At 40.5% G+C, this 118,682-nt stretch overlaps 1 protein-coding gene across 15 annotated transcripts; it reads right to left on the reverse strand.

Moving 5' to 3' along the window:
• Positions 1–2,217: 2,217 nt before the first annotated feature.
• Positions 2,218–116,254, reverse strand: ARNT2 (aryl hydrocarbon receptor nuclear translocator 2). Of its 15 annotated transcripts, none has more exons than XM_013106565.5 (21): positions 116,099–116,254; positions 83,916–84,027; positions 77,676–77,723; positions 74,522–74,566; positions 74,366–74,410; positions 71,632–71,845; positions 69,150–69,363; positions 50,651–50,753; positions 47,963–48,028; positions 47,424–47,509; positions 38,557–38,633; positions 36,370–36,504; positions 35,425–35,499; positions 29,084–29,235; positions 21,036–21,108; positions 20,753–20,876; positions 16,647–16,746; positions 13,995–14,133; positions 11,726–11,891; positions 9,075–9,211; positions 2,218–6,645 (listed from the first exon to the last, which is right to left on the reverse strand). In XM_013106565.5, exons 2-21 carry the CDS (start codon positions 84,023–84,025, stop codon positions 6,547–6,549), a joined length of 2,208 nt encoding a protein of 735 aa, XP_012962019.1. In that variant the 5' UTR covers positions 84,026–84,027; positions 116,099–116,254; the 3' UTR covers positions 2,218–6,546. The 15 variants fall into 15 exon arrangements, with proteins under 15 accessions (XP_012962019.1, XP_027321703.1, XP_071899558.1 ...); XM_027465902.3 differs by lacking the exon at positions 116,099–116,254 and adding an exon at positions 108,630–108,892; XM_072043457.1 differs by lacking the exon at positions 116,099–116,254 and adding an exon at positions 105,987–106,173 and having other exon boundaries at positions 16,647–16,743.
• Between the last annotated feature and the right edge of the window lie 2,428 nt (positions 116,255–118,682).

Raw genomic sequence — 118,682 nt, forward strand, 5'->3', positions numbered from 1 at the left:
GACGGGCAGCTGGGCGTGAAGGCCCCGGGAGCCACCCCAAACATACTTTGGATGATAGGCTGCACCAAGCAGCCTTACAGTGCTTCAAGTCTGCTTTTAAAACCATTTCAAGTATTTAAAACCTCACCTTCTTCGCTAAGAACCTGCTATTTATAAGAGGCAGAGGTGCACCAAAGTGCTGGAAAATTTAATCACCTCGAAGAGGACACACGAGCTGAGGCAGACCTCCAAGCTGCAGCTGGGGCTTTCTTCTGTCCCTCTGAGCTGTGCCTGCATATTTGTAATTACAGCAATGTGTGTACAGCTGTTAAATTTTGCCTGCAAGAGCCATGGTAATTGCACTGCTGCATGTGCATCTTCTATGTGTGACCCTTCACTTGACATTTTTTTCAGCTGGGTCCCAAATGACACATTTTGTATATTACTATTTAGTGCCAGTCTATAATTAGAAGATAATTTTTTTCCAGAGCTAATGAAAAGATGCCCTCGCAACCTCTGGACCTGATCCCAAATCCATTAATACATTTCAAGTGATTCTGTTTCATTTTATGTGGGACAGAACAAGAAAATTGAAGAAAGATGCTGCCAAGTATTTCCAACCAGGAATATGCAAAAACTTGGTGAAGAAGGATGAAAGAATTCATCTGTATCTGTCCCCACTATATCCAACTTGGAGAGAAACTGGGAAAATTAAATGAGTAATACTTCCTGAACTATGATGGTATACTGATGGAAATGTGGCTAAGAATTAGCTCCCATGGAAAAATTAAGAAAAATATATTTCTATCATCATAATGAAGACTTAAGCTATTTTTATGAGTCATTAACGCCAGTTTATAGAGCCAAAGGTGGTAAGTGTTGGGATATACTCAACTTCATTTCTTCCCTGTGCATCAGCTTTCACGTGTTTCTTTCCTGATTTCTCCCATGGTGTCCCACCACCATGCCGTGCCACAGCAACTGTCACTGAACATTTGGCTCCCTTCCATTTCTGTACCTGCAAACCCGAATTCCACACGAACAGTAATAGTCCCCAGCAATTCCACAGCCAGTTGTCATCATGGTGCCCAGCAGTACCCTTGATTTAGCATATGAGAGTACAGGTTAATGGCCATCAATCCGAAAGGAGTGCCAGGAGGGATCCTGTAAGAGCCCAGCCACACCATACCCTGCCTGGTAGTGCTGTACCACTCGTCCTGTGTGCTCCTTTCTACTTGGATAATGTCCTTCCGAAAGCAAATAAAGCCCTAAATGCAACAAAAAAAGCAACAAACAGCTGCCATGATGAAGGCATGAAGCATTTCTGGGGGTTTATGGTTTTGGGCATACCTTTATCAAAGACCTACTGAAAAAAAGAAGGCCACTTTGCTGAAGACCCAATTTTCACAGCAAAACAGTGTGAATGGAACATTTTCAACCAGTCCTCATCACCACCATCTGATTAAGGACACCCCAATGCCCTGCTTTGACTGTGGGTGTCCCCACTGGGTCCCCAGCAGGGCTCATGCCTCTTCTCCACAGGCAGAGCCCTTAAAAAGGAGCGTGGGCTGTGAAAACGCCGCCTACCCTGAAAGAGGAATGCATGCCCTGAAGCACAGCATCTTCAGCTCCCTGCAGCGGTCAAGGCATCAGTTTTTTAGATTTATTAACAAGGTAAAACCCGCTCACAAAATACCAAGAAGGCAAAGAAATACAGTATAAATACAATGAAGAAGCACTGTGAAAAGCAAATGCACTTTACATAAGAAAGTCTGGAAAGGTCACCGGAATGTTTGTGGGAAGGGTACAAGTATTTTTCAACTTTGAATAATGAGACCGAAAGGTGGACAAAGAAACCACTGTGCTGCCACCCCAGAGACTGAATAAAAATTGCAACAGACTATGAATCAATTCTAAATCAATTGTGCTCTAATGAAGCGCTCTACAATGCAGATACCAAATCACACACCTCAGCACGACCAGCAGAACAGGGCTGTTGATTAATGCTTTTCTGGAACTTCTTTCAAACTTGAGATCTCAAACTAACATTCCTCTCCCTCTGGACAGCCTTTGTACAAGGAGAGGGAACCTTCCCATGCACAACCACACAGCACAGAAGATTTCAAAGAAAAGATCCGTGCCTGATCTTCTGATTTTTGCCAGGAATCTTATCATTCAGGGTTAATTCCCACCTGACAATTCCCAACAGACCTTACTTAGTTACAAAAAGACAGGAAGTAACAACAGCTCATGACATTTTTATTTTAATGAAATTTAAAAAGGCAGTCATTAGTTATACATACACACAACTGATTCTGTACTTGTTAGTCATAAATATAGAACATTCAGAAGTACAAAATACACTTTATCCACAGCACAATTTCACATCAATATGAAGAGTTTAAACAGATAAGTAACCAAGTGCCTAACCATGACAGAAGCCCATTTTTGAGATTTTTTTTTTTTTTTAAAGACCATTAATCTACACAAAGTAATCAGTGCCCAGTCCTCAGTTCCAAGAAATACACTCTGGTTTAAAGTACGAAAAGACTGACCTTCTACAGACAATTAGATGCCCTCACTTTTTCTTTGCTCCATTAATAGAAACAAAACAAAGCCCGCATTCTCCTCTTCTCACAGCCAACAGCTGTGAAAAATGTGACTCTGGCAAAAAATCACCTGAATCCAAATTGAGCACTGCCAGGAAAAGTGAAAATATCCGAACTAGAAATTAGTCCACTCGATACCTTGCAAACAAAGAGCAACAGCAGTATGACACTGATAAGGCATTAATGACAAAATGGCTGTATTATTCTCGAAAAAAGAGTACACCTATGTATAAAAATATATGTCATAGCAATTGGGTAAATCCAACACTATTTAACACTGTGCCAAAAGTAATTAAGAGTTAAAAAGGCAGTACTGCAAGAAGTATTTACAGTTTCATACTGTACTTCAAAAAAAAAAGCAACAAAGCTACAAATGGAACTATCTGGTTAAAGCATAAACGTCGGTACTGCCAGTAGCACTTGTAATAAGTAATGTGATGAAGTCCCTCTTGTTAAACAGGATTGCTTTTTTGAATAAACGAGTGTAAATATTTTAGTATCTAAAATCTCAATCTACATGCCCACTCAAGGAAATAACTCACCCAGACCATTATTATTTGCAGTTTAAAAATCAAAAGATTCGGTTTCAAGAAACACTGTGTTTGCAACACAGTTCGATCAGAAATCACAGCTTTATTTCCAGCTTAAAAAAACAGGAAAGAAACAAGAAAACCACCACCTGTGAAATTCCGGAAACCGGCAGCCAAAGCGCCAGCAAAAGTTACACCAACGGCACGTAATAAAGACGTCAGCATTCCAAATGCACCTCATAACTTCAGCTATAGTATAAGTAAGTTGCTTTAGTAACCAAACACGTGACAGAAAGATACAGCACAGCTTAGGCGACACGGCGCGTTGTGCCACAAGAACCGGGACCAGGCTGTTGCAGAGGAGCAAGCCACTGACACGACGGCGGCACGCAGCCACGGCAGCGCGGGATGCCCAGCAGCAGCAGGCGCTGAGCTTGCTTGTTCACTTGGCCAGAAGCACGAAGCTGCCAAACTCTTAAAGCTTGTTTAAGCGCTCCCTCCTCGCTGGTTCGGGAAGGGCTGCCCCACACCTCCCCACCTGTGCATGGCAAGGTGCTACAAGGATGTGATGGCCAGGACCGGGCTGGGAGATAAGGAAGGGGGGAAATGAGAAGAAAGCTCTGCATCTGGATGGCAAATGAGGGTGAAAAAGGCTCGCAAGGAAAACCCAAACTTGGTGCTCTCCGGGCTGCCCTATAACAGAATAGCCACCCCCTTTCCCAACCAGGAAGGCAGGGGTGCTCTACAAGATAAGCAGCAGCCCATGCTCTGATGCCTCTGGCATACTGGCTTAAAAAAATAATAATACTGTATGTAGAACAAAACAAAACAAAAAAGGGGAGACATGCTTGAAATTCTGCTAACAGTGCACTTTTAACTGCACAGTCAAATTCGGTACACAAGAAGCCTTCAACAGTAGTATAAAAAACATGATACACTGAGGAAGTTATCATTGCTGATATTAGGAAAAAGAAAGTTACATAGATCTTATTTTTAAATTGAATTCAGGGAACAAAAATAAATTATAAGTAGAGCAGTCTGTCAGGTTAAATGAAACAGAGGAACAGCATTTTTTTCATTCATTTTTCACTTTACAGACAAATGTTTTTTAAAAAATTTTAGAACTGAAATTTATCACGTCGAGTGTCTTCTGCACAGAGATATAAGCTGCTCATCTACTGCTCTCTCCCCTGTGATTAGATCCTACAGAATGCTCCTGATTACAAAATCATGCAGATGCTGACTGTATCCCCCTCCAGCCTGCACAGCATCTCTGCACCTTTTACAGAAATTGTTGAATTTCACTCTGAGGACAGCAGAGCTTTGTTTATCTAATTCAGTGAGCAGTCATTTGTCTGAGCAGCATGGGTGGAAAGGGAGAAGGCTCCAAGAGAATAAACATCCATGTATTTAAATTAATAGTGCATAAGCACATGGCTTGCTTACCTAGGAAGGTATTTTCCCTATCTCTGGGAGAGAAGAGATATGACTTTTTTTTTGTTATTATTAATTTGTTTTCAGCATGATTTTGGTCAGGCAAGTACAGACCAGGAGACCTGAGGCCTCTGCAGTACTGCATCTAGATATATTTAAAAAATTCCTAAAAAAAAAAAAGAGTCCCTAGCCCCACTTGCACGTAGGGTGAGAGATTGGTCCCAAGTTTACCAAGAGAAACAGTAGGAAAGGCTCTTCCTGGACACTGAAAACTACATGCTGTTCTACCCGAGGGCTGGGGAAGCAAATTCATGTGGAAAAGCACCCTGTGGCTACGCGTGAAAGCCGTGTCCCTGTGTCACGTTGGCTGCAGCCCAGCAGCCTGCAGTGCCTTTCACCACGAGGCCTGTCCGTAATGGCTCCTGAACATGCAAAGGCTTTAGGAAGCTGACCCTGTCCCTCTGTGAAGCCTGACTACCACCTTCCAACCTCAAAGGTCACAGAAACCCTGCACACAGGAACTCTGGGCTCCTTGTCCTTTGTGAGCCATTTCTTCTCCTCCTATCCCAAAGAAACAGATAAAAATGTTGACCTTTCAACCCAACCTCTTGTAACTCATCATACATATGAGATACCAAATAAAGAACTTTCTACCACATTTCTGATGAGCGTATGTGGTAAATGACTAGTTCAGGAGGAAGGTGATTCACTTACCTCTGTGGAAAAGCATATAGCATTCAGAATAGTCAGAGTCCTCAAAACACTTGGTAAGGTGAAAATCCCGTATTTAACAGAACAGGGTTAACAGGGTTGAACAGAAGAGATTGCTTGGGGATCCAAGCAAAAATTCAAGTTATCACCGTGTATGCAGTGGACAGGAGTCCAACTGATATCTATTACCAACTCACTCTAAAAAAATTATACACTACAAAACCATCTCACTGCTTGCAGCAAATGAGCTTGAATGATTTCATTGTACTAGGCCACCACCTTGCACTGTTAAAATGTGAGGTTTCACAGTATAAAAAGTACTTCACAGAAAAGAAATGCAGCTAATATAGAAATTACGATCTTGGTGTGTTCATAGTCATTTTTATGAGGCAATATTTTTGGGAAAGCAAGAACAATAGAAATTAAAGCAGCCAGTGAGAAACGTATAGAGTTATAGGCCTCAATTCAGTGCAAAATCAGACTAATAGCTTATGTAAGTAAATGCTTGTTCTGAATAGAGAACCACCTGAATTAAAAGTAAGAACACTATGTGAAGTGATGGAGAATCCTCCAATACCTAAATCCTCCACATATTGTTAGCCTTCTCAGTATGCTCCAGAATGGACCCTATTTAAAAGGCAAAAGAAACCAGTACAGGAAATCACTTCATACAGCACAAGATATACATAAAGTACCAAAATGTACACACATTCAAGTTTAAGTTAGAAAAGGCGGAGCTGAATCTTCTGGTGAGAGAGGCCTACATTATGTTGCTTAATCTCACATTTAAAGTGACCTAAGAACTACAAGAATCAAAGAAAACAGAATATTGTGTCTGCTTCCAGAAACTTAAGCTTAAAGCAAGGCATCGAAATTGAGCGGTAGGCACTGTAACAAGACATTACCTTACCTTTTCTCTGTTAGTCTTTGTTACTTCATTATCTATTTAAAAATTACCATTCAAAAGGAAATATTAGGTATCATTCACATTCAAATATTTAAGACTCAGAGATTGTTTTTTTCAATCAAGCAAAGTTTTTGATCTCTGAGGTAGATGACATTAAAAAAAAAATGGAGCTGTCAATGAACACTAACGAGCTGGAGCTCCTCTGTTGGCACTGACGCACCCCAAGGAGGTAAGAGCAAGCCCTACACCACTATCTGAAATATGAGAAATGCGTCTTCTGGTTTAGTAGCTTCTACAGAAATGCAACACAGAAAAAGCAGAGCCAAAAATACACTGAAGGGGCCTTGGAGAAGAGCTTCCATTTCTGCTTCACAAGCTATTCAGAAAATGGTGGAAACATGCCCAGGTCAGCAAAATCTTCAATGTTGTAATTGCCAGTACCCTGCGTCGGATCCCCCGGCATTGGCAGCATGTCCTGCATGATAAGGAAAAATCAAAGTGAAGTGTCACTTTCTCACACGTTACCCAGACACAAACCATTTCCTCTTCATCTCTTCAGTGTAAAACCAGGAAAGGCCAAAGATCAGATAAATAAGATAAAACCAGACCTCTGCAGGATACTGGGCTAAGGTTTATGTGCTGCTTATGGTTTTGCTGGAGCTTTTCTGTGCTGGATGTGTCAGCAGTGCAGAAGTTTCAGATTGCTCCTCTGAGTAAACCACAGCTGAGCCATCCCATGCTGGTCCCAGGCTGAGACAATTCCCAGTGCAGTGGGTAGTTACACATGGAGAGAAGCAAACTCTATGGCTTCGCTGAGGACAGCACTACATGGGAAGTATGCAACATCTCTCACACTCCTATATCCTACCAAAAGGAGCTTCTGCTAGGTCAGCATGGGTTTGGGGAGTAGCACTCTGTTAGTGAACATACTACTGATCTTCCTCCTCTGAAGAACATTGAAGCCTGGACGTCCACCCTGGCTGACAAGCTGCCCAAGCAGCCTTCCTGCACATGCAGTGGCAGAGGAAATGGCAGAAACTCCTCAGAACAAATGGGATTTCATGGTAATTGCTCCCACGTGTCTTGAGCCAAGTGAGGTCCCTGCAGGAGGCTTCAAAAACACTCAACCTTTCCTCTCCGCCGGAGACTGAAGCCACAGGGAAAAGACATCCCTTGCTGAGAAAACCAGAGTTTATGCTTGCTTTTCCTGTCAGTCTTTACAATAATAAGCCCTTACTGCAAAGCCAAGTTTTGCCATGGATGGATCATTATCCTTACAATAAAACAAAATCTAAAGAACAAATGAGAAAGCTCACCAGATCTGCTGTGTGAAGGAATAACTACTGAGAGCAGCTGTGTACTGAGCAGTAGCCCCAAAATAAAGGAAGATTAAAATCCATCTGAGGTCTCTGTATCATGCTATCAGCAGTAGAGAATGAGGCAGTGGACAGTACTGGCAGTTTCCAAGCTGCCAGAGTCAGCCTTTATCTTTCCACACATTCCTCCCCAGCCAAAGGGAAGTTTTGTTTGCCCCTGCCTGCTTAAATTTCCATCCCTTTGAAGGTATTTCTGTTGCTGGGACCTCTGAGGCAAGGTCTCCTCAGGTAAAGACTGGCAGGGTAGCTCCTCTTTCGAGTTTTGCCTCTCTCCTCATGTCCAGCTAACCCAGGGCTGGCTTCAGGCACAAACAGCCCCAGCAGCTTCTTGGAGGCCTTTCAATCAAGCTCATCCAACTTTCTCATCACATCCAGTAATTACCCTAAATCCCTCGAAATGCAAATTCACCTCCAAGTACTCTGCAGGTGAGTCTAATTCTTCCTTTCTCCCATTTAATCCTTGGCACTCCTTCTCCATAATTTCAAAAAACATTTGCTGGGACACAGCACTTGCCTTAGACACAAAAGCAAGATGCTGCTTGTGGGCAGCCCTGCATCTCTGTGGGCAATCGAACTACGCTGCTATCAGCTCCACTGGAATTATCCTGAAGATGCTTTTGGGTTAAAATACATGCAAAGTTGATTAACTTTGCTTATAGAGAGATATAACAAATCTATCTTGCCTTGGCCATGCAGCACGAAGATGGGTAGTTATTCTAGATGCAGTGATGTTATTTGTTCCTGTGTGAATGAACCATGGCCTCACAAAGGAACATTTTCAGGCTAATTCCTCTTCTGCAGCATTCCTGAGAGCAACTGAGCACGAGCCCAGTCTTGCAGACAAATAAGATAATGAGGTGCCCCACTTCTAAACCTTGCTTGGGGCTTGAGCTGTCTTTTTTTGTACTTATCTGCATTGTTTTGTTGCAAGTTGTCTTCATTTAATTTAAAAACAAGTTACACAAGGACAGCAACTTTATAAGCTAACTTATAAAGACCACTCCATCCATTGTTGAAGGCCAAAAATAATACTTGATGTTGCGAAATCAGGTAGCTGAAGATTATTTGCCAATCATCCAATATCTGAATGGATTTAGCCTCAAAAACTCATTGGGTGCTTTCTTCTATGCAGCATCAGACTCCTTTCCTGCTGGAACTATCCAGAATTAGACTGATGTCTAATTGGACTTGACTGGGATTTCAGAGGTCAGCACCAGGGTAAAGACAACACTCTAGGTGGAACTATTTTATGGCTTCTCTGCAAAATACCTACGCTCTAAGTACAGGCAGAAAAAAAGAAGGGAAAGCAACATTTTAAATCACCAAAGATGCTGTTCTTTGGCAAAAAAACAGAACTATCTCAGTTGTAGCTAACACCAGCCCCTAGCAATGCAAACCCACAGCAGCACACAGCAAGAGGTAATTGCTCCAAGCCCTGCTAGCCCCAGAGCTCATCAAGAGCCATGGTTATTCAAACTGGCCATAAGAACTTGTTAGAGGGACTTTGGGCTCAGTGAGCTCTCCTCACCTGGAACACCTCCGTCTGACTGGGCTGCGGGTGCGAATGCTGGTCCCCACTTTGCTGGTTGTGATGCTGGCTCTGCCACTGGGACCAGACTTCGGATGGTCTCCCCTGGAACTGGCCGCTGCTCTGGCCACCTTCAGCTGGAGGAGGAAAGAAAAGGCAGAAATCAGAGAGCAGCTCCTTCAAAACACTGACCTGCTTTGGAGGCTTCATCCGCTGATGCCCATGTTTGCAAATGCCTCTCCAAAAAAGCACCCTGAGTGCCACCCTGCCCCGCTGGGTGGAAGCCAAAGGCAGTTTCAGCACTGATGGCAGGGTGGGTGCCAACCTGAGAGCAAAGCTCACTGCCCTTGCTGCACAGACATGGCAGATGAATTGTTAACAGCAAAATGTGCCATGACGCCATAAGCCAAGAGCAGAAGACAATTTTCAAGCATCCCTCTGCAGCTTTGTAGGCACAAACAGAATCATTGGCCATAATTAGTCACTAACATTTACCATTTCACTTAAAAGCTAAGCAACCTGCAACATCCAAATGCTGTCTCTTTAAAAGACTAATCCTTGCTGCAGCAGTGGGTTACCTGCACAGTTACCTGTTTATCTGAGAAGCACACTTTCAGATTTTGTAAACAGATGTAAAATCAGTAAGATCAACAGGCAACAGACTTGCTGTATTAAATGCAGACACTGCTGTACTAAATGCAGAGTGCTGTGCTGGACTGTCACGTTCGCCAATATTACAGATGCAAAATGATTTATTTAACAGGCAGCCTATAGCAAATTATTATCCTGTTCATGTGCTGATGGCTTCTTAAAAGTCTGAGGCCATTTAAATTTCACAGAAAGTAATGGGAACAACACGGTTTTATGGTAAACACACTTAAAATGATGACTTTGGGGAGATGAGTTTTTTCTAAACAGTATGCCAGAAAAAAACATGATGCCACACACATTAATTCAGTCACTTGTTACACATACACTTTTCATGAGCACAGTCACAACTCACACTTTAGCTGAGCTCATTTTACCCTGTACTTATACAGGTTGGCACAAGCTGGCCCTGAACTTAAATTTTTTTTTGCATAATTTTCTTTTTCTTATTTACAATATCCCCTTCTAAGAATTATTTAGAAAGCTTGCTGCCAGGCTTACACTTTTCCTCTATTTTTTCCCCCTCTCTTTCTCTCTTTTTTTTAATAGCCATTTCTACTACTTTTTGCCTGTCTTCCCAATGCTGCGAAGAACCAAGCTGCGTAGATCTGGTTCTTCCAGATTACCAGCACCCTCTGCCAAAGCTGCCAAATTTCCTGCACCAAATTTCCACACACCACGTTATGCCACGTCTCTGATAACCAGATCCTATAATGTCAAATCAATCCCTATCCCATAGTCATTGCTTTAGCGAATAAAGGAACGCATGCTTAATCCTGTCTTTTTGACTACCAGCTAAGCCATGCAAAACAGATAAAGTGAACATTTTACAGGAGAGTAAACAAGCTGTAGTGACGTATTTCTATCACAGCTTAAATAGATAATTATAGTTCTTCCCTTACTGACATTACCACAACAAGTAATTCAGCTGACTCAGAAATCCTACAGTCACTCTATTGGCCAAAATAAAATTCATCTAAGTTACCCTTTAAAAGAAAGCTGCAACATTTGTTTTCTCGGAAGAATACGTTGAAATTAAGTCAGTGAGGCAAATGATGCTTCTTTTCAGCAAAACGGTTACTGCCAGCCGGAGGTTGAAGACATTCGTCTTTCTGAAGGCTGTGTTATTAATAGCATCCAAACTGATGTAGGTCAGGTAATGTTTCTCATTAGGTGAAAGGGTTCTTGCCAAGTAGCTTAGGCCTGAAATGCAAGGCTGTCTCATAAACAAATGTACAAAGCCTAGTGGAAATGAAAATGGAGTCATGAATAAGCTCTGTGGGAAGAGCTCCATTTCACTGCACTTATTCTAAGCAATGCAGCACAGGTCTGCTCTCAGAGAGGCTGACCTGCAGCAGAGCTGCTCCCATGGTATTCTCAAGAGAGAAGAGAAAATTACACACATTAGCATGATGCTACCTATGCTTTTTGCAGATTATTATCAGCCAGCAACATCATCTTTCATGGACTCCATCTGTGCTTCTCACTGACAGATCCATATTTCTTTTTTTTACTCTTTTAGCAGCACTGTAGGTACAGAAAATCCTGTGTCCAGCCACACTTAAGCAAGCCATCTCTGGACAATGATACTATGCAGTCAGGGAAGTTGAAAAATTGAAGGAATGTAAATTTGAACATTCCATGTAAGTAATCTCATTAGAAGTGAAAAGAGACTGAACCTCCTGGCCACAACTTGTGAGGACATGTACTAGTGATGTAAGGAATTCTTGAATCTATCATGACACAATTTACGGAGGATAGAAGTACCCTCATATCACAAAACGTCACAACATTCTGAAGTCTACTAAATGTAGAGGAGAGATATCACGGAGGGACCATGTCATCTCAGTCCACCGTGCTCAAGAGGAGAAAGCAGAATCCTTTTACATCCTAGGCTTCCCAACCGACTCACCAAAAGAAAAGGTTGGAGGATTTTAAACTACGTTACTGCTGGAGAGTTTCCTTTTTATGTGCATTTCTGTGCTACCTCATTTAAAACTTACCAAACCCTGCACTCCGGTTTGCTAAGCTAGAGTAGGCATTCCCACTTGGAGAAGAGGTGGCAGGGCTGGAAAGAGGGCTGTACGATGATGGATCAGCTGGGTAGCTGTGACTTGTTCCAATCCCAAATGGAGATGACTGAGCCTTCCCAGACTGAGACGGAATTTGCTGAGGAATAAGGGAATAAGAAAGGAATGAGTTTTATTGTTGAGGAGCAGCACAGCAGACTCACATTTTAACAAGGCAAAGCAAAGACTTAATAAATTCTGCAGATGCAAACGGGCACATTATCCCCATCTCAGCCATGTTTAATTTCTGTCAAAGCCAACTTATTGCTGCATAAAGAACACAACAAGCTATAAACCAACACAGCTCTCCTGCTTATTAACTTGCATGTACTCAATAACAGAGCTACTTGCAAAAACATGATTTCCTTCGCCTCTATTACAAGGATTAATCTCAAACTGAACAGCTACTAAGACTTCACCTTTATTTGCTATGTTTTGATTTTGCAGTACCACAGTAAAATCAGTTATGTGAATGTCTTGTAGAATATAAATTGTTTTCAGGTGATTAGAGTCTTCAGTGCTTGGGGGAAACTGGCCAAAGAAGCTTCCAAAGCTCTCTCCCTGCCTAAGAACTACAAGGAGCAAAGTTATTTTGCCTTGTAAAAGGTTTGGGAGGGAGTGTGAATCGCCAGGGAATAAACAGTCTAACTTTGATTTAATTGTGCAGCCAAGTTAGTTCAAGGGTATTAAAAAACAACTTGGTGTCATTTTCATCTACATAATGGCATTGTCATAGGATCTCCAAGAATGTAAAACAAATGATTAAACACCGCAAGACTGCTTTGAGACATGTACATTGAGACTAAGGGAGGTGAAGCGCCTCATCCAAAATAATGTGCTAAAACAACATATAATGCTACAGATAAAATCTGCTTATAAACTCTTTCCCATCTCCTGCGTCGCAAACAAATCCAGCAGTTCCAAGAAAAACTCACTGCCTAATCAGTTCCACAAATAGAAGTTAAAGGTGATTACATCTCTAGATACTTTTAATGATGTGCACTTTTATTGGCAATCAATGCGCTCAAGTGAAGCTACTCTCTTAGACAAATGCAAGGGACCTGGGGGAGGAAGAGAGATCCCAACAGGCATATAATATGATGGAGATGCTATTAAGCCTTCAGCTCAGTTCCAACCTAATACATCACACATTTCGAAAGGCTTCCACAATGACAATGAGAGCATGATGTGTTACTTCTGCAAGGCTTAACTCTATTTGTTTAGGATGGATGAATGAATTCCAATTTCCCCATGCTCACATATAAACTCCGTTGACTTGGACAGAAAGAGAGATGAGTAATTTTTTTACATCATTTTTAGCATCCTCCATATCGTTCCAAAAAAAAAGTGTCAACGTTACAACTATATTTCGTTAAGCAGGTGTAACAGAATAACCATGGCACACTGAGGGCTATGCAGCATCAACGTGATTAATGTGGAAATAACTCAGTTACACAAAAAGTGGGGTGCCCACCCCACCATGCCATTCTAGCCTATTAAAGAATGGAAAATCAGTGATTAAGACCAGCATAAATAATGGATCAGACATGGTAATTTTATATTCTTTGTCTTTAACAGAGTTCTGACACATTTATTTCTTGTTACCCAGAACAAGAGGTGATTTCTGGGTTAATGCAGCCCTGATGTTATTGAAGGGGGGCATTTCATTGAAAGATGTGCCAACACATCTCCTCCAGTACACATAACACTGTCAGCTGCACCAGGCAGGGTTAATGGAAGGGCAATGGACTAAGTAGCCTCTGCTCCAAATTCATGCCTGGATTTGTATGTACCACTTCCAGGTAATGCTGCTAACTGTGGGTAACATTGCTGGGGGCTAGACCTTGGTCCAAGAAAGAGAGAAGGAGTGAGCTTAATACTAACGCACAGCAGCTGTCCTCTTTTATTTCGTTCAGTGCACACATACAAATAAATGCAGGAGACCTCTACTGGGATTTATGTCAGTACAGTGACTGCCGCTATTATGAACACTATTACAAACTAAATGCAGTTAGACATAGGGCTGCTGTCTGAAATTATTATAACCTGTCAAGGAACAGAAGTGGAGGAACAGATTTCCCTCTGAGAACCAAACACAGTACATTTAATCACAGTATAAATGGAGTTTACTAATCCCTTTGTAAAAAGAAGAGGGATTGCAAATCTCTAATGACCGTGAAAACAGAACAGCTTTAATCAGTACCTGTCCTGGAAATGGTGGGCGATTTCCTGTCCAGGCCACCTGACTCTGATTTAGCTGGCGAGATATCTGTGTCAGATTTTGGCCTGTTGATGAAGAAGACTGGATGTCGTTCACACCAGGCACATGTACCACAGATGAACTAAAGAAACAGAAACAGTGCCCAGCTTGTAGGATATATTCTCAATGCACAAATAGTATTCCAGATACTGAAATCCTGATAATTATCTCAGTAAAACTAATTGCTCATCCTGTATTAATTAAAAAAATAATTAGAACCACTAGAAAACTATCAAGATTATTGGCATTCTAAAATGAAGGTTCAAACAGACACAGTCGACAAAATTATTTTGAATTAGACTTCTATAATCCCCTGCAAGAAAAAAATGTAATCTAGCACACTGTACATAAACACTTAGCTCCATCCAAGTTTATTATCTAATGCACTAAAAAAAAACTTGATTGCAGAGAGTATTTAGGCAGGTACTTCATTTTGAATTTGTGCTAAAAGTCAACAGTATTTAAGCATTTGCTGAAATGCCATCCTAAATGAAGACGCACAAAAAGATAATTACAAATACATCCTCATTTGTTTCCTACCTTGAAAATGAAGAGGTGTGCATTATATATTAAAAATTAAAGCTTTTAATTCACGTTTCTATCAATTAATGCTAATAAAGAATATGTAGCTATATATTCAGGCAAAACAATAATCAAGAAAAAAAATGAAATTAATGTGGAATTAAAAAAGTACACACATGGAATTAAACTCTTTTCCAAAAGAATTTGTTTATATGTTAATGCTTCCTAATTGCTGAATTTTGCTACAGAGAATTTTCCCTGACATTTCTAATCAGAAAGAAAATAATATAAAGGACTTTACCACTTGAACAACTGAATATATACAACCACACATTATGAATACGCGTTTATGCTATTCGTATATGAGTATATATGTATATTCAAAATTATACATATTTTATATAAATATTTAAATAAATATAAATGAAGACAACATATAAAAAAGCTTTTGTACATGAATCAAATGGTTCAGTCTTTCTTCAATGCCACTGCTATTGTCTATTTTCACAATCATTTTACAGATAAAGAAGGGAGCAGATTAGGAAAAGAAGTAAACCAGGCTGAGCAAAGAGGACGCAGGAACCTGCATCCTCTGAGAAGACTGACTAAATACTTCCCACAGTAGTAAGCAAAATGTGGCAGGCATCTGAATATGGGATTTGCTGTCCTGTCTTCAGCTGCCTAAAACTGCGTGTCTAGAAATTCCTTGCAGTGTCTGTATTATTATTACTTTTTATTTTTATTTTTTACTAGCACAGAGTCTCCCAAGTGGGCAATGTGAACCAAAAAGTCCATCTAACTTTGGCTGACCTCTGGAAGCACACAATAGCTGTTCGTGAGGGCTGGCCCTAATGCCAACACCTTCTCAGCCACACTGGCAAGTCGCATCGTCTGAAGGGCTTGGACGGCATCTGGAGCATACAGTTTGAAACCATGAGTCTAAAAAACAGTGCCTAAAGGCTGCTGGGCTCAGTAACCTAATGGATCTGCCTGGAGAGCATTCAGGAAGGACAGCTCATCAGGGGTAAAAATGCTAGTCTGTGTTGTTACTCGATGTAATAGAACAGGAGAAATAAAGCTACAGTTAAACATCAGGAATGAACAAAGGAAATGAACAAAACACATGCCAAACCCCAAGATGGCACGTCAACCATCCACTAATATACAATATCCAACTAAAAGACATTTCAGTTCACTGTCAGGAAAGCATTGTATTGTAAGTTACTCTTGGTTTTTACTTGGACAAAACAAGCAGAGGGATTATTTTTCTCCCCACTGAGATTATTAGCAATTATAACCCTAAGAACACAATGGTTTATATAAAATTATAATTTGCAGATGGTTTCTAATTCCTGGAATCAACAGTCTCTGAATGAAACTTCAGTGTCACAGTTGCAGAATGGTGACATGAAGGACAATAAGATAAATATAATCACTGTTACCACACTCTCAAGAAGTGAATGGAAGAGCATGCAAATTTTGAAACTTCCAACTAGCCAAATCTGTATTGCCAGCTGGTGGGCAACAACATGCAGTCTGAATAACTCAAAAATACCCCTGGAAGTGTTACACCGTCACCTAATATGTTTCGAAGGTGCCTTAGGAAAATGCTCATGCTGCATCCCAGGCTTCATCAGAAGTTAAGGATGAAGCACCCCTCTGGTTGGGTCATAGAAAAATGATGCCCTTCAAGGCAGCCTGCAGATATACTGACAGCCCCAAGTGCACAACAAATCTTTGCACTTTCCCAGGTTAGGTGAGCATTACTCAGATGGATCTCTGAGGCTCCCCATCACCTCTCAGATTTGCTTCCCTTCATGATTTGCTGCTGTTTCTTAGCTTTTTCCAGTTGCACTTACCAGTCACTATTTTTAACAGAGCGATCCAAATCTTCTCATCTTGTAAGCCTAGCCCAAATGCTGAGACATGTAGGAGTCAAACATACGCAAAGAAAAGTCCATAAATGTAAAGAAAGCCCTTTCAACATTGGTCAGTTTAGTTTCCACCACATTGAAAGAGAACAGCCTCCCCCTCAATCACCAGCTGATATGCTCAGGATCTGGACTACAGTACCTGAAAGTCTTTCCTGAATGTCCTGGCTGAAATGGGCTTCCCTGTGAGTAAAGCTGCTGGTTTCCTGCTGTGGATGCTGAGGCCATCATTTTTTTATCTGCTACAAAAGAAAATCAAATCACAGAAATAGAAAAGTTAGAGAGGTTTTTTTTTTTTTTTAATGAAAATTGCTATGTATACACACAGCAGGGACTGTTCTTCCCTTCTTAAACCTTTATGAAGAGGCCCTGTGGAATACATTAGGAATGACACAAAAGGGCCATATGACAATTCAATGTGAAACTAGAGCCACAGCTGGTTTGTGTCTACTTCACAGCCCCTTCCAGGATGTACCTCATTAATGCTATTGTTTGCATGGAACATAACACTGGTACATGCCCCCCAGCCAGGCAGTCCAGACCTTTGCTGTGCCCGCTGGAAGCTGCTCCAGACCATGTAGGCAGGAGGGGAGCCACAGGCAGCAGCCGAGGGGGAAGCGATGGGTACACGAGTCCCAGCTATTGCCTGGAAAGGGGAACGTAGATTTGCTGGAATAAAGAAAGAGGAATGGAGGAATGGCACATGAACTGAGACAGGCCTGCAGAAGGCCCGATGCACGTGTGCCTCTGGGGTCTGTCTGAGGACAGCCTCAGGCAAGGGTTTGTTTCTGGCACCAGGAGCAGCCCCGCAGTGCCACTGCTGCTGTCGCAGGTGTTTGTAGTGAGGGCTCACACCCAGGTGGGTTAAAGGATTGAAGGAACAGTGTCAGAGTTCCTGTCCTAACCAGCTGAGAGTCTGTTTGCACCCGGGACAGCAGGAGTGGAGTACCCAACTCTCCCAGCAGCCTGGGGGCACTCCTGCAAACCCCAGGTCACCAGCTAACCGGGGCGATGCTGCTGCCTCTACCTGCGTCTGTCTCACTGGTGTCTGGAGGCTCTTTGCTTCTGAGCGTGAGTGAGACTCATGCAGATGAGCTGCAGCAAGGCATAACACTGGTCTCTTGTGAATTTCGCTGCCCTATACATGGCTTGAGGGAGCCAAGAAATAGGATGTAAGCATCCCAGGGGTGCGGGAAGACAGGCTAGCATAGTACATAACACGCACATAGAAATGTCATTAACTTTTATAGCCTACTCTTAATGTGGCAACTGGAGATCAATCTCTAATTGAATTAGACAAGAAACAATGCTATTTAGTCCCTTAAATTAATTTTCTGGCACTGGATTATTCTAAAGCCCAGAGAAACTCACTGCTACTACTTTCGTTAAAATAATTGAAAGGTCCTTTCCATTCCCCTTTACTCACTTTCCCCATCTTCCCTTACCACCTTTAGGTGCAAAACGCCCCACAAGGCACTGCTGACTGCAGCCATCTGTTGCTGTGCACCTCCGACAGGCTCAGAAATCAAGTCTGCCTCCTCATTCTCCCCTCTGCTCTTTTCAGACTCCCACTCGTTTCACAAGGTGCTCTCCTGGACACAAGGCCCACTCAACTCACAAGTATTCCAAGTATTTTTTAATTTTCTCTAGCATTTAGCGACCCCGTGAGCTTGGCTTACGAGAATTCTCCAACACACATCAGCTCTTCTCTGCTACTTAACTTTTTATTACACTATTTTCTTAACAAGTATCTAAGCTCACCTTCCCAAAGGGAGAAGTTGCCTCAAATTACCTCACAAGAACATCAGAGAAAGGCTGTGTATGCCACTGATGCAAGCTGGCATTGCTTTCCACTTTAATGTAGAAGGTGGTAAAAATTCCTAACTGGCTACATATTGCTTAGACTGTGAGTCCGGGCTGCAAACCTACACTCTGATATAAAAACAGCAGGGAGAAATGAGGACAAGGTTTAGAGAAAGTTGTGCATATGGTAAGAGAGAAGAAATGAAAATGGGTTGGGATAAGGACATCAGGAAGAAGGACAGATTTTGCCTTATTTCCCTCAGTGATGTCATTGAGATCTCCCATTTCCTAAGGCCACCTTTTCCTAAGATACCAAGCTCCCAAGGGTTGGAAAGACTGAGCCAAAATCCTGCAGCTACTTTAGATATTTGAAAATGTCTGAACAATGATATTGAGAATGTCCTCAATGAACTCGAATTCCTCAAGTGAGGAGTTGCCACGGCAGCTAGTGGGTCCATGCTGCAAATGAGACTGAGACAAAGGGGACAGTTTAACTGCAAGCAGATAAACTGGCTTTAAAATCTCTTATTTCCACTCAGGTCTCTACACACTACTTCGTTGCTCTCACCTTTGATAAAGCAATAAGTATCTTTTTTGTTTTGATGCTTTACCTGCATTCTTAGTCCTGTTTCTCTCTAATCCCCTTCCCTGCACTCAGTCCCTTTACTGGTCAAACACACACACTTCTCCAAGCAGAAGCAGTGTTTCAGCCTGTAGAATAAACATCTCTGTAAGAACTGCACCACCCCGTGCCTCAAGGCACCTGCATGAATGGGTGAAGCCCTCCTATCCCCACTTTAGGTTTTTTAACTACGCGTGGCTGCTGCATGAGATTACAGCAACAATCCTTGAACGTCAAACCCATATTTTTACAGATCGTAGCAGAGCATGAGATCTGGTATCAACATAATGCAAATGTCTTGCAGGCAGCATGCAGGTTTGTCAATATTGGTTTTGGACAGACTATCTCATCTCCAACTGAGAACCATCTCTTTTTATCATTCAGAGAAGACCTTGATCACAGCTCCCATGAGAAATTCAGACAGGGTGAATGTCCCAGAAAAAGCATAGCCTGTAAATTGATAAGAATTAAAAGAGAAATGGCATTTCCAAGAACATAACCTCCCAGCTTGCTACACCCTTAACCCTAACCCCTCCCCGCAAACAGTTGAGAGGTGCCTGAAAAGGAGCCAATAAGGCAGCCAAAAAGCAAGATGTTCTTGCTTGGAAAAACATATTCCGGTGTTTGAGGTTGGAGTCCTGCTACCTTCTAATGGACCCCTTTTATGGCCTCAGCTGTTGACTTCACTGTTAGAGTAGACAGAAAAGGATGAACAGGAATAACAGAGAAGTCTCGGGAACAGGAGGACAGAGCATCAAGACTATCCTGCAATTACACTGCCTTCTCCATTTGAAACGGCCAAGCCAGACATAAGAAACCAATGCAGTGAGGTCACCTCCCAGCACCCCTGGAGTTAGACCCTGTGGGTTGTTTCCTTCATGCGCTGCGTGACGCTTGCACATTGATTTATTTAAAACAAATGTAAAAACTTCTCTTTTTCAGTGAGGACAGTTAAGAACAATAAACAATTAACAAGTTCTTCCATGAGTAGTGGAAGTAATGAGCCTGGTTTCCTACAGATATATTTCGGATGACCCTTTCAGCTGCCAGTCTTCTCAATGACTTCTGTCTGTTAGGGAACAGGCAGCATAACTTGGGGCGAGTTTGGGACTACATCTGTCCGGCTGACAAGTTGGCTATTACCCCTTGGAACAGGGCTGCGAAATCCTTCAGAGAGGGTACTGGGTGAGGACTCTGTCCTCACAGCAGTTTCCATGAAATATAGAAGAATTTTCTGTTTCTGAGACTCGTCTCACCCTTACAAGTACCTGCCAGCAGGCTGAAGAGCTGTGGGGAGCAGAGCAAGGACGCTGGACAGACATGACTGGAGATGCCTCATCTCCCCAGAGAACAAGGATATTGCTATATTTTAAGACAGCATATGTACCGCAAAACATCAACGCAAAAGCTGGTGATATGATAAAAATTGCAGGCCTATCTTGAGACTGCTTGGTAGCTTTCTTAGTCCGTGTCTATTTAGAGAGATGAACTCACATCTGCTGTTTAAGAAAAAACATATTCTTAGAAACCGCAAGTTCTGCTCGGTATGTTTAGTATCTATGAGCACTGTTTAAGGTACTCCTGTGGAATAAAAACAGAATCAGAAATAAGTAACTCTGGTGAAACAACAGCTCTTCATTCCTAAAGCTTTTCTCCTCATCATTTTTTAGGGAAAACATCAACTAAAGACAAATTCTAGGAAATGTCTTGCAAATTGACTTTGCTTATAATACTTTCTCTTCGATCTCTCAAGGATGTGCTCCACATCATGTAATCAAACTTAACACAGTATTAAAAATTAAACACCAGAGACATTCACTTACAAGCAGTTATTCCAGCAAACATCTCAGCAAATCTAGGATCTCTCTCCTGGGAGAAGATAGCATCAGGCTTCTCCACAGACTTTCCACCCTCATGAACATTAGCTGGTATACTTGGAACAGGCACCTGTTGAGATACACAGAGGAAGATGAGCCCCTCCAGCTACTTTGACAAAAAGGAATCCAGGGACAGTCACAGTGCATTTTTAATTTTGCTGATATCTGCCATTGCTTTACATTTTAAAAGATCACAGGCATGGAAATAAAAACTATTGAGAAATTTCACCTGTGATAAGTCATAGGATGACAGCCCATCTCTTTGATGCACTTCAAGTTCTGCTTGCTGTTGCTGAAGTTGTCTGCAAAGGAGACAAAATGACTTCATTACAAAAAACAGTTAAGATACAAAAAAAAAAAAAAGAACAGCCATGGTCTATTTTATACTCTGATGTGTCTCTCAAGTGATTTAGTAAGTCCTTTCCAATGAGATTCATCTGTTTTTTTAAGCTTTCTCACTGAGAAAGCTTGCAGCACAGGAATGTGGTGCACAGTAGTGCACAGGAAGGGTGTTTCTGTAATAGCACAGAAATATAGGTGGGTAAGTGATGGAGGATGGAATCCAGCTTCCTTAGACAGGCTTTAAGACTTCACTATTAAGACTCCAAGAATATCTTCCTCATGTTTAATATGAGTATGTCAGATTCCTTCCCTGATCCTGCTGAACTAAACCAGTAAAACTCCAGTAACAATGATGCAGAATTATGCCACTCGGTAAGAAAAAAGCAATCAAATTTGAGACCGAATGCAACAACCTGTTGAGCTCAAACTGCATAAATTCTGATTTGTAGTAACACCTATTTAACATGCTTTGGTTCTACTCTTCTCAGGATCCATGTCCAGATTCTATCTAATTTCTGAAGCTTTTAAGGAAGTGAATATCAAGAGATAAATTACTTGTACTACTATCTAAAATCAAGGCATTACCTTAAATCAATTTGTGTCAAGAAATAAGAAATGCTACAGAAAACACAAGTCTCATGTTAATGCTAATCAAAACTGAAAAAAAATATCAGTTGTTTAAATGAGATAAGAATCACTGGAAGTAATAGCTTTAATCCAATTATATGAACTTAGGAAAAATTAAATGTGCAGCAACAACAGAAAAACCGTTCAGAATAAGCTGCCAGAGCCAATAAATATTAAGGCTGTAGGCTAGAATGAAGAACTTTAGTGTTGAAAACTGCAGGTCCTTGCAATGCACTCGATTTGTGTTTAGTGTCAGGCACTGTTACTTAACTAGAGCAATTAGCCAGGGCCAACAGATAAGATCTTTGAAAGTTGTGAGAAATAACCAATGGTGATATTTTTTACAGATGAAGACTTGTATGGACAGTACACAGGTTATGGTAAGTCAGGCATATTCACATCCTCCATGCAAAAATACTGTTTATAAAAACATACGTATCTTTTATATAGTTATAATATAACCCTCTTCTTTACTTTTTTTAAAAAAATTCTGAAAAGATAAATTCAAAGCTCCTATTTTTTTATTTTAAAGCAGACTACTATTTTGTTTCTATTGGAAATTTTGAAATTACCATAAAAAAATGGCAACACAAGAACCCACTGTGCAGTAAAGTTTATCCAATACAAAAACCAACCCTCTTGAAATGAAAGGCAAAATTGCTACCAGTCTATTAATACTAGAATTTTGCTATTAGAATGTGAACTTATGCCTTCTCTTTTGGACTTGCACCATCCCAACGTTGGGTCATTGAGAAGCTCACTTGTCTGAGCGCAGATCTGTACGCCTCTATGCAGAAACACAAACCCAGCTTTGTCCCAGTGCTGAGCTGGGACAGCAGAGTGTGACAGCCACACAACCACAGCAGTGCAGAGCTCGAGCAGGATGGGCACACTGATGTCATTCAAGCCCATTCCCAGTAGCGCACCTAAATGCGCTCTATAAAAGTTAGATAATGTAAGACAGAAGACTTGACTTTTGGTACACTGCTGACTTAAGCGTTGGAATAGTCCCTCAAAAAAGCTATTGGTTTTGCCTGAGGAAGAAGATCTGAATCATTGAAAAGCACTTCAGTTAAAGGTCACAAAAATAGAACAGGAATATTTTGTGATCAAATATTTTGTCTTTTGGGGATTACACTCTCAATTACTTAATTCTGTTCCTACAGATAAATCACCTGAATGCTTTGAACCTCCCATTAATGGCTGCTTTCTGTCACCTGGTCACAACTGGCAAGATTACTTCTGACCTGAGGATGTGCAAGAAGCACACTATCTATTATGCTCTTTGCTCAGATACCAAAGGAGATATAAAACCTTCAAAACTATCCTCATCTTCAAGCTTTAGTGGAAGACTGAAGTTGGACTAACAAGCTTGATATGTACAAATAATACTTGACAGGGGTTGCAGTTCTGCATGCTTCTGACTTCTTTCCAAAGGAAAAAATCCCCTAACAGGCAGGCAGTTGCAGTAGATGAGGTGTTGCAAAAGAGCAAGATTGTGGATTTCAAAACTAGATAACTAGAACGTAATTTTAGATTTAGGCTTAAATTTTAGATTTTTATCCAAACCTTCTTTAACATTTTGATCTAGATAGGCTCAAATGTCAAACAACTGAGAAACAAACGTAAAGACCAAGTCAAACAAGAAACTAGGCACAAAATGATAGGAATGTGAGGGACCACTTCAACAAGCTACTGACATGAAAGGTTTTTCCATTCCTTAATGCCTTTAGTCTTGACTTGTTGCTTTTCTAGACAATACTTTACATAAGCAGTATTAGAGTTACTATTATCTTACTGTTAGACTCCATGGGAAACTGGACAAAAAATCTGTGACCTGCATCACACAGAAGATCAAAGCAGATGCCCAAGTGCCTTTTGCTAGCCTTACTATCTAAAAATACATAATACACAGAATCACTTTTGTACCATGAGTAACAAGCAAAAAAGTTATCCATCCAGGTCATTATAGAGGCATGGATTTTTCACATTACGTTAGTCAACAGAAAAATCCTAAAAAAGATTACCCCTGGAATGCATAGACGTTCTTTGTTCTGCAAGCACAAAATGCATGCTCTTCCAACAGAACTATGGGAGGTAATTTAATCATGGCAAATCTATGAGGAAGTTTTTCTAAATACTACCCTGTGGACAATAAACACCCATTAAATCCTGTTGTTAACGTGAAAGCTAATTACACTGTTTCATTTGTTTTTATTACCAGTGACTCGGTGCGCGTGTCAATAAACAGCACATTAGGTCTCTTCTGTTCTGTAGAAAGCATGTTTTCTTGATTTAGCCATATACATATAAATGAGCCAAGCAAAACAGCATACTTACTAGTTACTCATTTTGTAGGCTCTTCTCTAACTTAGTACTCCTTCGCCCTTTTCTATTGTCTCTAATACTCATTCAGTATTTATACTGTACTCATGCAATACAATGTAAAATCCATGTTGTGTTAACAGCACTGGACTTTGTGAACAACCTTGCAAATCCACTTCCTATAAAAATCAAATACTTCAGTGTTTCTTCCCTGAGCTCTATATAGGTTATGCTGCACCTAATTCAGATTGAAAAGCACAGGCAGGTTAGCATCTTCTGCTGTTGTTTGCTGCTACTGTATAAATAGAGCAAATGATGTCTGAAACCTGGAAGAAGCCAATGCAGCAAGTCAAGGAGCATCCGACCAGGGAGAGCCGAACACTGCTGTTGTGGTCACTTCAGACCCTGACCATCCAACCAGCCCTTCTGACTGAAGAAGCAACACACCCAGGTCACTCACTGCCACATGGGTTTTGTGTGATGATATGGAACAGGGACTTAGTATCAGTTTGGGCGAAACTCAAACTGCTTTCTGACTTCAAAACCAAAACCCAAACTACCCTTGGTTTTGATTTTGGTTTCACAGCTTTAAAAAAAAAAAAAAAAGCAAAATTTCTTGGCTCTGAATGTTACCCAACATAGCAAGTAAGGTATTGCCTAGGTCAACACTGGCTTCTGCCTGTACTGCAGGAATTCCTGGCTCACCCATCGGTCCAATGTGAAACTGGGAAAATCCTCTGCTTGAACAAGAAATTTCTCAGCAAATGAGATGCTTTTTGACAGTTAATTCAAATTTCCTTGGAGGATGTTGTGGTTTAACCCAGCTGGCAACTAAGCACCACAAAGCTGTTTGCTCACCCTGCCCCCTGCAGCAGGATGGGGGAGAGAATTGGAAAAAAAAATAATAAAAGCTTGTGGGTTGAGATAAAGACAGTTTATTAGGACAGAAAAGAAATAATGATGACAATGATAATAGTAGTAATAAGAATGTGTACAAAACAAGTGATGCACAATGCAATTGCTCACCGCCCGCTGACCGATGCCCAGACTATCCCTGAGCAGCAATCCACCCTACCCTGGCCAGCCACCCCATATTAATTGCTCCGGATGATGCCACATGGTATGGGACATCCCTTTGGCCAGTTTGGGTCAGCTGTCCTCATTCTGTCCCCTCCCAGCTCCTGCTGCACCCCAAGCCTGCTCACTGGCAGGGACGTGTGAGAAGCCAAAAAGTCCTTGGCTTAGTGTAAGCTCTGCTCTGCAACAATTAAAACATCAGGGTGGTATCAACATTATTCTCATCCTAAATTCAAAACACAGCACCATACAAGCTACTAGGAGGAAAATTAATTCTATCCTAGCTGAAACAAGGACAGAGGAGAAGGAGATATTCTGATAAAGTTCCTTCTGACATTGGAGAGGATTTAATTGAATTAATCTCTCTATATAAACACTGAACTTATGTGTTCCTTTTCAGACATCAAAGTGAAAAGAAGGATCTGAACTTTAAATTTAACAGTCTCCATATTGAAACAACACCGTATCTTTACCATGCTATTGTACATGATACAAGCACACATACTTCCCAGATCTGTTTTGAACGAAAATGCAGTAATAAAAGCTTTGTGGCTGCCATCATAAAGTCCTTTTTCAGAAAGTCTTGAAGTCTCTCTCTCTTAGCCTATAATCTCAAAGTCACCACTACAAAACTATCTGTCTTACACAGGCCTTGATGGACCAGATAGTGCACAGATACACAGCAATCATGAGAAAGCAAGTCTTCAGCACCACCACCACAGACTGAAATTTTATCAAAAGAGTCGATCTCATTAGTGTTTTGGCCCATGAGAATCAGAAACGGAAAGCATCGGTCCCACAAGCATGGCTGATTCATTCGGCAGACTGCCTCCAGCAGCGACCTGCGCCAGCTCTCTCCGAGACAAAAATAATCTTGAGGCTCAGGACAACCAGAGGATTCATAAATGCATGCAGCGGAACATGCACGGACTTTGGTGTTTACAAAAATGAAAGCATCAAGATTTCCACAAAGGTCAGAAAAATAGGGTTTGTTTACATATATAAAGGCTTAAAAAAAATCACTTGTCACCGTGACAGATTATTTCATTCAAGCACTACCCTATGTAGTTGTTAAATGAACATTAATCAAAATTATTATTTCTTTTTGGAAATCAAACAGCCACAAATACACAGGAAGATGTGGTTGAATGGGTGACTCTTCTTTTCAGCCGAACACAGCACAAATGCTAAACATTAAATGCTTCATTTCTCCAGGAAGTTTCTCTTGGATGACTGCACCCAAGAGAAACTGAGAGGTTTTTTTCTCTTTTTTCTGCAAGGAACTAACTGAACATTTGAACCTAATCTTTCATTATCCTGTGCACCAAAAGCAGAGTTGGAAAGTTGACTAAAGCTCTAAAGTAAAATCCATAAAACAGAAAAAAGAAAAGATGGGAAAAACAGGAAGAGAAAAGAAAAAATAATAAAAAAAAATCAACTAATACCTCCACAACTGGAACCATCACTGCCCTCTACAGTCTAGTGTTTGGGAAAACACTGTTCCCTGACCACCACAAAATTAGAGCTATTGCCTGAACAGACACACAGGTATACACACTGTGGCTTTAAGCTCTTCTAAGTTAAAAACTGATTTAAACTTAGTTCTGTTGGGTACGTTGTCTTTTTAAAATTGCATCTTCAATTGTTTTTACTGCCTCAAACCTGCATTTTATGGAGCTACGTTATCTCAGGGATAAAGCCAAATCTGTCTGTGCAGACCTGCCTCCAGCTGCACAGGGGAAGGCACCTCTGCTTGGTCTCCACATGAAGCGTTTTGCTGGACTCGGAGCATCGGATGCTGCTGTGAAGCATTTTGCTGGATCTGGAGCATTGGATGCAGCCACCAACATGCAGGGACAGCCACGCATGCTAGGGCTGACCAACCAGCCCTAGCTGGAGCTGAACGAGGCAGAAATCAGCAGTTACCATGCCAAACAACGCCTCTAGGAAATCAAAATTCAAAACATGACCCCCCAACAATAAATAAATCCAGAACCAGGCAGGAAGAGCACTCCATTACAGTGAGTCCTCTTTGGGCATCTGTCTGAGGAGTGTGAGAGAACAGGGAGAAAAACAGAAACAGTCTGAATAACGCATTCTTTCTACTATTCAAAAGCAGACGTCTAATGGGTTTTATCTTGCCATAGGAACATTTTCAACACTACAGAAAAGAGGGAACATCCTCTGTCAAAGCAGCAGCAGGCAATTCCCATATTAGGGCAACATTGCTGGGTTGTTATTCAGACCTAGCATGAGAGATATAACAAGAGCCAGAAGCTGGCACAACCCTATTCATCTCAGCGAGTGCCGTGATGCCAAGCTGCACAGTATAGCGGAGTCTCGGAAAAACATTCCCAGAGTAAACACAACACAGTCTGCAGTCCCACTCTCTGAGCTGTGGACTCCTGGGAACAAAGTACAATTAAGCCATCCTAGGACAGATTGCAGCAGTTGCCTTTTATTTTGCAGGCTTGGTTTTGCATATATAAATCATTTTGGAAACAAATACGGGGCAGCAAAAATGAGGAAATATCTATTTTGATTCACAGCACAGACAGGGATGATTAGCTGTCTGATTTCAGGCCATGTTTGTTTTCCATAAACAGTTCAGTTGTTTAAACAAACACTTGGGGTACAAAAAAACTAAGCAAATTGATTCTGATGATGGGTTCCAAAAGGCTGAAAGTGCCACTCTTCTAGCCCAGGTAGGTGCCACGTCCAAACACCTTTCTCCAGGAGCAAGTCAGGGAACACACAGACACATCCTAGCTTTCTAGTAGTTCAAATGCCAAAGCCCCAGGGGGTTGGTTTTACAAGTGGAGCTCCCAGCGTGCATCTCCACTAGTAGACTGCTCCTTCAGCATGCACTTTCAGTCTAACAGGTTGAGATCTTAAATCCAATAATTTCCTCTAAGTTAAACACTTGGAAAAAAAAAAAAAAAAGAAACACAAGAAACAATTCTGGTCAGACCAGACACAGATCTTGTTTTAGAAATAGATTTTTATATTGGAAATAAAAAAAAATATTTATTACAAAACAAAACACAACAACAACAAAAACCGCCACCTACCAACTATAAAGCAACAGCTTTATCAAGACCAGATCAGCTCCTGCAGTTGCTGGCTTGGAACTCAGGAGGCTCCAAAACCTCTGCTCAGTTACACAGTGACGAAACCCTGCTGTACTCCTAGCAAGACTTTTCTTTAGAAGCAGCTCCATCAGCTGCAGAATGAGACACCCACTAATTCAACTGACTTCTAACAGATCCAGTGACAGATTTTTGAAAGTATTTATTCAAAGACAGGATGATTTCATTACCCTCATCATATAAGGGGTTGGATCTATCCCCATACTTGGGGATATTCCATCAGATCTCAACTGAATTGTAGGAACCCTTCCCACTTCAGCCTAGTAGGAAATCACATCATCAGCTTTCATAGGCTGTAAGAGGATACCCAGGACTACCTAACGGTATGATCACAGTGAAAAAGAGGCAGGAGTGTTGATAACTTGTGTGCTACTTGTTAACACAGAGACATAATTTTCGTTTTGGCTAACAAATGAAGCCAATATCATGACAGCTGGTTGGCTGCTGGAAGCTCTCTGCTAGTTTAAAAAAGCCTGGATTGAGATCAATGGGTTTGTTGAATGACGTAACAGATAAGTGACATCTCTCCTGGTGCAGCCAGGCCCTGGAAGCATTGCAAGATAATGACACAGAGAAACAGCTATGCTGCAGGATCTTACAACGCAGAAAAACCCTACTACAGATTGCAACAGCATCACAAAACGTGGCTAAAAACAGGCTACCACAAGAATCTGAATGTGCATTTACATTGCTAACAGCAAAAGTAATGCTTCAGTTCTTTCAAAACCATGTACGTGAGCATCTGAAAGGCACATACTTCACGTTGGTGTTGGTGCAGATGATGTACTCAATCTCGTCAGAGTAAGGATTCTGAAACGTGAAGCTGCTGGTTCTGATCAGCATCCACTCCCGGTTTTTGGTGCGAAAACGATACATCACAGACAGGACCTGACCTTTCAGTTTCACAACCTGCAAAAGCATTTGGAAAGGTTAATAAAAGGAGATTGCTACCTGCTGTGCAGATGAATAGTAAACAGCAGTAACTGGTGTGTTCTGAACTTAAATTACATAAACCCATGGACACAGCAGGAAAATTCTTAATTCAAAGAAAATAACCAAAATCTGATTCATGTTTGAAGTTATCTCCTTCAGAGTCAGCTCCCCATGCTTTGTTATGTAAAATGTCCTTTCCAGCCTGCATATAAGCAGAACAAAGATTCAGGCACCAACAGGTTGTGCTGTTATCCCAACAGGGAAGCTTTAAGAAGGTTTTAATCCCAAACATTTATCAAGAGAGATTGACAGAAACCATAGAGAGGCTTCTTTTAAATATTTATGTATATATGTGCATATCATAAACTAAATATTGCAGCTGAAACAAAAGTCCACAACAAATTTTTATAAGGTTGGCTGTTCTGCTTGGATACCTGGCTATACGATTCATGTGTGACACAGCAAATCATACAGTAGCATCAAAATTTAGTACAATATTTAAATATATATATATACTTACACACACTTAGAAACTACATATGGATGTTTTTGCTTTTTTCCCTACAAACATTACAAGCCCAATAATCTTTACCCTAGTGCCTAAATCTTTCTCGAGATCACTAATATCTGATCCTGAAACACTCTGAGCATTACCTGCTGAGTGCCTCTACCTATCAAAGCCTTCTGTATCCACGGGGATTCTGACATGTATTTCCCTGCAAGATTTAACTCTACCACTCCTCCCCCATGGGGTGTGACAGTCTTGCCACACAAAGCCAACAGAAGCACTCAGTCACCACAGTTTTGGGGCCAGCTCACTGACACAAATGGAAACTGATGGTGGGTTCTGGGTGTTAATTCAGAGGTAGCTGAGAAGCAAACATTTCTGTGGATTCAGCCCTTTTGGTCTCAGGGCATTAACCTCTGTCCGAGGGGCGTGCAGACGGCCTGGGGGCCCTTTCAGCCATCCCAGCATGATTTGGAAGACCTCACCAGTCATCCTTCTCCAGCATTACTTGAAGGCAGAACCACTCCAAGACAAAAGACCTCAAAGTGCTATTCAGGACAGCTGTGTTTTCTGTTGCCAAGACAGCCATGAAATATCACCACATATTTTGGACTGCAAGTCTCTTATGTCTTCATATTAGGAAGCAGCAGTAGGACACTGCTCACCTGATGTCACATCCTGACACAATTCCTCTTCTCCAACAGCACTGCACTTAGTCAGGGTTACTCAGAGATGGATTCTCTCTCAAAAGTGTCTGTTCATAACCCCACTTCAGAGAAAGCTTTAACACACACTCTGTCCTTGAAGCATAAGAACAGATGCATCACGCAGACTTGAAGACACACAGCTAGCAGGACCCACAGGCTATTTTTAAGAAAGACTATCCAAAAAAAGACTATCAAATTTTAAGTCCCTTTTCAGAAATTCCTGTTCAGTGTCTTAGTCTGGCACCTAGCTAGGGCTCTGCTAAGCATCTGCTCCCTCGTATCTCATCTCTTCTTTTCACTGCCTCTTCCTAATGATAGCAAATGCCTTAAAAAAATAATCCTTATCTTATGCACTTGTTTCCTTATTATAAGCTTTCCTGTCCAAAGACTGACAAGTTCCCTTTATACCTTATTTTTTCCAACCAATGAACTGGTAACAGTATTTAAAAACAGCAGTTAAATTGCCCAAGATAACACAAACAAAGATAGGAGAAGAGATGAAGAACAAGTTCTACATTTTGTCAAGAAGTGATAAACCAGAATGAAGAAAAGCAGTTAGAGAAGGGTCATAATTCATAATTAAAGACATGAAAGAAAAAGGATGGGAAAATAATTTTACCATTATTTACCAGGGAAAGATAACTAATTGAAGAAATACTGATGGGAAAGACAAAAAGAATAAAAAGCGGTGGTACCCTCGACCTGTCTGATGTGTAGATGAATTTTGCTGTGTAGAACAGACCCAGTAAGACATTGCTGGAATGGTAAAGATCAAGGAATGAGAACTCCCAAAGAATACATAGGAGCCAGCAATTATGTTGGAAGAAGACAGATCCTTAAAGGCATAACCACAGATGCAAAACAGACAAAAATGATTTGTCTCCAGCAAAAAATACTTAGCAGTGCACTAAGCTTCAAATGTAGTGGGAAATAAGCATGTGCTAAATGAAACAGCTCTTAGGGGCATAGTTGAATATAAATGAATTTACCACCTACTAATGGTTAAGTACAAGTTGCGGTGCTTTGCTGAAATGAACCTTGAAGATTACTTCTGCAATACCTAAAGTTAAAACAGACCATTCCAAAAGAAGCAATTTAAGCTGATAAATAAACTAAAATATTCACTAAAATAGTTTCAATAATTATACAAAGCTAATCAGAGCTCACACATCGCATGGAAAGACTATTTTGGGGGAAATTCAGTATCTCTGTATTTGAAAATATGTGAATATTTGAAAATATGTGAAAACACACCACATAATAAATCAAGTGAAAGAGCATCCACAACTATATACCAAAAAACCTATGATGGCAAAGTGCTAACAAGAAACACTTTTGGCTTTCACAAGAAGAAAGAATGAGCCAGTGTTTGAACGGAGAGACCAGAGATAATCCATTTTAATAGCATTAATGAAAACAGAGCATCAATTCTTTGCTTGGACAGCATACTTGCTTATAACTAAGTCAGAATTTAAGTGTCTGGCAATAATCATTTCAAACTTTGGCCTTGGTAGCTGAAGTTTCAAGGAAGTCAACAGTTGGGTACCAAGACAAATTTCACCTTGATTCTCTCAGTATGATGGAAGAAAAACCAAAGGCTTTGATGTACCGAAGATGATGTAATAACGGGTTATCTCAAAATGAGTAATGTGGTCCTGGTCCCTGGGAACCCTGGAAATAAATGCACTTACTCCAAACTTTGAGGCCTGGATCTTTCTCTCTGTGACAAGCATGGATGAATTTAAGAAGCATGCTCTAAACAATACCTGTACACTGGCACTGTAGCTGCATTGTACGTGTTATCTAATACTCCTGGGTTTAAGTCAGAAGAAAACTTATATGGTTCCAAGTCATTCAGCTGGCACTTACCTGGGATATGTGTGTTTATTTTTTATTACTTTTTCACTGATCTACCTCAGCTGGGCCTCAGGGAAGGCCTACTGCAAATAAATGCCACATCTTGTCGTGGGTTCTTAATCATTATCCGCTATATTTCCCACAAGTAGTTATCTCAGCAGAAACCCAGTATTTACCCTGTGTCTTTATTGACAAGCAATCAGGTTAGGAAATGTGCAATCTGCTCAAATGCATTTCAAATTGATCAACTAGCTACAGGACTAAATGGAAAGAAAGACAAAAAAAAAAACAACTTTTAGAAATGTCTGGAAAAGTTCTAAATAATACTAAGGCAAAGGCCTTTTATTTTTAATAAATGCTTTTGTAGTTTGAGTTCAGTGAGCAACATCCTATAATCAGCAATTTTCTACCACCACACCCAGGGTAAAAAACACAGAACTTGTGTAAAAGTGTCTAATCTGAATAGCATCCGACTGGATATCAAATAGCTGTATTCTGGATCCTTTGATACTAAACTCTATTTGTTGATGTTGGCCTTGAGAATATCTCATTTGGGCCTGATTTTCCCACCCTGATGAATGAATTTATCTTCCCAAGGAAGTAAAAGCTTTGAGATGGATGCTGGCAGTTGACCAAAACCTGCAAACCCCTCCCTCCTTTCCTCCTCTATTATGCACCAACCTGGTTCTGATACTGCCAGCAAACTAGAAATGTCAAGTTTACAGGAGGTTTGAGAGAAAAAAAAAAAAAAAAAAAAGAGTTTACTGGAAATCACAGTTACCTTTTTAAGCAAAAGTCTTGTAAGGCCAAACTAACAATAATAAAACAAACAGCAATGATCTATTGTTCTGAAGTATGAATAAAGCAAACACTAATTCTGTAATAATATATAAAGCACAGAGATCACTGGTGGGAAAATCCTGAACTGTCTTAAAGCAGTGCACACTAACAAAATAGAACAAAAAAAAGATTCAAAGCTAATGCTTAACCTTTACTTTCTTACATTCTTCAGAAATAAAAACCACCTGGTGCATAGCTCAACTGTTTACTTCAGTCTTTTATTCCATGATTGAAATAACAGTTCCAATCACACTGCTACTGTACTGAACAAAAATATACAGAAAAAGGAATCGCCTGCTAGAGAAACAGCACGATATTTTCATAGATTGGACACAGGTCAAGTGAACGGGAACTTTCACTTCTAATTTGCTTTTTTTTCCTGCTGTCTTTCTGCATGACCTTGAGCAACTCATGGAAGTCCCTGATCCAGCAAATCGTTTATGGACATGCCCAGTACTGAGCAGTGACAGCGAAGTGCCCAGCAACTGACTTCAGGGAAACAGCAGCAGCCCCCTATGGCCCGAGTGCACTCAGTGAGCACCGAGTCATTAACTGGCATGTTAGTTAGTCAGCCTTCCTGAGCCCCGGGCTGCACTCAGACAGTCACTGCAGAGACAGATATTTGACTTGGTACTATCCAGCAGCATTCTGTCACTGTCTCTTGCATGAATTAGTGAAATCAATCATTCGGGCTTTAGTGAAAAACAGCATATGCATTCTTGCTGCTTTTCTTGCACCACTGGTGCCATCAGGCATAGGCTCGGGGAGCTGAGCTATCTGAAAGCAAGTCCTACGCAAAACCGAGCGGTCCTTTGGCTACCCCACCAGGCAAGGCCATCTGTGCTAGTCTCAGGACAGTAGGAAGGGCAGGGAGGAGGTCAGGGAGGACAGAAAAGTGGGAGTAGGACTTGACTGCTGGTGACAGGATGCCATCAGGTAGGTTTACCTGCAGCATCACACCCATGTGAAGGTAGGGTGGAGATGAGAGGGTGTGGTAAGATATTTCAAGCATCCAACTCTCAGATGCTCCTGCCTGTGAACCAACACCTTAAAGTTAAAGGGTCTTTAGCTGCTGTTTGAAATTGATCCTTTCAACAGCCACTGCAATGGATGCCGAGCGCTCACACACTTGTCCATTTGAGGGTGGTGGTGGTGGTAAGAAATAGCTCAGGAGCACTGATATCTTACACTATACCAAACTTAGAGACCATAAGCTGAGTTTCACAATCCATGGACACGGAACACCATTCTGTTACTCTCCCCAGAGAAGTTTTTTCAAGCTCCATTTTTGCATGCCATGCCTGAGTAAATAGTTTCGTTTAAAAATCACTTCGTTTCCATGCTTCACAGCTGAAAACACATCTCAACATCTAGCACAAGATGGAACAACAATCCTTGATTGAGCTATCGGCTGTTGTCAGAAAATCTGGAACCAATTACATCATCTGGATCTCAGTAATCAGTTAAACATGATACACAAACTTGTTCTAGTGCATGGAGGGAAGGCACTGCAAACACCAGCAGTGAGCAGAAGTCTTGGGGGAAGCACTCCTACTATATGTCCCAGATCAATTTGAAACAATAAGCACTACAATGGCATAAATGCCTCTGTTGATGTAAAGTGGTGTAACTCCCATAAAGGATATGAAGCAGATTATCTATGCAAGCAAAGAATTTACGTCACAAACTATATGCAGGTTTAATTTTGAAATCCACTGAGTTTCAGCTAACCCTGTTCTCACTGAAGACACTAGAAGAGCCTCGGGAAGAAGAGTGAGGTTTAACAATGCTAAACTGTATCTGTGAGTATGTATTGCTTTTATATTCCCCTCTTAAAAAATCCAGAGAATTACAAATTAATGTAATTACTTTCAAGTCAACAGCCCACCTTGTTGAAGGTAATTAATTTTGGATACCACTCAACACAGTGGGATCTATGCAGGCATCTCTGAAGTGAAAGGACAGCTCTAACTGTGCAGCAAACACTTGGTTAACTTTTTGTAAAAAGAAAACAAAATATATAACAAGGTGATTTATTTCTGAAAACAGAGCCAACAGATGCTGAGCTTAAGCTACTGTTTATGCGGCTTAACTGAATGCCTTAACTGATTAACAGACTGTTTCATATCTTGCCACTCCTTCCCCTGGATAACAGAAAAATACCTTGAAATGTAAAATAAAAGCTATTTCTCTGAATGAAATAGTAATAAATAAATAAGTAAACAGCAAAGGAAAAGGAACAGGATGCAGCACCTGTTGGAAACTCTCTCTCAAATGGCTTTGATCTTCAGGATGGCAGAATTCTAAAATGTCTTTCCCCAGAAGATCCTAGAATAAAACAAAGCCTTGTAAAAGACCCAAACCACAATACAAATCCCTGGGCAGATGTGTGAGTAATCCTTGCAGCCACTAGATCCATCATCCTCAAAGGGACTACTCAGTTAATCAAACATGAACATAAAAGCAAGGTTTATAGGCATCATGCCCTGCACTGTATTTGTCCTCCTGCACAGACACATCCATTTGCAAACATATATTAAGTGATTTTTTTTAATACCTGTGAAACAATGTCTGGAAGAGAGTGACATCCTCTACAAAAACACATTCTCTGGCAATATTTTTTGTAAAAACAGTCATTATAAAGCTACCTAAAATCAAAATAAATGGAAAAACAAATTAGAAGAAATTACTTTTGCCTGTAAATTGCAACTGTTGAGTTATCTGAGGGAGGGCTGTGGCAGTCAGAAGCTCATTTATTATTCTCCTCAGTTCAATTACTAGCCTCCTACTCACAGGAACAGATGTAAGCCTAAAGGAAAGTACATGCCATAAATGATCTTCTCTTACTTTTCAAGAGACTAGCAGAAGTTAAGATTTACAGAGCTAAAACTCTCTCCAAGCATTGTTAAACTTTCTATCACAGCATGTCTTCATTGGCTAGCCATGCAAGATTTAAAGCATCTTGCCATTTGGATTTTAATCAGATCTGAAAAGGATAAGAAGATATTCCCCATACAAAAGGGAAAACCAAATTTTACAGAAGCAGAGAGAGAAAAGAAAAATGAACATCATTTATTTCACAACATATGAATTGTCAGCTACAAATATTTCATGTTTTGCTGTTTTCATTTTTAATGTGCAAACGGAATTCTCTTTATCAGGTCTAACGAGTCTCCGCACTGACAGCAGCTCACTGACCTGGGGCTGGTAGCCAATGACACTGATGCACCTGGGATCGACGAACGTGATGACTCCGTCAGAGTTGTGCCTCGACAAGAACTCGGTTGGGACCGACATGCCGTTCATGTCCATGCACACTGGAGAGCTGGTTACCTAGGACCAACCAAGTCCACAGCATTTAGTTCACAGAACAGCAACCTGAAGTCAGATTTGGTAATAAAGCTAAAGAACAAAATCAGTTGGCAGACTAACTACTGAGAAAGTCATATATAAAACCACAGCATGGGTATATGACATAGAACCACTTTTATGCTACTTTGCAGTGCAATTATCTCACCCCACAGCACTTTCCCAGGCTTAAGAGCACAGCAGGAAAACAAATACATCAGAAATTTCCAATACAGTAAGGACAGAATATGATTGGATTCATCTCACTGTGTGGGATCACACTGAAGTTAGGCATCTTGGTTCCTGCCTTTGCCAACCAAGAACGAGAGCCTCCCCAAGGACAAGTCAAGCCAGCCATGTTAGGACGGGAAGGTCACTCTTTAGAAGAGGCCAACTCATTATCTGTAAATGTATCTAGGACTAGCTCAGACTAAGCATTCAACTTTCAGATAGCCGCAGCCAGGTGAGATGAGCCTCACCTGAAACTCCCAGACAACCTGACCAAGTTTTCCAGATGTTGGTGTAGGTTGTGCTGTTAGACCAGCAAGGGACTGCTAGCAATGAAGAGACACAGCTCTCCTGTAAACGCTCCTCAAAGCTCATCAGACAGAATGAAGCACTTCCAGCTCTCTGCCTGAAACCTGTGCAATCAGCCCACTTCATTTCCATCCGTTCCTGCTGGGGCTACAAATGAGACTATTGTTTTTCTTACAACTTTCAGAGCCAGTGAGGCTAACAAGGTGCCAACGCAAAAGGAACGAAATCTCATTTTTTGCCGTCAGACTTGCCAGTTAACTGTATGCAACATTTCAATTTACTGTTACAGAGCACAGCTTTTCATTTCTGTACCTTGACTCCTTTGTGATTAAACCCAACCCCGGAGCCTCCCCTTGCCCTCCCTCCCATAGCCCTGCTGGCTTCTGTAACCTCACAGATGTTTTGACACTCCACATGTTACTAATGCGATTTTCTCAGAAATAGTTTTTCTTTGGCAGCTCTAACATATGAATCCCCATAACTTCCTTCCATCCATTAGTGGAATATATTACCCCTGATTATACAAGTATGATTAACTTCAAAAACATCGTGCAATACTTTTGTAGGTCTGCCATCACAACAGAGACACGCTCTGCCGAAGTGCTGACGTTTCCAGTAACGTGGAGGCTGTGCGCCTCGACTAAGGCAGGCTTGGCACCTGTGCTCTACCAAGGGGTCCCTTCTACCCTGCAAGAAGGAGTGATGCCATCCTAGCATATGGCAACGAGTGCAGGCCAACGAGGGATCATGCAGGAGGCTCGAACACGTTTGCTCATGGCAGAATTCCCACGCTTCAAAACTAAAAACTAGCTTTCCTGCTGTGGTGAAGGGGATTCACTGCGACTGCTCCAGATTCAGCTCAGAATTCTCACCAGCTACAGGCAAAGGATATAATACATCGGTTGCAACAGTCGGGACAAAAAGGCAGTAAAGTTTTATTCTCACAGTTCCCTCAGCTGGCATCACCTCTGAATGCAAAATACAACACGTGTTGAGAAAAAAGTCATTAGATGTTAAGTGCCTCTTGACTGCCTTATCTTTACCATTTTCAAAATAACTCCTGCAATTACCTTCCTTCAAGTAATTGATTAACCAGAATGAGAGGACAGGTGAGAGAACAGCAGGGAGCATACTGCTGGTTTTGGGAGCCACTTAAACCCGCCATCTGCAGCACCTGTACTCCCATGGGTCTCACCACCCACAGCACTGCAGCCCCATGCACCCTACAGAACAGCAGGTCCGCATGTGCCCACGTTCCAGGAGCATCTTTGTTGCTGTTGTTCGGTTAAACATACGTGTACCAAAACCACATTGTCATTGCTCTGTCGATGTATTCCAAGCAAGCCCCAGACTGCACACAGACATCAAGACACTTTATCCTTTGGAAGCATATTAAAAGTTATAGTCAAGAACCAGACCTTCGTGCAAATCTTTTACACCTAAACCATAACACTGATTAAGTTTTCAGAAGTAGTTTACATAAGGAAAGACTGGCATTACCTGAAGCCTTCCTATTGCCACGAGGCAGTATTTACTACCTTGTCCCACATCAGCGTCTTCTTCTGGTATAGTCATTCCTAAAGTAAACAATAACAAATACTGTTATAATTAGGAAACTGGGATGAGCAGAGACGCTGCTGGCCTAGTTCTGTGCTGTTCTAGATGCTCTGAATCATACCAAATGACCTTATCACCTTCTCTAGGACTCAGACATTATCTCCGGGTTCAGGTCAGATGATCCTTTTCAGCTGTGCTCAATATTACACATCTCAAATGTGAATACAGCAAATACTGCAGCAATATTTCGGCTGCTGAAGACAAAGCAGGTACAAAAACTCCATGCTGCACTGAGATGGGCAACAACATTTCCACAAGGACTGCTCCGCAGCATGTTACTGGAATCACGTTGTCACTTAAAATGGTCAGTCACTGCACACTTCATTCAGTTTTCTTTGTGAATAATCTATTATCAACAGCCTTAAAAACAAGGCACAGCCTAGCTTATTCATCAACTTCATGCCCACATTTAACAGCCGGTTTTACTTTTTTCTATAATGGACTAAATCTGGGTCGTTACATTGAAAGATCGAAAAAATGCGGATGCTTAGCTAACAGTGCATGTTTCAGTTGTGTAACAGGAGTAACTACTATAAACACAGGAATAATTTCAAAACATACATGTGTACTGTTTTCCATCTCAGTGTTTCACAAATAGGAACACTCAGATTAGCTCTGTTTACTCACTCGCTGGCTAAACTTTTAGTAAAGCTATTTCCCAACTCAAGTTTTGAGATACCAGTTTCCTATGGAGGATTTGAAAACAAAAAAATATCCCAGTAGTGACACTGATGACTTACTTAATGTGATTTGCAAGCTCTTTCACAAGACTTTTCAAGGAATTCAGTCACAACAGGCAGTGAATCATTTAAGATGCATTTTTGGCTTCAATGAGATTCATCAATGAAATTAATTGCAAAGCAGTTACCAGTCATGAAACAACAGCCACCCTATTGCCAAAAATTATAATTCCTCACATAGGTTAATCTTTGGACCATGCAGAAGACGATGGAATACAACTTTTTTAAATGACACCTCTGGAAAATGACAATAAATGCTAGTAAAGGAACTGAATGAAGAAGCTTCTGAATGATGTATTCTGTATCAAAAGAATTCAACCTTATCTACCAGTTTCTAAATATCATTCTACAGTTATTTTTCACTTCCTATTGGGTTATACAACAAAACAAAATACAGAAAGTATGGATAAAAACATTTACATATATCTCTCTCTATATATATATCATGATCACAAACTTTAATTGCAACAAAATTCACAATTTTGGGTGGCCGACCTCATTTGCAGCCACTAACAGGTAACTAGGATACTTCCAAGGGACCTCAAGAGGCTTACAAAGGAGAAGCGCCATTGTCCCTTCTAACAAGTGGGAAATTGAAGCACAGAAAGACATTTCCATGTCACACACAAGAGAACTGAAAAAGCGTCAGAAATCCTTTGTCTTCTACACAATGATATTATTATCTATAGACACAAATTTGGCCCCAAATTTAGCTTTAAACCTATGTGATATCCCTCAACAAAAGTTCAGACACTTGTTTTGAAATATTTCCTTAAGTTGTGCAAAAAGATCAAGATGGCAGTATTTGACCTCAGGAATACACTTCAAAAAAACAGTCATTAAACCAGTTAAAAGTAACAGGGCAGAACCCTATTATTTTTCAATTTTGTGCTTCTGACCAAGTACCTTCACTGAACCACAGCTTCACCTGATTGGGGCCATGTAAAACATCCCTGAAACGAAAACAGGTTGCATGGACACCTCCTGTGGGACTGCGTTGTGCTGCCCGCAGTTAACTGGGTCCTCCAGGCAGCTCAATCACAAAGCATTGCTTTGACATTTCACACACCACTATTCCAGTCTCTCTTTCTTCACCCACTAGGCAAACCATGAAAAAGCCTCCAAAACATAAGCCCCATGCTCTGAGGGAGCTGCATATCACCAAGTGCACAAACCACCGACATGAAACCACAGCTAAGAGAGTCGGATTACCGAATTATTTTGTTTTTCTTCCTTGCTGTGTTTACAGAGTTATTTCTTCAACACAGGGCCTAGTAATTAACTAATGACAGCTCCAATATGCAGAAGAACTGAATTTGGCTGCCTCTTCAGCAAAAAAAAAGAGAAGACTGTCCTGAAAAAGCAGCATCAAACACATCAACTAAAAATCCTGTCCACTTAAGACAGGAATTTGGCAGACACGTGGCTGTTTGATCACATACATGTGGTGGGTAGGGAAGGCTGAGCTGCTGAAACTAAAGGCAGACTCCACGTGACCAATTTTCTTCCTAATTAGGTGTAAAATGGTTAACTGAGGATTGCATGATGCAGTTTGCAAAGGGAATCGGACTGTTTCATCCTACAAAGCTGTGAATGGAGGAATGAACCGAGTGCAGGACAAATTAAATGATGTGGTAGAAGGAACACGAGGATGCTGACTTTGATGCGAAAGGAATGCAGCAGTGTACAAAACAACCACATGAAGAAAGAAAATTGGAGCAACAGGAGAGGACTTTAACACTTTGGCTGGAGGTCTGCAGCAGGGACTGCACGCCTCTGGGGACATCGCTCAGCCCTGAGCTCCACACAGGGCAAATCTGCAAGTTCAGCCGTCAGCCAAAAACCCAAACATCCTAAAAGCCAGCGCCTGAAGTAACGGCGGTTACGCTCAGACAGCTCGGTAGCAGAGGTCTGATTTCACTGAGGGTGAGTGACTCGAGATCCTGCCACCTCCAGAGGATTTTCTTGGGGGATGCTTGGTACTTCTGAGAGGTAGGCCACTTAAACACAGAGAAGAGTGCTCTTAAGGAGGAAATTTTAGACCTTCTGATTGGATAATCTTAACCAAAAGATCTCTTGTAAATGGAGTTTTCCATTTGGAGAGGACAATTTTGAAGTATGTTCCTGTAACTTCAACAGCAGTTTCAGTCATTTCCTCAGTGGCACAGTGCATTGAAATGACAGCAGAGACACCCAGCTGGATGGCTTCCACTTTGCATAATCTTTTTTTTTTTTTTTTTTTTTTTTTTTCAGCTTTCAACAGCACTTTCCTTTTTAGGAACTTTGTACAGTCTTGCTACTGCCCAAATAAACTCAAAGCAACATAAACAATCCCCAAAATTAAACCAAGCTAAGAAACACCATGTCTGATGGAACTCAGTGTTGGCAAGGAAAGGTGTTGATTTAAACTTCACCTTTTGTTGTTGTTGTTTCTTTTTTTTTTTTTTTTCTTTTTTGCAAGATGGAGTATATTTGGTCTGCATAACACACTGGAAAAGTTATTAGTTGGTTTATCCAACAAGACACACTATGAATAATAAAAAAAAAAAAGGCTGGAATTAATCAATACATGACCCAGTAAAGTACTGACATTTTTCTAAAAGTGCCCAGGGCAAAAATATGCCCAAATGACTGTCCACTTGTCTGCAGTGTAGGGGCCGTTCCTGATAGCACTCCACAGATGGAAGTTATTTTCTTAAGACAGATTTTGTTAAGACAGGTTTGTGCAGCTCTTAGCAAAATGTAACATTGCTCCTAAGTTCATCAAGCACCATCAGCATCATCAGAAAAGTTCCAAAAGCATGCAGGAGAGCAGCCACGCTGCTGACCTTTAGAAGACATGAATAAAATAAACATACATCAGTTACTCACATTCTTTACATGTAACCCTGACAGAGGCTTTATTTCTCAACACCAAATATATGCTTCTCTCGAATAATAAATATAGTGCAATGCTTGTTCAAGTTAATATCAACATTTTACACAGCTAAGCCTGCAACTGAGCATCACAAATAGAACACTGTGCTGTTAGAGGTTATATTTAATTTCCAAGTGTCCTGTGTGCCAGCAAACAGTTTCCCACAGGGTAATGGCATGTGTTTGTGTGGACATAAGGAACTTTTTAGTTTTCCCATTGAGCTTCCAGTTGGCTCTAACAACAGAAAAAAACTTCATTTTCTGCCTTCTTTCTCCGTCCTTCTGCCCCATGCTTTCTGCGAGACACAGAACTGTGGTAGTGGATTTGTGGTTTCACTTCACTACACTCAAAAATAAATCATTTGTGGGTATTTAGAAAGATGTGAGTGAGTGCCCAGTGATCTCTAGCAATCCCCTATAAATGCCTATCTCCATCAGAACCATTACTGATAGAGTTATACGCCTGTGCATGAAACTGCACTGCATGCGATTACTTCTCATACACAACAGTGGAAACTGTGGATATTTACAGCATACCAAAGAAAATGATTGTGAAAATCCCACTAAAAGCTGAGGTTCTTTTTTTAAAAACAAAGCAAAACCCAGAACTTTAAAATGACAGCAGTGCAAAGAATATTCAAGCAACTATTTTGTTTTGTATTGGAAGAGGGAGTACTCTACACAAACGTCCAGACCCCAGCCAAAATTTTAAAATAACCTAACAGCTTTGGCATGCTGTGGTTAAGACGTTACCGTAAGTCTGACTTGGAAGACCAAACTGTTTCTTTTTTAAGTTAAAAAACTAAGGAGGAAAAAAGAGGAAGATTTCAACATTATTTGAATTCAACATTATTCTGGGACTTTTTATTTGAAGTTTTTGAAATGAGAATCTATCTAAGCCTTTTCTTCACAATGTTTTCTTCTGCAGGTCCTGTTTTTGATTTACAGAAAACTAACAACATCTTGACAGACTGTATCTTCTCTCTCCACCAAATATTTTCCATCAATTGTTACAGCATGAAAATAAACTATTAGGAACATATCATATGGACTACATAAGATTAATTTCCTTTCAGGAATAAGATGCTCTGGGAGGAAAAATCTGTAAAGTAAGTACTTGCTTAAGTTCAAAATTGAATGATCAGGAAAAGGTCAGCACTTCTCAGTTTTGTGACTGGTTATGAGCTCGAAGCATTCTCTGGGCTAAGAATCACACGGCCTTCTAGCTGGGCTGCCTCATGGGAAACAGGGGGACAAAGCCTGGAGCTGGTACACAGCCAGTTTCAAACAAGGGGGCTTTTCATCTCATTCAAAATAATGCAACACTGCACTGTCGTTACTTATCCACGTAAGAAATGAACAACGTAACAGGTTGGAACGTCAATCTGGAAGATCTGAATCCTCTCACTTCCACAGAAAACTTACCCTGATGCAGAGTCTACCTAATGTCAACTTAAAATTTGTGAGCGTATGGGTGTGCACGTATCATATGCTGGGGCTTGTACATGCACTTAGAGCTTGACCCTTCTGCTGCAGACACAAAGGACAATAAACAGACCAGGAAAACACCCAGCCTGAACAGAGCCACCCCTCCAAGCAGCTGTCTTCCCTCTGTGGTTTACTCGACTAAAGGCAAACCCCACGGGATTAAGGGAACGGCCAAAGAGCACCTTCTGCAGGGGAATGCAGAGGGAGCACGGACCGCAGCTCTCCCTTGGTCTGCTTTGCTAGGAAGGAAGCAGATGCTGCCCATGGGCCCTGCCTGCTCCCTGCTCACTTCTGGGAGGAGGACGAGGTATGATGCTTCCTCTGTTTTCTCTCCCATCTATCACAAAGTGACAAAGGCACTACGGGCAGCCTGCCAATAAGTAGGTGAGCCTTGCTGCTCCATAAGGTGAGAAAAAAAGAAAGAAAAAAAAAAGGCTAGATGGGCAGAAGTGATTTCACACTGACCACAGACATGAGACAAAACAGAATTTGCTTTCTGCTTTAGATCTCCGAAAAAAGCAAGCAAAATCCTTAAAACATGCCACCATACTGATGACAGCTGTTTATAGTTCATTTGTTTTCATGTTTAAAATATTCAAATTACCTGAGTGATTTAGCATCGATTACTCATAGCAGCAACTGTCAAACCTTTGACCAGCTGCTCTATCACATTAACGCTGATGGTGCATCAGTTCTTGTCTTAGCATTTCTGCATCACTACTGCTTGTGTTCTGTAGTGTGGGACTGAAAAAGAATTAACACACTGGCGATGGACACTGCAATACAACCCAGAAAGAGAAAATACTGGGTGCTAAACAAATTTAATTCAGTGCAGATTAAGTAAATTTGCTAAATATTTGCTATTTTCTTTATGGAGTATGCCTTATGTCTTAGTTGCATAATGCACGTGCCACATTGCATACTGTGAAAGAACAAGATACGGAGTTTATATTGGAGTGTCCACTTGGCAATTGAAAAATAAGTGAAAATGATACTTTCTACAGCTAATTTTTAAAACAGCTGACATTTGGCACAAACACATTTACTCCCATGAATGCAGAGATGATGAAAAAGCTAGGGGCTTGTTAATTGCTACCTGACTTGAAAAAAAGTAATTTTATTACAGGGTGGAAAAGCTTTAGCAAATTCGATTACTCGTGCAGTTATTTCATTTGCTTTGCACATTATGGTTGAATTACTGCTGGAAATGAGAACAAATGTAGTAATGTTGCCACTGATTTACCCAAATATACTGGAAGCCAATTCAGCCTTTAGATACTCCCATTCAGCTCCTAAAGACACCATATACATGATAATCACCAATACAAACTGGGTAAGACTTGGGGGTGAGGGCAAATAAATAGTCATGAAAGATGTCTCGATTCTGTACTATATGCCCTATATGCGTGACTGTGACGAGTAACAATCTGGATGGTAACATAAAAGAACACTGAAATTCCACATATGGCTCTTAAAAAAAAACTAGAACATCCCTTAGGACTGTGCTATAGTTTGGAGGCATTAACATTGTGGAGGAGCACTGGGATATCATAGGGGGAGCACCATGGGATTTTGAGGAGAGAAGTAACAGAAATGGGATGAAATTCAACATTGCTAAATGCATAAGCATGCACTTGGGGACCAATAACTGCCACAGAATACAGCAACAGAAACGGGATGAAACTTCACATTACGAAATCAGAAGATCACACAATTCACAGCTATTTTTGTTATAAACTGGAAGATCTTGAGTGACAACAACTGAGGAAAAGACAGTCTGGTATATATATTAGGCGACTTAAGATGCCAACAGGATGCACTATATAAAAGAGAAACAGACCATATCATATACTGCCAGTCAGGACAGGAAATACCCTTTTTATTATATATCACCACAGTATCATCTGGAACAAGACTCTAGCTCTGGTGACCCACATTTTGAAGAGTGAAGTTAAAAGATGAGTAAGTGCAAAGAAAAGAGTACATAGTAAGAGTGGAGATTAGAAGTGGGATGGTTTAACTGAGCAAAGTAAAAGCTGACAGGATATGAATTCCTTCTGGAAGTGCACCAGAACACTGGAGACAGAGACAAGAAAATTCCTGCTTGATCTTATGTGAAAGATAGTCCAAGAATACTGGCATAATCTTCCCATAAACTACTGAAGACGAGACTGGAGAGGATGCTAAGCATGGGACAACTGCGTGGTTCTGGAGGAGCTAGAGTAGGGGAAAACACCTCACAGCCCTGAAACGTTAGGACTCTAAGGTTCCAATACCGTACAGCAAGCTTTTCATTTTAAACGAGCAAGGATCTCCAAGAAATCTCATTTGACCTGCATCTTTCTGAAGAGACATCCTGTATATCACAGCTAAATTCACTTATGCTTGGGAATACCAACAGAAAGGCTGACCTCTTTGTGGAAGCAAACAAAAATGTTTCATTTTCATAGAGCAATTTACATACACTGTTCTGTTCACTCTTCTGGGATTAAAATGAAATTGGAACATCTTGACTTCTACATCACGCTGAAGTATATTAAATACTATCAGCAATAAGAGCTGAGGTTTTCACTGTCTGCATTGTGGTCTGAACCAGCACAGATCACGTGTGATATAAATTAGCCCCGTTCTTGGCTGCAAAAGTCACAGAAAATGTCACAAGCTTCAGTTCTGTACTATTTTAAACATGTATATTTGTGTGTACTTGTGTGCAAGATGAAAATCACTGGTAAATGAACTATTATATAACTTCTGAAACTACAGTTCAGCAGGAAATCAACAAGAGGTTTACGCCTGTAATCTGCACACCCGTGTACAGACTTGGTGCAAACTACTTTTAGCATTCATCCCTGCCTAAATGTGATTTATGCTTGCGGTATACAACCGCAAAAGGGCAGAACAACTCATGGCTTGATTCATGCCAGGCGCTGTCATATTGCAAACAGCCCTCTTCAACTACTGCAAATGCCAAGGTCAGCCAGCCCAGTTCATGATGATGTCTGGATGAACTCCATTGTCTCCTCTTTGAATTCTTCCAGTGTAAATATTCCCATGTGCAATACTAAGTTACAGAAGGTAAATGTTTTCTCTGTAGTTCAAAGAAACACATCAAGACAAGTTTCTCAGAAAAACAGCCTTAATAGAGAACTTATCAAAAATGTTGAACATTCTTCACTACCACCACCACTTTGAAGCGAAGACCTATGCACCAGAATTGAAATGACACATTTTCATATGTGGGTTCTTGCAACTTGGTACTTAAATATAAAAGCACTAGTTGGTGCTTTATAGAGGTACAAGCACTCTGTGTTTACCTTCTTAAAATCTGGCCATTTTTATGTGGGCTATCAGACTGAACTTTTGGCTTCAATTGCTGTAGTCCTCCATTACTGACAATTCCTACAGCACTCCATGGCAATAAAATTGAGAAGGGTTTCACAGGAACAATGAGGATATTTTGAGAGTGTAACAACTGCTGACTGCTTGATATTCAAAAGCCTCTAAAATCCGATAGAAGACCAGCTCTGTACCAGCAAATGGATCCTGAGCCATGTTTCCATCTCTTTTTGCAGATGGTGCATTGCACATCGTGTACAAGATACACACCTGCTGGTGGCCATGCCTTGATATAGCCAGTGCAATGGACAACAGCATACTGTGCTTCACCTTCTTTTACTGGGCCAAGGCCATTCCTAAATGAAAAGGAGACACAAAAATATCATGTTCATTGACATGCAGAATAGCTTTACATTTTAAAACTACTACTAATGATTTATCGTTAACTTTAATATTAGAAACAGCCATGACCCTACAGTTCTGCACAATACCAGCTCTATTATGATGCTACTCAAACCTTACCTGTTCTCCACAATACTGCTCAGAGAAATACAGTGAAGCATATTTCAGAGATGGTACTGGTTAAAGACAAATTGAGTAACTTGCTCACAGCCTGCAAGAAGATCCAATGACTGCCACAGCTGAACTGAGTGGCAAGCTCTCCTCCCCTGTGACCCAGGGCTACTTCACATTGTACGCCAGTGCAGATGTTTGTCCAGGTAGTACTCTTCGGCACTTGAGCATTAGACCAGTGGAAAAATGAGAGTGCTTATGGCAACTGACTGTTGCAGTAAATTAAGTAATAGTACCTGTATCTTTTTCTCATGGTGGTTATTCTGTTCAGAGGTAAATGATCCAGAGGAGCATTTCCACACCTAAAAGTAAATTCATATTTGAAAGGGCTCAAAAATGAACATAAATACCTGAGATGAAAATGCATTTTACGATCTTTATTAGTATGCATAAGTAGACCATAATGGATATTTATTTCTGACAGGAAGTCCCAGATACATCTTTTCTTAGAACTTGCAGCTTTCACAGCTCAAACCTTTTGGGTATACGACTACTATTTTCTCTATGTTATAAAGAAAAATAAAGATTCCCTTCCAACCCCCCAAACCTAAGGACTATTTGAAACAAATTCTGAGAGTGGCTTAAGAATAGATACACTTCAAGATACAAATTACAAAAAGGGTGAAAACTAGACAAAAATGTAAGTCAGGTCCCCACACACTGACACAAAAAAATATCAGTGTATTAGTACCTTTCTTGGACAGAGCATTACAACTGCTGCACACCAGCTATAATGTTGTTAGATATTAAGCTAATCTTTGCAAGAATGGACTATTTATACTGACAAGTAATTTTAACACTTGTTCCTGTATATTTTGCGGCATTTCTATGTGTAACAGCATAATTTTAACAATCCGTTTGAAGCTAAGGAAATAGTTTGAAGGATTTAAACCGTTCATTTGCAGTTGACAAAAAGAACAATAACAATGAAAGAAGTAATCCCAAGGAAAATTCACATTATTTGAGGATCATTCTTCTAACAAGGTTTTTATTTATTTATTTTTACCAGTCACTGCCAATGAGAAGGAATGAACAATTAAAGTGAGATTTAGAATTACAAAAACAATGGGGCTACTGGAATGTCTAAAACTACTTTCATGCACTGGAGTTTCCAGAATCAGTGTTAAAAAATAACTGCAATTTGAACTGGTTTAAAAGCTGGGGAAAAACAGTAAACAGGACATTAGGCCTTCCTTGCACAAAAAAGTCCTCCTCACATGACTACTATGTGCAGCTTGGAGGAAGGGAAATCAATGTTCCAAGTGTCTCTCTGCCAGGCTGTATTTCTTCTCCCCATGAAATTAGCAGTAAAATGTAGTAACACCACAGGATTCAGGCTGCTGTCTTTCAAAAGAGACAAGGCGCTGCCAACCAGCAGCATCTTGCCCATGCTGGCAAACCACAGCTGCTACACCCAGAAATGTATCTGAAGACATCTCCTGGCTCCTCAGCCTGTATCAGCCTTGCTAAATAACATCCAAAAGCCTAACTAGTCAGCTCTAACCATCCTTGGCACTGGCTGTGGGTTGCTGTCTCCTTGTTAGAGAAGAAAAGATGCTTACTGAATAGCAAGTATCAGACTTAACATCTCTGAAGAAATCTTTGAAGCCACCATATTTTGTTTCCTAACAAGCTACAATAGAGAAAACTACAATTAACGTTACTTGAGAGGATGCGTGCATGATACTGGATTCATAATTTCAAAAGCCAAATACAGTTAACATCAACAGGAGCAGCAACCTCATATATTCCAGAACACTGAAAAAAAAAGTATGAAAACAGGTCTTCGGAGTGTAGCCCTCATCCTTCAATTTTGAAGCATTCTCCTTGTCTGATGAACACTACTGTTGAAATACACATTTCTTACTGCATACTCCAACACTCATTTGTTTAAATTATGGGCATTACGCTGCTTCACTACAAAGAAGAGTGAAGTCAAAAGCACAGGGACTCTGCATGGACCGAGTATGTGAAGGCATAAAAGAAGCTACAGCTTTCAAGTCTGATGTTGCAGGCATGAAGTATACAAACCCCTTATAAAGGCACCTACCAGCCATATATTCTGACTCCTTACACGACCGGAAGAATATCCACCACAATTAACAGAAGCACATGGATCTGTTGTAACGTGTCAGATATTTTGGTTTGTGCGTTCCATTCCATAACAAATTCTACATCATCTGTTCTCAGAGTACATATTGGATATAGGTTGCAAATGCAATTATGTACTTCCCCCCCAACCACAGTGAGAGGAAGTTATTGCAATAGCAATAGACATTTTATCCAGTTTGCACTACAATAAAAGTGTCCACAAAGCTCTAGTCAGAACCACCGGGCAGGCAGACCTCTTAAGAAGCCCAAGCAATACAGGAGAAGCTGGAAAATTGCAAAATAAAAATCCTCCAACAATTACTCATTTATCTAGAATCAACCAGCTGACATCTGGTTAATTCATACCAGGCTTAGGTTAATTCTTCCATAGCTGGCAAGTTTTCAGCTGAATTCCTGTTTGTCTTCAAGATTCTTTTAATATTATGGTTTGTTGAAAAAATACACAGAGTTGGGCTTTCATTACACTTGCGAAAGCTCAGTTCCCAAAGTATCGATTTGAATAATTTGACCAGAAGAGACAATTGCTTGCATTCCAGGGATGAAGTTGTCATGCAGCTCTCTGGGGAAAGCATACAACACCCAATACTGATAAAAATAACTGCAACACAAATGAGGTACTGCTTTGTCATTAATCATAAAGGAAAACAAGTTTCAGTTTTACTACAGTTACAAAAGTAAGCATTCTGGAAATTCTTAATAGGAATGTGTCATTACAGCTTCAGCTTTTAAACAAGGTCAAATAAGTGCAGCACAATGTCTGGAGCCTATAATTCGAGAAGAGACTGTAACAGGAACACCGGGTAAATACATACCTCATCCTGCAAATGAAAGAGCGTCTTGATCCCATGCACATTCTCATTGAGGACTGCTGACCCTCTTTCTTTACTGTTCCAGTCTTCAAGTCCAGGATTCGTCCTAGAAAATCAAGGAAGAGCATCTAACGTTTAATACATAAATTGAATCCCATTTACTATAAAATAAGATGACAATAAGCTCATAAACCAAATGTCATTAGTCGCTGTGGGGAAAAAAAACAAAACAGCTTGATCCTGGTCTCACATTGGTTATGTGCTGGCTTAACTAACGATTTCAGCAAAGCTGACTCTGAGTCACAAGAGTGATGGCTCTTTTCTTGACCGGCCCTAGACCAGCTTCCAAGCCAGGGTCAAATGTCTGGAGGCAGGGTAGGCAATTACAGCAAGAACTGCTTATTGACTTGATCTGCTTGCTCTGCTCCTTACCAGAAGTGTGGATAAAGCAACAGGCACCATTCCTCTGGCAGCTGCTTCTCCTCTGTGCTTGTGCGTCTCTCCCCATTGTAACAAGACCTCATACTTACAAGCTTATAAAGATGATAAGGAACATGTAAGACCAAGTTTTTCTCCTTGGTGATGAGACACAAAATACGTCACAGCAGCACCTGTGGTATGGCCATTTCAGAGTTGATCAAAAACCAACACAACAGCATTTTTTGGAGTTAAATTTCAGCTGGATCCGTGAGATGATCGGACTCAACACAACTCTGTGCAAGGTCCGTGGTTGGACCCTGTTGATCTGCGTGAGCTGACCACGAAGCTCAGCCTCTCACTCCATAGACACAGCAATGAGGAGAGGACAAATGGAGGGAGAGTTGAGCTGATACTCCTATAGTAAGCTGGGGGAGGTCTTCAGGAAAAAAACAACACAAAGGTAGCAAAGCAGTAGCATGACTGAATCTTTCCACACTCCTAAGACAAAGCAGAAGGCAGTGAGTGCTACAGAAAGCTTCTGCCCAGCAATACCAGGGTGTGGGTATTAGCTTCCTGTAAGTTCACAGAATCACTGAATCATTAAGGTTGAAAAAGACCTCAACTATCAAAGAACTAACAAAACTCTCTTTTGCATCTACAGCTCGATCATTAACAGATGAATATAAAATGTTGCTTATTACAAAAATGGACTGGCAATGAATCACTGGCTCAGCTCCACAGTGCTTCAGGGCTGTATACACCACAGAAGTGACAGTGGCCAAGAGAAATGCAGTGGAACAGCTGCTAGACAACTAAATTATACCCACCAGTGCTGATGACACAGGCCGTGAGCAAACCCACATGTTTATGGTGGGTACAGTACCTTTCAATTATTGAAACGATACAAGCCTATGACTTCCAAGCCTTTACTGTAATATGACAGTATCCAAATTTATAGTAATATAACCTACTCTGTCTGTACTAAATTGGAGAAATATAGAATATGTTCAAAGTCTCCCTCACCAGATTTACTCAAAGGTCTCTGTCCAAAAATTAAGTTCTGAAACAACTCTACTGGCAACCACACGCATTTCAGAATTGCTTTAACTGAAAGTATTTACCTCCATCCAAGAATGGGAATAAAATTGTTATAAAACAGTTTAAAGATGCATATATGTGCAGGACGCCACAGCTGTCCACATGAACATGCGTGCTAAGTCAAACCATTAAAAGTGTTTTTCTCTTTGAATCCAGTAACTTTGTCATGCATGTAAATAAAAGAAGAGTTGTTTGTCGTGCACTTCAGTTTTATTCTTCATTGCTATATAAATTCTTAAAGTGACGTTAGTGAATAAAAAGCTGTTACTGTAAACGTAACTCAAACAGACAACGAATATCTCTCATTTTTTGTCATGAAAGAGCATCTATAAATATACTTCAGAGCTACGTGGCTGCTAAGCTTAAAATTGCTGACACATGTTCCTTTGGCAAGCCTGGAACCCCCAACAAGAAGTCACAGTTTTTAAGATTAACTTTTTGTTTAGCAATGCCTTAGAAGTATGTACCAGATAAAAAACAGCGGTCTAAATTTTGCCCTGACTTACAAAATCACTGCAGGGGGTGAGGGTGGGGGTGAGTCAGAAATGTTTGGTACGTAGATATTATGACATAGCTCTCTCAGCAGTTTGTTTCAATAGCCTGCCATATGGGCTGTAACAATACATCACCAATTTTGATAAAGAACATGCAATTTGTGTCTTATACATTGCTGGACGTTTATGATCAAATTGTATTAAAATGGAAAAGAATTATAGTTGAGTAGACCAAGAATAAAATTTTCAGCTTAGCTCGAACCAGTCTGCCAGTGCACCCCTGGAAGAAGAGGGATTTGTCAAGATGTGGTGTAACAGGGCTCTCAACAAAGTTGGAGCTTTTAAGTTCAAAATACCAATGAGATCAGGTGTGCAGAGTGTGCCTGGAAGAGCAAACTGAGAAACAACTTGCTATGAGATTAATACACAACCAGTGTGGCCATGCTGAGCAGGGAAATATTTGTGACAACTTCTTACTGCTGTGAAAATCTGCAGCTGCAACAACACGACCTCACCTGGTCTCAAGGCAGAAGTCACAGCCATGTCTCCTCCCCGGGCTCTTTGCCACTCCACGCCTGACTCTGGGAAGGGGACTCCACTCCTGCCAGCACGGAGTTGCAAAATCATCTCCTACCTGCTTTAATATCATCTGCAACTCACTGCAGCTGCTCACATGATGGACTTCAGTGGGTCCCACTCTGCAGGCAAGCAATCTGACATAAATCACGACTTCATGCCACACACGCAGCTCAGTTCAAGGAGATGGTACACTCTGTTGATAGCTCTGTCACAGAACCATAAAATATTCATATCTCTCTGCGTTCCTGCATCCTCTACACCAGCAAAGCCTCTGCAGTGATAAATGCTCATTTAGGCTTCTCCATGGGAAGCCTGCATAAAGTAGATCGGATGTAAAAGTTGGCAATTATATTCTCATTAATACGAAATGTTTTAGGATGCTCTGACAACTTCCTCTAACTGAACAGGCATATGTGCATTTTTTTTCCCTTTCCTCTTCTAGTTTCTTAAGCTGAACAATTTTAATGAGGAAACGCAATTCAGTGCCACCCCCAGCTGAATCCCCCATGAGCTTCCACACAAATTGGTAATTGCACGTAGTTCACTTTCACGTGAAACTTTTCCCCTCTCCAGCTTCAGACACAACCCCCAGACACAGCAAGCACAGGATGCATGCCCGTGACGGACACTGCTGCCCTGTTACCATTTACAGCAGCTGCACACTTCAGAGGAAATCAGAGTTTACTCTGCTGCAAAAGTGAAAGTGAATACATGACCACAAGGCTTATTAAAACCAACACATGAATCACTCCAGTTGGTCTGGATATAATTGATAATTTATTGAAATCTACCCATTACAGCCTACTTTCAGAGGGCAGTATTGCTTAAACCTGTAATGTACCCGTTGTCCTCTGAATCCACCATGCAATTCAGGAACAACCTCAGCTGTTGCTACAGAAAAGGGCTGTCAGAGGGGACCACATAGTTGAGGACAATGTGCAAGAGACTTATTATTTGGGTAAAATTAGAGAAGCTAAATAAAGCTCTTCCCACTGAAGAGAATAGTTAAGCAACCAATTCAAATAGCGAGGATGCATGCCAGGAGCATTCCCTTTGTGTTATGCTGCAGTGTGTTTTCAAAGATGCTCTAAAAATGTTCTCGTAACAATCAAGGAGACAAAGGTTCAAATTGGCAGTAATAAGCCCCTTGTATGTGCAAGCAGTGAACGGATTATGCAGATACCTTCCCCTTTTGGACCTCCAATTGCTACTGTGAATGTTCAAACGCCTTTTCTGTGCTTGCAATGCTTGAGATGAACCCAAGCCAAAGCCTGGCCTGAGCCTACCGGCGTTCATGGGGTTTCAAATCTGGAAGCCTGGCCCAAATCCATCTTCACACAATAGCACCAGCCTGCTAGAAAATTTGTTCCTCCACGTATAAGCACTGCGTGCTAGGATTTATAGCCCAATTATCAAACACAGCCTGTTCTTTGTTAGTTTTTCTTTTTTTTGTTGTTGTTTTTTTGGTGGATCCAAAACTCCATAGGCATCTACACCTAATTCTATCTTAAATGCTTTCTCTGCTGGATTTCCCCCGGAGAATCGCCTAGTCTGTAATTAGAAAGAAGGGCCTGTTACATGAAGGTATTCTTCTTTAAAAAAAATCTGTGCAAGTTGCTTTGTAAATGTCTTTTTCAAAAAATTATCATATGGTATCCAGATCCAGGACTGGAGTTTGCAGCATGGAAATATCCTTCTCTTGCATCCAAAGGCTACTTCTACTTGCTTTCTTGGTTCAGAAGAGGTTTGTTTTGGCCTCATGCACACCAAAATACTGTTGGCAAAGCTCATGATACAACTTTCCGTCTTCCTCCAGCTCATGAGTAGATCACCTGCTGTCTTGCACAGAATCTTGGAGTTGATAAGGAAACAGTTTGAACTAAAAGAAGGAGTCTCACATTGCCTTCAAAACAATAACCTTCAGCAACCCAGCAAACTTCATGCTGTAGAGGATAGTGTCTTGCCTTACAAAGAACAAGCCGGATATTTCATAATTATTCTCTGCCACTGGATTGTCTACATACTTCTTTCCAGGCAAAATAAAATGAAGGTGAAACTAAGTTTGGTTTGGACAAGATAACAAAAGATGACTTTGTGTTCATCAAAAATACTCCACAGGCTCAGGGAAGAAAAACAGAACACAGGAATACTGCACCAAAAAATTCTTATGAAAACTAAAAACATCTTTATCTTACTATAACAACGGAAAAAGCAAGACAGGGATGCAGGAAAAAAGAGGAAATAATGAAAATAAAATAGAAGTGATGCTCAAGGATACAAACATAAGCTGACCCGCAAACTGAAATGTCAGAAAACAAAAGACTTATTCTGTGTTGATGCTCCCTGTTCGTATGTTAAGCCTTCAGAAAGTAGCAGCAGTGATATGGACTCCCAACTACTAGCTGACAGCCCATCACACAGAAGTGCAACCCTGCAAATGAACTACTTATCATTTATGATTTTGTACGAAGGAAGCATAGAAAAGTCTTGATCATCCAGGAGAGCCAGCATCACAGAGTGGTCTCTGTGTACTTTGGTATAGGAAAGACGTGAAGATGTGAAGGCAGCAGCCATGGTTGGAAGGCTGATTCTCTACAACAGCTCCAGCAGGTATGAGATGTTGTCCACTTGTCCACTGCTTGGGACAAACAACCAAGTTCCAGAAAACTAACTCATTTTTTTCCCTCCCCCCGTTACCAGTTTGCACACATCCACCAACTACTGCTGAAAATTCAGCTTTGCACCAGCTGACAGAATTGTTCTTGAAAACAATAGATGCATTATGAATACATAAACAAAATACTGTCAATAAGCTTAGATAGCCTACAATTCATCAATTTATTTTAAATTACTCTTGCTAAACTTATGCCAGAGCAAAGCAATTATTTTGCATTAAATCAACAATTATAGGAATAAAAAGACAATTTTAAAATGGATACCATTATAATTGTAAGGGATGCAGTTATGTCGCATGCTTAGTGCATCTCAGCAACTGTTTTAAGCTTTATTAAATTTAATAAATAAGCTTCCACCCTGTGGATCCCAATATAAAAAAAATTACAAATGATCTACAAATATGCTAAGAATCAAAATAGAAATATAAACACAATATGGGTGTTCTCCCTCCAGGACGTCATGTTCATAAAAACCAGAGGCCGCTCGCAATATACAAATAAAACAATATGCACTCAGATTGAGAAAAAACTGCCACAGCCTGGAAATATGCTGCTGGCCATCCAAGTACCTTCCAAAAAGAGAGCATTCCTTCAGCATCTCAACACCAAAATAGGAGCTACATGGAGTGAACACACTGCACAACACAATCCTAGTAAAACAGTACCGATGAAAAATGCCTCTTTGGTCCCCCATTGAAAGGGGAGCACAAACACGAGCAATAGCCTAAATATTTCAAAAATAGGTGGACTTATGACCATCAAAACTCCGTATTACAAACCAGGGACAGAATCGCCTGACTGGCACCAGTTACAGTGTGCACCCAAAAGCCAACACTGATTTTACAGCATTCCTCTCACTCGCATCAGAGGCTGCAGTGTAGATCTCACAGGCAGTGCCTGCTAATCTGTTTTTTATTTTAACACCACTACTTCATAACGGTCTTTTAAATCTGCAACAAAAACACCAATTCTTAATAGCACTTAAAATACACAAAGAGGTCACAAGGAACACACGGTTCTAGAAATAAAGCTCCTAATGAGGTTGTTTTTACAAAACACATTTGCTACCTCGTGATGCTTAACTCATTCACCAAATCACCCTGCAACTCCAGTGTCCCAGCACTGGCGTTCCTTAACACACTCACTTTCTCCTGAACCAGACACAGCACCGCCACGCGGGACAGCTGCCAGGACTTGGAACGATGCAGAACAGATGGGTTCCTACCAGACGGGAGGCTTTTTCCTTTTACGTTTCAGATTTATGTGAAGTATAGTTTTAATTCACGCATGGAAAGTGGTCGAGGGTCTGGGTGGTGCTGGGGACTGTTCTCCAGGCTGTCCCCCCTCACTCTGGGTGCAGGAGTCCTTGGATTCTGCATGGAAGGCAGCACATCCCCTTACGCACCTACCACCCTTGCTTCCCAGCTGGTCTGACTGCAGAGATGATGGGACTTGCCCACCAGAGACTTCACCCTACCTCCAAGGCTGTACAGCAATACACCATTTATACCTCTCCCCACTGCTGTGTAAGATTTCATGCCCTGGTCCAACTCTGCTGGGTGACAACAGGCAAAGCCAAATGAGGCACAAATGCCACTGACACAGCAGTGCTTCCAGCATTCAATAATTCCCAGGTATGCAGAGAAGGTGCATGTGGAATCTCGTAGCTAGAGACCTAGAGGAACAAGTCGTAGCTCCTTCCTGCCTTTTTCCCACTTGCCATTTCACAAGAAAAATTGGACGTATTGACAGACTGCATGTAGGCAGGGCTCCTTCCAGAATCGAGGTGGGATATTGCCTGACTGTTCAACAGCGTGGTGTGGTGCAGAGTAACCATGCCATGCAGAATAACCCCAGACATCTAGAAGAACGAAGCCACAGGGATGACAATATACCAACACCCCTTCAGAATATCACCCAAACGTTAAATCAGTCAGCCTTACACAGCCAGGAACAAAATCAGGGAGCACAAAGGGCTTCCCAGCTGTCATTATTCTGCACTCATATCAATCAAGAAGATCATGGGATGGCATGCACAAAATGTGGTTGCTCTTGCTCTGAAGATGAGTGCCTTCCACACAAATGCTATGAAACTGCTTTAGCTCTCACAGGCATAAGGCTTCTCTGCTCTTGTGCACTTGTTTTGTCACATAGCAATTAGCAGCACTGTATCCCACATTACAAAGCATCACTAATATATCAATAAGCAAACACAACAGTATACAAAACAAATAACTAGCTGCAAGCACATACTTCTTGTTAGCAGACATTAAAGTAACACGCAAAGGAGATCTATACCCTTATTCCTATTTTAGGGATAAGAAAACTGAACCAAAGAGAACATTTTCACTTGGTCAGCCAGAAGCAGGAGGTGCCGTTAGGATCAGGGCCGAGTTCACAAAAGCAATACAAGTTATCAACACACTGTAGATGTAGATAGTAATTCTCAGTAACATAATCTATAGTGATTCTCAGAAGGTCCATAAAGTCTCATGACAACTTTGTGCTTATGGGGGCATAATCAGCTTACATGCGAAATGTACGAGTACACTTCCAAAAAAAGACTAAAGGCTGGGTGGCTGATTTATCTGTCTTGAAATCTGGTGATAACCTCTTGGTGTACCAGTATAAAACCTGAAACGAATTAGCCCAAATAAGGAAAATTTCACTTAAATTGAATACCCCATGTTCATGATGCTACTTAGAACCACAAAATACTTTCTATTGCTCATTTTTCCCTTTGCACTCATGAAAAAATTCCTGAACTACCTATCCCTTAATGATGGATAATGTTCCATTTATAAATATAAGCCATCAAGGCTCATTTTTCTCACTGGTCTAGCTCCTCAGGGGGACTATTTGACCCTCTCTAGTGATATTAAGGTTTACATCATCTAATTGCAAAAGGCGTTGTATAAGCATTAGAGTCAAGTTATGACATTCTTATAACAGAACGAAGAGCTGATCCAATCAACAGTAAAGTATTTTTTTTTCAAAAGAGACGAAGTAATGCAATTGAAATGTAGCTATTTTTAAATTCTGTCTGTCCCTTACTTACCAACTGGAGACACTAACCAGCAAAGGGGGAATTGAAAAGCCTTCTCCCCATCCCCCCTTGTTTTTTAATAAGAACCCCCTCACATTACACAGCTGTTTGCCTAATACAGTTTGTTCTTATAAAAGCTCATGAGGCCAAAAGGTCTCTGCTGTGACTGGCTTCGTGTTTGACTAGCCAGACTGCATCATGTAATTCTCCACAGTGTTGGGCAAATATGCATCCTTTTAATTAAATTAAAAATGAAAGTATGTGGGCTTTTGAGACACGCTGTTGAATTAACTTTAAGGGACTATCTGAATGGTTAGTGTTACAGATCACAACCAATTTTCTGTGCTGATGGACCTGTAAAAAAATGGACCAAAAAAAATCCCAAGCAAATAATTCAAAGCATACCATGAAAGTTAAGTTATAACATTAAAAAAAGAAAAACAAAACAAACAAAAAAACTAAAAACATTTGGAACTCTCAACAAGTTATCTTATGTATGGGAAATATTCATCATGCTAAATAAAGTAGTTTCTGCAAGGTCATACATGTGAGCTCTCCATATACAAAAATACAATAGCGCTCTCTATTTCCAGTTCCCCACCTGTAAAGTGGGATGGTGATCCTCTCTTTTTCTTTTTACATTGACCATTTAAACTTGTACAGCAGCTTTACAGCACTAAAATGCTGCGTAAGGCCTGACACAGCCACATTCTGACAGGTACTTCTAAACAAATAAATACCACTGAGTTCGTGTCTCCACGAGCTGGGCACAGCTATGGCAGCAATTCTGTAACAACTATCAGATGTATTTGAAGGAGCAGAAAAAAATTATCACACCAAGGCCTGCCAAAGACCCAAGATACAAAACTCCTCAAAGACAAAGCAGCCTTTCTACAGCTAGAAAAAGGATCTAAAACCCCAGGAAACAGTTACACCAAAGTACCATTAGCAGAAACTCCCACTACAGGACAGCCATCCAAACTAACTCTAAAATGTAATTTATTCCTTTACCATTCAGAGCTGCATAATAAATAAATACATAAAGCTTGTAAGTAGCTTTTAAATTAAACTATTTGTTCCACTTGAATGCTCAGCAGGAAGCTTTACTGGAAAACACTTCTGCCAAAAAAGCTTCAAATTCTTGCATTCTGAATTATTTGTATTTCATTATCAAATTCAAGTAACTGGAATATATGTTTTATTAGTAAATATTATTATCATCTGGTTCTGAAATTAGGCTGTGGTCTGTTCCACAAGCCAGTGACACACAATGGAACAGCCCATTAGAGAAAATAAGTAATGAATGCTGGATGACTTTGTGAGATATTTTGCTGTGGACAGAACTAAATTTAAACAAAAGAAGGGTGACAAAGTAGGAAGAAAACAAAATGCCCAGAGAAGCTGTCTGGTTGCTTGATATATTTTTAGTGGATCTATGCAGACCCAGGAGTTGGGCTCAGTGGTCCTTGTGGGTCCCTTCCAACTCAGGCTATTCTATGATTCAGTGACCACATCACAGAAAACTGGTGATAAGCCACATTACCACACTAGTAATGTCCTGACATATGGAAGCATTTCCCTTCACAAGGCTCTGTGCAGGACCAGGGCAGGGCAGGTGGGTGCCATAGTCCCAGCAAGCTGGCAGGGAACAGAAAATGAATGTGGAAGTGAAGACTCTGCTGTCCCTCTACTATGAAATAGAAGAGCTTGAGCTAAGGAGGAAAAGATGCCAGCAGCACGGGTTAAGCCAGTTATCCCCCACTTGAAGAAAGCAGATGCTTGGGGTGGAAGACTATCACTCCAAGGTACCACTCCTCCCGCTCCTACAACTCATCACGCAACAGTAAAATATTGCATTGCATTGTATTAACTTAATTGAGACAGCACAGCAGTCTAATGTGACTGAAGGAAAAGCTGGTTCCCCACAGGGCAGATGTTAAAGTTAATACTGCACCCTCCCAGCATCTGTGGAGTTTCCATTGAACCATCCGAGATTTACAGTGGGCTGCAAGCACGGCCAGTGCCAAACGGCTCCAAGAGGCACACTTGGACTGCTTTATTGGCAACGTGCTAACCAAAGAAATTTTGGTATTTGTGAAACACCAATCTTTTTCAAAAGGGGAAAAATTGCTAACTCCATATATTTCATGATGTATGAACACAGTATGACAAAACAGAGCAGGTTGAATAAATATTGAACATTAAAACAACAACAGAAAAAAAAATCCAGCAACTGAAAATGATCCAGTCAAACATCTGTGATAACAGACCTAAGTACACGGCACTTTCCAAGTGAGAAACTCATGATGAAGACTAAAGAGAAATAACAACCACAAAACCCACTTGCACATGCATGCCCAAGCACCTGAAAACCCACCCTAAGAGCATTCCCTAATGCTATTCAAGTGTAATAAGTCTGTCTTAGAGTACTAGGCTAATGCTGCTTCCTTATTTTTGTAAAAACATGGACCAACCTCTTTAAGCAACCACTATAATTAGTAAAGTCACGTTAAAAGTTGAATTTATTATCACTAGTTTTCCTTCCAGTACTATCCACCCATACCAAGTGCCTTAGCAGCAGGGAGACCACTGGATCTGTGTGTTTGTGTAGGAGTTGCTTTATGAACTGTTTTATGCACAGCTGACTTCTCCCAACATTTGGGATTTTTTTTCCCCAGAAACAACCCTTGAGACCAAAGCAAAACAAAATTCTCTTGGAATAAGTTAAAGAGATTAAATGTACCATACATTTAAAATATGATCATTTGAAAGTACCTATTTTTTTGAGAGGAAACTACGTTCTTCTATTTCTGTGATATTGTCCAGTGTGTCAAAGGGCAGAAATAACCTTCCAAGTCCTCTTCCTCGCATGAACAGCACAAAAAGCTAAATTCCATGCTCCTCTTTGCCTCTGTAAGACCATGCAACCACATTCACTGCTCACACAGTCACAAATGAATGAAGGATTTGTTCCATCCACTTCAACAGAAAAACAGTGTGATTCACTTGTAAAGGAAACCTCAAGTCCCATACATGTAATTTAATGCACAGAATGTTTAAAAGTTTCCTTGTCTTCCTTCTGGATCTCAGTACATTCACAAATTCAGACAAACCTCATTCACCCACCAAGCTTTTTATTTTGTCAGATAGAGTTGGCAAACCACAGTATATCAAATCAAACATCAACAGAAGAGAAGTGGGAAACACAGAGGTTTTGGGCATCACTTCTAAGCACATTAGTGGGAGATCCAAGATGTACGTGCCATACCAGCACAGCTTTCTCGTTTCATGCTCCTAAGCATCTACTGTACTCATTTCCTTGCAAACAGAACAGGGTTGGGGGAAGCAGAACACTCATTTCCTTCATCCGACACGTAAAAACAAGTTGAACAGTCTAAAGCAGAAAAAACACTCATTCCTTTTCATGGCATTGCCCAAGTTCAAATGCCATCTCTGGCTGGCACTGTGACCTTCTTGCTACCAGAACAAACAGTCCACACAGCTGTGGGCAGATTTTTGTTCTTTGGAACAATGGCACAGAAATGGGCTGGCGGGTATGCAAAGCCTTACATCTGAAACATCCTCTTCATTCTCCGCAATGCCGGTGGGACCACATAACTTTGCTGAAAAACAGGTAACATGTGGTGATTTGGTATTTGTCAGAAATGAGCTGAATAATTTCCAGATTTAAATATGAGAAGATGCCTTGCCCAATTTTTTTTTTCCACCATAAAACCAGACTGAATCCTGAAATATCCAGTTCATGTGAACCACTTGTATATTCTACACAAGACCGTGAACTCACATCTTGAAAACCCAGGGACAAACTCAATGCTTCTGTTTTCAAAAATTTCTGTTCCCTTCCCCTGCAGGTGCAATAATCCTGGCACAGCTGTCCCAGGTTTCCACCCTTCAATGGAATAAAGCGGGGTGTGGGTGGGTGGAAAATCCCATAAAACATTAAGAGTCAAGGTTCAGACAGTTCTGCAGAGACTTAGAAGACTTCAGGACATCTCATATCATGTATATAGAAACTTCATCTCCTCCTCTTCCACCTGCCTGCTGGTACAGTATGTTGTTTACTGGACAACTGCTTCTCTTCATCCAAGTGGTTGTTAAGTTTCATGGACATTCAATGAAAATGGTGGATGATGAACCGCTGTTTTGTCTCAAAATAAAAGACACATGTAGCTATTAATTCTCCCTATGAACATAAAAATAATACAACTTGTTCCCTACCTGTCCAGAGGCTAATGGTCTTACTAGGTCAGTCATCCTGTGAAAACGTTAAAATCTGAAGTATTGAGATCTGGTTTTAATTCTCTGTACTCTGACTTCCTAAGCTGCTGGGCTGGGCACGTTTCAGAGGCAGATGGTTGTTTAGAGTTCATGCACTTAAAAGAGTTCACAGAAGAAAGAAGAAAAAATAAAGAAATAAAATGCTGCCAGTTGAAACAGCCCTCTACATGCACAGTACCTTACTGATGCATAAAACTCTGATAAATGCGCTCTTCAGAACCAAAGGCCAAGGAATAAATTCTGAAACAAGCTTCACTACCACTCTTCGTTTTGTCAACTGTCTCGACAAAGACATACTTATATGAACAAAAGAGAATTTTTCTTTTTCAAGGAATTTGAACAGCTCTGGGTAGAAAAACATCCATCTTCGGCAAGTATCTTAATCACCACAAAACACAGAACAAAGACAGATTCTGTCAGAAGACATTTCTGAACATATTTTTTGGTATAAAAATTCAGGCAACAATAACTCTAATAGATTTATTTTTTAATTATTAATAGGCTGACCCAATTTTCAAATATATTAGGAGAAGCTCCTTGGTTTGCTAATATATTGCAGAAGTCATCCCATTAATTAAATGTTTTGATAATGCATTACTTTTTCATTAATCATGAATTTAACTGCTAGTGATGATGATGACATTTAAAGCGTAATGGCAGTCGATTTGCCAGAGCTGAGTTTCTGGGCATGCCTCAAGTCAGTCTTTGAATCTCTTCAGAGAATTTTGCGCATGAAGCCAAAGAAGAATTTCATCCAACTCTTCTTCGTATCAGTTGGATCCTCTCCTGAAACAGTAATTCAAGCTGGAGTTCAAAACGCTGACAATGAATAAGAATCACATTTGCACTCACGGGCTGGCAGTATATGAGAGAAGTGCCCTTCTTCTAAGAAAGATCATGCAGAAATCAGAGTTGAAGAATTTACGTGGAGGCGTAAGACAGCACTCAGCACAAAAATCCTGTGCTGAATTTCAGGAAGAACATCTGTTGCAAAGAGAAGTTATTCCTAATCTTGTCTCTCACATGGTTATTTACTGTTTGTTGAGCATTTCCCATCTGTTCAGTGCTACAGAAAGCTTTACTTTGCTTCTCCATTGGTCTCTGGCATTGCCCTCTTTTGAATTTAACACTATTTTTCCACTTTTTACAGACAATTTGACTCTATCTACAGCATCTAGATTTTGTGGCTGTGTGTACAAACTGTGCTTGGTTACAGCAAGTTTTGCAGCTGGACAAAAAACTGCACATGATGGAACCATCACCACCAGAAAACATATTACTTGAAGGTTCTGAAAGACAGGTTCCTTAATCCAAACCTCTGTTCAGCTAATATAGAGTGATATTTCCACAGTACTCATGAACCACTGCAAATTGCAGCACAATGGTCTTTTCTTCTAAAAAGGTACCTATCAGCTTAACTTTTGCTGTGGTCAGTCACCTTTTCCGTCATAAAGTTCTATTTTTTTGTACTTATAAAATACGGCAATAAAATATTGTGCCAAGACTAAACTTGGCATACAAGTCACGTCCAGAAGTAACCTCAATTAATATTTTTTAGCTAGCAACTAAATCGACTTAGTCATTTTTAAATCGCTTGAAAATGAAAGCTTTGGAGGTTCTGGTTTTCATCACTTCCTTCCAGTCACAGGATCACAATTTCAGCATCCTTCAGCTACTCAGCTAAAATGGTTTGCAAAGACTTCTTCTGAACATGAGGGTCTCAAGCAGGTTTTGTGCATGGATGGGACTCTATATGCTGTTCCTCTTCTCACCTTAGGTGTAAGGAAGCGGAAGGAAGACATTATATATAGATTACAATGTGCTGTGCTGCCTGGAGCTCCAAGCTGAATATCATAAACTCGTAAACATAGTGGAGGTATTCTTCAAAAGCTTTTTTTCTTCGTACTTAACTCTTTCTAGATTCTGTCTATCTTCTGGGCCATCAGAGATTTTTTGTTTGTAGCCATTTAGAGGCTCTCACTTGCATTAGGATTCCACTCTGCTGTGTGTTATTCAACCACTTCACAACCTCCAACCCCGAACCTGCATCTGAACCCCAACATCCATCAAGTTTCATCACTGCATTCTAAGAACAAAGAGGTCTTTGCAAATGGATCCTACTATGGGATCTGACCTCATGCATATTTAAAGTAATTTGTTTTTCCCATCTGCAGATTTCCAAGAACAAAAAGGGAAAATACATTATTACTCTGAATATCTGACCCATTCTAATTAATCATGCCCATGACACACGCAAACCCTTCTTGGGAGCACCATTTGTTGCTATCAAGTCTCAGCTGCTGTCTTTTCTAGAGCATTTCAAACCATACATACAGTTCAGCTTTCCCTTTGCCTCAATGTGTTTGCAATTAATGTACAATAAACAAGCGGACAATTGTTCCATTTCCAGGGAAAAATAAAATCTCCAAGGGTATAAAATGAAATAGAAACTATCCATCCTTCCCCATATCCTGAGAGTTAAAAATAGAGCAAGCAATTAACTCTGCAAACAAATCATATTTTTTAGGCTGCAGTTAAAGAGCCACTTTAGCTTGGCATATGCTTTTATTGCTCCTGAAGTCCTGTCCTCTCCTTATCCGGAACTATTCCCTGCTTCTCCTTTGCACTAGCACAGAGTTCAAGTAGCCCTATCATAAGGTGGGCCAAAGAGGTATCTCTACTAAAATCAAGTGGTTTTTTTTTGTTTGTTTGTTTGTTTTTTTTGCTTAGGTTAGCTCTCGGCTGGGCCAGCCTCCTTGATGTGACTCACACTGTAGTACCACATAAATGCCAAAGTAATAGAGGGTGAAACGAGGTGAGGATTGCATAAGCTGGTACGACTGCCAAAGAAATGCTCATGCAACCACAGCCCCAGTCTTATTCCTGGGGGCAGAAATGTGAGAGGGAGACTGCTTTCTCCACCAGCTCATTCTGTCACTTCTCTCTGGCAATGGTAGCCTTACGAGTTCTCGGGGTCTGAAACATCTTCTCTGTATAACGGGATTGCTAAGAGGTGCTGGGTTAAAAAACAACACAGCAATGCAGTGGTAACAATCGGTGTTAAGAACAAACACACACAGAGGATGCTGCTCCGATCCAGCGCAAAGCAAGTGATGGTTCTTTGACAAGATGCTGTATTTGTTTCCTCAGGTCAAGGGTTGAAGGAGGAGGATACAGGGTTGAGAAATGGACCCCGAGAAGGTGAGGAGGAAAGCAAAATTAAGAATTGTAAGATTCATTACTCTTTCACCTGAAAATCCCTTCTCTTTAAGTAGCCCCAGTGTTCAACAGCCAGAGGCCACTAAATGATGGGGGTTTTCCTGATGTTCAGGGTAACCTTCACTTTGAGTAAGAAAATTAAAAAATAAAAATAAAAAATCAAATGCACAGCTGGCTGGCTTGCACTTTGCTGCTCCTTCAAGCTCTGCATTAGCCTTTCTTTTGCATGAAACATAACTTTCTAAAGCCTAAAGAGACTTGAGGCTGCCCAAATGGTTAGGTAAACATTGACTTAAAAGAACTGCATTGCCTACTTGACGTTTTTTTTTTTTTAATGTCACTATGGCACTCATTATTTCTGTTTACTACCAGTTACTCCTACCTGTTACAATGCTTCTACTCTGAATATAGCTTGTGTTACAGGAAGGGAAGTGGAATTGGTTGCACAGGCTCATGAGTGATGCTCCTGAAGTCCGACTGTATGCTGCTTAAAAGCAAATTGATGCTTAGCTGACAGTCCTGAAAGAGGACTGCTTCTCTTATTTAATGGTACTTTGCAGGGTCAAGGAAATACAAGTTTAATACAACAAATTGAAACAGCTTTTAGCTTTATTTATATGCTCCACAGACTGACAAAACTACTGTTAATGTAAAAATAAAAATAAAAAATGTACTTCATCAGTCACATCCTTAAAACAAAAGAGCAGGATTATATGATGATGTAAATTGGTCCATGCTATTTTATTAAAAAGCTAGAAAAATTCAGTAGGCACCTCAAAAACTTGTTCTTTCTATTATCATCTTACAGGACATGAGATACATACAACTATATGCCTATGCTTGATTCAGAAACAGAATTACTCGGGGGTGATTATTGTGTTTATGGCTTGTGAGACGTTTAGGCAGCCAAAAAAATTGCACCGTGCAAGTAACCACAACAGGTTTGCAAAGGAAAACTTGCACAAAGTATCCTATATAGTTAGGACCAATTATGCACTGTTATTTGTGCTTGCTTGAAACATCTGCAGTTACACACACTCTCCAGTTCCTAAAAAGCATGCTTCTACATCCAGCCTATCTGCACACCTTAAAGAGTGCAGTTCAGCACCCTGGCTCTAAACAGGCTGCTGTTTGCCACACACCAGGAAAACTTTCAGCTGCCCACGTATGACAGTTTTAAGAGCCTTCTGTAGCAATCTGACAACTCTGAAAGAGTCAGACAGGAAAAAAGATTTAGCCCTCCAAGTACTATTATTTGAACTTCTCTTTCCACTGGCTAAAGATGGATGAAGTGTAAAAGGAAAGCTTGCAGTTAAAGCTGAAAGAAATACAGAATTGGACTTTCAGAAGTACTCTGTGTTTGTCTAGTCGTGCTCCAGTTTGAGCAGGTTAAGCCCACGTACCAAATGAGCACTTTAGAAAGTCTAAGTGTGACCATTCGTTGAGGTTCTGGAGTAATTGCTTCTTAGAGGAAGACGGTACGTGCATTAAAATGTATTGCATACTATATAATAAAAACCAGTCATTGTGCACTTTTGCAAATCTCACACATACATTTTAAAGTGGTATGAAACTCAGCTGTTTTGCTCTGCACAGGTTCCCCCAAATGTTCTCTTGGGTTTGATCCATCTGGATTTTTTACCACAGAATCTTGCTTTGAGTTTCCAATATGAATACGGGAAAGCTCTGCCAAAACCACATCACATTCAAACCACAGGAAACCATGAAATTGGCACTGTTTTGACATGGAAGCTGTAAACAGTGTGCAGGTTCACTCTAAACTGGATCACTGTCCTTTGAGTTATGAAACACAACAAAACTTCCAGCAAGCCAGGTCAGAATTCTGAATTACTAAAGCAAGGAGAAATTACATGACTTTTGCCTCGATCAGGATTTAGTTATAAATAATTTTTTTTTTTTTTCTTCATTTAGCTATAAATGTATTACATGGAAGAATAAAACGAGAAGCTGGGTTTCCCCCTTTCCAATTCTGAGTTAAAATAGGATTTAGCTATTTCTCATAGCTCTGATACACAGATTCTATTAAAGCCATGATAGCTTCCTATTGGCAAGTCTTGAGCGTGAATAATTGTAAAAACCAGAGTTATACCGTGAATATTATTTAGTTGTGTGTGTCAAATGATACATAGTCAGCTGTAGCTAACTTACCACATTGCTACAGGGGCAAGCCTCTTGTTTAAAATCCACACTAGATTTTCAGCTGCCAAACACTAGATTTTTTTTCCTGGATTCCCGTTAACAAACCACAAGGAACTTTTATGAAAATGGAAAAGTCTGAAGTATGATTTTTGCCTTCAAAATAAACACTGCCATAAAGCAACACATTTGTAAAGAAGTCACAAGTTCATTGAGGATGAAAGGAAAACAATCCAGATTTCCAGACTGTGCCTGAAAACAATTCAGCTTCCAAACCTACCCAAGCCAGAAGTCTGAAAGGTAGACCTACATGGTTTGACTAAAGTTGAATAAATAGGAAACAAAATGTAGCGATGCAAAAGATGACTTAAATTACCGCAGTGCTTGCAAGAGAAAAAGCACTCTAATCTTGCAGAACTCCATTTTTACCAGATTTGTAACAACAGGCATTTGAATGTCAGAAAAACTCTGCAGGGATCCATAATGCAAAGAACCATACATCAGATATATCTGACCTGTCATAGAGTTTTCAGATGTACACAGCTGCTCCCGTAGCTTTTCCACATCATCTGGGTGAACTTGCTCGTACAAAGTGCTGCCAAACCATTCGGACTGAGGCTGGTTCAGCACAGGAGTCACAGAATCAGATACGTAGATGACTCTTCCAGTCTCAGCTGCAACTACAAACAGGAACCCATCTGCAGCCTCCAGGATAAGATGTTTCAGTTCCTTTCAAAGAAAGGATTTGATTAGAAGGCCAGCAAGAAAAAGGAATTAAGTAACACATATGTCACTGCCAAAGAATATTGTTTTCTTGTGACTTTAATAGATGAGCACAACGTTGGGAGAATTTTTTATTGTAGTATTGAAAAAAAAAAAAAAACATCCAAATTAGCAGCAGAATATAAATTGCTGACCTTAGTAACAAACAATATTGTTTTCCTTTATTGCCTTTGATTTGGTTATCTCAATGCACTTTAAGAAAATAAACTAAAACTCACTGCCTGGTGCATGATAGATATCTAATATTTTTTTTTATAAAGTTATTTAGGAGTACAAACAGAGGAAATGAAGGGCTAGAACTCATATGGCAGACCCATCCCTTAATTAAATATCCTGGATAATTTAACTGGAAAGAAAACAACAAGACTTTTTGTTTGTTTTCTTTTTTTTTTTTTTTTTTCTTCTCCCCCTCAGGATAAGTTCTGTTTGTAAATTAAACAGTCGGTGGATAAAAGACAGAAACTGTAATGGGGCAACAACAGGAATCCTCAGCCTCGTCTCCTATTAGGATGCCCAAGCCATCACACAAGAAACTTATACTATTTCTTGCTTTCCTTTTCCAACTTGTGGACACAAAGCTTCTGAGACCCAAGATGACTGCAACACCCTTGCCCTTTCCCTTTCTTTATGTGGTCTCCTGCTCATTGTCCTGATCACTTCTGCCTGAGATACCCACATATCTGCCTGAGACATAGCACCCAGAGCCTCCAATCGACCTTGGGATCAGAAGTTGTGGGACACAGACCTTTAAATCAAGGCAGTTCTGTCCCTCACTTTCAGACATTTGGTCTAGACACCCAATATCTTGAATTGCATATGCAAACAGCTCTTTGCATGCATCACACACAAACACTGCCTTTGGTTAACAGAGCTTGAAAACTTATGATGTGAAAAGATGACAACTATCTCCCCAGTTCACGAAAACAAGCTTGCACAGCCCTTGCCTGGCGCCTTCAGCAAGAATCAGGGCTTACTAGGATACAGCAGTGAGTTACTGCATCTGAAACTCATATAGCGAGCTTCCTGAGCCCCATTTCAGGTTAGATAGCACAGCATGGCTGGTGTGAGAGTGGCAGATACTACCTGATAAGGTAAGGATCAAAATCTAATTAATTCTACTAAAGCCCAAAAGAAATGGATAACACATCTGAAGAAACACTTAACAGACTGAAGATTTCTGCTGGCTTCAACTTCTTTACTGTAGAGAAAGCACATCACTTCTGAATCCCTTAGTACAGTAAAAAACAAAACAAAACAAAACAAACTCTCACTGCAAGATGGCTGCACTATACAGAGGACAAGGAATATATAATTAACTGCTTTGAATATATAATTAACAAAAGATAAGCTCTGTCATCCTGTAAAGTTCAAAAGCCAAGTTGCAAGGACAAGTGAGCAAGATGCCCTACCAAAAGCCAGTTGAATGTCAGTCCCTCTAGAAGCACACTTCAGGAAAGCCAGAATATGTAGAGATGTGAACACTCAGAGGTCAGCAACAGCTGCTGTTTCTCTAACAGAAAGAAGTAGTACCTCTAGCCATAACTTACATGTGTAAGTACTTATACTGTTCAGACCACAAAAATGCACATTACACTCATTGGACTTCAAAAACAATGAAGGTGGTAGGAATTTCCAGTGCACTCTGTTAAGCACAGGTTTTCTTTGAAAACTGGGTGCATGTTCCCTCCTCCTCCATCAAAAATGTAACCTCAGCTGCTACAGATGGGACTCATCTCAGCCCAGTTCAGCCGCCTAGAACTTATGCATTGAAACTAAACAATTTTTTAAATCTTCCTTTAAACTAAGGATGGAGAGGCAGATTTTTGCAGATTCCTTTCTATCTTTTCTAGAGAAACTGTGTTAGGACAGGAGGAACCCAGTCCTAGAGATGAATAGTCATCTCCAATGACAATGGACTGCCTGTGATTTTCTTTTCAGAAGGACAGACCTCAATGTTAAGTATCACCTTATGCCATGAAAATGGACAAGAATGTCCATTCTGCAGCTTCAGAGCAAGGGATCTCTCATATGGTTATGATAAAGTCCAAAAACTCACAAGAAACCTGTGTTCATTTACGTCTTGGTTATTTAGCTTGTACCAGTTACTACTCAACAGTGAAGGGTCAAACTGAGACCATACTCCTCTCAGCACTTCCTCACACCACTGAAGACCACAAACCAGAGAAAACAGCTATTTGTGAAAAAACACACTACCTGTTCTGTAAGAAACGAAGGCTTGTAAGCTCCATCAGTAGATTTATTTCCAGTGCCCCTCATTGATTTCATGTGTGAAACAGCCATCCGAAGAATCGTCAGCTTGTCAGGTTTACGAGCCAACGCACTACAAGTGGGTACCATATCAGACAGTTCGGTGATGTACTGTGTCATCTTATTTCTTCGGCGCCTCTCAATTTCACTGTGATTCTCCCTGATCATTTAGAGAAACACCAAACCAACAGAAAAGCAGACAGGATCAGTGTAAGAATTTCAATCAGAGGTAATAAATCATAATACTTCACACTTGTTTTGCAGCTTTCCCTCCAGGAGAGCAAAGTACTTTACAAAGCTAAGCACTATTATCTCTCAGTTTATAGACAGAAAATCCAGGCCACAGAAGGATAAATGTGAAAAGAACCCATATTTCTAGCCTATTTGTTTCTGGCCTTAATCTCTTAAGCAGTTTAGTATCCTTTGTTGAAGGACTAATAATGGAAGTAGAAAAATACGAGGTACTGACACCTGTCAACTCCTGCCAAATGCCCAAATTTGCTGCAGATGTCCTGCATCTCACAGCTTCCAGTCCTTGCTCTAGGTGTTGGCTCTGCTTGCAAGAGGCCTCCTTCAGAGGAAAGCTCTCGCTAACAACTGGATCGTGTCAGGAGTAAGAGTCAGTTCTGACTGACAGCTAAAAAAAAGAAAAAGCCTACACCCACAACCACCCACTTAAGGACAACATAGGTCTCCAGTCCTGTAATGCTTTGTGGAAAGTCCCACATCCCGGTACAAAGCCACAGGCCTGCAGGGAGATGCTACAGGCCTACAGGATCAGACAGGACTGGGACTATATATGGTATAAGAGTACATACCAAAAAAAAAAAGTAAATAAATAAAATGAATACAAAAGACAGCAAGTAAACATCTGGCTTGTCAGACAAAGATCAGAATTTATGTACAAGAACAATCTAACACAGCAGGGAAGTAACAATGACAGTACTTGATGCTGCCCCGCTTCAGGCCGAGCTCCAGTGTTCTCATCTTTTATAGAAAACATATGACTGAGCTGGTGAGCCAAATCTGAGAATTCTCAAAACTGACAGTCACCAAAGTCTGCCAGGGCTGAAGATCTGAGAGTTCAGTTCTCCCTTACTGTAAATCACCACTGCTTGATCGCTATCAAGGAATTTCACCAATAAATGCAGAACCGAGAGACAGTCCAAAAGGACCTAGAAGACTTCTCTGCCTAGTACTTATATTTCAGATACTGTACCTGTCAGGTGGCAGCTAAATACAAGTACACAAGAGGTATGTGATGCTTCGGATGTCAAAGTAGCATCTTCCACTGATTTCAATGAGCTGTGCATGGCATTTTCTTGTGGGATCTCTGGCTGATCCAACAAGATGTGAAAGGTGATCACATGGAGAGTCCACCAGCATTGGTCAGTACAGAAACACAAATTTACAAGAAACTGCAACATTCTTTGGAACTGAATGTTATGAAGAGTGATCATGAAAGGCTTAGCACACTTTTCAACTACTTTAATAATGGAGCCCTTTCTGAAAATGCAGAGAAAAATCCAAGCTATAGCATGCTGCTTCCTGAAATAGTGGAATGCATGGGCTTGCCCTGCTTTACAATGTATATCCTCTCCCCTGCACACGCAGGAGTTTTAAGTATAGGGCACTGCATCCAGAATTACTAAGTGTTAGGGCTCCATGCTGTTATTATTCCTATTGATGCCTGTGCTTACTGTATCTACACCCAGGAAATGCAGGTATGGATCCCAGCAATGACAGCCCATGGTGTTTTAGTACATCACAGAGTCCCTTAGCTAAGGTCTCTATTGACTTGCTGTCTGTTACAACTTAATAACAAACCTTTCCATTTCAAATGGCTGATACACAGTCTTTGTGTGGGTCTGCACATATGTGGGAGAGATCACTGCCTGTGGGAGTTGGACTGTGTACATACAAACAAGTAGAACATCTTGTGTGACAGTGTGCATGTACGTAAGAGCATGTGTGTTCAAGTCTTTATTACATGACGATAAATACAGACAAGGGGAAGAAAAATGCATTTTTACACGATGAAAGCTTGGTCTAAGTTCAGCATTTTCTCAGAAATGGTGGCTGAGAGACAAGAGAGACAAAGAACACACATTCAACACATATTTTACATTTATAAATACATATTTCATTGTCTGCCACTAAAGTATTTTGATACTAATGATCATTATAAACAACCATTATAAGGAGTAAACAGACTGCAGGACTTCCTGAGAAGAAAGAGAAGAATATCCAATAGTCCATTTATTTCGTTTATGATCATAAAAGCTAAAAAGTATTAGTATGTTAACCAATTGGCCATGAAAAAGTTCAACCAAACAAAAACCCTGAAACTTTCCTGAAACTAGTTCAAATTTAAACCCTTAAAAGAAAAAGATGGGCTGTGCTCCTTTTCCAAAAGGGCCTGCCCAGGGAACCCTGGCATTCATAAACATGTGCAGGATGATGTCCTAATTCTGTCAATTCCAGCTTTGTTTTTGTGTGGATGTTTTGGAGGCACATTACATTTTTGGAGATTGTGGGAGCTGATCCAAACCCACTTTGGTCCAGCGTTAGTGTTTCTGACTTCAAGCACTTTTGGATCAGTCAACCCTTCTGACAGTCAGAACTGCATCATATAAAATAAAAATGGGGGCAAACCATTTTAGATTTTCCTTTTTCATACCTGGCCATCCTTTCTGTGTCAGCAGTACTTTGATCATCTTCCCACCTAGAAACAAAATAACCAGCTCTCTAAGCTAACGCACAAATACTGAGATGTTTTGGATATGACCATTCCCCTCTTTTCTCTCAGCAGAAGACCTCTACGGAACACGCCTACCTTGCAAACTTTTCCTTATCACCAGAGATTTGATCACCATCATACCTATAAACAAAAGATAGCAAGTAAATTTACAAGGGTTATACATTGCACTAAAGTCAACACACAGCAGAAAGCAAAGAGGTTCACAACTGCAAACTATTACAAATAACAGCAAGAAATATGAGGGCATGAAAATAATAAAGCAAAGAAAATGTGGAGTTTAATGAAACTTCCAAGCCATGCTGATTCAAAAACTTCATTTGTACATTTAAAACAAGTTGAAGACGTATTTCAGTGGATTTATGCAGACACTCCGACATACACTTATTGCTTGGGAAACTTAACAACCAGCACCATTACGGAAAACACCACTGAGCTTCTATCAGCAGCAGCCCATGAAATATTCATTGCTGTGTTGGAAGTGAATGAGCTGTATCTTTCCCAGATTGCAACCACAACTCGCTCCTTTCAGTAGAGGGCACTGATGGTCTACAGATAACATGGGAGGGCACAGACACACACTTAAGTGCAATGCAATATATAGGGATGCCTTCAGAAAAAAGCTCTGGTAGGTATCTATGATGTACCATCTGTTGGCAAGACTGTCAGGCAGATGAAACTGCTAGGTAAATAGAAGTGATATTAAAACTGGCATAAAGATCTAGAAGTAAACAGTTATCTCATTCCCTCCCAAATCAACAGAAGTTAGATGCCCAAACAGGTACTCGTGGTGTATCACTGTCAACTGTACGGAGGAAATCCAGATCAATGGGACTTCAGCCCCACAGGATTGAATTTTCACTGCTTCTGAAGTGCTATTCCAGAGATGGCACCAATATGATGTTTTACTAAAAAAGGACATGCTCTTTTTCCTTTCCCTTCCCTAAAAACATACTAATCCTTCAAAATTAGATTTTGCTAAAGTAGTTACAAAAAGATGCATTTTTTGCATCTTGAAAACAAATATCTTACTTTTGAAGAAACCAAAAATGCTTTTTTCCAAAACGGAAAAAGTATGTTTTTGAAAATGCAAAAAAAAAAAAAAAAAAAAAAAAAAAGCTAACAGGTTTTCTACAAGTGAGGAGTATCACTGGTTAAGAACAGACCAGTAAGATTTTGCATTAGAATTATGTCTTTCCAAAACAATGTCATTTATTACTACAGAGAGCCTATGAAGCTTTCACTTATTACTTGATAAGGAAACACAGCATAACTAAGCATCTTTTCTCTTCTAAAACCTAATTATTAGGTTTTTATCATCTGAAATGAGTTAAAAGTAATTTTAAGTACCACAAACGTGCAAGTTCCTCTATGAGGCTTCATATTTTCCTTCCTCACTGATTCAAACTCTCATGACAAAGCTTAAGTGAGACTTGAGCTGCATTCCTTCCTACATTGTTTTAGCACTAACACCCTCAAAACCTTCAAGTGAAAATGTTACTTTTTTCCACTTGACCCTGCCCTGAGAACATACTGTGCTCAAACAATTTTAAACAATACAGATTCAATGAGGAATGGCCACATGCCATTAGGTGAGAAGTCCATGCATGTGTCTCCAGGTGACAGTGAGAAGTCATGCAGGTACCTGAGCTGCCTTGGAACTCCCTGAGAAGCAAGGTGTGTTAACACACATGGAGCACCATGCTAACACCACTACTTCTAGTGCTGCTGCTAGGTTAGGGATTGCCTACTCATTCTGGTCTGGCTGGCTGGGCTGAAGATGCTGTTGCCTCCAGCTACTCTTTTCTCCCTTCCAGTCTCCCAGCTGACCTCTACGAGTGCATTAGTGAGGTACTTCAGTCAAGGCAAGCTGGGTTAGCTTAAACTTGTAAAAAGCAATTCTTTGCTAACTAACTAGTTTTGGCCAACACAAGCTATGAATCAGTTATGTGAGCAGCTTGGAGAAGGGAAAAAGTCCTAGAAGGAGGATAACTAAAAATAACATCTCCTTGAGAGGTCAACCATGGCCAGAAGAGGATGTCTGCACGTGGCCCTGGGCATCTCTACATTGTTTTTCTGTACCCTCTCTAAAAGCAGAACAATCTGTTTTGTTTGTTTGTTTTTACATCATTTAAGATTTAAATATCATATTTTGATCTGGCATCTAAAATCAGAGAGTCTTACGCACTCTACACCATACTTCTCCAATAAAAATAATGGAAATATTGGCTTTCCCCACAACCCATGGCTGAAGCAAGGCTGGAGAAAGACCAACTCATGTGCGCAACTGTGCCTAGAAACCCTCATGCTTATGCAGACAAAAATCAGATCATATTAATTAGTAATCTTGTACCCTTAAACACATCTTCTACCAAACGTTAGACTAGCCCTCAGACCAGGAGTTTTGATGCCACAGACTGGAATATTCTTTGTGTAAAAGACACCAGCTCAACTTGTGTGCTGCTGGTCCTGTCCAGGAGGTTATGTTATGGTGTTGCAACACATCCTGTTAAAACCCTGTGCTTGAATATGGCTGCTGCTATATAGCTGCAATTACAATTTGAATGATCAGCAGTTATCCGTAGGCCTCACAGGATCTATTCTCAGTGCAGCCACTTGGTTTCTAATGAAAAAATGCAAACAGCGTGACTGGAACAAAAGGAAAAGTGAAAAATGGCAATGATGCTTTGATGTTTGTTTTTGTTTCTAGCATAGAATATTCCACATTAACTTTAACATTTATTTTGGCAATTCCTACTATTCAGTTACACCTAATGGTACATAATGACCTTTAATCTTAAAAAAACAACCCATGCCTCTAGGATCTGTCAGATTGTCTTAACAAGTAGTTAGTATCTGAACTAATTTTGAAATAAAATTCTTTTTCAGTGGCAAAAAGACAACTTCAGCAATGTCAAATTATCAAAATTCATTTACAGCAGTTGAAATACTAAGCTATGTCAAATGAGAAAAATTGTGATTTTTAGCTGCAGAGTGAAATTATGACACAAACATTCTGTCAGCTTTGTAAGCCAATAACTACATTAAGCAGATTTTTGCCAGTGTGCCTAATTTGCAGAGGAAGCTGGTAAACTGTAACTAGAATTTAGGTCAAGCTGTTGGCAATTTCTTCAGCCCATATCCACAGAGACTATAAAACAGCAGTAGTGGGACAGCTGTCTTTCTCCACTGAAAAAGTAAGAAATTTGGCCAACTCTTCATAAAGGCTCACCTTGAAAATTTGCTGGGCCCTTCCCCATCTTCATCATCGAAATCCATTCTGTAAAAGCAAGATTTCCAAATATGTAATAATGAAATTGGCAATGGCGACATGAACATTCAAGTCAATGGTTCGCAATCTTGTTTGATATATATTTTGACTGGGGGTAGTGATGGCTGTAGACTCGTCTTGCTCATACTCTCCAGACCCCCTAAAAGTAGCTTATTAGCTGCCAGGAATACAAAGAACACAAGTTAAAAAACAACAAAAAAAAAAAACAACCAACAACCACCACCACCAGAATGAAACAAAAAAAAAAAACAAACAACACCCTGTTCTGATACACAAAAATCCACACTGCTAAAATCAACAAATAAAAGGAAATATTAAACAAATGCAATTCTTGTGAAACAGCCAGAAGTGCTATATCTCACAGGCCTGATAGAAATCTACAGAAATTAAAGGTAGAGCAGTATGAACTCCCAGCCTCTTCGCCAAAAAGATTATGTATTTCACCTCTATTGATCATAACCATGGCACACTCTTAGACCTGTCCTATATCACCAGTAATTTCACATGAATTACCAACCAGGCTGTAGGTAGCAATTACCTGGCTGTAGACAGCAATTACTTTGTAGTATACCTTACCTAGGCCATATTAAAATGACCTGTGGGTCTACTGTGCCCCCAACTTACCTGCTTTATGTCCCAGACCTTCTTCTTAAGTAAAAGAGATGAGCTCTTCCTTGGGCCAAATCCTAGCCCTCCAGTTAGGATGCTCTAGGGAGCCATAAAATGCAAGAACCTCTTTCTTCACTTTACACAGAGACACTAGGAAGATTAACCTCCTAAATTAGTCACCTAGATTACTTTCCTACACTACGCAGCATGATTACCTCCTTCCTGTTGATATTGTCACTACAAAGCTTTTTACAAAGTATTTTTTTACATTTTTGTATCCCTAAGAAGAGGTAGACAAATAGATATCCTGATTACAAGGGGGCGACTCTGGCATTATGTCAGACTAAGAACCATCTGATATAAAATTACCATATACAATTATTGTGTTAGTGTATTTATTTTAATAAGAAGCTATGTTAGTATGGCAGAGACTTGAGCAGTCACATAAATGTAATTCATGTAGATAGGAAATCATTGTTTTTTTTTGCAAATGGTTTTGTTGGGTTTCTTTACACTTGAAGCTTTCTAGCATTTCAGTGTAATATAATACAATTTATATAATTAAAATTTTGATGCATCTACTACTTCATGTTAACAATAGATACATGTCATATTAAAGGCAAAACCCTGAAAAGTGACAATATTTAACTCAATATTAAAAAACAAACAAAAACAAACAAACAAACAAAAAAAAAACTACTTTCCAATTAAAAATTAAGACATACATGCAGAGTATGGGATCAGTGGTGTAAAAATAGTCTTTAAAATTGCACAAACATACAGCAGAATGTGCTCCAGTTAGACAATACAGCCTTGCTTCCTAATTTTGATATCAAAGATACATCTGACTCACAGCAATCTACGTACAATCAGGACATGAGCAGCAAATAAGCACAGGAATTGGAAATGGTATTAGAAAAGACAGAGTAATATTTTCCAGATGGCAATAGTGATTATTCATTTCTAAAGGAAGCAAGGAGAAAACCATTTTCCCAAAAGAGTCTTAAGAAGAGATGCACATTTAATTTGGTTGTTTGATGCAATCATCATTGTCACTATAAATTACATTCTTGCTCACCTAATTATCACCAAACCCAGTTTCTAAATCACTTCCCTTGCCAGTGACCTCTCAGCTGCATTGCGCAGAACAACACCGACCTCCAGCGGCCAGCGACATCTCCTGTGCAGAAGCACTAAGCCAGGAGGACCCTGCGATGTGCTGCTAGACCCAAACGTGGCCTTTGGTGCTGGCATCCACAGCCTGGATTTCCTCAGACGTGCAGCAGCACTAATTGTATTTTAACATTTGTGCATTATCATCTTGTTGAAGCTGTCCTCTTACCTACCTGCTTCTTCCCCACATAGCAGTGTGCCTTTATGCACATAGATGTGTATATACAATAGCCCAGAACCAACTTTGGGGTTGGGTTATTTCGCTCACAGTGCTTCTGCTTACACCAAAAATGTGAAAGTCAATGTTAGGTGAGAGCTGTTTCATTTTAAGTAAAGCACACACTCAGGCAGGCACTGGGCTGGCTGCAGCTAGAACAACTTGCAAAATCATCACATCAGGTATATCCTTCCCTAGTTTCACTGGCAACTGAAAACACAACTGAGATAAAGCTGGAGTTTCAAGCGTAGGGAACATGGGCAGAAAAAAATACATAGCCATACTACAGGGAAAAGACTTTTCCCCAGAGATGTAGTAAGACCCTGCTTAAATTTGGGATGCAATATTTTTTTAATTTATTTTTCTTCCTCTCCAATACACTAGGATTCCATACTGGAGTAGATTTTCTTAGCTTCCCGCCAAATACTCTAGCTGAGTGCTAAGAAATGGATTTTCCCCTCAAAAATCAAATATTGTCTCTGCTGCACTTTAGACTGTTTTATTATTACCAGAATATAATACCAAGAATTACAGAGAGCCTGATGACAGTTTAAGGCTCGATCCTGCTGCCCATGCTCAATGCATAGTCCCACTTACTCCTTACTCCCTTCTTACCCAAATGGCTGGCTATCAGCTTCTCATCTCATAAGATCTTGATGGGTTAATACCCATAGGTAACCCCTACCATATGCATAGTAGGCTCATCACTGCAGAAACTCTTTGTCTAGGGTGCAATGCCAGACTGCAGCATACTAAATCTCTAAATAACACCTTTGCTTTGTTCAACTACCAAAAAATCTTGACTTCTTTCCAAATGCAATAATATAAAAAAAGAAGAAATTGAACATGTAGTTCACGAAAATGTCAATACTTGTAAAAATGCAAATATATCTGCCCTCTCTTTGTTAATAAATAAGTTTCCCACTTTCACATTTCACTGTGCAAAATGAAAAAAAAAAAATCCTCTAAAAGTCTGAAAAAAAAAACACCCTCAGGTTTAAAGTCAGTGATTCTAAATTCCTGCCAGAACCACTCCATCTGCTTTGTAGTAAGGCAAAGTGAAAGGTAAGGAATCAGCTGCAACCTTTAGCTGAACACAGCAGAACACACAAAAATAATATTCCAACAAACTCCCCATACCCTGGCAGATAAGATCTTCTGTTCAGATAGAATATATTGCACAGTACCAAAGCAATTGAAGCAACCTCGAAGAAGACAAATGACATCATTTCAGAAGTTTCTGAAAGAGTATCTTATCTTCATTTAAAATTCCCATTAAAAAGAGACTTTAAAAAAGAACTGCACTGTGCTCTTTTGTTTTGAGGAGGGAGCATAAGTCTTATTTTCCTCTTTCACACTGCTCTCATCAATTGTGAAAAGATCTGATGTACGAGGTACTAAGTAAAACATATTTTCCTCAAAAGATGTGTGGGTAACATAAATAATGTGACAAAATATTTTTTATTACTGATTTTTAATTAGGAACATTTTCATACAATAAAACAATTCACAATGCAAGGTGGTTCTGCACAGGTTAAAAAATGAGATGGCAGAGAATTTGAACACAACAAAATAATTACGTAAAAATCCCAAGCAGTGTCAAAAGATGGCTTGCCACGATTATTTGGTATAGGAAGGGGCAGGTAGGAATGATGGGGCAGAGCTGCTGAGATAAGGATGAGGATCTGCACTACAGCCCTTTGTTCGGTGCAAGACAGGGGCACCCAGGGAGAGAGATTGCTGGCTGTGGTCTCTTCTTCCCCAGATCTCCCCATTCTGTGCCTGAGAAACAGCAAGACCATGTGCTGAACTGAAACAAAACCAATGCCTCTGTAAAAGCAAACAAAAAAACAGCCCTTCCTCCCCAAGTACAGATAACCAAGGAGGGCAAAAAAGCACCATTTATCCTCTACCTTAAACATAAAGACTTCACTTTATGTTCAGTAGTTACTGATCACAGCGATGTTTTCTCTTATGCACTACTAGGCTGTCACTTTATTTCTATGGAGTGCTTGGTATAATTTATAGAAAGGAAAAATATTTTTCTGAGCTGTCGGTGAAGCTGAATGCCTGCACCACAGAACACCTCCTGGATAGCCAATGAGTTTAAACTGATCTACATTCAAGTCCATACAGCAATTATTCTGCCAGCTTGCCTCAGCAATTATGAGAAAAGAAACAATTTTCAGAGATAACTGGAGCTAGAAAAGACGACTGTGTTCATGAGCTATATTCCTTTATGTCTGACACAAAGCATTCATTTCTAAAATGCCCAAGGATTTAGGTGTACAAAGATATATCGCCAGGACAGTAATGAAAGGACCAAGTGTTAGCTGCAACTTTGTTCAAAGAGAAGCTTCAAGGAATTAGACACAGCAGGCATTCTTTCCCTCCAGGCCTGAATATGTACACACTGAACAAAAAAAACGCACCCTTGGCTCAGGCTTGAAGAAGGGTTATTAGTTTAGAGCTACGGTGCACAGATAAAGTACCACAGTATGGATATAACAGCAAATCTGTACTATCTTATTCACTGAATTTGCATATTAAATACATTTGAAATCATTTGGTTTTGCGTTCTTCCTATCCTCCCCCACTCCGGTTCCTTGCAAATAGATTGACGATATTTAAAATGCAACATTTAAAGCAGAGCTTTCAATTAATATCAAGTCAGGATTTAATATAATCAGAAGATTTCACAGTCAGCAGCATCAGCCCTTGGTAACAGTAATTTGCAAACTTGTATTCGGAGTTGACATGGTTTATGATCAAAAAAGAGATCAACTATCCTGCAACTCAAAAGCACAGAAGGTTATACAAGCCATGGAGCAATAAAAATATGTTAATGCTTTGTTTTCTCTTCTGAGGGCAACTTTGAAAAGGCTTTTTCACTGAACAGTTTCAAATTAAAAATGGGAGGGCTGTTAAAAACAGATTTCAGGAATTTTTCAGAGCGGTTCTATACAGTTAGCTCAGCATACGGAAGCACACTCCAAGGGGAACAACCTCCAAACTGTCCTGCCCAAAGAAGCTCCCTCAGAGCAAACGCCCCAAGTGCTCAGCTCACACCAGCTCATTTCTGCATCCAAGGCAAGGTCCACGTTCTCCTCTCTCAACCTGTTCCAGGAACGAGACTCCAGCACCAGTACTTGGGCAGGCACCCAGAATGGGCAGCACGTCTTGGCCAGCCATCCCTAGGGCAGCGCTCACGGGGAATCAGGTCTTCTCAGTGAAGATTTTATTCACACTATCGATCCCATTAAGTCCTACCACCGTAATATTTAGGGCTAAGTATAATACTAACCAATCTCTTTTGCAGGCACACTTTTACCAGAGGTATCTCAGGGAAAGAATCAACATTACTTGCAATCAACCATTTGTTAAGGAAAAAACAAACAAACAAACAGTATTTTTGGTATTTCTGATAGTATTAGAGAGTGTTTTTCTGCTCTTCTGCATCTCTTGATATGTTTTTTCTTCTAATACAGAAGATTACTATCAGCTGCCATGGAACAATGTGATGTGGAAAAACTATGGCTACACCATGCCAACCTTTATATTTTATAACAAATCTTCTTCTTTAGCAGAACCTTCATCTAGGTTAGGAACTCGATTCAGGCCCTTTCTCCCAGACCTGGGGAGACTACGCAGCATTTCCCATGAAGTTTAGGATATCATACACCACAAACTCTGAACAGAGAAACTACTTGTGCTATTTCTGTATCTGGGACTATAAAGAAAACATTATTAACAGAAGGCATTTATTTGAGAGATTCCAGGTCCAATTTTCAGATGAAGCTGGATAAGTCGGCATGTACAAGTAAGAACACATCTTATTACCTTTATTCAAATGATAAATGCTTTTGAGATTAAACAGACATAGGCAGCACACAAGCATTACACAAAAAACAGCCATGGGACCCAAACTCTGTTTCTGGATGCTTTGCCAAATCCCAAAGTCCTTTGAAGTGTGCAAAGCAACAAACACCACTCCTATCAGCAAGTTTGATCTTGCAGTAAGAGCAGATACGTTGAAAAGAAAAGCAAAACACCAGCAACTAATGCCATAACACAGTTTACCTATATAAACAGTGTATAATAAAGATACAAACACATGTATATTTCCAGTTGTTCAATACAAATAGTTTCCATTCAGCACTGAAAAAAGGGAAATGGCTTACCCAGAGCGGCGCTTTCCTCCTCTGGAAGGCATGGATCCTGCCATTCTCACCTGTCCGCTTGCCATTGGTGCCACCGGCAAAGCCACCGAGCCAGGAATGTCAGATGCCATTTCTGTAATACAGAAGTAGGGAAAAAGGGAGGGGAAAAAGATCTTTTAATCCATCACCTCTAAGGGGAAACCCATGATGACAAAATTACAGAAAAGCCCTTTCAAACATAAACGGGGAAAAGCTTTCCTTTTTATTTCTAAGCAAAAGCAAAGCTCTCCCATCAAAGCCTAGCAAGCTGTCAGCTCCTTTAAAACAAGTGCAGTTTTGTTAATAACCATTATGTGTGCCTTGGGAGATGGCTGAGAGAACACAGCATATACAGCAGGTGCCTCTGCATTAATGTTTACCTATGGGATTGTCACAGTTCTGCTTCTCGGAGGGACTGGCAGAGGACGGCCAACAACCTTTACCAGTAGTTACACTGCCCTGTAGAGATACGTGGGGCTGAATTCCCAAGAGAAATGAAGCTGTACAAACTGAGAAAAATAAAACTTCCAGGACTTCCTGGTTTGCCAGAGAGGTCAAGAGTTTAGAGCAGGAATTAATTATTGGGCAATGCTGTTTTTTTATTATTTACATTTTGGTAGCACTCAGTGGACCAGACTGAACTTAGCAGAGCTCCAAGTCTTCCTGTATTTCTGCGTGGCACCTTGCAGAGCTGACCTGAGCCTGAAATGTAGGCTGGCACTCATCCCTCTGCCAGTGTTCCAGGATTAATGAGATCCCCAAACCTCAAATCCTTAATCTAAGGAACAAAAACAGTGCAACTGTCTTCAGACCACTAGTGGCAAGTACTTCTACAAGCCATCAGTAACAGTCTGTTACACTCTAAAAAAGAAAGATGGAATATAATGTATTTATATCATTTTTTCCTACTCTGCATGTTAAGAACGTTTTGTCTCTGTGCAATTCCGGTAAAGTATGAAAGCAATTAAAACTTTTTAAATGCAGATAAACTTTACTTACTCTGGAGGTAAAAATCTACAGTCATAACATTTAATTATCATGAAAGAAAATGCATCTTCCTTCCAACTTTTCTTTTTTCAAATTTGGCTGAATATCCGGAGCTACAGATAAATATATTTACTAATGGAAAGCAAATCTGTTCAAAAATCCTGCTATTCTTTCCCAACAGATCAATACAAAAGAACTTCAATTATGGAAGCAGGAATCCATGTTTCTTTCATTATGTCTGTAGAGCACTTCATCTCTGCCACTCTTTATATAAACCCATTATGCAGCATTATGCATTTCAAATAGTAACATTTTATCTGTTCACTGATTCCATGAATTTCTTCTGGTGCATTTACTTTTATTAACTCCTTTTCAAGCAAAAAGCAACAGAACAAAATACTCATCCAATATTTTTCAAAAAAAAAAAAAAAAAAAAAAAGTGTGCAAGGACAACCGACAATACCTCTGCCTACATTACCATACCATGAAAAGTCCTGCTGTGTCGAAAGCTTCGGGTATGTGGAATCACTACATTAACGTATATTGGCATATTTCCATACAAATAAAAGCAAGAGCATCTAAACAACTGGTAAAACACTATTTCCAGAAAAAAAGTACTTTTAGTACTCTCATGCCGGTAATTCACTTGGAACATTCAAACTCGCGTTTCATGGATATAACCGAAGGTTATTTTGAAATGCTCTGCTGACTCATTTGTTAAAACAGATGGTGAAAACCATAAATCTACCTGCAAAGTGTCCCTACCCCTCAGAAACACATTTTAGTGTAAATCATTCAGTAGATCAGTTTTTGCTTTTTTTAATTAGTAATCATAAAACAATTTCAAATCAATTGACTGGTATTTTAAGGGACTGAACATAATGCTGTATTTGTAATGAGAAATTCTTGCAGCCTCCTTTTCCTCAAGGATAAAAGAAAATTGAAGAAAACCATGCCAAGTGTTGGATTCATCTCCTCTTCAAAGTATGGAAGTAAAGGAGATTATTTAAGTTAACTTTACAGATTGAAATAGAAATGACACCATCCTTGCCCTACTATGCATCCAGTGCTTAGGGATGTATCTGAATCAGGTTGAGTAGCCCTCTTTTTGTAGGGCCCTTGCTCTTGTCACTGACTACTCTGGCAGACTCATATAGTTCTAATCAGATGTCCAATTTAGGTGGTTGTGGCTAGGCAAAATGAGTTGGGTTTCTGCTCTTATGTTCAGCCTTTAATGTGTGGAGGCATGAGAAGAAAGGACAGTTAGGGAATGTCAAATAGGAAGGAAAAACAGGAACTGCATGTTTTTAACAAGAAAAAAGAAAAGCACAGGCAGTGGCTACAGGAATGACCAAACCACAGACTCAGCCGTATCAGTGTCCAAAAATACCTGAAAGAAAACATTTTGAAGCATATAATCAGATTGTACCCTGCTAGACAAATGAAGAGTTACTGTGTAGGTATCTTCAATCTCCGGAATGACGCATCAATAAAAACACAATGAAGAAATCAACTTCTTACACAAAATAGCCTTTGAACATGTCTTCACAATCCTAGGAGAACAAAATTAAGTTGATTGAGTTAACTGCCCTAAGAGGATGTATTCAAAAATTTCCATTTCCAAGATACAAGAACAGGAAAATAAAATCAGGGACTTCACACACATTAAAGCTCAGCTAAGAGTGCCTATAATTTCAGGCCCTTAAAATCAGAAGGATTTCCCTTAAGGGACAGCCAGGTATGACAGCCCTGTGCGTACAACCATGCATAAGACACCCAATTTACCTTTCCACTTCAGAGCCCACCATGCCAAGGCACCACCAGCCACTGCGTGACCTCTTACAGCTTTCACAAAACCCCAGGGAGTGGATGCACCCTGCTAACAAAAGCAGTCAGCTTTCCAAGCTTTCTTTCCTGCCATCAAATAATATTTTTTTGAGTTCTGAAGAGGGTGAAACCAGAGGGTGGGCTGGGTCTCCCCAAGCCACGTCAGGCACACAGCGAGGAAAGCAATGCAGTACTCAGTACTTTGGATCACTCAGTACCCCACCGAAGCAAGCAGGGCAGCAGAGGAGCATCCTCCTTCCACGGTCTCAGTGCACAAGCAGTGACACCAGAGCACAGAAGGGAGGCTCCAGGAGCAGAGCTGACAAAGTGACCCCACTGCAGCTTCCAGTACCCAGCTGAGCATCACCCACGCTGGACAGCTGCTCTAGAAATGGAAGCACTGGATTGTGGCTGCAAAGCCTCTGCTCACAAACCGAGCTGCTCCCTGCCTTCCCCTCCAGGTTGCAAGAACGTCTGGGGAGACAATGGAAGAGGTTTGAGCTGCTTCCCAAATTATTTCCATCTCTGTTGCTTTTGGATGCTTGCTGATGAACAGATCTTTGATGTTATTTACATTTATAAAAGAGGGTTTTATAAGCAGGATGGGATAACTACAAAATGGGCTGGTAAGGAAAGTAGGAAAGAGATATCTTAGAAAACAAAGGCCAGTGTGGGAGGACAGAGCCAGAAGAATCCACTAGAACAGCCAGCTTCTTCTCTAAGCACTGGAGACCAGAGAAGGTTACTGTATGTCCCTGCTCCAGAAGGAGAGACAGGGGACAAGTAACCCCGCATAGACCACAATCTCTGACAGAAATATTGTCATAGATGGGTACTTCATGGAGCTTATTACCTTAAAAAAAAAAAAAAAAAAAAAAAAAAAAAAAAAAAAAAAAGTGTGCATTGGTCCAAGACCTACTAACAGTCATCATGAGAAGAGTCAGATGTCATTGTCTTAAGTTGCATGAAAACACATTTTGGGCAGCCCCCTAAAGTAAACGAAGCTATTCTGCTGTAGCACAAGCTAGTATCAAAGCCCATCACTGCAGAAACAGGTGTCAGGTTGGTTACCCCCCAAAATTAATTAAAGTTAAATAAAAGAAAGGACGTGGTCAACAATCAAAGGATGACGTTTCAAGGCCCACATCCACACAGATGTTAATACTGATGCTCACAGGAGGGTCTCAGCAGCAATGAACAATAGGTAACAAACTGTTCTCTTTCTGAGATTGGACTTCTCGAGTAGACTCTCCTTCTGCCAACAGAAATAAGACAAATATTGCTTACTTTACCCAAAATTAAAACATAAGTATAAAAGTATAATGTTCAGAAAGCAAAACAATGTCAGGCTGAATGCTCAAGAAAATCATCTATAACCTTCATGGCAGTGCTCTGAAAAATAACTTGTTTAAAAGAAGTTCTTTAGCGTCAAACAGAAATTTCTCTTCTGCTGAAAAATGCACACAGTATGTAATTTCAAGGTTAGAAGGTGACCTACAGATCAGCCAAAGAACACAGAAATGCTATTAACGTAGAAATCAGCAAAAACACCCACATTTGCAGTGGATATTCTTCCAGTTACAGACCAGATGACCTAAGAGGCCTTTTCTTATCGCTGCCACGCCTGGGCGCAGGCCTGACTCTGCCACAATCCTCACAGGGACCCTGAGGAGCTGCACTAATCCTGGGACAACATCACTGAGCATTGTAAAAGCAGCAGAATTGGTCTCTATGCTTTTGTCCAGAATTAAATTTACTGCTGAATACGTCAATCTCTGCTCAAACTTTTCTCCAGTGCTGTATATGCCAGATATATTTATATACAGATATATACACCAGATATATTTGAGGATTTCAAAATAATTTAAATAATCTGCAAATGTACATAAAACATACAGATAAAATACAGGGATTTACTCCCAGAAAGTTCCAAGTTAGTCTCAAATTGTTGCAGAGATCTCCACAAAAAGAGCTAGAGGGATTACAAAGCAGAAGACAGAAAGCAAGCTAAATGTTGCATGGGGATAACTTGGAAGCACATGTGAACCACAATCACAAGAATCACTGGACGGGACAACACACACAGATGAATCTGGGCTTTCCTCTTGAGTTTGGGAATTATTAAACCACAGCTCTTAAATCCAAGCAGCAGATCTCAAAGCCCCAGCCCAAATCCAGAGTGAAATCCTGCTCTAGCTCCTCCTGGCTTGCTCACTGGCTTAGACACACGTCCGAGGAGCAAGGCTCTGCAAGTCCAGCTTACAGAAGGACCTGTTAGCCACGCTATTTCCAGCATGCCAAATCGTGCTCTTCTCACCTACACATGCCAACATTAAACCCACCGCCCACAGGAGGTGACAGAAATGCTCTCACCAACTTCAATGGGCTCTGAATCTCTGACGTCAAGTTTAATGACCAGCTCCAGGTCTGCTATGACATGTCAGGTATCACGGAGCATGCTCTCAGCAAGGCTCTCTTATCCTTCAGCATTTACTGTAATTGACGGGATTAAAGTCAGATACCAGCATCTGATTAGACTAACAGGATTCTCCTTATATAAGGAGAAATGTAACAGATTCCTGGCCACTAATCCACAGAATGACCAAGATGTCAATCACCTCCAAGTAAACATGGATCTAAGGCTAAATACAGAAATACGAATGATCCCTCTCCCTCAAACAGCAACATCCACGGACATTTTAAGTATTCCAAGAACGCAGATTTCACAAAGTTCTTTGGAAGCTGCATCTTTCCATGCCCTGAAGTCATTCAGGGGTTAGATGCATCTCAGCAAACAGGTTCTGATTGCAGTCATTTGCAAAGGAGGGTTTCTGCCTAGCACAGAGACATTCAGGAATAAACTAAATTGTATCTCTTACTTTAGAATATGCCAGTGAACATATGAAGCCATCATGTAGCCAAAAATATTTCACAGAAACACCTATGCTAAAACCAAGCTGCATATTTAGTCATTGCTTTTGCATGTTATCTACGGAGATTATAAAACAAGAGATGACTTTAAATGAATATCGGAATTAAAACATTTCATTGTTCCCGTTAACTCTGTTCAATACTGTTTTATTGCAGCTCACTGCCAGATACTTTAAATAGACTCCACATCAGAAAGATCTACTGTACAGAGAGGATATGCAGAAAAGCAAAAATATCCTTTTCTATGCTAACACAATTATCATAGCAAATAAATCAGGAAATAGAATAAATCCCACCTTTAAAGAAGACTCAAAGATGCTATTTCTTTCCTGTGAACAAAACCTTCTTGGAGAGAAATTTTATCCGCATATAAGAAGTGTCAGAAACCTCTGGGAAGAAATGTAGCAGCATTGGTATTCTGCTCAGAAAATGTCATCACAGATCTGTTTACCTTAACTGTGGACCATGATTCAGCCAGTGACAACCGTCTTGCATACTGATCAATTTATTTGCAGCAAAATTACTAACATTTTCTACTTTAACCATTTAGGTTCTGGAAACAGCTACTAAGAAAGGGAGGGCTTTTGTGAATAATATATAAATTCTACTTCATTTTAAAATTTCTCCTCCACCAAAATCAAAATGCCCTGTACTTTGGGGAGGGGGGTGTGTCTCTCACAATCTCAAAGAATAATTAGGGCACATTGTGAGCAGTTACTGGAGAAATGCTCCCTTTTAAAAAATTAATATCAGGGATTTATCATCCTTCAGCATCAGAGATGAACACTAAGCATACATGAAGGGGGGGGGGAACAATGTGATTAAGCTCATCATTTTGGGACACGGCAGAGACTGTCACAGAGCTTTTAAGAGATGCCCTAAGTGGTGGTCTGGAGGCCAAATCCAGCTATCTTGTGCCCACTGCCTTTGCTGTGACACCAACAGCTGTCAGGACAACGAAACCAATCCAGGAGATATCTATCACATCCCATCGGGTAGACTGAGAGAGTAGCTTGAGAAGCCAAAGAGCTGAAATCCTGCATGGCGCCTCCACATTTCACTGCTGTGTCCCAAGGGCAGTTAGAGAAGTCCTGGCATCTCAGTACTAACCATACCTTCTGCATGCCTTGTAGTCCATCACGGGGATGTGCAAAAGGAGGTAGGGTCCAAAAAATTTACTTTTGGGCTCTACTTGTAATTTTAACTGATACAGTTTTGGTCTACTTTATGGGAATTCTTCCTTTAGGTGCCCAACTAGTTGTGAAAGAGGAGATGGATACCTGCTTCTTCATTCCTCCCATCTTCCCGACAAACTGCATGACACCATTTTACCTTCTCACATAATCCTGTGTATTTTTCCCTAGCTGGTTTTCAATTTCTCATTCATAATTCTTTGTTATCTCTTCTTGGCCTATTCAGTATTTGGCTTAGATGAACTATTCCTTGTACTCCGTGTAATAAGCTAACAAATCCAACTTGGCTGACAAGTCATGGTACACTTCAACCCCCTCCCTCCTCACCAAATAATAAGAGGTTGATGGAATTCAAAACATGGAGGAAACACTAAAAAAGATGCCTCGGTGGCTCCTGTTCTGAAAGCTTGTCTCTAGTCTCAGAAAATAATAAACCCCTCAGAAGAAGCTTTGTACCTTCACTGAGGAATGAACTTTGAAGACTGTCACCTGAACCTCAGCAGCTGTCCTGCCTCTGAACTTCAGTAAGGCTTTGTCACTGCATACGGAGTGGATTTAACTTCAGCAGAACATCTCTTAGGTTTTCACCACATGTTATGATGGACTGACTCATTGGAAAGAAGTGCTTCTTGCACCCAAAGTCTATTAAGCGCACGAAAAACCAGGTCAGAAGCAAATCCAAAGACCTGGACCAGCCTTGCACTGAAAACACAACCTCAGCCTCAACCACACGGCAACAGACTCTTGGGTATAAATAGTCGCAAGTGGGAAAGTGTAGGTGCAAACCGAGCAGGGAAGTAGGGTAGTCACTGCAAAGGGACAGTTTGCAGAGAGGATGAAAATCCAGCTTTGAAAGGCTGCTTCAGGGTGGATGGAGCATTAATTAAAAAAAAAAAAAAAGAGGCCAAAGTTTAGCTTACATGAAGGGTCGTGGTAAAACTGCAGCCAGGATGGTTTGAATCTGACCCTGTCTGGTCTTAGGCCTTTGCATACACAATCATACGCTGATAACACATAGTTCATTTTTTTTCTGCCTTAATTTGTTCTGGCTTTATTGATATTATTTCAGTTGATATTAGTGACACGTGGCAAAAGTACTAATTAAACGATTCTGCATTACAAAAAAAATTAGGCTTCCCACACAATGCATCATTTCCATTTAAAATGAATGGTGATCCTCCCTCCTCCTCTGACATTTTGTATTTGCCAAAAATAGCTGCATAATTATAAGTTGTGTGCAAGAAACAGAAGGTAACATTCAAAGTTATTTTCCATATTTTTTACTTACTGTGTCAGAACGAGCAAATACAATCTATGGCTATTCTGTTATGCAAAATGGGCCAAGGCTAACCCATTTATGAACTCACAAAAAGTGAAGCATACGCCCAGCCTGGGCAAACAAACAAGCTGAAAAATAATAACGTGCAATGACTTTCCTTCAAGTTTCTCAGAGACGGATCACGCTCAGTCCATTAATTCATCATTTAACAAGTCTGTTTCATTTAGCTTGTTTGGGTTGGCATTCAATTAGAAATTCATGCACACGATTTTTTTTTTTTCCTTTTTAAAACAGAACACTTGCTGTATTTCAACCAGTAAACACCAGGAGGGAAAGCAGAAGCTGCAAGGGAAGCCAGAGCTGCGCTGAAGCCAGGCACGGTCACACGGACCTAGGCAAAACACCTGCACGTGGAGCTGCACCAGAAGATCCTCACTCGTTATTAGTTAAAAGGGCTTGGTAAGGCTCTGACATTTTGTGGCTCAGCAGGAAAGCAAACAGCCAACTGGGTTGCTCTCAATTTGTTCCAGTACAAGCTAAAATAACAAAACCAAACAAACAAAACCACCACCACCAAACAACACGCGTCACTGCACCATTAGCTCTACCGGGATTCCAATTATGTCTAAATTCCGCAGCATCTGCCTCCGCACTAAGACTTGAATTCTTTCTACACAGAAAGCAAAAGGCTCTCATCCAACCACTCCTTTATTTCCTGCACTGCTCCACGTGCTGTCCCTTCCTGGATGTCCCCGTGACTATGTGCCTCAAACAGAACGGCTCAGTCGGGGTTCCTTGCACTGCCCTCTTGGGAACCACCCCAAGGCTGTCCACTGATCAAGTGCAAAGGGAAACCATTTGAGTTAAACTGTTCTACAAATTGTCCCTGATAATTTTTTTTTTTTTTAAATCTCCCTGCACCATTTTTACTTCTTTCCATGCCATCTTGACCAGCCATGACCATCTCTGGATGCTCCAAGCTCCCTGCAACAAGAAGCTGCGGGTGCTAGAAGGCTGTAGGGGCTTTAGAGCCTGCCCAAAACGGTGGAAAGGAAACCTGCTGAGAGCTATTCAATACGAATGTCATGCCTGGCTCAGGAAGGCTCTGAGTCACGCATGGCTGAGGGGTGGGAACGTACCCAGGGGAACACCAGACATGCTTGCCCTGATTTTGTACTCCTTCAAGCATCTGCTTTGGCCAGTGCTGGAAAAGGCATGCTGAGCTGGATGAACCTTTTGTCTGGGACAGTGCAGCCAGGTTGTACATGATGAGCAGGGCACACCACGTTTCTCAAGCTTGCTTCTTCTCCAGAGGTAAGAAATTAGCCAACTCCCACTACTAGATTATTTCATAAATAATCAAATTAAGCATTTGTCATAGCACGTCCTTACTCCTGATGACCAATTACTTGTTTTATATAGACATGGCTATTTGTCCTTCCTCAAACTCTTCATCTTGTTTCATTTTCCTGTTCTGCAAGATAATTGTCCAAAGATGTTTACAAGCTAACATGCTTTAATAAATTCCTTTGCAACTATTTTATGAGAAATAAATAATAGCAATGTGAACAGATAAACTATTGAGCAGTTACTATGCCATCGTTTGAGACTTTATTTTTAAATAAGTAATCTGAAGATGAGTGAATAAAAACAATAGCTCACTTCTATCAAGAAGTCTGGCTTCTTGCTGTCTAGCCATTTTTTTTTTTTTTTCCAGCAACAGAAGCTGGTTTAGATTTTGGCCAAAGTTCAATGGTTGTACATGAACAAAATCAATTTGAGTTCAAATGTCAACTTGCAGAAATTGTTTTGAAATTATCATTAGGATAATTATAATGGTATAAGCAAGAAAAGCCTCACCACGTTTCCCTGGAGTTCACATCAACAATACAACAGTGCTCTCCTTTCACAGAGGTAGCCTGCTCTGAGCTCCTATCAATCTCAAAAACATTCCGAATAGCTGTAAATATGCCATGAAATAAAGGTAATGGGTAGTAAATCTGCCTACAAGATTGACCTTAACAAAATGCAGACTGGGGTAGCCTAGCTTTCCTAGGAATCCAAAGCCTTCTCTTGACTATTTCACTTTTCATCCCGACCCAGAAATGTAAATGAAAGTCAAATTACGTGACCTGAGAATCAACATCACTTGATTCTTGTCCATATTTTCTGTAAAATTATTTATGATAAGTCAGCTCTCAAATTTTATGAGCATGGAAGGCAGTATTTATACATATAATTTTTGATTTGACTTGGAAGAACTTTAACTAGACTTTTCTTAAATATAGAGCAGAGCCTTTTTTGAATGAATTCATGTGTGGTCCCCTGTTAGCTCCTTCACATAAATATTCTTTTAATCCATTTTCATTGAGGTGGACAGGCACTGTAAGCATAGTCTAAGCTCACGGGTACATGTATTTACACTATTTATCCTAAACTTAAAATTGCAGCTCTGCAGAGCCTGACCAAGAAGCGGTGTCTTGTGCCTGACCTGCCTCCTACAACAGAGCATGGGTCAGACACCCAGAGAAATCACCACTGGTGGTCAGTTCAGAGCCAAGTCATCAAGGGATGCTAAGGAAGACAAAGAAAGATCTGAACAAAGTACATCTGATAAAGCGATGTCTGTCCAACAACATAAGACTAAACTGACCACTGCTGCTGTGGCAGTGGACCACGAGCTGTCCTGCAAGCCACTGAGCTGGGGTCAGAGACCTGAGCCTTGGGGATGCACCCACACACAAGGACATCCAGTCCCACCACCTGTAGAAAGCTCAGGAACAACACAGTCCAACCACAAAGATACAAAATTTAGACCACTCCGATTGAAATTATTCATTGTAAATCACTTACTCATATCCTTCAAACACCTTTATTACAAAGATTTTTTTAAGTTTGCCTCAGAAGAGTATGTTAATTCTAAATTCTATTCAGAACAACAACTCCTGTTAGCAAATACTTAATTATCAGTGTATTTACAGTGTCCTTGGGCACTGTTGGGTAATCACAATTCTATTGTTTCCATTAAACAATATTTTATTGATAGCACTAATGACTTCAGTTCTGCTCGATCAACAAGCAAATGATGCCTATTTGATGTTACGATAATTAATTGGCCTTTCAGGTGTTTCCACATCCCAATTTATTACTACAAGTAAGAATATTTGTGTGAAACACCCTAAAAAGAATATCAGTATGCATCACAAAAGATGTTCTAAAAATAGTATGGTTTCCTATTTCTCCTTTTCCTCAAAATTTCTTAAGCAACATTCTCTGTGTAAAAACTGGGGAGGAAAACAAACACAGCTCCATTTTAAAAACCCAACCTGAGACTTGCGTATTTAATATCAACGTCATTTTATCCCTCACTGAAATTCCAGCAAGTCAAAGATTTTCTGATTGACATCTCTTTTAATTTTTCTTTCTAGAGACGGGAAAAAACAGCTACTTTCACTTTTCCATAGCAGAGACGAGGATCAAAAATTTCATGCGACTTGAACAAGGTGCACAAGTGAGTAGACAGGTTGTGTGATCCATTATTTCAAACTATTCTTTTTCTAAACTCCCGGCCCAATTTGTGAAGCTCTGTAGTCCAGCCTTTAGATCTGGAAAAGGTCTGTGGACAGGGAAATTCCAGATTCAAATCTTACTGGACCTCCAAAAAAAAAGCCTGAAAAAGCATGCACCAGTCAAATCCCTGCCTACAGACAGCACCTTTCAGGGCCCTGGATGCGTTCAGTTTAACCTCCGGCAGAGGACAGCCTTAGGAACATCTTCTGAAACTCCCACTGCTCTGACATACCAACCCATACTAGCAGTTGCCCGTGTCTTTGAAGACAAGTTTCCCCAAAAGCTGAATTTTTCTGCCTTCCAAAAAGGCTGCAAAGGTCTTAATGATTTTTCTACCCATCACTGCCCCAGGATCATTAATTACACTGTTAGAACAGTCTGCCTTTAGGTAATTTCAAGAATTACATCTTTCATGTCTGCAAATAAAAATATAGTAAAAGCCCACAGGCTTTTGGAAATTCAGTGGCAGCTGCATTTGAATTTTTTTTTGCTTTACTTTCTAGAGTGTTTCATTCCCACACATGCCCCAAAGAGAACAATCCAATGATACGGAGTCAGGGAAATCTTGATAGGCACATAGTAAATACAAAACACTGCTATGCTCTGCTGCAGAAGGTTCTTTGGTGTTACTTCACATTTATTGAATGAATACTGAACCTTATACTTTGCTTTTGTCAGAATTACCAATTTTAAAACAAAAGCAATTATGGTTCCAATAGAGCTCTGCTGGGCTTTCAAGAAGCGTTCTGCTGTAAAAGCTATGCTCTTGTTGCTTTTTCAAAATTACAAAGTACAAGAATATGCTGGATGCTCACATCCCAATGTACACATTAAATATGATCTCACTGACATCCATTACAAGCCTCTTGTTCACAAAAGTATACAGACGGTTCTGTGGATACAAAAAATACGGGAACAAAGAATGACACTGAAAAAAAACTCACTACAAACAAATCAGATGTTTGTCAAAAAACAAGCTGCGTATTTGTCTATAAATATTGATCAAATTCAATTTTTAACTTTCATATTTGCTGATGGAAGAGCAGCACAGATGAGCACAAAGGACACATACAGTTACTCTGAATGCCAAACACGGCAATTGTGTCCCAGCTACTACAGGAACTCTACAGTGGTAGCAGCCCAAGGCATTAACCATAGAAATCACCACAAATGCCTTATCATTACATTTCAACGTTAGGACAAATCCTGATCTGATTTCTGAAAACATATTTACTTGAAATCAAGTCTCTCTAAAAGAGCGGTTTGAGTTAACATACCAACCAAACACCCCCTATAATGCATTTTCCTACTTTTTGGATTCAGCTCTCAAACACATAACACTTGAAAAATTACTCATAATATTCACTTTATTTTTCATACAGTTTTTTAATCTGTGTATGTGTACAAGGCAATCAATATTTTGCTCTCAAGCTTAATTCAAACTGTACTTGGCTGAGAACAAACCAACATGTTTTCATAGGCAGATTGAGTGACCATAAGTCAAGAGAGCAAGGAATGAGTTGTAAAGCCTGTATTAAGATTTTATAGCCAGGTCGATGATTGGTAGTTTAGCAATGAAATAGCTATCAATCTGTGCTCGTGGGTATACCTTCCAAAGATGCTAAGAATACATGTTATCCCAACATCATAGCCACCATATAAAGAAAATACAAATTAGTGGTTATTAATGTGCCTAGAATAAATAATATTTGTTGTTTAAAAGGCGAAAGAAAATGTATATTTTGCTTTTTATCTCCCCTTCTTCCCAATGAGAGAAAAATGTTCTTTGCTAGACCAACATAATACAGGTTTGTTATTAAAATATTATCAATTACATAACAATGAAAAAAATTAAAGATATTCAGGCACTCCACACTGTCCTACAGACATATTATTTTATAACCCCCTTGTAACTGAACTAATTTCACAGATGCACATAAAAAACCATCCCAGACAGCAGGACCATAAAAAAAAAATCCCAGTAAGCAGGACAGGCAAAGTGGAGGTATGAGAACTGGAACAAAAATCAGATGACTGGCAACTCTGGCACAGGGATATTACATGACTTGTCAGAGGTTAAGTAGGAAGTCTGAAATCAGTTTGAACCCTGGCTAGTGCCTGTAGCACAAATCTGTCTTTCTTCTCCGGTCACTTCTCTGACAGGAGGTAGCCAGCCAGCAGTAAAACTGAAAAATGCTGGCAGCTTGTAATGGCCAAGAATTCTCCTGCACAGCAAGAATTTATTGGTCTCCAAAACTCTTATTCATAATTACCACAGATGCTTTAAATTGAGCAACGATGAAAGAACATTTTGTCCTGAAGATCATCTTGGAAAACCAATCCCAATAAAGGGATACAGGGGGAGCTGCAGCGAGCTCTGGTGCATTACAGACACACATTCCATCCCAAGAGATGGAGCCATGACCCCCCACACCCCAAAACTTTCACCACCTGTAGGGCTCTCCTTGAGCAAAGCCAGGACTGATTCTGCCCGCGTCCTACTCAGTTACACCAAGGACATGAAAGGTTTTGTACATCATCAGTAGATGAGGCAGAGCCACTTCCTTAATGACATATCAACCTTTTCATCAAAGCAGTCAGGTAGCGCTTTAGAGAAGGAATAAGAAAGCATGTGCCAGCTATGCGAGTAATGAATAGTTTTCCTCAAGCAAAACATAATTCAGCATGAATTTCATGTAAATGTTCTTTCCACCCACCCACAGATCTCCAACTGATTCTATCCAACCAAAATGCCAACGAGTAAAACCACCTATCCCTTAATTTGGTTATTGTACCACAGCATTAAGATTTTGTTTTACAGCACCTTCCTACAGCTGCTTCACCTCAAAAACTACTTAGATATTTCCATGGTCTCCTTTTCTAAAACACACATGGAACCTGGAGGAAGAAATAAAAGCAGCAAAAGGGAAAACTCTGGAGAAAGCCAGCTGGTATGCTTACAGTATGCGTGGCTAGAATGCCTATCTCAAGGTCACAGAAATACTGTAAAAGAAATTCAGATTGGCAGCTTTCACTAAAATGTTGAAATCTTAAGCCTTAATTCCATTTACTGTTGAGAACCAAAGGGCTAAAGTAGCTGAACGAGGACACCATTAAAAAAAGAAAAAAGTCTGGAGCCAGCAAATACTTTGGAAACTTACAATGGTAGCTTGTTTGCTGAGCAGAAGAGTAGCAAAATTTATTTGATTTACTACTACATCTCAGAGAGCACGGGTTCATTTGTTATATCAGGAAGACATCACAGACTACACTAAGTAGAGAAGCACTTGATTTCAGTTAGAAGAAATAAAACTAACAACAGCTATCATTCAAGAACCAAGTCTCAAGCTTTAATAACCTACAAGAGGAACAAAAGACTCTTATAAACCTCTGTACTTCACAACACCCATCAGCTACAAAGAAGGAAGAAAATTCTCTGTTGCAGTTTTATTCCGTAAGTATCCATAATAGAAGTGTTATAATTATTCTAAAATGTCCATAACAGACAAAATTTTGGATAGGAGATCCTTGTAGCTCAAGTCTTATCTGCTGTTTTGTTGTTAGTGAGAATCCAGCTGAGCCTCACCTGTATAACAGGAGAACATTTCTTAACTCATAGCATGGACAGCTTCTGATATGAGCCTGCAGAGACCTTCCACATTTTTCAGTACCTGAGTACAAGTGTAAGATACAGATTCTGCAGACTTTACCGTGTGACTTTTGGGGAAGATATTCATGTTTATTTAAGACACCCTTAATCCCACAGTCCACTGTCCTCTTTGCTGGAAACCACCACCATGATGAGAGAACCCAAGATGCCCTCAACACCCCCAGCTGCTAATGGCTGGAGCTCAGAGATGGATGTCGCCCAAACCTGCCCCGTGAGCCTCTAGCCTACATGGTGGGCAGTGGTACAGCGGAGGGGGAGCACAGCACCTCCAGCCCACTCAGCACCACAGCCGGGCACCTCCAAGAGCTGGGCAGGAAGGAGCCATCCATCCTCCTGCGGGACAGGCAGAGACCAACCTCTTTCCAGCCAAACTGTGCCAGAGAACACCCCCTCCAAAACTACTTTTTTGGAGGAAACTTAGTTTGCCTTATAAAATTTCTACAAGAAAGGAGCTGAAGAATAATTATCAGGACTCCAGCCCACCTTTTAAACGTGCCCACACATTCAGAAGCTATTCTTATTTTCCAGTCTTCGTGAAAGAGCTTGAAAACGCTCCCGTGTTTTTCTCAGTGATGGTTCATTTACTTTAATTTCAACAATGAAAGTGCATACTTCAAACCTTCACTGGTAAGTAAAAATACAACGCAGCTAAGATGCAATTGCTGCTCCCACAAACCCAATCACCCAGCAAATTAAATTTCACCCTTTTTTCCATGAAAACATCAACAAGATGAATTAGTAAAAGAATATTTATCCCAGGAACACTGAAACCTTTACATACCTCCAAAAATTTACCTTTGTATTCCTATGGCTGCTGAAAATCCCGAAAAATAAAGGGAAGTTTTCGTTATGCAGCCTTGTTTTCTTCTGGTCAAATCACTTATTACAGGAAGTGCAGAGCAAGGTGACACAGCTATGCACAGACAGCCAGTCAATCTCTTCAGATGCCCTAAAAATATAAAAACCATCGGTGTCCCCACATACTCTGACATGAACAGGACTCATGGGGGCAGTCAGACCGACCCCTGTTTCTCTGAGCTCTGTCACAAGGCCAGCCTCTGCAGGCCTCTGCTAAATGAGCTGCCTCTCAGCGGCTGCGAACACAGGAATTTAGCATCTCAAAACCAAGCTTTTCTAGCTGAAAATACTTCAAGGCTCTGAAGCTGGACTCAGAGGTAGCAGCTTTGCCTGCTGGATGCGGAACAAGGGAACTCCAGCTCTTCTGGAGCCACACTGGCTCTGCAGTACCAACAGCACCGCATTTTTTTGGTCAATAAACAGCTCAAACATGACTCAGAGGGCAGTGACACACAGTAGCTAGTGCCATTTTATAGCTAATTTTATGACTATAATCCTCTTCCTACGGCTACTGTTACAAAACCAGCACCTAATCTCAGGGGTGTCCGACTGACTTGCCCTGTGATGACGAGGGTCAGAGAGCGTTGGGAAGATGAACCACTTTCCAGGTGACAGAGGCTCAGCAAGTTCAAACACTGGTCTCATTCCGACATGCTGGTCAGCCACCTAACCACCACCCTGGCCCTCTTTGGGACATCACTGAATAAGTTCATGCTGGATGCAGTCTGTTTTTACCTGCCATGGTAATATGTGAAGACTGGGGACACACTGGGCACCCAAGTAACAGGTCAATTTGTATTATCAAGAGAACTGCAAATTAAATAAGATTTGAAACTACTGATGTGATCTACACATAAGGTGTTACTTTAAATCTCTTTGCATTCAAAATAGCCTGTTTTACCTCAAATTTTAAAAGCGTTTCCAGCTCAGCTTGATTTTCCATCCAGATATTATAGGCAATGAAGTTTTAAAAATACATGCATTGCAAGAACATGTCACAGCACCCAGATGTCCACCTACCTCTCCTAACGGAGAGAGCCAGCAGCAACCAGTCCCTCAGGTTATTTACCCGCCTGAAATTCTGTTCTGGATTATTACTGGGAAAGCACTGGAGAACATTTTTCAAAACCAGGCCTGTGTATTCCATCGAAACAGATTTTGCTTTTACCTCCGAGGAATACAAATATGCAGTGTTTTTGTTCTTTGCAGCTCAGTGATTTACTGGCATGCCTCTTCCCATAAAATATTTGCATATATCTGAGAGTCAAACTGTTCTGATACATTCTGTGTTTGCCAGGAAGTGAATGCTTCAGTTCAGTGTAACTGAACATTTAAAACAAGGACAGGCACCAGGACAAATGGCAGCATAATTAACATACCAATGAAGAGCCAGTTGTTAATTACTACCCATTTCAGGCATTTTGTATGAGCAACTTACCTGAAAAGCCTTCCCATCTGTATGCTAGCAAAGCCAGTAATTAAACAATTCAACACCCCTTTTCCTTGATTGGAGAAAAAAATATGTAATTATTTTATATTATTCTATTTGTCACATGCAGTTGACATTTAGATGAGAAAAACAGCAGCAGCCCAAACCTAAACATTTAAAATTAACATTATGAGCTGTCCTTGAACAAAACAGCAACACATATACATGTAGAGAAGATGTAAACTAATAGATGGTCCTAATTTGAGCCAATTGATAATACCTTGTAGTAGCTGCTCCATTACATAAAAGGCTGCACAGCTGCTACCTAGAAGAAGATGGACTTTTCTTCAAGGAGTTGCTATCAATGGAATGAAGACAACTTATAAACTGTTGAAAGACTTGAGAGAAGCAGCAGTACAATGCCAGGATTCATTTACATTTAGACAAGAGTAACTGAGAAGCCAGTGCACAGCTCAGCTCAGCACCACAGTCAAACTGTGGCAGTCACAGGAGTCGTCAGAGAGGCAGGGGCACACAAGTGGAACGCAGAATCGAAACCGGAGGATACAGATGTGGGAGACAGATCGGCAGAATGGAAATAAAAGCTGACAATAGAAAGGAGGAAGCAGAAAATTTAGAAGCATTCATGAAAATGTATGACATCTAAAAGAAAGGATTTCTCTTTCTCCACATGCAGATGGCATTGCCCAAGGAGGACTAGCATGCTTTGGGTACAAAAAAAGGAAATCACATCTATCTCGAAAGCAGCTTCTAATTCATTACCCATTGCATGACTGTGGTCATTAATTCATGTAAACGATAAACTCAAGACAGATAAAAGACAGTTTATTAATGTTGCCTTTTTCAACATAAATCCATTTGAAATGCTGACTACTCAAGGTAAAGTTGCAACCATCTCATCTCTTCTGAAAAACACGGTGCTCTATGCTTGCTACTGAAGTTCCAAACCATGCAACTTACTCATCTAAAAGGCCAGTATATTTGCTGAAATCCTGAAATACTTTGTGATAAAAATACTCCTTCTGAAGTAGGCAAGAAGAGGAAATATGGTCCACATGAATTTATCCAATCAATTCCTTTTCATTACTAACTTGATATAAACAACAAAGGCTGAAAAAAGCAAGAAAACTAAAGACAGGTATGAGCATCAGATCTACCAATTTGAAGATCTTCCAAGAGTATGCGCTGGCTAAGTAGGGCAATTGTTTTTATTTCATCAACCAAAAGTATTCCCTCCATACTCAAATTAATTTGGATAAGCAGTTATCTAAATTAATATTGGTGGTTTTGTTTTATTTTGTTTTGTTGTTGTTTTGTTTGGTTTGGTTTTTTATTTTTACAACAGAAGATGAAGAATGATTCACTTTAGCATTTTTTTTTTCTTTGGTTACAATGTGCATCCACTTTGGATTATAATCAGAGGCTAAAACGTAGGGCAGCAGCCTTACGCAATTTTTCTCTTTCTCACTACACAGAATGCAGGCTACACGTGGGGCGGCAGGAAATGCTTTACATTCAAACAAAGGAAACATTGTCGGCAAGAATAAACAAGTACCAATTGTTTATATACCGAGCGGCCACCCAAGTTCTCTGAAATTTCAGAATTTCTGCCTCTTTGGTCCAACGCATCTGTTTTCTTGCACAAACTGTATTAGCAAATGGTTGGAGGAGCACCTCTATATTTTCGGATTTCTTTCCCAAATGGCCTTTATTGATTTTGCTCTTTAGTCAGCAGCAGAACCTAGTTTGGGCTGGTGCCCATGCATTCGTGGTGCTAGCCAGACAGAGCAACCCCATCCTCATCCATCTCTGAATGCTGCCAGCCACCCAAAGGGATGCTGCCACAAGGTGGACTGGAAAATCTGCAGAAGACCTACAAGAACCGAGACCTACATCCCCACGTCCTAAACTCGAGGCCCCTCTTTCCCCTTTCTATTGTGAAATGTTAATAGCATTATACTTTCTTCAGTTAGCGCTGAATTAACGCATTTCCATTCTTACTTGTCAGTTATCAAGCAGTAAGTCTAAAAAAATTACCCTAAACTACACACACATCTGATCTTCACAAGCCATTTAAGCATAATCTCTGAATTCATCTTCATAATGACAGCCCCATTTCTGTCCTCTTAATAGCAATAATCACTAACTCAAAGGTGTTATTTTGCCTTGATTGTTTTGAAACGGCTGTTTTTTCCTTTCCTACCTAATCTCCACAGCAATTTTTCTTACTGGAAAGAAAAACCAGCAGTACCATCTGGTATTACAGGAATCAGCAATATCTGTTTTGTTTTGCATTTTTATTAAGAGGATCGGGGAAACATTATTCTATTTGAAAAAATATTTGAAACTAATCACAAGCTGCATATGCAAATTTTAAATAAATATTCTGTGATAGAAGAGATACTTCAAAATATAATGCTTTGGAATCCCTGTAGATTAGAAATAACAAAAAATATATATTTTTTTCAATGCGAGTTACTGTACAAAGTCCTGAAGGTCAAAACGTTATCACAGAACAGTTCAATAGGCATTATCACCTCATACCACTGTTTGACTGAAATAAGGACAAATTCTGCAGCAAGAAAGAAATGAAAATAAGAGAAGAAAAAGATCTGTAGCTTTAAATATCCCATTAGATAATGAGTGTTTGGTTTTTGAGACTTTTTTTCAGCATTATCCTAGAAACAAAACTACGTTTTTGCATCCCAGAAACATTAGGGCCCATTATAATCCCCATCAGTAGAACACTCCATTTACTCCCCAGGATGCTGTCAAATTGATTTTGGTGTTTACTGGATAGTCTATATTGTAATGAAGGGCAAAGCTGTTACTACCATAGCAGTAAAACACAACAAACTTGGGGCTCAGCATTGAATAGACAATTTTGAAGTCTAAAACACTGAATTAGATTTTTTAATCATCAATTTTAAAGCTGTACCAAAGCTAAAAAAAATAAAAATAAAAGAATTGCCAGGCTGTCAAAGCCAATTCCTTTGTGGGAACATGGAACGGGGCGGCAATAAACCTCTTCCACATTGCCTAACATCTTAGCAACCTGAGTGCAAATGCAAGGCAGGCTAACAACCCACTTCATTCCCAGAAGGACCAGCTGGAATGGGAGAATGATTTATCTCCACCTTGAACTTCCACAATAAGTGAATGGACACCGACAAAACCAGCTCCCAGCACCCATCCACTTGCCTAAGACAAGAAGCCAGACGCAGGGCTGAGTTACACGTGTTCATTCATACAACATGAAGCTTGCTGTTAATTCGTTACAAACTGCAAGTCGAAAGTGCTCATTTAACTGTCTTTCCTTGAGGATCAATCTCAGGTGTTTGTTTTTTAAATCTTGCACTAGCCATAGGCTAGAAGGATCCACAGTCAGCTGCTGTGGTTGTAAGAGGAAGGCTTTAAGCCCCAGCAGCTTGGGCTCTCTGCTGAAAAAGAAATCATTACAGGAGCTTTAGTGGCTAGGTGAACAACTCAGCTACTGTTTGGTTTTGTTTTTTCAATTAAATATAAGAATGCGATCCTAAGTATTCACAAAATCTTCAAAGATGGCCAAAAACATCCTAAGGGAACTGCCCTCTGTTTGATCTCATTATTTCTTCTGATCTGCTGTATGAGTGTGTGGCATTTGGCAGTGTAGCTGTGGGTACTACCTATGGTGCCCCTTCCACCTGGGGAAGAGCTGAAGGGCTAAAGCCAGCCCGTTTCCCATCACCTAAGCACAACAAAGTTGCTGCTCTGGGACCACCCGTAAGACTGATCCAGCTTACTCACCGAAGGCCACATAAAGTCTCAGGAAAAGAAAATGTTGATTTCATTAAGAGTTTCACATTTTCATCCCAATTGGGCTACTACAAGAAGCACCATATCACGTACTTCATCACAAGTTAAGCAAAATTTGACCCCAAAGTAGCAACAGTTATGGACAAGTTTGCATTCCAAAAATATATGTATTTAAAACAGACGTGGCACTAAGTTACTTTGCTGCAAGCAGTAATTTATGAAATGCTTGTTACACCTCCACAATTTTTTTGTTCTTAAAACCCATTTAATATGCCAATCTTATTTCAGGAGGAAATAAATTAACTCTGATGCTTTGTGCCAATGCAGATGAGCTTCCCACACACTTGTATTGTGTTTCACACTTCGGTTAGTCATCCAGATTACGACAAACGAACAAAGTACTTCTAACCAGATCCTATTCCTAAGGTTAAGCGTGCAGGAAGAGCAAAAAAAAGAGATTATCGTAGAGAGCCCCCAGTTCCCAGTGCGATACCTCGTTGCAGCAATGGACAAGCACCTTCACCACAAAGACTTGTCGCAGAGGTGGCCGTGTCCCTGCCACAATCTGGTCCTGACACTACAGCTCCTGCAAACCCTAATGTGGACAGGCTGCAAACTGCTCCCACCCTGTTGCAAAAAGAGCAGGGAAATGGATAAATCTGCATCTAATGTGGGAGAGAACATAACATCACAGAGCAGTGCACTTTTCTGTACCAGGAGATACCACAGGGAAAGATTTCCACATCCAGAATTAGAGAATACCCAGCTTTTCTATGTCTGATAATCCCCATTCCACTGCCTAGAATATGACTAATGCCCCACGTATTTGTATTGTGGTAGCTGTAGGTTAATGTCCTGCCTAAATTATCAAATGTTATTAGAACCCCAGACAATTGCTTAATAAAAATTTAATCATATTGTAATTTCTAATCATCATTAAAGATGCTTAACAAGTTAATCTCTCTATTGTGCTCCCCTAACATCGTGGATCAGAAAGTCAGCTGGCGTAAGGCAGCACAGCTTCGCCAATACTAATAGGGCTACTTTCGTTCTACTCCCACTGAGGATCCGGCCCCAAAAGAAAACAGCAGCCTTAAAATCCTCTCAGTAAAGCTTTTGATTCTGCTTCTCTACACTGTTTTGTGGTTAATCTAAAAATAGAATAACAAAAACAACAGATTATCACGTTAAAAAAAACATATCATAAGTCAAGATATGTCACGCACGCAGCTCTATCTTCTGCTGTCCGTGGTAGAGCAAACGCAGCACTGCGCTGCAGAGTGAAGTCTACTGTTCTCATCCCTTCACAGCCCAAAGTCTCCTCATTTTGACTTTGCCAATGCACAGCTACGTTTGTCTGACAGCAACACTCACACACAGATAACGTGGTAGGGTCATTAACTATTGGTGAATTGTCTGCCAGCCCAGATCTGCTCCAGCTGCCTAGACGAGCAGTGAGAAGACGCCCTGCAACCTCAGCCTCGCAGACGCACGTGTAGGCTCGTGCCAGGAAACCAACACGCTTCCTCATCCTTCCGGAGGACGGCAATCTGTGCTTAGGAGCACTTGACAACTCTACAGCAAACCAGCCTCGTTGTGCTGGATCACTGCACTGCCAGCACGCCTGGCGCTCATGTTCAGCATGTCTCCCATTGCTCTCCCTAGGTTCACAACACGAGTGCTCCCCAGGGCACAGGGAAAGGACCAGGAAGCCCTGCTCCAAGGCTGCCCTTCAGTACCCGACCTCCTGCAACCACAATTTTGGTGACGCCAGCTGCAGGTAGGTAGAAACAGAGGTGGAAAAGGGTGGTGCCAAAGGCACCAGGCTCTACAAATCCTCAACAGTTTCTGCACAGACCTCTAAGCGATCAGGGCTGTTCCTTCTGTGCATAGGTTGCAGGAGCAGACATGAAGAAGGCAAACCAAATTTCTCCCCCAAAAAACGCTGTTTGTATCTGCCTGTGCCTGCAAAACCGCTCACTGATTCCAGCTACATGTGCACGCACTGGAATTCTCCGTTATCATGCATGACATGGTAGCCTGGAAGCTAAATAATACTCATTTAATAACCTCTCATTAAATATTGATTTTCATTTAATATGTACAATTCTGAAATGAAAACTCAATCTGATTGGCAAAGGTTTGTTGTTCCTGCTTACTTTATTGACACTTACAGAAACAAACCAACTGTGTTTACCTTCAGCGTGAAAGCTACAAGAACATTTGAACGATTGTTGACATTTCCTCCAGGAAGCCCTTAACAGTCAGAACTGAAACTGACTGGAAAGGGACAAAACGTAACCCAGTATTAAAACGGGTAGGGCTGGAATCCACTTTTGATAAGCGTTCCTCATTAGTATTGCGCCCAGCGCAAAATCCGCTGTCCCATTTGTGTTTAGTGTGGGATACCCGACCATCCAACGCTACCTTGACCAAAGTACCTCACCGAAACACCCACCACGGCACATCACACGAGCCCACTTCACTCCACCACACACCTAACGACCCAGACGTTGCGCCTCACAGACACGCGTCACCTCAGGGAACCTCTTCCCCACAGCGAAGAATTTAAAGAGAAAACTTTAGCGAGTTCCTACCGCTAATAAGTTATTATGGGAAACTGATTTATGACATCTTTTGGCAGGGAAATGGGCGCACACCAAGGGACCTGCCAGCCTTGAGGTGCTTTCCTTGGGTTTTAACGTGCCGCTTTCCCTTCAGATAGCGTGGCTGGGACGGTGGCAGGGCACCAAGGACCGGGTGTAGGGCACCAAGGACCGGGCGCAGGGCACCACACACTGACAGCAGCCCCCGGCCTCAGCCTCTCCCCGCTCCCCTCTGCCCCCGGGTGCTTATGCACAACTCCTGCGGGCTCCCGAGCTCTCCCCCGGGCTCGGTGCGAGGCCGCCCGCCCGCCCGCTCCTCCCGGCTGCCGACAGCCACCGCCGGACCCGGGGCGAGCCCGCTCCGAGCTGCGGGGGAACGGGGAGAGCCGCAGGGCTGTCCCGGTCCCCGTCCCGGTCCCCAGGGGCGCTGTGTGCCTACGGCGGGCCGGGGGCGTGTGGTGCGGCGGGGCCAACGTGGGGGCGAGACGGAGCCCCTGCGGGGCGCAGGGGGGGCAACGGCAGCTACTCACCGGGAGGGTTTACAGCCGCCGGCGTTGCCATCTTGTCTCTGAGAACGATTAAGACAAATGCATAGAGGGGAGGAGGGATGCTCTGAGCTGCCCGGGGGAGGAGGCGGGGGAGGGAGAGGCAGCCGGGGCGAGGCGAGGCGTAGGCGAGCCGAGGGGGGCGCCGCGGCTGCTCCCGCCCCGGGGACCCGGTGGCGGTGGCGGCGCTCCCCGCTCCGTGAGGGGCGGCCCAAGATGTCCGATGGCCCCGCGCCGCGTCTGCTCATGCGCCGCGCTCAGTGAGCATGTGCCGGGCGGCCGCACATGTGCGCTGGGACCGCGCCCGAGCGGGACCCCCGGCCGCCGCCCCCCGGGAAGAGCGGAGGGAGAACGCCCGGCACCGGTCCCGGGGCGGGCGCCCCCCTCGGGACTCGAACCGGCGGCTCCGGGAGCGGCGCCTCGCCCGGCGCGCGGCCCCCTGAGGGAGAGGGCTCGAGCCCAGGCCCGCGTGGGCGCCGCTGAGGGGCGCCGGCACAGGCAGCCCGCGGGGGCTTTCTCCGCTCGGCAGCGCTGTTTTTGGGGGGATTCCAGCCAAAAATGCAGCCCCTGGCACGCGGGTGGCGTTGGGGTGGGTTAGGTGTGAAGCGAGCCCCAGAGGTTTTGAGGCGCGATGGTGTGGCTCGCCTGTGGCTGAGACGAAGGATGGAAGAGTTGGGGCTTCAAATGGAGCATACTATACAGAAACCTCTTGGTCCATTATTAATAATGTGAATTTCTGTGTATTACTAATGAAAATGCAGTAACTGTTGGAGTTCCTCGGTATGAAAAAAAAAAATCAGGCCACTCTTTGCTCCTCACAGGGGATGTATAGGGAATGTAGTTGTCACATCCTTTTAAAAATCAATGGTTTGCCCTATGTTTTGTTCACATTCAAGCATAACTATAGCTGAATAACTGATCTTTATAACTCAGTTGGCGTTTTAAGGCTTTCTGGTACAAACACAAGGACCATAAATATATGCTTTTTAATGGAAGCAGAGATTTTTCTCGTAATCTCATACCTCAGGGCTCTAAGATAAACCAGGATCACAGAATTAACAAACTTCAAGACTCACTGAAAGCAGTGTGATAACTGCAGCAGACACATGGCGCATATATATATAAAATACTAAAATAAAACACGTCTGTCTTGCAGTGCTTCCATCATGCCCCTGTAACACTGCAAAGACCTGTTAATAGTTAAACGGCTCCGTTTGTCGTGCGCAGTTGCCCTGAACAGCCCTGCAGAATTTAAGGGCAGCACTCAAAGCAACAAGTTGCAAATCAGTCCCTTGCTCTGCTGAATAAGTAACCTGCAACAGTTTCACCATTAAGATGTAAATTGGCAGAAGGACGGAGAAAGCATGGAGGCTGTTTACTTATTTCCTGGAGATAAGTTTAATGAGAATAACATTAAAATGCTCTCGCTTATCTAGAAAGTTTACTTTATCTTTGATTTACTGTGCTCTTGCCTATGAGATGTTGAGCTGTTTTTCTAAGCATCTTACTGCTGTAGTGCCTCCTGATGCTGTGCAGTTTGCGATATTCTACAGGCATTCTTAACTGCTACAGTTTAAGGCACTTATGCTGATAATACTAGAAGACTTTGTTAGTATCAGCAATTTTGTAAATATAACTTATTTTCATTCTGATAAAACTGTGTTACTGTGATTTTAGAGAACCTTGGTCACACTATTTCTAGACTCATAACTTTTGGGAGGAAAAGACATGTTTCAAGTAGCTTACCTTGCAACAGGAGATAGGGCATAGCTCAGTTCCTTTAGGTTTCTATAAAGTCCCATATTCAAATTGCACAGGTAATGCTGCTCATGAAAGCCTTGCCATGAGCCACGTGGCATCAAGTTAAATATGTGCATAAAGGTGAAACAGCCAAACCCCTGACACAGTAATGTTGATAAAATACCATTTGATAAAAACATGATTTATAGCATTAGGCACTTTTGAAGTATCCTCTGAAGCAATTTTCAAGTATTCAGGTGTTAAGCCTTATCACTCTCTTATCAGAATAACATTAATAATTTCTATTTCATTTCTATTTTAGAGATAGGGAAGCCACCCCGGAAGAAACAAGCCTAGAGAGATCTGACAGTGCACTATCCCAGCTTTCAACACATGTATTGAGTAAGCCAAACAGCTGACTATAAGCCAATGAAGCCATACAACAGTGTGTGCTGTCTCCATGCATGATATCCCATGAGACTTTAGATTAGCCCAGAAAGAGCACATTGCAGCCAGTACATTTGATATCGTGCTCCATCTAAATAAGACCTTAGGGCTTAGAATGGAACATGTTCTGTCAAATTTACTGTAATTCAGACATAATTATGCAAAGTAGGCTTTTTATTTTTTTCTTTTTGGTTCAGTGTGAGCTTTGTTGACTCACTCTGTTCTGTTTCACACGCAATTCTTTGTTCACTTAGATAGACTGAGAAATGAGATTGATTTTCCCTCCTCCCATTTTCTCTATCTTATTAGGTAGTTTTAGCAGGGTTTTTCAGGATCTCAGAAACAATCCATAGGTGAACGAAACTGACCTCTATTTGTCGGTAATAAACTACTTCCTTGCTATCTCATTCTGAGCCTTTCCAAATCTGTGGCAAGATCTGTAACACCGGTAACTGAAGAAAGAAATCACCACTGCTATTAAAAGTATGTTCTAGTAATTGTGGAAATACACAGTGTGTGTTTACTTGTGCTGCAATGCAAAGAACAAGTATACTGTACAGCATGAAATAAACTAGTTGCTGTTCCCCCAGGCTTATACCTAGCTGTGCAGGTTGAAAGCATAATTCATAGGGAACGGGGTTCCTCACTGCAAAAGCAAAGGCAGTGCCAGTCTCTACCCGTACACTTGCTGAGAGATTAAACAGCACTCTATCAATACCAAGTGCAAAATGTAATGTATAAGCAATACAGCAATATTAAAAATAAAATAAAATAAAATAAAATAAAATAAAATAAAATATAAAATAAATGTTTGTGTGGCACAACAGGATGCTTTACTTACCATATTAACACAATTACAAATGTTAGCAAGATGTGTAGCAAATGGAAGTGAATGAATTACAAAAAGTGATTTTTATCTCAATCCAGTTATTATGTACCAGGGGAAGACTCTGTTTGGTGTCTTTACAGTGATTGTTTCTTGTTGATTGTAATTTAGAGGCCTATTATCACTGATACTAGTGTTCAGCATTGATGTGTTTTCTGCATCTTGGCGCAAGAACTAGAAATAGGTAAGTTAAGCACTACAGCAAACTGACCTGTGAGTTGGAAAACTTGAACTTGTATCTTCCCATGTGTTTTCATTCCATGCAATGCACTAATAATTTCTAAATATTTATTAATTTTAAAATAGTGGAAAGTTATTTTGTTTGTTAAATTATTTCCTTTGAAGAAATGAGGTCTTTTCAAGCTGGTTTACTCCATCTGAATCAATAAAGTCCAGAAACAAAAGAAGAAGGTAATAATTTAAACTGAATGAGAATATGTGTTGAATGTCAAAACACAGATAAAAAAAAGGTCATGTGGCTATTCTTCCAATTTATGACAATTCCACTTTAAAAGAATTAAAAGTCAAGGTCTGAAACCTTGAAGATTCAGTTCCCCAGCAGAATTTACTTTTCCAGGGACATGAAGAAACTAGGTGATATTTCAGATATTTTAATCTAATATAATCAAAACCAGGACATTTTAATAAAGTCTCATACTTTAAAATAAGACCTCCCAGCTACATTCTTTGATCTGTGTTACCATTGTAATTGTGTTAATATATTGCTCATAATTCATCCAAAAGTCTTGGATATTAAGCAACTCCATCCACCCAACTGTTGGCAACTGGAACATAAAGTGCCCTTTTTAAATTTGTTTCGTCACATATGGATGACCACACTTGCCTAAATAAGCTATAGAGAAAATAATGAAATTTTTTAAATGAACAATCGTAGGAAGGTCTTAAAGCATTTGTTAAGGAAATTACAACATTGTTCTTTTAACTATCCCATATAATCTAAGAGAAAATTGTATTATTCCTATAAAATGCAATAAAATACCTCAATAAGAATGTGGAAGATACATTAATCTCTATTCAGTCCTGGAGGTATAGAAATGCAATTTCTATGATGTTCTCTAGTTAGTGCTGTTAAATTCTATGGTACTTTTCCTTTAGGGAAAATGACACTGAATATTGGAGAAATCCTTCTAAAGGTGAAATGTCTGTGGCAGAATTCCCCTTACCTAAGAAATGTAACTGAAATCAGATAAATATTCCTGTGTTGGTGTGTACTAGGAACCAAGCACACAGGTGTCTTTCATTTCATATCATCAGCTCTAACATTCTACATATTCCAGGTCTATGCAAATTTAACCACATATTAAACAACAACCAAAATTCAAATGATGAAACTCGATGATAATCAAGCCTAGGAGAGGAGTAGGTGGCACAAACACATTAACAGACCACTTGTTTGCTGTACAAGGTTTACTAAGCTGATTATATTTTTCTTTCCTAATGTTAACATGACTTACTGACAGAAGCACTGCCAACAGGTGACATCCTTAGGATGACGGAGGCTGCTGCTGGTTAACTCGGGCAGAACAGACCACAGAGCATACAGGAATATAGTTTCCATGTTGCATACCTAATTACTTCCCTGAAACCATTGTGTGAAGCAACTGGGCAAAAACCAAAAAGGTATAAACAATACTAATATATAAACAAGGTATATATAGGTATATTATAGGTATAAAAGGTATAAACAATACTGTCCTCCTCACCAAAATGCCAAGACAAAAATGACAGGATAGATCCCAGAAATAACACTGGGATCTGAATCAGCAAAATGACACAGAGATCAGAACTGTGGAAGTAAAGCCCTTTTCACCAAAATGTCACATGTCTTACTTTGGAATACAATAAAAGCTTATCCATTTCAAGGGATTTTCTATGTGTGTGTGTGACATAATTAGGACACCGTGATTTAAAAAATGAAGTGAGACCTTCTGGGTCAGAGTTACAGAAGTGGAGTTGATATCACTAGACCCTCCTCAACATCTTTAACATCTTTTATCCCTTTCCACCTTGTCCTGGTTTCAGTTAGCACAGAATTAATTTTCTTCCTAGTAGCTGGTGGAATGCTGTGTTTTGGCTTAGGATGAGAAGAGTGCTGATAACACCCCGATGCTTTAATTGTTGCAGAGCAGTGCTTATACTAAGCCAAGGACATCTCAGCCTTTTGCTCTGTCCTGCCAACGGGCAGGCTGGGGGTGCAGTAAGAGCTGGGAGGGGACAGACCCAGGACAGGTGACCCAAACTAGCCAAAGGGGTATTCCATACCATCTGACGTCATGCTAAACAATATATAGGGGTGGCTAACCGGGGGAGGGGGCCGGACTGCTCGGGGTTAGGCTGGGCATCGGTCAGCGGGTGGTGAGCAATTGCATTGTGCATCACTTGTTTGTACATACTATTACTTTCGTATTATCACCATTGTATCATTATTATTATTATTGTTATTATTATTTTGTTATTATTATTTTCCTGTCTTATTAAACTGTCTTTATCTCAACTCACGGGCTTCACTCTCCATTTCTCTCCCCCGTCCCAGAGAGGGAGGGGGGAGGGTGAGCGAACGGCTGCGTGGTGTTTAGCTGCCGGCCGGGTTAAACCACGACACACCTTCAGAAATAATGGCCTTAACTAAATTCTGCTGAAACCAGTTTGCACAGCAAGATGAAGGCTTTCATTAGCAATTCTGCCTCTGTGGGACAACCCTCCAGCTCACTAGTTCTAAAATACTAGTTGGAGTAAAAAATTAACTTAGTCAGTTTAATAAAGATGATCAGTAAAGCCAGAGGTGGTCTTTTTGCATGGAAAAAGGGCCTTTTCCATATTCAGTGCTTAGGGTAGGAGCAAACTACCATTTTCCCAGATTTCTGCTGCCCCATTTGCTCAAAAGCAAAGTCCATGAATGCAATAAAATATAAAGGCTCAAGTAATGTAACATCCACATTTTGAAAAAAGTATTTTCATTTCTCAGTTCAGGTTTTCTAGGTAACCAACAATATTTCTAGAACTGATCTTTCTATAATCCACAAAAGGTTAATGTGTTCTGACATAACAATAAAACTAATGGTAGAACTAGAACAAGTTTACATTTTTGGCAATGTATTTTTACAAGTGTACTTTAAAAACACAGTGTATTAGAAAAATACTGCTGCCAACTTAATGGAGGCCTTCACCTGGTTTGAAATGAGAATTTATGAAGGGTATTTTGGTAAGTTTTATAAACATCGTTTTATCCCTTTTACAGAGGATAAGAATGTCTTTATCGTACCAGAGAGATTTGCTGAGGATCATAAGCTGCAAAAAGACTAAAAAGGCAGAAAATTTCTCAGAAATAATTGCAGCAAAACAGCCTGAGTTCCATGAGATACAAATGGCACTCTGTGTCCTAAATAAAATAAGAAATTAGGAGGAATCTGAAATATGCGGCACTATTTCAGTTGAGTGGACAGCTGGAAAAACAACAGCAACAACAACAACACCCAAATCTGTATGGAAATGGCTGTCTGATATTTGCCCTCTATTCTAATATGCTCATTCTCTGCTTTCTGCAGCCCCCCCTTTCTTCAGCTATGCAAGATAACAATTTCCAAGAACCATAAAAGAGAACAGAACCACATGCATTTAATTGTGTTATAAATTGAATTATGATTTATGACAGGTTTTACATTTCATAAGTAAGATATTATGCAAATTCTCAGCAGACCCTTGCATTTAAAAGCTTGCACAAAATATTTTTGGTAGCTTCCCACTTGATTTTATTTCTGAAATAGACAAAGTGAATACGTGCACCTGTGTCTCAAAGACCAGACAGTACATTCTTAATTATGTTCAAAAATCTTATCCCTGAATTATGGAATGTGACATAATTCATTTCTACATTAGCAAAAGTGTGCTTTAAGAGTGACAAAGCATCCCTTACCATATGCTTTATGGTTCTTGCATTTGCATTTACAAAGAAGGAACAACCATCTTGAATATTTTAATAGCTGGATATATAGCCACAAAATGTTTTTCTTTCTTATCAACCCTTCTAGGTCACTTCAAATATAATCTAATTCTTTTGCTGTACCTGCTAACATGTAAAAAGAAAGGTGCATTAAAATACTTATGTTGAAAAAAGTTGTCAATATACAAGAACTAATCAGAGCAAAGCTCCAGCTGCCCAAGCATTTTGTTTCTGACAATGTCCACTAACTCTGCAATGCTCAAGAAGAAAGGGCAAAGACAAGGCAAATACCGAGTTATACTTCCCTCTGCCATACTCTGAAACCTTAGAGCTTTCATCTGCATAATTAAAACCCCTCTTAACATTAGCCCAGTGTTCTGAATTAATTGTAAAATGTCACATCAATTAATTTCCACCCACCTGGGCTGTGTTGTGCATTGATCCCCTGAAATAGGAGGCTCAGTATCAGGATTTTAAACAGAGGAGTGATGGAGTTGGCACACAGATTGCTGTTTCATAGCCTCATCTTTTGGTGTAAGAGGAAATGATACAGTGCAAATAGCACTGAAAGGCTCACTGATAAGTGCTTATAAGGAAAAGATTGTGGAATAGCAATGCCAGAGGTGAACAAAATAGTAAGGAAATCTATCGCAAAATATCCTGGTATCCTGAGGTTGAAATGCATTTCCTGCATTCAATCCATGCGTATTCACTCTGCCTGACTCACATCCATGGAGGTTTGTTGAAGATAAGCCTCCTGGACCATATTAAGCAAATGTATTTGGGGGTGTTGAAAGTGGAAATATAAGCCTCTTCCTTTTCCCACGCATCTCTGTTTAAGAAAAAAAGATCAAGTAGTTGTTTTTTTTTTCACAATTCAATCACCATATTGTAGAATACAACATGATGAGGGCTGGGATGCTACTTTGGCAAGCAGACCAATTCAAACTTCTGGAAGAACCACTCCAGAGCAGCATTTATCCCTCGGTGTGCATGAAATTCACTCCACGGCAGCATGCTGGCAACAAACTTGGAAAGAAGATGCTTTTTAAACTTTGTTAGTGGGATGTAAGCAAATCACCGCTTTTTATACTGCCTCTTCCATGATGTGCTTTATCATGTCCATGGGTGTGAGGCAGAATGACAGATAAAGACAGAGAGATCAGAAGAAGAATGATGGATTGGTGACATTCTTCAGAGCCTGAGCTATCGTTTCATGATGTGATGTTTCCAGATTTTTTTAGGGATTTTCCATTCTAGGCACACTGTTCTTCGAAGTTACAATCCATCAATTAGAGTATTGTATGGTGGTGGAAAGCAAAATCAGAGAAAAGAATTTTCAAGAAATGCCCTTGGCGCATTAGAGCTACTGAGGACCACAGAGATGATGCTAATTTCCAAACCCAGCTAGGAAGGATATTAAGGTCACACAGCTGTGTCCATCTACACAGGACTACACATGTTCCCCGTGTTGCAATTACATCACCAGCACCTCTGGCACTGACCGTGCATGATGAAGACAGACCAGAGCACTGAGCAAGTGCAGGAGGGAGCCATATGAAACATGATTAGCCAAAGCCTCGGTAATAATACGAGATCACAGGAAAGCACTGCTCCCAGTACTTCCTGGAATGGTGCTTGACATAGCTGATCCTTGTCTAAATTTGCCTTTAATCAAACTCAGCATCAGACTAGTGTTTCCTCTGCTGTCCCCGTTGCCCAAAACAGATGATTTCCATAGAAAACAGACCAGACTTCCGAATCAGGGTCTGGCTGCCCGAAAGCTGCTGAATGTTTGTAGAGGCACGTAGCTGGATTCACCGCTTCAGTAGTCAATGCCTGGTAGGGAGAAATGTATGCACAGTTTTGACACTGTCCCATGCCAAAATGAGAATTGGATAAATGCTAAATCTTTCCATTTACCCTCAGCTACGTCACTGAATTTAGGAACTTCAAAAGGCCTGAACAAATCAGGACTTTGAGAATCTCGGCCTGGAATGAAAGGTGGTCATTAAAAATTAAGTTATATTCCCAATTAAGAACATCCTCGTCTTCTCATTTCCTATGAACACAACCTTTGGCATGTGTTTGGAGGATCTGATGTACAAACCAGTGCCTTACCACAGGAGCAGCAGTGACAGAACAGTAGGGATGTGTCTTGGAGTACAGCATCCACAAAATACATCTTTTCTTTCAATATTTTTCATGGACAACATATTGACACAATATTTTCATACTATCATGACTAATATCAAATGCTGTTCCCAGACATTATTTGAATTAAAAATAAAAAAGTGAACTTCTATTAATACCATATGGAATCAGATTAGCCCTGCTGCTAAAATATTCATGAAGAAGGGAAATCCTTCCATCTTCCCCTGTTCAAAGCAATAGCAAAATAGACATAAGCTGTGTGATTACCAGCTTGTGGGTGATAGCATTCAAGGTCATGTTGAATTACTAATCATCTAGCCATCCCTTGGAAACACACAGCCACATGCAAAACCCACTCCACCAGGTTGTGTTACAACAAAATAGCAGTAACAGGGAAGAAAAGGCATTTCTTAAATTACTAATGATTTTGTTTGTTTCCAGAGTTCACATGATATTTACCCCACAATTATAAGCATAGATTAACTCTTTTTTTTTGTTTGTTTTTTTTTTTTTTGTCTTTTGTCTTCAGAATCAAAACTCTGCTACAATCAAATGGAGGTTTAAGCAACCACAATTAAATAGTGTGATTCAATGTTTTCAAATTCTTAAGTGTGATGCTGCAGGGCATGTCTCAGGATTAAAACAGAGGAGAGGAACTTAGTGGTAATTGCTCATTTATTCCTGTCTTAGCTGCCAGGCAGAAGAAATAATGCTCAGTAAATTCATGACTTTTCCTCGCCACTGGATCACATGGGGTTAGAGCTTCACTCTCAAATCCTCTGACACCAATTGCATAGCTCATCGGAGTCATCTTTTTGTGCAGAAGAGCATGGGAGCACATTTTCTAGGC

The sequence above is a fragment of the Anas platyrhynchos genome, chromosome 11 (assembly GCF_047663525.1).
Source record: "Anas platyrhynchos isolate ZD024472 breed Pekin duck chromosome 11, IASCAAS_PekinDuck_T2T, whole genome shotgun sequence".
NCBI lineage: Eukaryota > Metazoa > Chordata > Aves > Anseriformes > Anatidae > Anas > Anas platyrhynchos.

Excerpts from the sequence above, each read along its gene's own strand:
- ARNT2 (XM_072043456.1), bottom strand. The coding sequence starts at position 106,158 with ATGCAGATTTATCCATTTCCCTGCTCTTTTTGCAACAGGGTGGGAGCA. Across the intron at positions 29,236-35,424 it reads TGAGAGAGAGTTTCCAACAG|GTTGTGAAACTGAAAGGTCA; the intron begins GTGCTGCATCCT and ends ATGCTTTTGCAG. Across the intron at positions 21,109-29,083 it reads TGCACCAACACCAACGTGAA|ACAACTTCAGCAACAGCAAG; the intron begins GTATGTGCCTTT and ends TCTCCTTTGCAG.